A 144179-nucleotide genomic window follows, 5' to 3' on the forward strand; every position below is an offset into this window, starting at 1 on the left:
CAATTTTACATATAAAAAAGAATTGATAATTAATCAATTAAATTATTCTCATAATCTTTTTTTAGTCACTTAGATCTTGGATTGATAGTTAAGGTTGTTTTATGATAAGTTTAATTTAACTTTTTTTGAAATGAAATTCTATAATTTAACCCATTTTTTTTATGAAATTCAAAATTTTCAATACTCTATACATAAATGGCCAAATTATGACTGCCTTAATAAATTTCTGTGAGTATAATGTCATGAACATATTTTTAATAGTCACAGCTAAAGATTAATATTGAAAGGACAAAAGAATATATTATTCTTTCTTATTTTTTGAATTATAAGAATATGACTTATATATATATACAACTTTGACAAGCCATTACAGAGATAAATTTGTGGCTTATTAAAACAATGCTTTCCTAATATATATAATAACAGTTGGCTAGAGATATTCTAGCCGTTAGTAAATAATACTCAATTAATCATGATGACTCAATCTTGATAGTGGGATTCCTCTAGTCACGGCTGAGTATATTGCTAAATTTGTTTCAATGGTTTTAATGTTGGATTCTGGTGATTCTTTGTTGCTATGCATGGAGCCTGTAGTTATCTTGCTTGCCAACTTTGTCTCATTGTGATGAGTTATCTTATCAACAGCAAGCTTAGTTTATTTGTTCAATTAATCTACCCTCAGCTTTGATCTTATGAAACTTGTAATGAATTTAAGAGTTCTTTTTTGAGGCAATACACTCAGCGATCAGCGAAGTTCCCACGATGCATCCTCTGGAACGATTACTTACGGTTTAAAAGATGAATGTGCTGAAGGGGTAAGGTCTTTTCTTAATATTTTTTTTTTTAAAAAAAGGCACTTTGCTGCTACTTTTATTTAGGCGGCAAATTTTATTTGCATTTGGAGAATATAATAATAAGTTGTCAAACTGTTGCTTTCTACTAAATTGATCCCTAACTTAACCAGTAACCTAATCCCACTTCTATGAGCCTACGCATGTTCTGTATGTTCTGTCGACTATGTGATGAAGATGATTCTTTTAAATATTTTGTATCGGACTTTTCAAACGAGACACTGTAGAACAACTTCAAGCATAACTAGCCACACCAACAAGGTATTCAAAAAATCTTTATATGAGCAGATAAAGGGGCTAAGAGAGTACCCATTTAATTATTCTTCTTACATTAATTTCTTCTTTCATTGATTCCACTACTCAAAGCTATAAACCCTCAAAACTCAAGCTTTGAAAAAGAAATTGTCAAATGTTGATAAAAGAATCTGATTAGTACCATAACTTCCCAGGAGGCCAGGACTATGTTAATCGAAAACTAATACAGAAATATTTAATCTGAAAAAGCCGATTAAAGAGCAATATAAAAAAGCCAATAACTAATGCAAATTAAAGTCCAGAAAAATTGTGCAGCCAAAGACTCCAAAATCTTCATGCATGCGACTATGCCATTGTGCTGGATTTGAGGAAGGAGCCGCCGAAGAAACACATAACCATTAAATTCTACATGAAACTATCTTGAAATCTTACACACAGAAGATTACTAATTGGCACGTCTGTTTTCCGAGAAATTCTAAAATACATATGAGGTACCATGTCATCTATACAACAAGTAATGATGCCATGACATGTGTGTATTTATTTCGAACCATTATCATGCAAGTGGTGATTGTATTAAATTAAATTACACATGTCATGCATGCATCAATTGGTTGTAGTACATCTGAGGTATTATAGAATTTCTTATGTTTTCCAAATAATGTTATCTTGCACATCACAAATAGTGTATATCCACTTGTGTCACCCCAAGAAACTTTCCAGTTAATGAAGATTAATTTTATACATGCTCGAGAACTAATTTACAGGACAATTATCTCTCAAAACACATGTAAATTTCAAAAAGATTTATTTAATTGCCTAAAATTATACCAAATTTCTCAATCAATCTCTGAAAATAGTGTCCACATGTTTTATATATGTATTTTGATGAATTGGGTTAATTGCATATAATAATACGGTTCAACTTTCCACAACGCCGTACATATTTAGAAAACATATTGTTTATTGCAAATAGACAATGGATTAAATTATTGTATTTTTCAAGTTATCGTAGGAAAAACGATTATTTATAAATTCAATGTATATTCATTTTTCCGTTAATCCACAGGTAATTAAAGTTTCAATAAATAGATGTATACAGGTAATTGCCTACGGTCTTCTCAGTTAATCTACTCAAAAGAAACTTCTCAACAGTCACATTTTGACAAATTGGGATTCTTTAACGCCTTAATTCTTTCAAAGCTCATTCTTGGAATCGGTTGCTGAGTTTGCAATTATTAACTGAACTCCAGTCATTAACACACACACACAAATGCTTATGGTACAGTCAGATCGAATATGCTATATGATTGGATCTTAATTCATGACCGAAGAAGAAATTTTCAGTACTTATCCTAAAGCTAAGATTAGTGGACCAAAACAACTTCAGATATTTCCCAATAAGCCACTGGATCAGGATCAAATCTACAAGTCAATATTCCACAAGATTCTTCGATTTCATGAATTAACATGTCTGCCATCACTAGATTACAAGGTAATAAAAATTAATACCTTAACATGCACTCTTTAAATTTTATATGTTCGGTTCCAGCTGTAGGCAAAACATTTTTTAAGCACAGAAAGAATTTTTTTTAAAAAAGAGTAAAAGTGAAAAAGAAAGAAAAAATCGATCAAATCTTTTCTTCAGGAGAAATCAAACGGAGGGCGGCGTTTGTTTTTTATTTAAAGATCACTCCATGGAGAATCCCTTGAAGCCCTAACGCTATATTTGATTTTTTTTTTCGTTTTTGTTATGTAAGAATTATTGTCGACAAAGAAGTTGAACTCGGAAAGAGAAAACCAGAAGGCATTGCAATACGGTCCAATTCTTCTCAACGAAGAAGACGGCACGACGCTTGTCATCAACAGTATATAAAAGCAACCTGTTTTTTTATCAAAATTATTTTGAGAGTATATAATTATAAAATTGAAAAAGCTGTTGCCTTCGAAGGCTCCACTTCGAATTGGAAAGTAATATATTATTGTTACTAGCATCTGTTTATAAATTAGAGTCATTAAAGTTAAGCTAAGCTCGTGCAACACAACCTAGTCACAACATAGGAGAATCCTGTTGTCTTTTGTACTCAATAGGTTAATTAAATAATTACTTAATTTCATTTAAACAAAAATTAGTGGGCGGAGTCGCGGAGACTCGGCGAGGCTTGTCAAAAGCACTTCCCCAACCCGAGGAACCAATGGGAGTCGATGCTTTTTGTAAAGATTCTTGATTAATTAATATTGATCCCCACTGATTAGCACTCAAGGTCAAAACCTATCACTACTCAATATTATATCTATAGGCTATAAAACTAAATAAAACCCAAGCTCCCCAGTCCCGGGAGAGAGAGAGAGAGAAAGAAAAGAAAAGAAAAAAAAGGAATAAAATAAATTAATAAATTTGTAAAAAAAGTTTGTGATTATATTAAGAGCTCGCAATACAACTTGAAAAAAAAGAAGAAGAAGAAGAAGCTTGTGCAATACGTCTTAGCCACAACAAAAGGAGAATCAAATCAAATTGCCCTTTGTACTCAATAGGTTAATTAAATAATTACTTAATTTAATTTAAACAAAAATGAGTGGGCAAAGACTGGGTGGGGCTTGCCAAAAGCATCTCGCCAACCCGCAAAAGAATCTTGGTCAATTCATATTGATCATACTGTAATAACAATTTCCATTGGCTCCGAAATCTCACAGTAATAATACCCATTACTCGCACAATCTTGATCGTGATCAACTGCATGTGCGAACGGGAATCAAGTTGATGAAGAGAACATTATTGGAGTAGAAGGGAACCACATCCAAAACCTGCAGCCAAGTCCAACTGATGAAGATGAGAATATATACGTATGTATGTATGATATTGCTGGTGCCACTGTTAGGCCCTAGTACCTATTAAAGTGTATGATTTTGCTGGTGCCACTGTAGGGTCCTAGTGCCTAATAAAATAACATAGTGTAGAACTACGAGTGTTTTATGTATGGAAAATGTTAACTTGCCGTTTTCTAGTTAGTTATTACAATGATCTATATATAGTCTGTAAAAGCTTAGTTGCTGTGTTCGGCTTTTGTTTGAAAAGCATTTTTAGCGGTAGCAGACACACTCTATATTCTTTTTTTTGTTTTTTCGTGGTTTTTGTATTATGGTCCAAATGAACAACGGTATATTAATAAAATTCTGAGTCTAAATTAATATTCTGTTTTTACTCTAAAGAAAAATTTAACTGTATAAGTACCCTGAATATTAAATGTGTAAAGGTTATTTTGATATTTTCACTTCGATAAAAAATTCCAAAAATTCACCCAAAACCCTAAGCATTCCTCCGTCTATCGTCAAATCCAAACCCAAACATTTGCATCGTTGCCGGTGCGAAATGCGATCATCTCAGCTGATCGGAGTGGCTCGTCCACAATAGTAACGTTACAAAGACAAAGCCAGAAGCAGAGAGCCCGGTTTCTTGTAAGGTAAATTTCCAAAGCTAGAAATCCTAGGTATATTTCGGAATATCAATTTTTGTCTTATTTGCTGACGAAATCACTATACCAAAAAAGAAGACTAGCTAATTTGTTTTTTATTTGTATTGAATTTTTATAAGAAATTTCTTTCTGTTATTCATTTCTTTTTGGCTTTTGCTTATGATTGATGGGTGATTATTTGTTTTAACTGAATCTGATTCGATTTTAGAGGTCTTTTTGTGGCCTACTTCACTTGATTGAGTTAATTTTCCTTGTTTTTGTGAATTGACAGCTTGTTGTAAGTTATATGCTGAGGGCAGTTAATAGTTTTTTTATTTTTTTTCTAAACATGGGTAAATTTACAAATAAATAAAATAAAAATAAATATTTTATATTTCAAATATATTTTTTTATAATTTTTTTATTTAAAAATTATAATTTTTTAAATAAAAGTAAAACTGTAATTTGAAACTATTTACTCCCAATTTAAGATAAGGAAAACACAAAAATTGAATTTTGATTTCGATTTCATACTCTCATTTCAGTGTAAATAAACAATTCACTCTCACCCCTCTCTACACTCTGAAATCTAAGATTCTCATACCAATTTAAAATGTGAATGCTACCTACGTATACATATACTAAGCGATGGAAATATTGATCATCTTGCATGTGCGATGGTAAAAAATTTTGAACTTTTGATCATCTCAATTGTTTATTATTATTTTTATTAATTGATTAACTTAGCGGATACTTTTGCAGCTAGCTTAGCTTCCTCGAGAAAGAGTTAGTGGGAGGCATCAGCCTCCTCCCCACTAAAAAAGTTAATAAATTAATAAAAAAATAATAAACAAATGGGAAGGTGTTGGATGAGAATGGAAAAACATATCTTTGGAGGTTTGGTCCCATTGGCTTTGTATTTTTTTCTATTTTCTTTTCTAATCGCTTTTTCTTTTGTCCAAACCTTTAATTTTTTGGAAATTATATAAATTTTTATTAATAAAAATAATGGTACACATTTCTTGCATATTGTAAAAAAAATGTAACGTCATAGAGGAACCCAAGCAACCAATGAATAGCCCATAAATTTATCCCCAAAAAAAAAAAAAAATAGCCCATAAGAGAAAGTCCAAAAAATGATTGTACTGTAAGCATATAATATTTATGTATGTGTATTAAGTGGTTTTTATTAAGTTAAAAAATTTAAATTTACTTTAATCTAAATTTAATGAAGAAAATTGACAATCTCTCCTTTGAGAGATTATTGTGTATGTTGGTGTTTTTGGTCATGCCACTAGTGATATTGGCACGGAAAACTTGTACATATAATATTGTTGGCATTTATTATTACATCACTTTATTTCATATGGTTATATTTGTTGTACATAATCTCATTTTGGTCACACTAACACGAAAATAAAGATAGTTTAATTACACATAATTGTAGTTTAATCTCAGTATATTTCTATCTAACACTAATTTAATTTACATCTCATGAATAGTTCTAATTTGTTAGGTGCATCTATTTATTGGAACATGCATCATTCGTTCATATATATTTTGTGCGCAGTGTACAAAATATATATAAACTTTGAAAAGGTAAGTTTGAAAATACCTGTACAGAAAAAAGTAAAAAAAAAAACGTACTGAGGTTTTTAAAACCCTAGAAGACTGAAACGACTGTTTTGAAATTTTAATAGTCTCACGTGTTTTTCACGTGACACACAGTAAAAACAAAATAAAAAAGAAGGGAAAAATTCAGCCCCAAAATCCCCAACTCCATTATCTTCCAAATTGGTTCCGCAAATATTATTGAAGACGTGTATCGAACCAATAACATTTCATCCTCATGGATCTCAACCACGATAAAAAGCCCCCGACTCACCGCATTTTAAAAATCACTCTAATTCGTGCCTACTTCACTTTATTGAGTTAATTTTCCTTGTTAATGTGAATTGACAGCTTGTTGCAATTTATGCATGTTATGTGCTGAATCAGTCAAACCAACGGAATCTTCAAATCTTAATGCGGAGGAGGCTAATCTCTTTCTCCCACTAACTCAAAGGATCGAAAAAATGTCTTGGGTCGTCCCGCTCTCACATGCATGGCTCCATTTGGCTTTGCACTTCTTTCTTTTTTTTCACTTTGTCCAAACCTCTAATTTTTTTGGCATTGGCTGCAAAAAGATTTCATCCTCAAACCTCTATAAAAATGCCCCCAGACTCTCTGTATTTTAGAAACAAAAATGCTAAATGCTAAGAAACCATGTGTTGAGAGAAGAGAGAGAGAGATAAAAAACAGCTGAGAGAAGAAAAAAAGCGGAGAGAAGAGAGAGAGGAAGCAAAAGGCAGCCTGTGTTTAACTCTGCCATTGCCAAATCTTATTCATAATAATTAAACTCAATCATCTCTGACAAGTCTTATACTCACAAGCATGAATTTTTCAATCGATTTGAGGTTTCTAGTTCTTCCATTGCTGAATCTTATAATCTTTTTTCTGTTCCTCAAGTCTCAGGATGGCAACTCTTGGGACGTCCAAGATGGTACGAGTAAGATACTTTTGTATCCAATTTTAAAGCTTCAGTTCTGGTTCCTGATTCCTGCCGTCGTCATCCCAATACTGCTCTTCCTCCTCACACCCATCAGAGTCTCTCTCAATGTGAGCCGACCCATTTGCGTGAGTTGTGGAGAACTCTCTGTTCTGTTGGCTGTCTCAGCAGTGGCCTCTGTCATTTTGGCTCCGTCTCTGTTCTTGGTAGTCTATTTATGCCTCATAATCTTATCACTGTGTTATGCAACGCTAGCTTCTCTGTTTAAGCGCTGCTTCAACTGGCTTCGACGTCTCACTGTCTTCATTGTCGCCTCTGTCAACGCGCATCTGCTAGCTCGCCCTCAAGTTGAAGAACCCATTGAACAAGCCCAAGGTGTTCTGGAAATTATGGTCATGTGATAAATTAGTTATGGCAATAACAGAGTCTGTGGTTGGTTACCTGAACGAAGATGTTTGAGCAGTTTTTTGGGTGGAACTGGAAGCCGAGTAGCAGACAACCTGGATGCTGCCTTTCTACTTAAACCTCTATTCTTTTGTTGTATTATTTGTTATATATAGTGTGATTATTGCAGGGAAAAAAGACAGTTGTTTAAGGCGTATTCAATAATGTACTTACATACGCATACTAATAAAATTTTGCGTCGATATTTATCATGTTTTCATTTTTCTCCACACTAATTGATGAGAAGGGAACTCATGTAACAGAAGAAAATAAAAAATTAAAAAAGAGAGAAGAGGAAGAAAAGGAAATGGAGGGAAAGAGAGCAATTGGGTTTTAGAGAGAGTAGTTGTGCACCTAAGGGAGCTGAGAACAGCAGCAAGTAGAAAAAAGAAATGCTATTATGTGCAATCGAGTGATTTTGTTACTCAAAACTGAAAAATCAGGTTGTTTTTCCTGCTTGATAATTTTTTTTTTGCTTCCGCCGGGGGGGGGGGGGGGGGGGGGGGCCCCCATAAGTTATTTTGCTTAGATTTAATGTGTTAATGCCTTAATTGCTTCCTTTAATAATTAACGAAGTGGGTGTGTGGTTAGCCATTTGATTACATGACTATATGGCTAAAATAAAAAATTGACATGCTAGAATTATCAGCAGGATTGCAATTTTTAATTGAAGACCATGTATTGAAATTACTTGAATCAGTTATGATAGTTAATTTGGGTTGATGCAATCATGAATGAGAGTTCAACTTTAACAGTGATATGAGCCAAGTTTTGAATGGGTAGTTTAGCTGAGTTGTGTTTAAGTATCCTGCAATGATATGGTGCAGTTTAAGTTTGTTGACGGGTCGTTAAACTGGGGATGTGCTGAGATTATGTTATCTATAGCTATTGTTATTGACAAGCATCATGGGTGTGATGTGTTATTGTAAGGCAACTTACATATGATGCTATTGAATGAGTTAATAATTTAAGTTGAGGTTTGAGAATGTTGGTCGGTGATGGTCAGATTATAATATTGAATTAATCATTTTAATTACATTAATTATATTTATAAGGTGGAATCTAAATCTTTTTCTTCCGTTTTGGAAATGGTTGGTTTAATATGGTCAGTGTCCGTGAATATCAGCTTTTGGTTAGATGCTATTTTCGGCTTTATTGATGAAAAGACTTGAAAGCTTTCTTTCCATATTTCTATATTTGTTTACTTTTGTCTTTTTCTTTAATACTTATGATTTTCCAAGAAAATAGCGGCTGTTTAATTAGTTATGATATGGAGAAGGGTATATTAAATAAAATGTTGTGTCAAATTTATTCTGTTTTTCATTTTTATCCAGTACCCTACACACTTACTCAGGTACCATACACACTCACTCAGTAATAGTCATTAAAATTTTATAGGAAAAATATCCACCGTCCACCTATTTTTTTTAATTTTTTTAAAAATACATAATTCTTTCTTTTTTTGGCTGTAATCCACCTAAAGTTACATTTTATTTCACTTTTTCACTTCCGTATGGAATCCGTTAAGAAAACTAAAGGAAACTTTAAAAAAATGATCATTTTATCCCCAAAACGAAAATTACAATTTCATCCTAAAAAATACAAAAAATAATCAAATTTAATGATGAATATCATTATTGGTATGTTAATGAAGTACAAAAAAATCTTAACTACTAGAGATTATAACTCAATGAATAATAAAACTCTACTTATCTTAAATTCAATTGATAGTTTGCGAGATTGTGCTATTTTTAATACTACTGTTATATTTTAGTATTCTAATTCTAGACATATTAAAAAAAAACCTTGTATTTGATGGTTGTGGAATTAATTTCTTTATTGACCGATGGGGAAAATAATTAGATTTAATCTGATTATTTTTTACAATTTTTAAGGTGAAATTGTCATTTTTGTTTTGGGGGGTAAAATGATTATTTTTTAAAGTTTCCATTAGTTTTCTTAACGAATTCCAAACGGAAGTGAAAAAGTGAAACAAAATGTAACTTTAGGTGGATTTCAGCTAAAAAAAAATTATGTATTTTTAAAAAAATTAAAAAAAATAGATAAACGGTAGATATTTTTTTAATTTTATATGAATATAGAGAATTGGCCTGTTGCAGGAGCAACGAACAAATTATTAATAGCCAAATGCAGACCCATTTAACTTATCGGTAGTCGGTTGACTGTTCTCTATACGTACACACCGATTCAGCTTTATAAATTAATTTTTTACATTTATAAATTTAAAATAAAAAATAAATAAACACACGCTACCTAGTGCTAGTGGTAAAAAATTCGCAAAAAGACAAAGTGGGGAAAAAAAGACGAAAATTGAAGTTTTCAAAAGTGGACCCCACACGCACCTGACGGTCGAACTGTTTCATCCAATAATTTGCTGATGAGAAGAGTCGTACGATTTTTTCCTTTATCTATGTCTCCTGGCTTTCAGCTTCTTAGTCGAAAACAATTCTTGGGAATCATTGGTCGGTCCAAGAAGGCACAAATCAAACTCCTTCTATATCCTTTAAAGCTTAAACCTTTCCTTTTTATTCTTATCCTGCCACTGTTACTGATTTTCATCTGCCCACCTATTAAATTCCTGCTCACTATCCGTCGCATTTCTCTGCATTTTGGAAAGCTCTCGGTTCTTTAGGCAATATCAGCTATTGCCTCTTTCATTTATTTTTCTTAATAGCCTATTATGTCTCATTGTCTTATCACTCTGTTATCTAAAGTTAACTTAATGACAAACGAACAGAGTTGGATTATTAACACCATTTTAAATATCTTTTAAAATTCTTTAGGTATTTTATGACTTTAACCTTCATTAAAATTAGATGAAAGGATAAATGTATATCTAATTAAACTCACATTTATAACACAAACAGTTTCTTATGCTTAAAACTCTATGTACCCACAACCAATGGGGATTCTTTTTTATTTTTGTTTTTAATTTTCTTTCTTTGATGGCTTTTGGCACCCATGTATCATCATCAACATCATTTTCCTTTTTAAACCATAATTTAACTACACTTTTTTTTAATAAATTTTAAATTGACATGAAATAATCATGCAAGGGAGGAAGATGATCACAAAAAAGTTACATTTTTTCCCCCCTTTTTTAGTAGTAAGTAGTAACTTCATTAAGAGGATAAGAAAATTTGCAAATAAAGACTGGAGTGGAGCATCCCGCGGCCAAAATGCAGGCTAATGGTCCAATTCAAATAATTATGGCAAACTTGTGGGCTTCATGATAATAAGTGTAATGAGTGGTAACTATGGCCAATGGGCCGTGCCGGCAACTGTCGGCCCACAAGAGCTCATGGGCTGGCACGGCACGGCCCACCAATTTGGTGGGCCGTGCCGTGCCGTGCCTACATTTTTTTCAGTTGAGCCCGGCATAGCCCACGGCACAAACCCTCTCATGCCGTGCCGTGGGCCGTGCCCAAAAAAAGCCCACCAATTTTTTTTTTTAGCGTGCCTAAAAAAGCCTACATGCCTAGCATGCTTTATTCAAGCCCACGTGCCCGACGTGCTTTTTTAAGCCCACTAACATAATAATAATAATAATAATATTCACAATCATAATCATATTAATTTTTATTAAGAGAGCAATTAACATTTTATTATTAGTTTATCACAATTTGACAACTATATATTTTATTTCACAATAATCAATCATAATTCATAACACAACAATACATAAATTTAATTAAATTTAATTCCATAGATCATAATAATAATTAATTAAAATTAAAAATACAATCCTCGAATAATCATTACAATAAGTCATAACTACGAAATATTAATATAACAAATCATAGACCACAACTTACAAGTTACAACTACAAAACACAAACTACGATCAATTGACGAATAACAAGCACGAAAAAAACATTTATTAATCACAATTAACTAAGTTATGATTTAATATTAATATGAAAAATATTTCATATGAAAAATATTTTATTATTAATTTTGTAAAAAAATTATTTTTTTATTTATAATTTATAAATTTATGATATTTATAACCTTATTTATTAAAATCATGATATTTAATTATTTACTTATTCATTTAATAAATTATAAACATAAATAATTAATTAAATAAATATCATAAATAAAATTAAATATCATAAATAACATTATTCATTTAATAAATATCATAAATAAAATTATGATATTTATAATTTTATTTATTAAAATCATGATATTTACTTATTCATTTAATAAATTATAAACATAAAAGATTAGAATATTTATTTAAACTAAGATTTAATGATTTAAATTAATTTTTAAAAGTCTATGCTAAAAAATATATTAAAACATTTAATTTCAAGATATTGTACTTTAATTTCATAACATTTTATATTTACTTTTTGTTAAAAAAATTTACTTAGATATATTTTGGCCCACGTGCTATTAATGGCTCACGGGCCGCGTGCTAGCCCACTAATGAACCGTGTTTATTACGTGCTTTTTCGCGTACCGTGCTTTGGCCCATCTCTAATCGTGCCGTGCTTTAAGGCCCGCGTGCCTAAAATTCTAAGCCCGACATGGCCCACGTGCGTGCCGTGCCGTGCCACGTGCCGTCCGGCCCATTGGCCATCTTTAATGAGTGGGGGTGAAAAAAGTGGACGAGGATAATTCAAAACCGTGAATTGTATAAGAGTGATAAGCCAAGTGTAAAAAAGAAGCAGCAACTCAAATTTTTGAATTTAGAACAAGTATTCTATATCTTTATATGAATGATCGAATGATGATTTAAGTTAACGTTATCATGTTCTTCGCTTTAATTAATTGATGGGTTTTTGCTTTTAATTTTTTTAAATAAATTCAAGCATTATCTCAGACTTTTTTATAATTTAATATTACAAGGATAAAATAATCAAATTGCTTTTATTATAAAGATGATTTAATTAGTTACTAAATTACTGAAATTTTGAAAAGTTACCGGGACTTAAAAACAATTCACCCAAATATCCCAAACCCATAATCGAAGGTTGGATAAAGATAATATACGGACCCAAGCAGCCTAATAACAAGGGACTAATCATAGTCAAAGAGTCAATTTTTTTTAATTAATTTTTTGATAAGGGAAAATACTTTATTAAGAAATAGAGAGTACACGCGTAACTACATTAATTTTAATGGTAAGCAATCCATAAACTTTCAAGCCTAATTTAGCAAAGGTGCGAGCATTATCGTTACAAGACTTATTTGTGTGTTGAAATTTGACCTAACTAAAAACTTTTTCTTCTTTCTTTATTATCTGATATCACCCGAAAAAATTCAATCTTGTTGTGGTTTCTGTTGCTTGCCAAGTCAATAACCTCTTGACAATCCAATTAAAAAATGACTGTAGATATAATTAAAAAATCTAATAGCACACCAATAGTTATTCCTCATTCAATTGCTTCGGCTTTTGTGAAAGAGACACCTCCTTTAAAAGATAATTATTGGTGTGCCGCGATCCAACTCGAAGAGTTATTGATTACACACCACTCATCTCATATTTTCGCATCAACAATTTCAATGGGCTTGGTAACTTAATCATTTTGATTAATATCATTTAAAACAAAAAGCTTTACATGCAATTATTTTGTGAGAGAAAATGGCAAGAAAAAGTTCAAAGGTTTGCTGACTCGGAAAGCACAAGAGGTGATTTAAGTAACAACTTTCTCATTCTCCATATTACAGCAATCAAATTCAAGGCTTCAAAGAGGGAACATAAGAGTGGATATTATTAAAGGTGAGAAACTCTAAACTGTGCATGATGTAAATAATAAATGAATAAACAAAACCGTGTGAATCTGAATATGAATTTGTTTAGATTCTGTGATAATGTGACTGTTTTGAGTATTTCAGTTTCTTTTCTCTTTTTTTTTTTTGTTTTGATTTACACAAATACACACACACACATATACAGAGTGCAATGGATCGATCTGCGATGCTTTCTTCATATTCAGATTTAGAAAAATATGTTCTTTCTTCTTATTTCTTTCTTTCTAAAATGACTCCAATTTTATTTGGTTGTTAATGAGAGCTTCATAAATTATTTCTCACATAATCATAAATTGCTCATAACAATATTAGACAATGCCCAAACAACTACAAACCTTCTAGGTTATACATATCAAGTGGTGGTGACTCTGACTCAACTTGTTGGGTTGATTTTATTTGCTCCTTTTGAGGAGGCAGGTCGGCTTCTGGTTGTTTGAGCTAGGGGTGGGCATCAACTCGCCAAATCCGTGAATCCGATCCAACCCGTGTGATTTTTTGGGGGTTGAGTTGGGTTGTTAAATTCCCAACCTGTCAATCGTATATATATTATATAAATTTTGATATTTTATATCAAAATTAAAAAAATATAAATATAAAAACTTTAAAATGTTGGATTTGTTCTAAGGATTTTAATATTTGTATTTTTTTAGTTTATCTAATTAATTAATTTATTTTTTCTCACTCTTTAATTGGATTATAACAATAGATTTTTTCAAAAGCCCAATCCAATCAACCTAACCCAACCGGTCAACCCGCATGTATATAAAATTATTATATAAATTTTGATATTTCATATAAAAATTTAAAAAATATAAATATAAAAATTTTGAAATGTTGGATTTGTTCTAAAGATTTTAATATTTTCATTTTTTAGTTTTTTTAATTAATTTATTTATTTTTATTCACTATTTAATTGGACTATAAAAATGAATTTTAGACTATAAACATAAATAGTTTATGTTTCAAATTTAACTTTTTATTAATTTTATGATTAAAAACTATAATTCTTAAAATAAAATTGTAATTTGAAACTATTTACTCCCAATTTTAAATAAGGTAAACACATAAATTAAATTTTGATTTCGATTTCATACTCTCATTTTAGTGTAAATAAACAACTCACTCTTACTCTCGTTTCACACTTCGTATTCTAAGATTCTCACGGTAAACGTCAACCACCTGTGTGTATTAACCCGGTGGAAAGGGATATTATTGATCATCTTGTATTTGCAATGACTGATGGGTAAGCACTTTTAGCAGTGTATATTTGCCTAGATTATTAAAGGTTATTCAATAAATATTCCGATCGAATCGGATATTGAAATGACTAACCATTAATCAATTTCGATTGATTGCTTTATTACGAAAACGGTCCAAAAACAATAGACCAAATGGGAATAATGTCTTCCTCATATGGGCCAATCCGGCTGTCTTGATTTGGATTATTGGGGCTCAATTATGATCATAATTCAATTGGCAAATAAGAACAAACAGCCTTGATTGAAAGCAATGTGCTAATAACTGAATCATAATAATAAAAAGCTCTTGGACCCCTTAAAATCAATTTTATAGCCATCATGCGCATAGAGAATTAAAGTGACACAATATTGTATTGTTTTAAAACAAAATAAATGTATCACAGCGAAACGATATTATATTACTCCATTCTTATATTTATAAAGTATTGAACACACCTAAAACTTTTCCTTTAAGCACCCATGCATCTTGCTTGAAACAATGTACTCTCAACCTCTCCAAGACTCCAACTACATGTGGTCAAAAGGTTCCTAATATGGGGAATGCTTGTTGACTAATAAAGTGGAAACAAAAGGAAATTAGTGTACATCATGTAAGAAATTAATGTCAAATTGATAGAGCCCCACCAAAGATTATTACCCGGAAAATGCTAAGCAATGTTGAGATTATTAGTTATTATTAAATTAGTGGTTGATTAGATTGAAACTATGACTGCTCTGTCACACGTAGTGGGGATAATAGGAAAGATGTGTTTGTTGTTCGAATTTTTCAATCCAATGTCTCAGGCTTTGGGACCAAAGACACAATAACTCACTCATTACTAATAAATTTAATTTAATCTGATTAATTATATATCAAAACCCCACTAGAAATGTGACCGATGGATCATACCCCCCCCCCCCCACCCTCTTTTTTTATTAATATATATTATCTTAAAATTTTTATTTGTTACGATGATCAAAAGAAAAAAAAATATCATTGATTTTATTAGCTTCGTTATATGTTTGTGAACTTATGTTTTGCCAAAAACAAAAAAAAAATATCGAAAAATATATCAAAGAATTTGTAACTATGATGTAATACATAAACAGTTTGTCTTATTTGAATTACTCGTCAGATAATTCCCAAAGCTAGAAACCCTAGGTATATTTCGGAATTTCTATTTTGTCTTATTTGCTGACGAAATCACTTAATCAGAAAAAATGACTAGCTAATTTCTTTTATTTTTATTGAATTTTTATAAGAAATTTCTTTCTGTTACTCATTGCATTTTTTTTTTTTTGCTTATCTTTGATGAGTGATTCTTTGTTCAACTGAATTTGATTTGATTTTAGAGGTCTTTGATACTTTATTGAGTTAATTTTCCTTGTTTACGTGAATTGACAGCTTGTTGTAATTTATGTGCTGAAGTCAGTTAATTGTTTTTCCCCCTCGTGAATGATGTAATATCAGAAAAATAAATTATGTCTAAACATAGGTTAAGTAATGCTTGTGTTTTGATGAAAGGGGTGAAAATTGAGAGTGTGGCAATGAGTAATGGAGTTTCTCTAGCCAAACGGGTAGTGGATTTTTTAATCTATCGCTGTATATTAATATCATTTGAAGGTTGTTATATGAGATGTATCCCTAAATCACATCTGTTGATATTGTTTCATGATGGTGTTATCATCACACTAAGGCATTGAAGATCTTTCCTCTGCTTGTGCCCTTGCTCATCACATGTTCTATGATTGGTTTCTCATTATATCCTCACATCTGCAAAGCTTGAAGCTTTTTTACAACTTTAAGACAATTGAATGTGGTGTTGCTTGTTTTATGTGATGTTTTCATATTGGTGGAAGAAGTTGTTTTTGAGAATTTATAAAGGTTAGGTCCAACAAAAGGTTTTGGAAATTGTTGGTGTCTTTCTGAACGAGTCAAAAAACTTTTAATTTAAGTTATTTTTCAGGTATTTTAGTTGCTTTAATGCGAAATTTTTATTGTTGGCCTTTAGTTCGTTTAAAGAAGTCAGATTTGACATTTGACCACGGGGTTCATTATATCAACTTTTTGAACTCTGTTTTTTTATTTTATTCTTGTCTATCGATTTTAATCCAAATGTCTATCGGTTATAATACGATGGTGGCTTGGAGAGTTATTGTAACACCCCAAAAAAATATTTTGAATTTATCTATTTATTTTATAATTATAAATGTTTATTATTATTGTTATTGTTTTAATTGCTCTAAACTTCCTCTTTTGTTTTATTTTTTATTTTTTAAATTTATAACTAAGCCCAGGCCATAACCAATTTATAAAAACTTAAGTTCTTTAACAAACAAAACCATCGTTCGGGTAATGATAATAATAATAAAATTAAAATAAAAATAAAAGAAGAGGGAGAAGGATAACTGAGACAGAACGAGAAAAAAAAAGAAAAGGAGAGAACCGGAAGAAAAAGAAATGGAGGGAAAGAGAGCAATTGGGTTTTAGAGAGAATAGTTGTGCATTTAAGGGAGCTGAGAACAACGGCCAGTATGAAATTTCTGGGAAACCAACATGGTTTTGGCTGGATTTTCTCATAACTCTTATTCTTTAGACCTGGTTTGGGTAAGTTTCTGTGCATGCATGGTTCAATTTTGAAATCTTCTGACTTTTATTGATGAATTTTTTTTTCACTTAATTTTCTTAATTGTTTCCTTGCTGCTGCTGTAACTTTCAGCAAGTTTAGGATTGTGTTGAATTTGGGATCCTTAAATTATTGGCAGAATAGTTGGTTAATTTTTGTTGCAGTATTACCAGTAGGAAGTGGAGTTAGAGAAGTGTTTGGAGAGCTAGGAGCTGTTGGTGCAGGATTTAAGGTATGTGGTTATATGCAATTGAGTGATTTTGTTACTCAAAACTGAAAAATCAGGTTGTTTTTCTTGCTTGATAATCTGAATTTTTATTTTGGGTCCTTATAAGTTGTTTTCCATAGATTTAATGTGTTAATGGCTTAATTGCTTCCTTTAAGAATTAATGCAGTGGGTGTGTGGTTAGCCATTTAATTACATGGCTACATGGCTAAAATAAAAAATTGACATGCTAGAATTATCACAGGATTGCGAGTTTTAATTGAAGACCATGTATTGAAATTACTTGAATCAGTTAATTTGGGTTGATGCAGTCATGAATGAGAATTGAACTTTACGGCGATATGAGCCAAGTTTGGAATATGTAGTGGTGCTGAATTGTGTTTATGTATCCTGCAATGATATGGTGCTTTGATTGCATTTAAGTTTGTGGATGTGGTGTTAAACTGGGGATGTGCTGAGATTCTGTTATCTATGGCTATTGTTATTGAGAAATATCATGGATGTGGTGTGTTATTGTAAGGAAACTTACATTGATGCTATTGAATGAGTTAATAATTTTTATTCCTTTCATTCAAATTGAGGTTTGAGAAGGTTGATTGGTCATGGTCAGACTACTGTCCTGCAGTGAAGCTCGGAAAGGAAATTATGGGCGAGGGTCCTTGGGAATAATGCCTCAAAAGTACGCTATGCTGAATTGATATTGTTCAGATTTCTAAAGTCTGCAAAAGAAATCATGGGCGGTGGCCCCGGGGGATAATGCCCCAAAAGTACGTTGGGTATTTCTTTTTCAAATTAATATTGGGTGAAGATGTTTGCTTGGGATTTACAGCTTACTGACTTGTCAGGCATGTTTTTATTTTGTATTATTGAAAGAGTAATTTTAGGATTCTTTACACGTAACTTCAGAAAGTATGAGCAACCCTATATTTGTTAGTGTGTATGTTGTTATGATCTTGTCTTATGATGTTTCTGTTGAATACCAAAACTTTCAAACTTAAAAGGTTTTAAGAAATATATATATCTTTGTATATTTTTGTTATTGTTCTGGTTGTACTTCGGCATTGCTGGCCTAGTAAACTTTGTAAGCTACCTTGTTGCAGATATCATACTTTTTAATACATGTATTTAGAATGACTACGCAACATCAGGAGGATGCACTTGTATTTGTGAGTGTTGTAGTGATAGGGTCCCGGAGACCCCAAGTGTTGTATTGACTGATATTTTGAAGTTTTAAGCTGCAGGGTATTAAAATTGTTGGTTTGGTATATTGGATAATATCCATATTTTAGGGGAGATATTGTCAAATTTTTCTTGAAGTGCTGGGTTTTATTCATCTCTATTAGTATATGTTTGTTCTTGTAAGCAAACAGTCACAGCTTAATTGTTAAATGCTTATACTTGCACCTGATGTAGATAAAATTTTCTTATCACACGTGCCCTTAAGTTAGGGGTGCAACAGTTATCAATTCAGCTAATAAAAAAAATATCAGTGTTAATAATCCAAATGATTTAACCGAGGATGCATAATACTAGCTGAAGTATACTACTTATACCACGTAGGATGAAAAAATTTCTTTTAGTACTTTCTTCTGGAATAACTTGAAATAGTTCTAGTTGCATCCCATGTTCAGAATGAATGAAATTTGATCATTTCAGTATGTAAGAACCTTAAGCTTGGCATTCACCTTTTGGGTTAAATAAATGCCTCATTCCAATTCCATATGTTTGAGCAACTGAGTCTGGCATAAATCGTAAATTCTGAAGCAATATTTGAATTAGCGTATAATTATTTTATTCTATGGTTATTTCATTTTTCATTTTTATTAGAATACTATGGTTGTTTCATTGGTTGAAACTTGGAACTTGAATGGTTCAATGTGAACTGAAATGGTTGTATTTGTTTGGAGAAAAAAGAGGGGACTGTTGTACTTTGTGGTCATTTTTGTGCCCTTATTTATAGTTGCTATGGGGTGGTTATCTCTAAAGAAAACGGGTTTTGTGACTGGCAAAATACATTAATTTTACATGTTTTATAATTAGTACATGATATGTTGTTTCTTGCTTCAGCCCCCTCCTTTGCTGATGATTAACTTGTAATCTGCAGGCTTATACACAGGTTTTGATACTTCAGCTGATTAGGGTAATTACTTACTTCCACTGCCTGTGGGACTGGGACGCGAACCCAAGCTTGCAAGTTCAACTGGGAGTTGACCAGTGCGGTGTAGTGGCGACTATCCCTACTCACATCAGTCTGTTGCTTAAGTTGCTGAAGGGCAAGTGATTGTGAAATATACATTTATGATAGACAATACATTTATGATCCATACAAAACGGTTGAAGTTGAAGCAATAGAAAACTTATGTTATTATTAAAAACTGAATTTTATATGAATCCTGATGAAATGTGTCTTTTAGGTGGAATTTTATTTCCAACTGCTTTGGACAAATTTAACTTTTCTTTTTATTTGGATAATATGATTGCTTTATTTAATGAATTCCAACAGTTAAGTATATGAGGTATAAGGAGAAAATTAGCTAATGTAAATTCAGCTGTATTCTAACACAAGAGATTAGATCATATCCTAAAAAAATAAAGAGATTTGTGTTAGATGAAATTTTAAACTCTTAAATTTTATAGACTTTGATGTTTGTATTGACTGTATAAGAAGAAAAACAAACTAATAAAAGGATATTGGCCTTGTGAGACCATAGGTATTATAACAACAAGTGTTGCGAGCTCGAGACATCATCGTTTGTTACATGGAGATTGGTTTTTTTTTTTTTTTAATTGTATTTCTATTTTTACTTTTTTTATTATTTAATGGGGATTTCAATTCTCCAATGGCCGGGAAAAATGCAAACGAGAGGCCCACCAGCCTACTTGTTAAAAAGAGATAAAAAATGCTGTCGTCTTCCAAATTACTGCCCTCGGCTTTCAATTTTTATCCTTTTTAACTTTCTGTCTCTTTTTTTCATTTGCCTCAAACGAAAAAGTTGGTCATGGTTAAATGGTGAATATATGGACGTTTTGTGAGGGATTCAGCTTGTTCTTAATACATTCTTCGGTAATTTCCATTTTGATTTGCATGATCGGTAACAGCGTAGCTACAAAATTTGGCACTTATGGTGCTTATTGTTTAATTTAATGATATTGATATCGTACGTTCTTGTGTTTTGTAACAAGGGTCAATTTGTTAGCAGGACGAAGGTTTGGTGTTATAAGACAAGGAGGACGATCATAAAGAAAGTGCTGAAGATGAAGTAGAGAAGGTTATAATAGAGGAGAAAAGGGTCTGTTCAAGTGGGTTAGCTGATGGAAATATTCCCAGTCTCAATCTTACTACAGGGTTATTGGCATCTTCCCCCCAGAAACCTGAAGACACAGAGTCCTCCAGAAGGTTAAGAATTCAGAACATATTTACTCTTTGTATAAACAACAGGGAGCTTTCTCAGCACACGAGAACACCAGTACCAGCAAAAAGGAATGCTGAAAACATTGATCCCCTTGCTTGTCAATTGAAAACTGTTAGCAGTGTCCCCATGGTGGAACCTGTAATGGCATTGGCTTCAAAGGAGAATTACAACCCTTCTAGTAAAAGCAATGATGTGCAGGTTGAAGTGTATGCTGCTTTTACTTGGTAAATTCAAATTTTTAAACTGATTTTTTTTTTCACTAACTTGCATTGTTCTTTTATGCAGGAACCTACTGTCTTTGCCAGCCCAATGCCAGTGAATCCAATTGAAAACAAGCTGTTCACTTCTACTCCTCCGCATCTAAGTTCAACCCCCTTCATTACTCTTAAAAGGGGCATTAGTCGAGTGCAGCGTGTACTGGGTGTTTGAGTGAGTATATTACATGTGTACTCAGCAAACAATGTGATTTTGTTGATAATCGGATGCGCTTGTATTGCAATTATATATGTATAGTTGATATGTTTCTCTTGATGGTAAATCAGTGTCCATCTTTTTAAACAACTGTAGGTAGGTAAACAATTTCAGCTCATATCCTGAGTTGAGACATTCTGAAGCTTATCTGATGAACTGGTGCTTGATAAATTATCTTTCTTGTCTACCTACAAGTGCTCCTCATTATCCAAATTTCCTCTTCTTTTGGTTCACTAAAGTGTGTAAAACTCGCACATTTTTGTTATTGATCATCTTGCATTTGCAATGACTGAGGAGTAAGAACTTTTGGACTCACTTGTTTATGTAAGAACCTTGGCGAACCTGTAATGTAATGCTAATTAATGTCTTCAAAAGTGAAAGCACTGATTTGCACAAGTTTGTGTGAAATGGTGACGTCTGGTTTGAATTTTGTAATGAGCGGTGCAGTTCGGTCCCTCTGAAAGTGACCCGTTGTTAAAAGTGACCCGTTACAAACCGTTGTTGATTTTTTTTAATACTGATTTCACATCATATTAAAATTTAGATAAGTAACCCTCACAGAGAAGGGGTGTCTTTGCTCTACTCACATTTCGTAAAAAAGAAAAACTTATAAATTATTGTTGATTTTTTTTAATATTGAATACACATCAGATTACTGACAAGTAACCCTCGCAAAGGAAGAATGTTTATACTTCGAGGGATGTTTATACTCCACTCGCATTTTGCAAAGGAGAAAGACTTACAAATAAACCCCACAATCATTTATAATGCTAAATTGAGAGAGTTTTGAGTTTAGGAGACTTGAACCCATACTCTTACAATCTTTCTTAACTCTGGAAGTAAGGATTCATCGCTGGGCCAAAGGGTCATTGGCTTATTTATTCTTGATTAAACTTTCTTGAAGGACAATAATCTGCTCCATTCACATAATTGTAAGAAAAGCAACCTATTTTTGTATCAAAATTATTTTGAGAGTATATAATTTATAAAATTGAAAACAAGCTGTTGCCTTCGAAGACTCCATTTCAAATCATTTTTCTGTTCAGTGTTAGAATAAGTTGTGCATGATTGGAAGCTCTAGACTATTCTTTTATTTTGCACGCTTGAATTTATTTACAATTCATCTCTTCTTTTATCCCTTTCAGATAGAAGCCTGTTTCTTGAACCAAGCACAGCATTCCCTTTATTTTCGGGAACGAGCCAAGAAGCCTCCTATTATCCATCCATATTTTAATTTTCATTTTTTAATCTCTTAAGAAACCAACGTTTTCTAAGAAGAAGTTGGAATGTAATATGTAGTCAATAGCCAAATTAAAGCAAATTTAACTTAATGAAAAGGACTTGCCAAATTAATCATGAAAAGGGCTTCAAAATCTCTTCAATATTTTGATACACGCATCTATTTAGTGGAAGGTATACTATTCATTACTTTTCTGCACAATTTTTCCTTTTCCTCTCATAATTTGAAAATAAACCTTGGCTTTAGGGAAAAGTGCTGATGATTTGTAGGTTCAATTCAAATCTATCATCCACATTTGGCAGATATATGGACTCGTCAATCGTCAAGAATTTAGATGTCCTCAAATAGTTACAGCACTTACATGCCCAAGTGTGTGAGTTGGACCACAAAGTCAAGACAAATTGGATCACAAAATTCACGTAACACACTAACGTAAAAGCTAAGAGGTGACCTCAACCTTCATGCACAAATTCCAGAATATCATGGCATAGACACCAGAAAATTGAAAGCATCTTTTACATTTATATTCCATAATATTTCATCAGAGGTAATCCCGGCTCACAAAGTCAAGACAAATTGTGACTTGTCAAAAACTATAAATCCTGGATCAGGATTCTATTTTGTGTATGACTTTGTTGTTAAGTCACTTATGTTGGATATTATTTAGTTTTTCTCCTTTCTTTTTGATTACATAGTTTTCCATTCACAAAACACTTGTTAAGTCGCTTATGAGGAGCTACAGCCCACGGGGAAACACTGGTTGAGGTTTAATCTTTTTGATTTAAATCAGAAGGATTTAATAAGAGTTAAATCAAAAAGAGTGAAATTAACTGAGCATGAGTTATTTTAAACAGAGGCAACCAAAATTTTGTAAAGGGTACTGTAAATATTTATTTCGTCATAGTATCATGGAGCTTAAACTCCACCACAATTATTCAATTCTGCCATTGCCAAATCTCATTCATAATAATTAGACTCAATCATCTCTGCCAAATCTTATCCATCCATATTTTAATTTTGATTTTTTAATATAAATTTATTCTTTTTATGGTTTTTTTATTTTGTTTTTTTTTTAAACATAAATTTATTCCATAAACTACAATTTGTTTCCCAATTCAAAAAAGTAGATTGACTTACTAAAAATATAAATAAAGCAACCAATGAATCATTAGTTAAGATGACAAAGCCTACCAAGATTTTGTCCAGGCAAGATGGCAAAGTGTGTTTGAGAATTCGCCACAAATATCGCAACATTTAAGATGGCAAAGTGTGTTGAGAATTCACGACATTCGCTTTTACTTTCGGGAGGGGACCAAGCCAAGAAGGTACCCAACGAGCAGCCTCATTTTGTCCATCCACACGTCGGTATGAGATTTATTTAATATTAATTTATTCCCATCGTCATTTTTTGACTTTAAAGGCAATAAAAAGTTAGGGGCAACTTTTTCCAAAGCTTGACATCCTTTCTTTGGCAACTTTTTCCAAAGCTTGATGCCCTCTCTTTCGCAACTTCTCCCCTTATAAAGCCTCAGGCTCCCAGCATTTAAAAATCACCCTAACTGTAATTCATCCATTCTCCCTCTCCTTCTTCTTCTTTCTCTTTCTCTCATTCTTTTCAACTCAGTCATCTCTGCCAAACCTTATACTCACAAGCATGGATTTGTCAATTGATTTGAGGTTTTTGTTTCCGCCATTGCTAAATCTTGTCATCTTTCTTCTGTTCCTCAGGTCTCTGGATGGCATCTCTTGGGACGTCCAAGATGGTACCAATAAGATACTCTTGTATCCAATTTTAAAGCTTCAGTTCTGGTTCCTAATCCCTGCCGTCGTCATCCCATTACTGGTCTTCCTCCTCACACCCATCAGACTCACTCTCAATGTGAGCCGCTCCATTTCAGTGAGTTGTGGAGAACCCTCTGTTCTGTTGGCTATCTCGGTGGTTGCGTCTGTCTTTGTGGCTCCGTTTCTGTTCTTGGTAGCCTATTTGTGCCTCATACTCTTATCACTCTGTTATGCAACGTTGGCTTCTCTGCTTAAGCGCTGCTTCTACTGGTTTCGAAATCTCTTCCGCAATTTCTTGATTCGCGGTCACGCAGTTGAAGGGAACCACATCCAAGACCAGCAGCCAAGTTCTACTGATGATCATGAGCATAACCTGGAAATTGTTCTAAGTTGATATCACGTAATATGATACTGCTGGTGCCACTGTGGGGTGACTGGGGTCCCAGTGCCTATTGTACTATATGTATATGTCTCTGTGTGTGTGTGTGTATGTATATATATGTATATATATGTGTGTATATGTATGTATGTATGTATGTATGTCATCTTTCCATTTTATATATATATATATGTATAATTAGTGACTACAATGATCTGTAGTCGGTGTATGTATGTATGTATGTCATCGTTCCATTTTGTATATATATATATATAATTAGTTACTACAATGATCTGTAGTCGGCGTGTTGTATATCCGAACAAGTTTAAGCAGTTATGCTGTGAAAGCTTAGTTGAAAAGCACTTTTACCCGTAATAGACACAGGCTACATTCTTTCTTCTATTTTATTATTATTATTATTATTTTGTTTTAGAATTATGATCCAACTGTCCACTTAGCATCCTCCTATATTGAGATTCTGTGTCCAAATTTATATGCTGTTTCTATGAAGATGAAAAAGGGGCTGTTTAACTACCCTGAATATTAAATGTATAACGACCCACGTCTCAGGGATACTTTAATTATTTATAAAGGTTATTTTGGTCTTTTACTTCAATAATTGAAATCCCAAATCACCCAAATCCCTAAACATTCCTTGGACTGTCGTCAAACCCAAACCCAAACATTTGCATCGTCGCTGGTGCAAAATCCACCCATCTCAGCTGATCGGCGTCGCTCGGCATAGCAGTAAAGTTTTTTTTTTAAAAAAAATTTCTATTGAATTTTTACAATAAATTTCTTTCTATTATTCATTTCTCTTTTCCTTTTGCTTATCGTTGATGAGTGATTCTTTGTTTAACTGAATTTGATTCGATTTTAGAGGTCTCTGATATCTCATTGAGGTCATTTTGTGCCTACTTCACTTGATTGAGTTAATTTTCCTTGTTTTTGTGAATTGACAGCTTCTTGTTATCTATATGCTGAAGTCAGTTAATTGTGCCCCCAACGAATGATGTGATATCAGAAAAATAAATTTGTCTAACATGGGTATGTAACGCGTGTATTTTGATGAAAGGGGTGAAAACAGAGAGTGTGGCAATGAGTAATGGAGATTTTCTAGCCAAATATGGTGGTGGATTCTTTAGGTGGGCTTTATATTGCTTATAGTGATAGGAGTTCATGTCTTGCTGCTGCACTTTGAGAGACCTAAACATTTGGGAAATAAGTGAAGTGGGGAGAGTGGACTCGTGTTTGCGAATGTGGCCGTTGATGAACACTGCAATTATGTAGAAAATGAGTGTAGAAGAGAAAGAGTAATGTTGTAATAACCAAGTTGGTTCAGTTATTTACAGATAAATTGTTACCAACCTTAACTGAAAAACAAATTAGATTAATTCTGCATGAATAATATTGGCATGGCAAATAAGAACTTGGATTATTTTGTATTTGTCTTATCCGATGGAAATTTTTTCTTTTGCTTTATATTTTGATTTTCCTATTTTCACTATGCCGTTGCAATTTTTTAGCTTTTGTTAGAAAATCCTTTCATTTGAAGTCCATCCATCGAAATTCAGGTTTTGTGAGAGGCTTTCGAGGTTGCAAGATAAAATGGGGGTAAATACGTTTCTATATCCCATTAAATATACCAAAACTCACTCATGCCTTATTAGAACTAAAAATATAAAGAAGTGGAAGTAATTCTAAGTTCAGGGGCTTCTTTTAAGTTTTAACAGCATCATTCATTATATACATAAGAGAATCTATTACGCCATGACATAAGAATTTGAGAGACTTTACACACAAATGAAAGTACGGTAACCAGAGGTCAGCCTTTAGCCTCAGTACCTTTTTTTTCTTTTTTTTTTAAACCCCTAATGTAAACTCTTTTGTTATGAAGTCATTTATTTTATATGATCTATCACTTATATTAATATCGTTTGAAGGTTTTTATATGAGATGTATCCCTAAATCACATCTGTTGATATTGTTTCATGACGATTATCATCACACTGAGGCATTCAAGATCTTTCCTCTGCCTGTGCCATTGCTTATGACATGTTCTATGATTGGTTTCTTATTATATCCTGGCATCTGCAAAGCTTGAAGCTTTTTTATAACCTAATTAAATATGGCGTTGCTTGTCTTTCTGTGATGTTGTCAGATTGGTGGAGGAAGTTTTGATAATTTATAAAGGTGAGGTCCAGCAAAAAGTTTTGGAAATTGTTGATGTCTCTCCTGAACAAGTCAGAAAACTTTTAATTTAAGCTATTTTTCTGGTATTGTGGTTGCTTTTATGTGAAATTTTCATTGTTGGCCTTTAGTTCGTTCAAAGAAGTCACATCTGACATTTGACCGCAAGGTTCATTATATCAGCTTTTTTAACTCTGTTTTTTCAATTTTATTCTTGTCTATCTGTTATAATCCAAATGTCTATTGGTTATAATAAAGTGGTGGATTGGAGGGTTACTGTAACAACCCAAATTTATTCGAAGTTGAATTTATCTATTTATTTTATAACTACATATGTTTATTTTATTATTGTTGTTATCAATGTTAATAGTCCAAATGATTTAACTGATGATTTATAATAATAACTGAAGTATACTACTTATACCACATAGGATGAACAAATTCCTTTAATGCTTTCTTTTGGAATAACTTGAAATAGTCCAAGTTGCATCTCATGTTCAAAATGAATGAATTATTATCGTTTTAATATGTCAGAACCTTAAGCCTCATATTTATCTTTTGAGTTAAATAAATGCATCATTCCAATTCCATAGGTTTGGCCAATTGAGTCTGGTATGAATCGTAAATTCTGAAGCCATGTTTGAATTAGAGTATAATTATTTTTATACTATGGTTATTTCATTGGTTGAACCTGAAAGTAGAATGGTTCTCAGCTTAGATATGAACGGAAATGGTTGTATTTGTTTGGAGAAAAAGATGGGACTGTTCTACTTTGTGGTAATTTTTTTTAAATTTATATTTGCTATGGGAGATTATGTGACTGGTACAATACAGTAGTTCTACATGTTCTATAATTAGTACATGATGTATTGTTTCTCACAGCCCCCTCCTTTGTTGATGATTAACTTGTAACCTTTGCTGATGATTAACTTGTAATGTGCAGGCATATACAAACATGTTTTGATATTTCAGTTGGTTAGGATGATTACCTACTTTCACTACCTGTGGGACTGGGACTTGAACGGTTGAACCCAAACTCGCAAGTTTAACTGGGAGCTGACCAATGCAGTATACTTGCAACTCTCTCTTAAATCTTAATAAACGCACTTAATATAAAAGTGTCACAATTTTATCTAATATTTTAATTTGTTTACATTTACCCTTCAAAATGATATTTGTTTTTTCTATTAAGACATTTACACCAACAATTGAATGAGATAAGTGGATGATGACTGTAACTGCTAAGCCATGTTCTTCTTTTATCTCTAACACTCTCTTAACTCTCTCTCAGTGAGACTCAGTCAGTCGTCTATGTGTTTTCCTGTTATCTCTTCCAAGGTTCAAGTTCTATGTTGAAAATAATTCTTACAAAAGGAAACCAAAAAAAAAAAAATCAAATAGAGGGTTGGGGTTTCAGTGGAATATTACTTAATGTTAGATTAAGAACCAGTAACTCCATGTTTGAATTGCTATGAAGATAGAGGGTTGGGGTTTCAGTGGAATATTACTTAATGTTAGATTAAGAACCAGTAACTCCATGTTTGAATTGCTATGAAGAAGGGGTTTGATATTTTCATTTTTTTAATACAGTTTCTTTTTTAATCTTTTCTTTATTTTCAATTTTTAATTTTTTTGATTTTTTTAAAACTCTTTTTTATTTCTTTCTATATTTAGTTGTCAAGTGTTTTGCCTATTGCCTAGTGACTACTGTCATCTAACCTATAGAAGAATGTTGCTTTTGGTTGGAAATAAAATTAGATTAAAAATAAGCATTATCCCGTTACTGCTCCTCATCCTCACACCCATCAGAGTTCCTCTCAAAGTGAGCCGACCCATTTGCGTGAGTTGTGGAGAACTCTCTGTTCTGTTGGCTGTCTCAGCAGTTGCCTCTGTCATTTTGGCTACGTCTCTGTTTTTGGTAGCCTATTTGTGCCTCATAATCTTATCAGTCTGTTATGCAATGTTAGCTTCTCTGTTTCAGCAATTCCTCTACTGGCTTCGACGTCTCGCTGTCTTCATTGTCACCTCTGTCAACGCCCATCTGCTAGCTCCTCCTCAAGTTGAACAACCCATTGGACAAGCGCAAGGTGTTCTGGAAATTATGGTCATGTGATAAATTAGTTATAGCAGTAACAGAGTCTGTGCTTGGTTACCTGAACGAAGATGTATCTTGGGTGGAACTAGAAGCCGAGTGGCAGACAACCTAGATACTGCCTTTCTACTTGTACTTTTATTCTTTTGTTGTATTATTTGTCACTTATAATATGATTATCCCAGGAAAAAAAAGGCATATTCAATAATGTATTTACGTAATGCTTGTACTAATAAAATTTTGCGTCGAATTTTCCTTTTGGCCTGCTATTCGTTTTTCCCCACACGAACTCACTTGTACCATATAAATCCATGAGCAGAAATTTAATTAACTATTCTAGACATTAAATGTGTAACAACTTAGGGATACTTTAATTATTTTGAAAGGTTAATTTGGTCACTTTACTTGAATAAAAGAAAATCCTTAAATCACCCAAAACCCCAACACTCCTATGTCTGTCGTCAAGCCCAAACCCCAACATTTGCATCGTCGCCGGTGCGAAATCCGATTATCTCAGCTGAGTGAGGTCGCTTCGCCATGACACTAAAGTTACAAATCTAGAAACAGAGAGACTGATTTCTCATAAGGTAAATTCCCAAAGCTAGAAACCCTAGGTATATTTCAGAATTTCTATTTTGTCTTATTTGCCGACGAAATCACTTAACCAGAAAAGATTATTAGCTTTTTTTTTTTTAATTGAATTTTTATAAGAAATTTATTTCTGTTATTCATTGCTTTTATTCTTTTTCTTATCTTTGATGAGTGATTCTTTGTTTAACTGAATTTGATTTGATTTTAGAGGTCTCTGATTTCTCATTGAGGTCATTTTGTGCCTACTTCACTTTATTGAGTTAATTTTTCCTTGTTTATGTGAATTGACCAGCTTGTTGTAATTTATGTGCTGAAGTCAGTTAATTGTTTCCCCCCCCCCCCCCCCCCCCCTGAATGATGTGATATCAGAAAAATAAATAATGTCTAAACATGGGTAAGTAATGCTTGTGTTTCGATGAAAGGGGTGAAAATTGAGAGTGTGGAAATGAGTAATGGAGTTTCTCTGGCCAAACAGGTGGTGGATTTTTTAGGAGGGCTTTTTATATTGCTCATAATGATAGGAGTTCATGTCTTGCTGCTGCCCTTTGAGAGACATTAAATGGTGGGGAAATAAGTGAAGTGGGGAGAGTGGACTCGTTTTGGTGAACGTGGCCGTTGATGAACTGCAACTGTGCAGAAAATGAGTGCAGAAGCGAAAGAGTGATGTCGTAGTAACCAAGTTGGTTCAGTTATTTACAGATAAATTGTTACTAACCTTGTCTGGAAAAGAAATTAGATTAGTTCTTCATGAATAATATTGGCATGGCAAATAAGAAACTTGGATTTTTTGTATTTGTTTTATCAGATGGAAACTTTTTCTTTTGCTTTATATTTTCATTTTCCCGTTTTCACTATGCCATTGTATTTTGTAGTTTTTGCAAGAAAATCCTTTCATTTGAAGTCCATTCATCTAAATTCAGGTTTTGCAAGAGGCTTTCATGGTTTTGTAATTGCAAGATAAAATGGGGGTAAAGACCATTCAATATCCCATTAAATATACCAAAACTCACTCATGCCTTATTATAACTAAGAATATAAGGAGGGGGAAGTAATTCTAAGTTCAGGGCTTCTTTTAACAGCATTATACATTATGTATATCGGAGAATCTATTACACCATGAGTAAAGAATTTGAGAGACTTTACATACTTCCTTCCTCCCCAACTCCCCCCACCCCCAACACAAATGTAAACTCTTTCTTTATGGCTTTATGGAGTTATTTATTTTATATCGATCTATCGCTGTATATTAATATCATTTGAAGGTTGTTATATGAGATGTATCCCTAAAACACATCTGTTGATATTGTTTCATGATGATTGTCATCACACTGAGGCATTGAAGATCTTTCCTCTGCTTGTGCCTTCCTTATGACATGTTCTATGGTTGGATTTACAGCTTACTGACTTGTCAGGCATGTTTTAATTTTGTATTATTGAAAGAGTAATTTTAGGATTTCTTTACATGTAACTTCAGAAAGTATGAGTAACCCTAGGGTATGTTATGATCTTGTCTTATGATGTTTCTATTGAATACCAAAACTTTCAAACTTAAAATGTTTTAAGAAATAATTTATATATTTATATATAAATAAATGGCTTATGCTAGAAATGTACCCAAGGTGTGTGAATTATTTTGGTGTTAAAAGAAAAAAAGAAATCCTTTGTGTAACTACCTACGGGCCATTAGCTCAGCCCTTACTTTTCAGGTTTGGGCAATGATGGTGAAAAAATTGTGGTCAGTGGAGGATTGATTTTGATTTGGGGCTTAACATGGAGATTACCTCTTTTGAAAGTTGTGTTTTGTAATGAAGAACAGTCTTCGTATGTTTTGTTATTGTTCTGGTTGTACTTCGGCATTGCTGGCCTAGTAAACTTTGTAAGCTACCTTGTTGCAGATATCATACTTTTTAATACATGTATTTAGAATGACTACGCAACATCAGGAGGATGCACTTGTATTTGTGAGTGTTGTAGTGATAGGGTCCCGGAGACCCCAAGTGTTGTATTGACTGATATTTTGAAGTTTTAAGCTGCAGGGTATTAAAATTGTTGGTTTGGTATATTGGATAATATCCATATTTTAGGGGAGATATTGTCAAATTTTTCTTGAAGTGCTGGGTTTTATTCATCTCTATTAGTATATGTTTGTTCTTGTAAGCAAACAGTCACAGCTTAATTGTTAAAAGCTTATATTTGCACCTGATGTTGATAAATTTTTCTTATCACAAGTGCCCTTAAGTTAGGGGTGCAACAGTTATTAATTCAGCTAATAAAAAATATCAATGTTAATAATCCAAATGATTTAACCGATGATGCATAATACTAGCTGAAGTATACTACTTATACCACGTCGGATGAACAAATTTCTATTAATGCTTTCTCTTGGAATAACTTGAAATAGTTGAAGTTGCATCCCATGTTCAGAATGAATGAAATTTGATCATTTCAATATGTAAGAACCTTAAGCTTGGTATTCATGTTTTGGGTTAAATAAATGCATCATTCCAATTCCATATTTTTGAGCAACTGAAACTGGCATAAATCGTAAATTCTGAAGCAATATTTGAATTAGAGTATAATTATTTTATTCTATGGTTATTTCATTTTTTATTTTTATAAGAATACTATGGTTGTTTCATTGGTTGAAACTTGGAACTAGAATGGTTCTATGTGAAATGAAATGGTTGTATTTGTTTGGAGAAAAAGAGGGGACGGTTCTACTTTGTGGTAATTTTTTTTCTCATATTTATAGTTGCTCTGGGGAGATTATCTCTAAAGAAAAGGGGCTTTGTGACTGGTAAAATACGTTAAGTTTACATGTTTTATAATTAGTACATGATGTGTTGTTTCTTGCTGCAGCCCCCTCCTTTGCTGATGATTAACTTGTAATGTGCAGGCTTATACAAACAGGTTTTAATACTTCAGCTGATTAGCATCATTACGTGCTTTCACTACCTGTCGGACTGGGACTCGAACCCAAACTTGCAAGTTCAACTCGGAGTTGACGGGTGCGGTATACTGGCGACTCTCTCTCAGTCAGACTCAGTGAGTAATCTACGTCTTTTCCTTTTAACTCTTCCAGAGTTCAAGTTCTATGTTGAAAATAATTCTTACCGCCCCCCCCCCCCCCCCCCCCCCCCCCAAAAAAAATCAGATATTGGGTTGCGGTTTCAGTGGAATATTACTTACTGTCTGGATTTTTCTGAAGAAGGGTTTGACTTTTTCATTTTTTAAATGCTGTTTCTTTTTTAATCTTTTTTTATTTTCAATTTTTAATTTTTGTGATTTTTTAGCTTTTTTTATTTCTTTTTATATATTTAGTCATCAAGTGTTTTGCCTGCTGCCTGGTGACTAATGTAACATAACCTGTTTTTTTGTTGAAGAATGAATAGAAGAATGTTGTTTTTGCTTGGAAATAAAATAGATTAAAAATAAGTGTTTGTAGGTTCTTTTTATGACATAAATAAGTCATTGCCCTATTTTCAGGATTATTTAAAATGCAGATAACTACCATGCTTTTTTGTTTGCAGAGTTATTAATTCTAGAAAAATGTCATATTTAGCTCGTCATTGGTATGGATTTATTCCTTTAATGGTACATTGAGTGTATTGTGATGTTGTTTTGTTCCATTATTAGTATTAGAAGTATGTAGTGCTTCTATGGGTTTTTAATTTCTTCTTCAGCCATATTTCCTCTGTCTGAAGGTCCTGTATTTCATGTGTTGATTGTTTGGCATGGAGTACTTTTGGTTGCAATTCAATGAGGTTTGTAGGTCCTGTATTTCATTTAAATAGCCCAACTGATTTAAATGCACCTGTGGATTGTATTTCGGGCAGGTTAACTGAAATGCCTGGTAGAATTTGGGCAATTAAGTCTGTCAGAAATTAAAAATTGGTTTTCATACTAAATAAATGCTTGCGGATGCATGCATTGATTCTCAATTATGTTATTGATTTTGGGACGCTCCAAGTTCTTGTAGCTCTTTGCTAATGGAAAATGTTTTTGCTTTTGGGCAAGGATAGAAAGCTAAAGTTCTCTGGCAGTGTGATGTTCTAGCTCTTTTTTGGGTTACTTGGCAAGATTGCATTTTTGAAGATAAGAGGGAAGACCAAGTTTCTTGTCTCTGGGACAATGTTCACTTTTTGTCATCCGTTTGGACTTGGGAATGGCTAGCTTTTGACACGGATGTGTACCAATGACTAAGCATAGAGATGAAGGGCATAATCTCGATAATGCTAGTTTCTGAAACTCTAGTGAGATTGAACTGTGTGTGTGTGTATAAATTTTTGCCATCTTAAAGGTGCATGCTTTTGATTAATGACTTATAAGTGGCTGAGAGATTATTTCCCATGCTGTTATTTTGATCATGCTTGATGCCTCTAGTCATTGTTATGGAAAGCAATGTGGTTCTCATGGTATTACTCAATTCCAATAGCTTATTTTTCTTGGTCTAACTTCACCATTATGTGTTTTTTATTGTATGAAGTCCCAGCGGCTATAAGTGCTAGAGTTGTTTACCAAAGAAACTGATCATCTGGGGAAATTAACAAGAATGATCTGTTTCACTTTTGTAGAAAGAGTCTGGCACTACAGTAAATAAAAAAAAAAAAAATCAATACACTAACAGATACAATTTTTAATGTATTGAAATATGTGTTTTTTTGTATTCTAGTGACATCTTCACTTTAACAAAATGAGAATAAAATCTGTTTTTTTTTTTTTTGGTTTTTTATAGGGATCCTCACTTTGTTAGAGGATGGTTATACACACACACTCTAATTGTGATGGTGTTTCCCGTTTATGGAACCTGATAAATTAAAAGTTCCAGTAACAAAGTCCAGAGAAATCATAATCATTTCCAGTATAGGAGGAGGACAAATATGTTTCTCCAAAGAATCAAGAACAGTATTCAGTTATACACACAAAGTAAAGGGTTCTATAGAAAGAATTGGTAATTTAGAACAATCATGCTTTTTCCACTTCATCCTTGGATTGTTAGGTCTTTATACTACGGAAAAATCCAGCCACAGAGAGACAATACAGCGACCAAGATTTATGCTAGACACAATTGGTGTCTAGCATAAATCTTAAATTCTGAAGCAATATTTGAATTAGAGTAGAATTATTTTATTCTATGGTTATTGTTATTTCTTTTTTTTTTTTTTTTTTTTTGTAAGAATGCTATGGTTGTTTCATTGGTTGAAAATTGAAACTAGAATGGTTCTCAGCTCAGGTGTGAATTGAAATGGTTGTATTTGTTTGGTGAAAAAGGGGAGACTGCTCTACTTTGAGGTCATTTTTTTTTTTCCCATATCTATAGCTGCTATGGGGAGATTATCTCTAAAGAAAAAATGGTTTTGTGACTGGTAAAATGCGTTATTTTTACATGTTTTATAATTAGTACATGATGTGCTGCAGCCTCCTCCTTTGCTGATGATTAACTTGTATTGTGCAGGCTTATACAAACAGGTTTGATACTTTCAGCTGGTTAGGATAACTACCTACTTTCACTACCTGTGGGACTGGGACTCCAACCCAAACTTGCAAATTCAACTTGGAGCTGACCAGTGCGGTATATTGGTAACTCTCTCTCAGTCGGATTCAGTCAGTCATCTACGTCTTTTCTTTTATCTCTTCCAGAGTTCAAGTTCTATGTTGAAAAGTTGGGGTTACAGTGGCCGGTTACTTGCTGTTACTTTAAGAACTGTTACATTAAGAACCGCTAACTCCCTGTTTGGATTGTTCTGAAGAAGGGGTTTGATATTTTCATTTTTAATTTTTTGTATTTTGATTTTAATTTTTGTAATTTTTTTAACTCTTTTTTATTTCTTTTTACATATTTAGTTATCAAGTGTTTTGCCTACTGCCTAGTGACTACTGTAAGATAACCTGTTTTCCTGTTGAAGAAAGAATAGAAGAATGTTGTTTTTACTTGGAAATAAAATAGATTAAAAAATAAGTGTTTATAGGTTCTTTTTATGACAAAAATAAGTCATTGTCCTGTTTTTAGGATTATTTAAAAAGCAGATAATTGCTGTGCTTTTTTGGTTGCAGAATTATTAATTCTAGAAAAATGTCATATTTAGCTTGTCGTTGGTATGGATTTATTTCTTTAATGGTAGATTGAGCGTATTATGATGTTGTTTTGTTCCATTATTAGTAATAGGAGAAGTATTTAGTGCTTCTATGGGTTTTTAATTTTTCTTCAGCGGTATTTCCTCCGTCTGAAGGTCCTGTATTTCATGTGTTGATTGTTTGGTGTGGATTAATTGTGGTAGCAATATGATGAGGTTTCGAAGGCTATAGGCGTTAAATAACTCAATTTATTTAAACGTAACTGTGGATTGTATTTGAGCAGGTTAACTGAAAAACTTAGTAGAATTTGGGCAATTAAGCAAGTCTGTCAGAAATTTCAAATCGGTTTTGGTACTAAATAAATGATTGCGGATACATGCATTGATTCTCAATTATGTTACTGATTTTAGGATGCTCCAAGTTCTTGTAGCTCTTTGCTAATGAAAAATGTTTTTGATTTTGGGCAAGGATAGAAAGCTAAGGTTCTCTGGCTCTAACTCTTTTTTGGGTTACTCGGCGAGATTGCATTTTTTAAAATAAGAGGGAAGACTAAGTTTTTTTCCTTTTTTTTTTCCAGAAAGAGGAAGACTAAGTTTCTTGTCAGTGGGACAATGTGCACTTTTTGTCATCCGATTGGATATATTCTTAATAAATTTTAATATATCAAAAATTATATATTCTTGTGTTTGTTAGTATATTAAAATTTATATTTTTTTGATTTGTTAGTGACAATATTAAAAAAAAACTAATATTACGGTATGACGATATAATAATAAATACGAACCATGTCATATGTACCGGCTTTCCAAAGACAGTGTCGATAATGGCACGACTGATAACAGCAGCATGCATAAACTGACCATCTATAGTTCATCAAGTGTCAAAAGTAATTCCCACACAGATTATTGGAACACGTGTTGTTATAATATCCCTCGTCCCACTAGATCTCTATCATTCATCAATTTCGAAAAAGTACGTTGATGCTTAGTACCCTTAATTAGAGGCGAAGTACTCACAATCCACCGAAGTGAACTTCCTGTGGAAGGTTTGGGCTTTGCAAGCAAGAGTCAAAAATGGATGGCAAGAATGAACATTAACTAATTGTCCCCCGTGTGTGTGTGTGTGTGTAAAAGATTTCGAGAAAGATTAAAAGATTTAATATTGGGGGAAATAAAAAATCTCAAATCAAAAAAGTTCTTGATGGATGTGGTTAAGGTATTGGTAGGGATGGCAATTGTACCCATAAACCCGCCCAAACTCACCCGCCAAAACCCGCCCGTTGCGGGTAATTTTATCCGTTGCGGGCGGGTTTAGTATTATAAATTAAAACCCGCACATGGATGCGGGTGGGTTTGGTATTAACCTTATATCCGGTGGATACCCGCATGGATATCCACCAAACCCGCAATATTTTTTTCAAATATTTTTAATTCAATTTTAATCTAAAAATGTATAAAGAAAATAATGTCATTAATTAAATTACCAAATAGCCAAAGGCTCAAAGTTGTGTATGTGGCCTATATCATATTCTAAAGTCATAATCTAAAGAAAACTAAAGACATTTTCTTTCGAATTAGTATTTGAAAATATTAATCTTAATTATTATTATAGGCATTGTGTTGGATGGGTGCTTATGGTGGTGAATGAAATGAATATCTTCTCTTAGAGCTTGTTTTAAATGATAATATGAAATGTAATTATTATTTTTAGATACTAGTTTGTGTTTTTTAAATGGATTTGTGTAATTTATACTTAAATTTGAGAATTTGTGTTGAATTGATGTGGAAATTTTAATTTTTCATTTACATTATTTAAATATAAAATTGAGTATGTTATATGGAATTTGAGGTTATTATTATAAATTTATATATTAAACATTTGTGATTTTAAATACGGAAACCCGCAAAAAATCTGCCGGATACCATTGCGGGTTTGGTAATTGTTAAAACCCGCTGCGGGTGGGTTTTTGTAAAAAAATTAAAACCCGCTGCGGGTTGCGGGTGGGTTTGATAATTTAAATTTTGTGCGGGTTTGGGTTTGGTAATGGCAAACCCGCTGCGGGCGGTGCCCATTGCCATCCCGAGGTATTGGGATTGGGAAGTACAAAGCTTCTTGGCAGTATCACAGATTCACATAAAGCCGCCTGCTAAACAAGGTAATGCGCATATTCGAGCCAAAAAATAAAAAAAATAAAATAAAATAAAATAAACGATTAAGGAAGCAGAAGCACCATTATGACTTTCCCCGCATTTTTTAAAAGATCTCATCCTTCTCTCTTTTTTTCTCTGCACCAACCATTTTGCATGTAATAATTGTAATTACTATTTTATAAAGTGGAATCCAGGACTTTTTTGTTTGAACAGTGTTTGATTCTGCATGGTATCTTTGTCCTTTAGCTGCTAACTATTGTCGGCTTCATTAAAGAAAAGACTTGAAAAGCACTTCCCTGATTCTGGGAGCAAACCAATGTTGGATACTTGTGCTTTTTTCTAGATTTGTTTATTCTTGTCTTTTCCATTGTAATATTCATGATTTTCCAAAACAGAAGCCAAATGGACCAATATACATGTAGGATTTGATATTTTATCTATAAGAATGAAAACAACCAAAAGATCGAAAAATTAATTTCTATATGCGCCAAATCCACCAGCTTTGTGCATTCAGATTTTGCGTTTATTTTTAAAATTTAAGATTAAAAAAATAACATATTCAACCTAATAATAATGGTCACAAACGTAGTAAAAATTTTTCAAAATGGACCCTGCAGGCGCGTGAAATCAACATAAAATCAAAAAACATATCAACAGGATTACTAAAAGATAAACATATTTAAAATATAACAACAACAATGACAACGGCATTTAAAATTAACATAAAATTACTTAACAACAAAGATTTGATTAAAATAGTTGGAGTGATAAAATAAAGGGTAATTAAATTTGGTAAAGAAAAAGATTTAATTAAAATAATATTATCTTATCTTATTTGAATAGCCTTTTAGGGGAGAGTTTATTTTTTCACCTTTTTATTTGCTGCATAGATAAGTAAATAAATATTTAAAGAGTAAAATTTAAATAATTTTTTGGCGATACTCGTCTTCCATAGTGTTAGATAAATCATAAATATATGTTTAAAAAACCAATTAGCTAGTAAAAGAAACATGTAATAATTAATCGGTCGATGACAGATTCCATCTGACGGTACCATAAGCATTCATATATATGTATCAATGACTAGAGTTCAATTAATAATTGGAAACTCAGCAACCAAATCCAAGAGTGAGGTTTCAAAGAACATAAAGGCGATTAATGACCCAATTTATCAAAAAGTGGCTGTCAAATGTTCTATTTTGAGCATATAGGTCAAAGATTCTGCCAATGCTCAACATATCTTGTATATATGTATGTGTGTGCCTCTGTTTCAAATCTCAAAAACCTCTGAACGTTTCGTTCACTTGAACATTTTCACTGTTTCCACCATATGGGAATGGGGTCTTGTAGTTTTTTTTTTTTTTTTTTTTTTACAAGAAACGTGCAGTTCAAGCATTTTGACTAGGTCCAACGGCTTCCCCTATGGTTACTTTCAAAACGAGGAAACGAATAAATGAAAACAGGTGAGTTGAAATATATTAAAACAGGGGCAGCCGATCATTTTGTCAAGGGATTTTGAACTCGTACTTATAATTAGGTATTTAATTGCTATCATTTTTTATTGGTTTGAGTAGTTCATGCATGACATTTTCTTTTATACGTTCACATATTTCTCTTACTTCGATCAAGTTGATTGACTTTTTGACCTAATTTTTCCAAGTAGCTAGCTAAAAAATGGCATTGTGTCGTTGGCTGATTCAACTGAAAGAAAAGATCACAGATGAATAGAATCAGGAAAAATGTTATCCGGGTTCGTGTATGCGGGAAACTGAAGTGTGAAAACCATATATCGACCGAGGCAACCAACAAACTCTTTTATTACGTTGGAAGCATACGGCAGACTGAAGTGAACTGAATGAAGCATTGTATATCTGACTTGACACGTTAGCATGGCACGCGCTGTTAAGTTGAGCGCTGTTAATATATTTGTTATAAATGATGAATAGATTCTTTACTTTGATTATTCCAACCCAATCGTCAATCTCCCAATAAAAGAAAATGTCATTCATGAACTACTCAATATGCATGAAGACTTATCCTTCCAAGTCTGCTTTTGAATCTATTACACTCCAATAACACCTCTCCAACTGGTGAAACTCAATTGTTTAACAGTCAATCATTAACAGCTAACTAAATATGTAAGCCGCAGGCACCAAAAGATTATATATATATATATATATATATATATGTATATATAAGGTTGGTTTTTCATACACGAAACACTTGTTACGTCACTTATGAGGTGGCATTTCAATAAGTTTTAATCGTTTTGTGGAATGAGTGGAATAAGGAGCTTCTTTTCTTTCTACGGGAAAACACTTAATTTATTTATTTCGTCATAGTACTTTCGGGAACGGGCCAAGAAATCTCCTTAAACTATCCATCGATATTTTAATTTTGATTTTTTTAGTATAAATTTATTCCTTCAACTACAATTTGTTTCTCAGTTCAGCAAAAGTAGATTGACTAACTAACAATATAAATAAAAGCAATTAATGAATAGCACATAAGATTTATCAAACAAAAAAAAAAAAAAAATAGCCGAATGAGAGAAACCCCAAAAATGATATAAAATTAAAAAAATTTCTCCAAATTTTGGACAGGATATAGCCAACAAGTGACGTTGGCACGTTGGCAGTAGTTAAAACAATTCGACCTTATATCTGTTTTGGTTCTTATACAATAAAACTCTTTAATAATAAATTTGTCAATCACATACACCCCTAAGGCAAAGCTATGAGCCTAGTGATTTTTGAAAAAATCTCTTGCAAGTCTTAATAAAATAATCAATATTCATAGTGGTCCCTAACACAATTCTTTTTTATCTTAATAAAATTAATACTTAATAATGTCACATTAGTCCCTAACAAAAATTCATATACTTAACTGAAAAAAAATCATAGTAGTCTAAGTAAATGAGGTTTATTGAAAATTTATTTTAATTCAAAATAGGTTAAAATAAGTTTATAATTTCATCATTGATGCATGCTATTTTTAAAACTCACAACAATAGAATAATTTATCAAACATCTAGTTACTTTTGTCCATGTAATTATTAATTTCATTGACACAATATAACCAAATTATTTATAACTAGCAACAATCCCAAAATGGGTCTTATTTTTGGGAGCCTTAAAATTTTAGCTGTATTTATTTGTTTTCTTTTTTCCAAATACGATTGTTAATTCATTTCAAAAAAAAAAAAAAAGCACTTGAATTTGGCCAGATGTTCTTGAAAAATTATTCTTAAAAATAAAAAAAAGTGCTACATAAATAAAATTATATGTTAAGTTTGTATATCAAGTGACATGATATATGATGTATCTGGTCGTTTAATAATAATTAATGTTAATAATTAGCACGTTAGTGATGGAATAATAAAACGCATTGTTACTTAACTCATTGCCGTCAATTATTTTCTATTTTTCATGTCTGTTTAAATTGTAAATTACATTGGGGGAAAAAAAATCTACTTTACTTTGAAAAGTTTGATTCTGCGTTGGTTTCACCCAAGCTTTCAAAAGCCACAGTGAACAATTCAAGATTTTTTTACTGAGAGCCACAAGGCATTAATATGGAATAGGGTGAAGAGATCACATCACAAGAAGTCCTGGACATCCATCTTTCGGTGATCCCGTTTTTATTTGAAAAACAAGACGTGGTACCATCCTGGACGTCCATCATTCCCACGATTTTACAAGCCTTTGCACTTCCCCGTCGAAAAAAGGTAGCTTCCAGGTACTTTCGCCGGTTTAAGCACCCCCAAAGCTATAAAAAACCTTTTCAAATTGGTGCACTTTTTGGGCAGCCATTTTGCCACTATTTGATATTTTATTGCAAAAGCTCAGATTTATACCTTAATTTTTTTAAACCTTTTTTATTGTACTTTTTAAATTTATAATTTATTAACTTTTTTATTAGATTATGTATTAAAATTTGTGTTAAAAAAATTCAAACTTTAGATATATGTTATGGTTAAATTAAACAAATATTAAAAAGTGTATTTCATTTGAAAATAAAATATATATTCTTTTATTTTCTGAGCATTTATTGGGTTTATGAAAATGAGCATTTTTTGAAAAGAATATTATATAAATTCTTTTATGTTTTTGGGCACTTATTCATGAAAAACCGTCAAAAGGCACACGTGTCATGAAGAGAGAGAAAAACCGTGCAAATGAAGGCAATAGGAGTTGGCCTCCGTCCTATAAATCCCCCAAGGCCCCAAGAGCTCAGCCCTTTCATATGGTTAGATGACAGGTAAATTCTTCTTCCATTGCAAAATTATGAGGTTTTCTTTTGACATTCCGTTTCCAGAAATGAATTGTCCTGTTGATGTGAGACTCGTGTTTCCACCATTGCTAAATTTTGTAGTCTTCTTTTTGTTCCTGAGATCTCAAGATGGTCAGTCTTGGTCCCTCCAGGATGGAGCCAACCACATACTTTTGTACCCAATTTTAAAGCTTCCATTCCCCTTCCTGAGTCTTGCCGTCCTGATATTACTCCTCTTTCTCCTCACAGCCATCAGGGTTCCTCTCAGAGTGAGCAGCCCTATGTCCGTGAGTTGTGGAGATCATCTCCCTTGTCTGTTGGCAATATCAACAATCGCGTCTCTCATATTGGCTCCTTCTCTTTTCTTGGTGGTTTATCTGTGTCTCATGATCCTATCACTCTTTTATGTAATGTCAACTTCTCTGTTCAAGCGCTTCTGCAAAGGACGCACTGTTTTTCCTGAATCTGATGGTCAAGTTGAAGTTGGACATGAAGCTGAAGCTGAAGTTGAAGTTGACGGTGGGCGCATCCAAGACCTGCAGCCAAGTCCATCTGGGAATATGGTGTGATTGTGGTGACTTGAGCTTCCATAGGTCCATGCAACTACTACTACCTATGGCTGGCTACAGGTGCTACAGCAATAATATATTCTTCTGTTTTAATTTTTTTTTTTAAGATTGCACTGGTGGAGGTGAAACTGGGGATGGAGATTTTATTGGTGGTGGAGAAGAGTTCACGGGTGGTGGTGGAGATTGCACTGGTGTTGGAGGTGGGGGAGATTGCCCTGGTGGTGGGTACTGAACTGAAGGTGGTGGAGGTGAAGGTGAGGATGGAGACAGGGGCGGAGCTAGGGAAAAATTCTACAGGGGCCAAATTTAAAATATTAATTTTTATGTTATTATATATGTAAAGTTATAATTCTACAGGGGCCAATATAGATATTTTATATTAATTTTTCACATTTTCTTTAGAAAACCCTAAAATTTTTCACATTTTATAACCCTAAAAGTTATAATTCTACAGGGGCCAAATTCTAGCCTTATACTAGCTCCTCCCCTGGATGGAGATCTTACTGGTGGAGGAGGAGAGTGCATAGGTGGTGGGGGAGATTGCACCGGTGGTGGATATTTAACTGAAGGAGGTGGTGGAGGAGATTCTGGCAGAGGTGAAGGTGGTGGGGTGAACTGAACCGATGATGGTGGATATTGAACTGGTGGAAGCAATGGTTTTGATGGTTCAGGTGCTGGTGCCGATGGTCTCCATGGTTGGGGTGGAGTATGTGATCTAACTCTCCAATTTCTTCAGTTAAGCTTTAGTTCTGGTAATTCATTACGATTTCTTTGTTAAATGAATACGTGCGGCCCGCAGATAAATTAAAATAATAATTTAAAGAAACTTATTTTATTAATAGCTGCTTCTCAATTCTCATTGTGATGTTTTAAAGAAACTTATTTTATCTTAATTGTTCTTTTTATATTTATATTTACATTTTGTTTTAATATATATGTATCTATTATATATACCAATTCAGCTTTATAAATTAAGATTTTACATTTATAAATTTAAAATAAAAAATCAGGATTAACGTACCCCACCTAATGTTCAAAGATTCGCAAATAGACACAATGAGAAAAGATGAGATAAGGTCTTCAAAACGGGTCCCATGCACGCAACATTTAACATGTTTGATCATTCATTAAGATCCAATCATATAGCTAGTAAAATTTTTCTTCTTCGGTCATTCATTAAGATCCAATCATATAGCTAGTAAAAGAAAAATATTGTAATTAATTAGTCTATAACAAAAAAATTCAGTTTTGTAGTAGTGAGTTTAAACTTTTAAAGTTCTCATAAAGTAATGTTTCTTTGAAATTTTTTAAATTTAATCTTTTAGAGTGAAGAAGAAATTGAAAATTGAAAAAAAAAATTATTAAGAATATGAGATTATGTTATGGTACTGCTCACCAGTGCTGAAGCCTCCATCGAATGAATGGAATATTAAATTTATTTCCAAATAAAAAATAAAAATAACATTAATTTGAGGCTTATAACATGCAAGAAAACTCTGAGGACGATGGTGGGTGTTAATGGAAAGTTTTTTCTGACAAAAAAGAAAACATTTTACCATATAGCCTCAATATGAAAGAATAATCAAAGGTAAAGCTGAACTTTAATTCTGGTAATTCATTACGGTTTCTTCGATAAATGAATACGTGGGGGCCGCAGATAAATTAAATTAACAAACAAGAGTTGCTTTTGTCATGTTTTAAAGAAACTTTACTTTTATCTTAATTGTTCTTTTTATTTTTACATTTACATTTACATTTTGCTTTAATAAATATGCATCTATTATAATATTAAATTTAATAATTGTATTTACATTTATTATATTATATTTTTTTCTTTTGGAATGGAAAGTGTTTGTTTTTTTATTGTGTCAATGTCAGTGGATCTCGTGAAATGACAGGTAGCTTTTAGTTTAGTTGCTATTTTCGTCTTTATTAAAGAAAAGAGCTAAAAAGCACTTTTCCGCTTCTTGTACTTATTTCTATATTGGCTCTTTTTTTTGTTTTTATCGTAATATTTATGATTTTTCAGGAAAGAAGCGGTTGTTTAGTTATTTATGATACGGAGACCGGCATATTAATAAAATTTTGTGTCAAATTTATTCTTCTTTTTTTTTTTTTAACTTTTATACTGACCGTTTTCTATACATATATACCAATTCAGCTTTATAAATTAAGATTTTACATTTATTACATTTATAAATTTAAAATAAAATAATAAGGATGAGACGAAAGTTTTCAAAACGGGTCCCATGCACGTGACATTTGACATGTTTCTTTGAAGATGACAAGAGTCGTATGGTTTTCTTCGTTGAGAAGGAATTGGACCACGTTGCAGCATTAGGACTGTAAGTCGCTGCCTTATCTACATGTGTCTCCTGGCCTTTCTCTTCCCCAGTTCAAGTTCTTGGCGGAAAATAATTCTTACGTACCCAAAAAAAAAAAAAAATTCAAATAGAGCGTTGGGGGCTTCAAGGGATTATCCATGGAGTTATCTGTAGATCAAAAACCAGCTCCGCCCCTCCGTTTGATTTCTCCTGAAGAAGAGGTTTGATCGATATTTTCTTTCTTTTTCATTTTTACTCCTTTTTTTTTGTGGTTTTATTTTTTTTCTGTGCCCACCCAAAGTTATGCCTGCAGCTGGAACCGAACATATAAAATTTAAGAATGATTTAGAATGCATGTTAAGTAATTAATTTTATTACCCTATAACCTAGTAATGGTGGACCTATTACTTCATGAAATGGGAAAATCATGTGGAATATTGAATTGTGGACTTGGTCCTGATCTAGTGGCTTATTGGGAAATATCTGAAGTTGTTTTGATCGATTAATATTAGCTTTAGGAGAAGATCTAATAGTTGTATGGATTCTTACAATTTCTTCTTCGGTCATTCATTAAGATCCAATCATATAGCTAGTAAAAGAAACATATTGTAATTAATTGGTCTATAACAGATTTGATCTGACTTTACCACAAGGATTTGTGTGTGTGTTAATGACTACAGTCCAATTAATAACTGGAAACTCAGCAACCAATTCCAACAATGAGCTTTCAAAGAATAAAGGCGTTAAATATCCCAAGTTATCAAAATGTGACTGTAGAAAAGTTTATTTTGAGTAGATTAACTCAGAAGCTTGGTAGACTTCAGGCAATTACATGTGTACACCTGTTTGAAGCTTTAATTACTTGTGGACTAAGGGAAGAGTGAATATACATTGCATTTATAAACTGTAAATACAGTAATTTAATCCATTGTCTACTTCTAATAAATAATCTGTTAATCAATTTTGATGAGTGTTTGTAGTAGATGTACGATCCTATTCAAATCGTTTTATGTTGAATGAAATTTTAATTTATTTCAAAGTCAATAGTATAAGCAGACAGTTGATTAAGAAAAATGATTTTCACCATAGAAATGCTAAAAAATTGCCTTGATGGGGTTGAGGTAAGTGGCTAAAAATAATTTGCCCCAAATTGGATTCAGCCCCACACATAGATTGTCTGCCATTACATGTATCATCTCCGAATTGCACCGTAAGATGGAATCTGCTTATTGATGATATTATCTCACATTGAAGGAAAATAATAACTAAGCTACCAATATAAACCGGAGGAATTTTTTATTGTTGAACTAATTCTTGGGTTGAATTGGACCACGGGTTTCTATAAATTTAAAACCCCAATTGGATTCAACCCCACAGACTAAAGGCTTATCAAACTCTTTTGAGACCAAAGTCCTTGTGAGATCCCGCAGTAATCTTGTATGTCAAAAGAGGAGAAAAGGGTGTGTTCAAGTGGGTTGGTTGAAGATTGTTGGCGTCTTCCCTTCATAAACCTAAAGATATAGAGTTTAAATTTTCATTTTCCCATTTCACTGTGCCATTGTATTTTTTAGCTTTTGTAAGAAAACCCTTTCATTTGAAATCCATCCATCTAATTTCAGGTTTTGCGAGAGACTTTCCAGATTTTGAAGTGGCAAAGTAAAATGGGGTTAAGAACCTTTCTACATCTCATTAAATATACCAAAACTTATAACTTAAAGAAGTGGAAGTAAAATCAACTTTATAATAAAAACAAGCTTTTTTTTTTTGAGTATATAATTATAAAACTGAAAAGAAGCTGTTGCCTTCGACGACTCCACTTCAAATCAAAGTTTCATTTTTCTGTTCCGTATTAGAATAGATTGTGTGTGCATGATTGGATGCTACAGGCTGCTTTTTGTTTTGCAAGCGTTAATTTATTTACAATAATGCATCTCTTTTATCCCCTTCATCATGTGGGAATCCTCATTGGTTAAAACTCAATCAACGGTCAACAACGACATAGGAGGGACAACTCTTGGCCATTAATTGTAAACAATGCCACATGTAACAAGATCCAAATAGTGCATAACCTTGTTTCCTTTTCTTTTTTTTTTTAATTCGAAAGTTATAATGTCGTTACTTTTTTTTTTCCCTGTCTTTCTTTTTTTTTTTTGTGTGCATATGGTAGTTAGTTTTATAGGCGGTTCCATGTGATGATGAGAAGGGGTCCGATATAAAAGCCATATAGGCTTCCCAATCTGAAGGCCTTAAAACTTAATCACAGCCATCATGAATTTTTTGATTTGAGACTTTTATTTCCGCTAACATTAAATCTTTTAATCTTCCTTATGTATTCGAAATCTCAGGATGCCAATTAAATCTTATATATTCAGTATGTGGGACAAGTAATTAATGTTCATTTTTGCCATCCATTTGGATTCTAGTTTGCAAGTTGATATCTTCCTCAGGAAGTTTCCTTCAGTGGGTTGTGAATATTGAATTTTCGAACTTCGATCGATGTACAAAGACTTGGACGATGCAAATCTAGTGTGACGAGAGACACTATAACAAGAGTTGTTGCAATCTATTATCTACATATATATATATATATACACACACACACGTAATAGGCACAAGTCTAATGTGACATCATCTTTTGCTAAATGTGACATTTGATTGTACTTTTTTAATTTTTCTTTTTAATGTGGATTTCAGTTCTCCAATGGGGGGACGGGCATTCCATGGCACAGGTCAACAAGGTTCCGGCAAAAAGCAGACGAAATGCCCAGCAGCTAAAGTGTCAAAAAGAGAGAGAAAAACGCTTTCATCTTGCATTCACCATGCTGAGATACTGCAGCCTAAAATTTTAAACGAATTAATATTGCCTCAGAAAGTAAAGGAATAATGATCTAAGATTTTAAATTACAGCAGATTTTGAACGAACCAAAAAGAAAATAATGATCTAAGATTCTAAAGAAAATTCATACCTAAGATGGAATATGAAGAAGATAATCTGGAAACAAAGTGACTAGATACATGCTAAGCATGATTTATTTCGCCGGTCTCGTGTTGAGAACATCTAAACAGTTAAAGCTCTTACAAATCTCTCAATAATTTGCCACAAATTAGACCACCTGGAATCAAGGGGTTTGTATGGGGCCCAGGCTTGGCAGCGAATACGACAGTCGTTGGACCATTTCTGTGGCCTTTTTTGTATTTGCCCTGTGTTTTAATTTAGCGTATGGAGTGTTTGAATTATCATAATTCATGAAGCCACAAAGCCCGCGTGGGTGTATGCTTCGAGATCGAGTGCACCAAAAACGAGAATTAAAAAAGGCACGCGGCGTAATTTGATTGGAGGATATCAGTAAGACCGTCACGCAAGACTTTCGTGGAATCAGAAAGTAAAGTCGTCCTATCAGTAAGTCGTATTCATTTCCTCAATTTTCCTCAATCTTGATCCTGTGAATAGGACGACCTGACTTTCTGATAGGACGACTTTATTTTGTAATAGTTTAAAATTGAGTAGTGCTACACATTTTAAATTTTTTATTTCAAATGATGTGTCATTAATTGAGTGGTTGATAATTTTTTATAAGATTCAAGTGAATTAATTGTATTATCTCACCAGCCAATTGATAAATGACACATCATTTGAGATAATTTTTTAAAATAAAAAATTTAGAATACTTAACATTACTCTTTAAAATTTTAACACATGTTTGAAAGTTATAAATATTTTGAGCTATTAAAAAATGGGTGGGCTGTCCTATTCAAAGAATCAAGATTTGAGTTCATTTTACCGGTTACCTTTTTAGCATCCAATGATTGTGTTTTTGCTGTTTTCTGGTGTGAAATTCAATGATTTTCATTTCCTCAAATCATTACGTTTGTAAATGCAAACGTAATTTCCACCGAGTATTACACGATATTGTTGTTAATGCAACCACGCGCTTCCAATAATTTCCACCAAGTATAATCAAGCGCGTCGGTATTGGACCTTTGAACTTTTCTGTCCAAAATACCCCTCGTTACATTGAAATTCCATGCCCTACGATTTGATTTTATACACGGGGCACGTATTGGAACTTCAATAACAACAAAGAATTCATGCAACATAGCAAAGTAGCCAGCAACATCGCTTCACTTAGTCTCTATAATTAAATTTAACTATAGAAACTTAATGATAGGAAAAAAAAAATGTAATTGGAATTTAGTTTTGGCATGTCCCTTTTCCAACACTAGTCTCTTCATGTACCAGCGGAACAAATAAAAAGGTGAAGGACAATTTGATAGAGTTGTATCTCATGACTGGCTCCGTCCAATTTTTTACATACATTTCTTTTACTTTAAAAGGAACAATTACAATATTTGCTGAAATTGAATCTAAGGACATGCTCAACAATCTCAACAGCTCACATAATCAGCAACAATACTTGAACCTGAAGGCATAACCGAAATCTTAGCAAGTTGAATCTGCAGGCATGACAGAAAATTGCATCAACACTACTCCAATATCTTAGCAAGTGAATCTCATGCCATAGACTTTTTAAAAGTAAATATTAAATAGTATTTAGGCCAATTAACAAATTCTAATTTCATCATGAGAATTATCACTTTGTAATACTTAACAACCTTTTTTTGTTGTATTTCGTTACCAATTTATGCGCATGTTGCTTTGAGATGAAATTACAACACATATATTTATGTAGTACTTAACAACGTTTTTATTTGTGTAGTAAATTGTTAAACTGACTCATAAAATTATCTAACAATATAAGTTGCTTTGAGATGAAATATCATAATTTTTCTCTTGGGAAATCAATTACTTTTAAATTATCATATGCTCTAATTTGAAAATTGTATCTAAACACTCTTAATCATTTGGTTTATTCTTTATCAAAAAACTGCATCTTGAAAAGTGTATTTTAATTAAAAATTAAATATATATTCTTTTACCTTTTGAGCATGGGTTTATGAAAATGATCACTTTAGAAGAATATTATATATATTCTTTTATTTTTTGAGCATTTATTTTATGAAAATAAAATATATATTTTTTAACAGTCAATGCAAACTTTAAGTAAGCACGATCAAGTTCATTACCATATAAAATTAACAAAAGACAAATTGCAAAGCTTTCTCGCTCCTCGAGGTTCATGCAGCTTCTATGCAACTTCTTTAATTTCCAAAATGTCAGAATTACCCTCCATCTCGTGAGGACATCAATTTTGTATTCCCTTGTGTTGTACCAGCACTCCCTCTTCTCTCACTCTTTTTGTTTTTCCTTTTTTTTTTAAAGACTTTATCAACACTCTTATATATAAGTTTCATGATCAATTGAGCTTTTTTATTTTTTCTAAAAAAATTGATCATCTGTTATATTAAGCGTCTGCGAGGCTGAGGCTCTTATAAAAGCAAGTTCTAACATTCAATAGTAGGGGTAGATCGGGAATTTCAGTTTCAAAGGCGCTGTGGTCCTGTTGGGCATTTTGCAATCACTTAACTTGGTTAAAAAGGCATTTATGTTTGTGAGTGTGAACGTGTCTTAGTCTAGGTCTGACAAAATAGAGGGCCAAATCAGAGATTTGATCATCTCTTGTCTTTCGATATCTGTCAGGCTGCCACATTACTCTTTTGCTTAGGTTCTCTTTTGTCTTTTTCTTGTTTTTCTGTCACATTATGAAAATGAGGCCGCGAGGAATGTTGCCAACTTGCCATCCCATAAAATCCCCTAAGAGCTCAACTAGCGGCGCTCTAATATGGTTAGCTGAAAGCTCAAATCTTCTTCCATTGCAAAAGTATGAAGTTTTCTTTTGACATTAAGTTTCCAGAAATGAATTGTCCTGTTGATGTGAGATTCTTGTTTCCACCATTGCTAAATCTTGTAGTCTTCTTTTTGTTCCTGAGATCTCAAGATGGTCAGTCTTGGTCCCTCCAGGATGGAGCCAACCACATACTTTTGTACCCAATTTTAAAGCTTCCATTCCCCTTCCTGAGTCTTGCCGTCCTGATATTACTCCTGTTTCTCCTCACAGCCATCAGGGTTCCTCTCAGAGTGAGCAGCCCCGTGTCTGTGAGTTGTGGAGATCATCTCCCTTGCCTGTTGGCAATATCAACAATCGCTTCTCTCATTTTGGCTCCATCTCTTTTCTTGGTGGTTTATCTGTGTCTCATGATCCTATCAGTCTTTTATGTTATATCAACTTCTCTGCTCAAGCGCTTCTGCAAAGGACGCACTGTTGTTCCTGAATCTGATGGTCAAGTTGAAGTTGGACATGAAGTTGAAGTAGACGGTGGGCGCATCCAAGACCTGCAGCCAAGTCCATCTGGGGATATGGTGTGATTGTGGTGACTTGAGCTTCCATAGTTCCATGCAACCACTACTACCTATGGCTGGGCTACAGGTGCTACAGCAATAATATATTCTTCTGTTTTAATTTTTTTTTTTAAGAAAAAGATAAAAATCAGTTCAGTTGTGTCAGTTATGCATATGATTCCGTATAGACCACGTAGACAACGAATGTTTTTTTTTTAATAATATTTATGAGATTCGTGTGTCTCTCTCTGTTAACAATTTTCACTTTGTCTCCCCATCAACACGCGGTACTAACGTTGAAAAGAATATTATATATAAATGGTTTTGACGGCTCTGGTGTTGGCGACGATGGTTTAAACGGTTGAGGTGTCGGAGCTGGTGTAAGTTGTGGAGGTGAAAGTCGGGGTGGAAACTGCACTGGTGGTGGTGGGGATTGAACTGGGGGTGGATATTGAACTGAAGGAGGTGGTGGAGGTGAAGGTGAGGGTGGCGATCACGAGGGCATCCAAAACCTGCAGCCAGGGGATCTGGTGCAATTGTGGTGACTCGAAGTTCCATGCAACTACTGCTACCTAGGGCTAGCTACAGTTGCCATAGTAATAATATATATTTCTCTTTCTTTTTTTTTAAGATAAAATTCAGATCTGTTGTTTTAGTTATGTATACGACTCCGTATAGATGAAGTGGACAATGAATTTTTTTTTTTAATAATATTTATGAGATATGATTTGTGTGTCTCTCCCTGTTAATGCTTTTCATCTTGTCTCCACCAACTCGCAGTACTCAAGTTAAAAAAAAAATTATATATAAATTACTTTTCTTCTTCAATAAAACTTTAAATCTGGTAATTCATTACAATTTCTTTGTTAAATTAAAATAACAAACAATAGTTGCTTCTTCTTGTGATGTTTTAAAGAAACTTATTTTACATTAATTATTCTTTTTATATTTATATTTACATTTTGATTTAATAAATATATATCATTTATAATATCATATTTAATAATTGTAATTACATTATTTATATTTATAAAGTGGAATCTAAGTCTTTTTTTTTTTTTTGGGGAAAGTGTTCGGTTTTTAATTGTCAATATAAGTGAATGGCAGTTAACTTTTAGTTTAGTTGCTATTTTCGTCTTTATTAAAGAAAAGACCCGAAAGGTACTGTTTCTTGTACTTATTTCTATATTGGTTTATTTTAATTTAGTCTTTTTATCGTAATATTTCTAAGAAAGAAGCGGTTGTTTAATTAGCTATGATGCGGAGAACGGAATATTAATAAACTTTTGTGTCAAATTTATTCTGTTTTTCATTTTTAATCCAGTACCCTACCCTCGACTCAGTAATAGCCATTAAAATTTTATGTAAGTATTGAGAATTGGCTTGTGGCAGGAGCAATGAACAAATTATTAATAGCCAAATGCAGACCCATTTTATTTATCGGCAGTCAGACTGACGGTTTTATATACATAAATACTCAATCTAGTGATGGCAGACCTATTAATTCATGAAATGGAAAAATCTCGTGGAATATTGACTGGTGGATTTGATCCTGATGTAGTGGCTTATTGGGAAATATCTGAAGTTGTTTTGTTACATTAATATTAGCTCTACGAGAAGTACTTAATCTTATAATTTCTTCTTCGATCATTAATTAAGATCCACTCATATAGGTAGTAAAAGAAACATATTGTAATTAATTAGCCTATAACAGATTCAATCTGACTGTACCATAAGCATATATGTGTGTGCGTGTAGTAATGACTACAGTTGAATTAATAGTTGGAAACTCGGCAACCAATTCTAAGAGTGAGCTTTCAAAGATTAAAGGCGTTAAAAATATCCCAATTTATCAAAACGTGACTGTTGAGAAGTTTCTTTTGAGTAGATTAACTGAGAAGCTTGGTAGACCTTAGGCAATTACCTGTATACATCTATTTATTAAAACTTTAATTAATTACCTGTGGATTAAGGGAGGAATGGGTATACATTGCATTTTATAAATAATCGTTTTCCCTCTCATAACTTGAAAATACAGTAACTTAATCCATTGTCTACTTGCAATAAATAATCTGTTAATCGATTTTGATGTGTGTTTGTAGTGGATGTACGATGGTACTCAAAGTTCTCTATGATGAATGAAGTATCAATTTGTTTCAAAGTAAATAGTATGGTAGACAATTGATTAATAAAAATGACTTGCACAGTAGAAACGCAGGAGCCACGTTGCGTAAAGTTTGTCATCACTCGCTTTAACTCCGACAAGAAAACACTTACAGCATGCCCAGGCCTAGTTAAGAAGACCAAAAGCTCCATTACGAATGAAACTACAAGTTTAAAAAGGGAGAGAAGCCCAAGAAGGGACTAGGCCCAGAATCTTGTTGTCTCCTATCGGGTCCTGCTATCCCAGCCGTCTGATCCATTGCAGCATCAATAATATTCAATTTAAAGCAGCCGAAAGGCGGCGATTACCAAATTGGATTCAGCCCCCCAGATTGCCTACCATTACATGTATCATCTCCGAACTGCACCGTAAAATGGGAATATTGTTGAGGATATTATCTCAAGGATAATAGTAACTACGCTAACAATATAAACTTGAGGAATTTTCTATTTTTGAATTAGTTTTTGGGTTGAATTAGACCATGGATTTCTATAAATCTAGAAACCCCAATTGGATTCAACCATAGAGACGAAGGCTTAACAAACTCATTCGAGAACCAAAGCCCGATTACGAGATCCCTGCAGTAATCTTAGTTGTCAATAGAGGAATGCGTTAGCTGAAGATTGTTGGCATTTTCTCCTCGTAAACCTGAAGATATAAAGTCCTCCAGAAGGTTAAGAATTCAAGATATATTTACCTTTATGGAAACAACAAGGAGCTTTTCTCAACCCATATAAACACTTCTCACGTTTATATAGCGCTAATCTTTGAGAGATGCTTGAGATGCCAAAAGAAAGTAAAAGTTGTACTTGTCGATGGGAAATTTGAAATGAGGAAACTATAAAGTCTCTTATTTTCAGGAATAGTTGGATTAAGAAAAAGCATGGAATGATTATAATTTTTTACTGCAACTTAAGCTGTATATAGAAGTTTATTGGTTTCTCTAATGCTCTATACTTATTTTGAAGGCTTAAATTTCCTCAAATTAATCTAATTTTACTTTTCTATATTGTTTTTCCTTTTCATTTTTTATGTTTCAATAAATATAATCGGTTTCTATCACTCTCAGTCTTGTTGAATCAAAAATCAAAATCACTCTTTCTAAGACCGTGTTTCGGTGCAAAATATATTTATTTATTCAGAGATATATATATATATCTCTGTATATATATATATATATTGTTTGGTCTTATTATATTTGCAGACTTTTATTTGCATTAATTTAATTGGCATTTTTATGTTTGGTCTTGTTATATATTATTATCCTCTGAAGCATAGTTATCTTGAAACAGGTATATTCAGAGAACGGTATGATACATATGGTGCATCATACAAACGGTCTCCGAGTAAAATTAAAATTCAATCTGTTTTACATGAAGTTTCTTTAAAGTGGATGGAATGGCCTTAGCTAAGTTAGCATTAGGGAAGAATGAAATTGTTGCAGGCTGGATGCTCTCTCTCTCTCTCTCTCTATATATATATGTGTGTGTGCGTGTCTTTTTGAAGGAAAGTGACGCTTTGATTTATTTTGCTAAGAAGTAAAATTTAAAATGTGATTTTAGAGGGGTGTAAACAACATCAATGGTCTTTAATAAATAATAAGTCTTTGGGAATTACCAAAAAATCCACAAATTTTTGAATAAATTCAAAAGAAATAAAAAGTTAGGTCAATCAATTAGTTACATCAAGGTTTTAATTGATTATCAATGATTTAATTGCTATTTCTAAATCTTATTGATTGTGGTCTTTGGGTTCTTGAAATATGAAAATGGGAATACTAGGTCGGTTCAAGATGGCACAAATCAACTCCTTTTATATCATCTAAAGCTTCAACCCTTCTTTCTGATTCTTGCCCTGCCATTGTTACTGATCTTCATCTGCACACCCATCAAATTCCAGCTCACTATCCGTCGTATTTCTCCGCATTTTGGAAACCTCTCCGTTCTTTTGGCAATATCAATCGTTGCCTCTTGTATCTACCTTTCTTGATGGCCTATTCATGTCTCATTATCTTATCACATTGTTATGCAAAGTTAGCTGAATGAAAAACGGATAAAGTTGGACTATTAGCACCCCTTTTAAAAGATTTTTAAAACCGATGAGTGCTACATGAGCGACTGACTCGCTCGCTTCTCTTAGATTCGATAAGTGTCTAATTTTATATTTTATTTTGTGGGCTATTAAGGATAAGAGGGAGAGGTCTAATTTTATATTTTACTGGTACCCACAGGTAATAATTTCGTCTTATTCTCTCAATAAGTTATTGGATATTATTTTACCCATTACTTTAAACATATTTACACTCAAATGACATTTGCTTCTCGATTCAAATACTAAACTGCTCTTCGCCTTTTGTGAAGCTTCTTCAACACACTACCTTTTCACATACTCCTCAATTCTCACTTTCAAAAGCACCATGTGAGTGCAGAGCATTTGTCTGTGAAAGTTTTAATATAAAAATATATTCTCAACTGCCGTAAATGAGTTGTTTAGGAAAATTGATTTAGGTAGATTCACTGAACTTTTCCTTTATAAAACAACATTTTCTAATATCACCTAAATTACATTAGATTTTTTTTTATTATTTATTTAAAATTAAGGGTTCGGCTACTTTATCATGGTGATAAGTAACCCCCTTTATTTTGTCTTTATAAAAACTACTGTTGGATTGAAAATCTTGTAATCCAACAGCTCAAATAGAATAGGTGAGATAAAAGAAATTAAGTGGTACCGACTTTACCCGTGTCAATCCTTTTTTTCTTCGATCCTGCAACCTCCATAAAAAAATTAGTTTTTTGTTCAGGTTGAATCGAAAAATTCAGTTTGTTGCTCCCAATTAGCAGTAACTATATTCTTAAATCTGCCTACTTGAAAATCTCGTGTCACTTTAAAGTTCCTTCAAACCCACTTACACAAATTTGAGTTTGAAAGAAATTATGATTACATTTGGGAGTAGCGTCAATAAGTGGAATGTTGTCATTAATCAACAACAAAGGAAAATAGGAATCGACCCCTTTTTGCATAATTGTACCAAATTGAGATTATACAAGAGAAGCATCGATCGAATGGTCATTCCTAATCCTTGGTAGGGGTAGGAGCGGAAGAGGACTCATCTCCAGTCGTTGTTGTAAATCATTAGGGCAAATTGGACAATTTAGATTGCCCAGATTAAAAAGTAGCAAAATAGAAAGGGGAGAAGTTCATGGGGGCATCAGCAAAACAACCGACGGGAGTAGGAACAACTAGAAGTAGAGGCTGCTACCACTGATTAGAGAGGGAACAAGCAGAGTAGAGGCTGCTGCCAGTGCTGATGATATTAACCCTATTGTATATGCTTTCCCCATTTTTGATTTCTTTCCCCAAAATTTGGAGTTCTTTTAAAATTTTAACATAAGTGGTTAAGGAGCCAGCTACTTTGCCTATGGACCCTATAAGCAGTAAATAAATTAATTTATTCAAGAACTTATTTTATACATTGCATGTGAAATTTATTCCAATAGTAATCGGCATGTAAGGTAGACTTGCATGTAACAGGTTCTTGCATTTAAGAATGTGTTAATTGTTTTTAACCAGTTACTTATAATTGTGTACCACACAATTGTATAATTTTCGGTGACTTGCTCCTAATTTGTTTGTCAGGTTACTTTGACTTGTGTGTGTATCTTTTCCATGCGTTAGATAATATCCAATGGTGGGTTTGGTAAAAACAAAATTGAGGTATTTGGAATCACAGATGCAAAATAGCTGACTCATAAAATTAAAAACACTATTATCTTTTTTATATAGATTAGGTGTCATGATGATTTGTTATTGTTAATGTATAATAATAGAAGAAAATTTGTGTACTTATTTTCTATTTATATTATGAAGATTATTAAGCTAATTGGTATTTATTTATTAGAGAACTAATTCTTTATAATTATGTTTGAATAATTAGTAAGTTTACATGAAAGTTGATTGTTTGCATTTATAATGCTGAATTATTTATACAATGTTGTTGTTTACATTTTTCTTTCTGTGTCTTTAGGTAGTCATGAATTTACAAATTGATTTAAATACAAATTTGGATGAGTGCAGGAATGTGATTGATAGAAATATGGTGAATAAAAACATGGTAGATGGTAATGATGACATGGATTTAGAACTTTATACTGGGCTGGAGTTTGATACACAAGATAATGCATATTTTTTCTATCTAAAGTATGCTAAGTATACAAGGTTCGGTACCTCAAAGAAATCTAGCCCTTGATCAAAGTTTTCTAGGGAAATTATTGATGCAAAGTTCACATGTACAAGGTATGGGATAAAATGAGAATCTAGTGCTATCAATCAACGTCCATGTTTGAAAATAGATTGTAAGGTTTTGTTGCATGACAAAAGAAACTCTCGTGGCAAGTGGTACATCAAAATTTCATAAAAAAACAAAACCATGAACTTTATCCTAGACATGCACATTATTTTTCATGCCATTGAAGTATTGCATTTTCCAATAAACATAGTATTAATATCTTACATGCAATTGGTATTGGTACAAATAAGATTTTTGCTGCAATGGCCAAAAACATGGTGGATGTAAAAATGTTGGATACACAAAGAAAGATATTAGAAACCATTTGGATAAAGAACGTCGATTAGCATTGGAATTAGTGATGCTAGAGCAATGCTTATCCACTTTATGCAAATAAAAGAAGAGAATATTAATTTCTTTTAAGCTGTGGACTTAGATGAAGAAGTTTTTTGGGTGGATGCAACTAGTAGAGAGGATTGTAAGATTTTTGAAGATGTTGTTTCCTTTGATACTACATATATTACAAACAAATATAAAATGTCTTTTGCTTCTTTTATTGGTGTGAATAACCATTTTCAATATATATTTTTTAGATGTGCAATGCTTGGTGATGAGACTACATTAACATTTGTTTGGCTAATGCAAACATGGTTGAGGGTTAGGCTTGGCAAAATGCAGAGGGAGAAGTATGTGAAAATATGAGTAAACCCGCCATCTGAATGAATACCTCAAATCTCATGAGAGGTATTTAAAAATTAAATGGAGACTGATGGGGTAAAAATTTTCAATTTTTGAACTAGTTTTTGAGTTGAGTTAGACCGTAAATTTCTATAAATTAACGAATTGGATCAAACGTCCCCTTAGTCCACGAATATCAAAAGCACGCTCTTTTTATTAATTGGATCAAATTAGAAGCATTTTCTTTATCCATGAATACCACAAATGGATTTTCGAATGTTTTTAACGCCACAGAAACAAAGATGAAAGAACTATGGCCGAGGACCCTTTTTGAGTAAATATCGTTTTCATGATATATATTGTAATTAACTCATACCCATATAATATAATACATAAATATACAATACAAGATTTTTGAAATAATCAACATAACTCTTGTCAATATTGAATCTGAACTAGTGAGATGTCTCATTGCACCGGTCTTAACCATAGACTAATTCCTTTCTCATACACCACTAAAAAATTGGGATTTTTTGATAGAAATTTTTTGTCACAAATCATGTTACTGACATAACTTTATTCTGTCAAAAAAGTCCTTGTACTAATATAGCGACAAAAAATTCAATAATTAGTGACAAAATATTTCTGTCAAGGAATTGTGTTTCAATTCTCTACTTACATGGAATCTAATGTAGCAAATGACACGACATCTCATTTTGCAAACATGGCATTTGACATGGTAGATGACATGTCATCATGTTTTGCAGACATGACATTTGACATGGCAAATAATTTTTATGCTTACATAACATTATAATTATATCACAAATCAATGATAGATGCTAATCAATAGCTTGTGACATTTTATGCTGATTAATTTTTTTGGGCTTAATTTATGTAAAAAATTTGGGTCAATATTATTATTTATTTTAAAAGAATTAATTTGTTTTTCTTTCAATTACCAACAACCCTTATTTTTGTAGTACGATTACAATAATAAAATCATATATCTATTATATATTTTTAAAAACTACAATGCAATTTAAAAATATTTCAACTATTCTGTTATTAAATATTGCTAATATAGTAAAAATTTACATACATATTGTTGCAAGTTAACATAAAGAAAATTTCTTTTTTGACAGAACCATAAATCATTCGAATTAAATCCTCTCCCCACACATTTGCTCAAATTGAATCTAAAGCCATGCTCAATTATCTCAACAGCTCGCATAATCAGCAACAATACTTGAACCTGAAGGCATAACCGAAATCCTGGCAAGTTGAATCTGCAGGCATGACAGAAAATTGCATCAACACTACTCCAATATCTTAGCAAGTGAATCTCATGCCATAGGCTTTTTAAAAGTAAATATTAAATAGTATTTAGGCCAATTAACAAATTCTAATTTCATCATGAGAATTATCACTTTGTAATACTTAACAACTTTTTTTTGTTGTATTTCGTTACCAATTTATGCGCATGTTGCTTTGAGATGAAATTACAACACATATATTTATGTAGTACTTAACAACGTTTTTATTTGTGTAGTAAATTGTTAAACTGACTCACAAAATCAGCTAACAATATAAGTTGCTTTGAGATGAAATATCATAATTTTACTCTTGGGAAATCAATTACTTTTAAATTATCATATGCTCTAATTTGAAAATGGTATCTAAACACTCTTAATCATTTGGTTTATTCTTTATAAAAAAACTGCATCTTGAAAAAAAAAAATTAAAAAATACTGTCAAGTTTATGCTGTTAGTTCAAAAAAAAAAACTATTGAAAATAACACACGGCATTATAACAAACACTTGGGTGGTGTTTGGTTTTAAAAAAAGAGAGGAAAGGAGAGGAGAAAAAAGGAGAGCAATGGAGAGGTGATGAGAGGAAAATAGTGCAAAAATTAATTGTTATTGTTTGGTTTCACATTAAATTTGAAAGGAAAAGAAATTACATATTTTTTATTTGGACAAATATACCCACTATCTTTAATGTTAATAGTGTTAATAAATTAAAAAATAATAAAAATATGAATTAATTTAATCTAGAAATTACCTAATTAAATAAAAAAATTATTTTTTAAATTACAGCATTTGGCCATGCACGTTGATCACCGTTGACCACCGTTGACCGCCATTGATTGTCGTTGACCGCCATTTTTCATCACGTTAAATGCATAATAATGATAAAAATGAACGATTTACTCATTGGAAATGTTAATTTTGCAGAAAACACACTATATAGTTGGAAATATGAGAGTTAAAATTTTCCCAAGCATTTAAACAAGACTTGAGTTAAATAACAACGTATATTAGCATTTCTAACCCCATAGAGTTGTAGATCGGCTCATGAAGATTCTATTGGTACTGGTTTTGATGGTAAAGCGTGTCTCCGACGAAACTCCAGCAAGTCACTTTACTTTTTTTTTTCAAATAAGTTTATCCTATTAATTTAAGAAAATAAATATAAATTATTTATACTTTAATTTATTTAAAATTGATTTTGTTTAGAGGATAATATTAGAATTTTTGTGTTTAAATAGATAAGGAATTTGAAATCCTTAGTCATTGAAAAGGAATACAAATTGTTCAAATTGAATTTCAATGAAAATTCAATTCCATTAAATTTGGTCTAACCAAACAATACAAAATATAAAAGAAATCAAATTCTTTTCCTCTTCACACTTCTCTACCCCCAAGCAAACATGGCCTTGGTGTACAAATTCTAGTTGTTACTTAAATTTTAACATCCATTAAATATTTAAATCTTCATGCTCGTTACAATCGAGACTAATTCATTTACAAATCACGTGCTTTGTGTGTCCTGTTCTCTTCACTACACTTAAGGAAAAACGACTGTAGCTTCTGTCGTTTTGAGCAAACTTAAGTGAGGCACGTGAAACAGCATGTGAGAGAGGGAATCAAAGCCGTTATGAAGTCGTTATACACGCGTCCAGAAGCTGTGCAATCTAGGTTTCAACATCAGGGGTATCAAGGCTGATTGTTGAAGGGAAAACAGACAGATTTTCAAGAGAGCTTTCCAGAGAGATTGAAGAGTGAGGGAGGGTCTTCTTGTTTCTTGTAATCTCGTGTATAGAAGCTCTGCAATTGTCATCTTGAATCATCAATAAATCTTTTTCTGTGGCTTCTCCCGTGGATGTAGAATGTGCATTTCATGTACTATCGAACCACGTTAAATCATGTCTTTGAGTGAGTGTGTTTGCTTCTTGATCTGTTTTAATCTTCTGTTAGATCTCCATTAACCTAGAGCTAAGGTTTTGTTTCGTTATTGGAGCTTCAGATTGATTATTGGTTAATTGCAACTTGTATTGAACTTGGTAAATGTTCTTGGGCAGTGGTTTATTGCTTATTAGAATCAAGGCAATTAAATCACTACAGCTATTTTAGCTAAAGCATGCGCAACTTGGAATGTGCCGGATTACAGTCATGTTGTCTCCCTCCATTTTGTTTTGGATATCGGCAATGATCCAACATATCTCCGTTCCGCTACTCTTCTTTTGCAACACCAACTCAACAACCTCCTTACAATCAGTTTCAATGATCAAAGGAGTCGACTATCCATCCTTTGCCACCTGGATCCCCAACTTAACGGCTGCTGCTCCTATCTGAGCTACATCACCATTAAAATTTATCTGTTGAACTGCTGCAGCCAAAACACTTCCATTCCCATCTCTAATCACCACTCCCAGCCCTCCTTGGTGTGTTTCTCTGTTAATTGCTGCATCAAAGTTGATCTTGTAAGTGCCTTGAGGAGGGGAAAGCCAGCTTACCTTCCTTGTTACTTCTGTTCTTGCTGCCACTTTCCCTTTGGACATTTTAACTCTAGCATATGCCTGCGCCATAGCTTCAGCTTTAGCTACTGCCCTCTGTGGTTCCAGCATTTTCTTCTCAAAAACAAAAAGATTTCTTGTATACCATGCTATCCACCACAGTGCAATTATCAATCTCAGATCCTCCTTATCCTCCAAAAAAAGGGGTTAATTTCCACATTTGCTTTGCTGTGGAATTTTTAATAATTTTGATAATTAGTAATAACTCTAGAATACTGGAACTTTTAATCATTTTGATTTGGTGCACTTTCCGGGCCCATTTTGCCACCATTTGATATTTTATTGTAAAAGCTCAGATTTATACTTCAATTTTTTTTAAACCTTTTTCATTGTACTTTTTAAATTTTATAATTTATAAACTTTTTTTTTATTAGATTAGGTATTAAAAGTTGTGCTAAAGAATTCAAACTTTAAATATATGTTACAGATAGATTAAGCAAATATTAAAACGTGTATTTTAATTAAAAATAAATATATATTCTTTTATCTTTTTGAGCATTTATTGGGTTCTTTGTCCGAGCTTAGGCTTCACTTAAAATGGATGAGCCCGACCTAATGCACTTAGGCTTAGACTGAAGCCCAACTTTTCAAAAGACTCATTGAATTTGCTTCATGGTAGATTCTTATTGGTCGAGCAAACCTTTTCAATTTGATGAGGTGGTGAATTCGGCCTAAATAAGTTATTCTCTTTTGAGCATATGAAATGTCATCATTTTAATTTATTGATGTGGCAACATAAAATAATTAAAATAATAAATTTTGTTTAATAGAAGTTGTCATTGATTCATTATAGATATATCCTCATCAATTAAGTCAATGAAATCTTTTAAGACTATGTCATTTTTCAATGCCTACATGGAATTTAAAATTTAAAATTCATTGATAGAATTATGTCAAGAAAAATTTAAAATATTTAAAACACAGTTTTTTAAATATTAAAATGAGAGATTTTATTTAAATTTTTTGATAGTATTCCGTCAAGAATCATTTAACTTACTATTTGTAACAGTATTTTGTCACTAGTCTCTTATAGAATAATCGAAATTGCAAGGCCTCTAAGATTTTGAAATAATTGTGTTTGCCACATCAGCAAAATAATATATGAGGCAAAACTTTGGCACATAAATAAACATGTGAAAAGGCATTCTGTCAAAAAAAAAAAAAAATCAGTTTTGTAGTAGTGAGTTTAAACTTTTAAAGTTCTCATAAAGTAATGTTTCTTTGAAATTTTTTAAATTTAATCTTTAAGAGTGAAGAAGAAATTGAAAATTGAAAAAAAATTATTAAGAATATGAGATTATGTTATGGTACTGCTCGCCAGTGATGAAGCCTCCATCGAATGCATGGAATATTAAATTTATTTCCAAAAAAAAAAATAACATTAATTTGACAAAAAAGACGATGGTGGGTGTTAATGGAAAGTTTTTTCTGACAAAAAAGAAAACATTTTACCATATAGCCTCAATATATAAGAATAATCAAACTACTAATTACAAAGCTTTTTTTTTTTCTTTTCCCGAAGAATCTAATTACAAAGCTTAAGAGTAAGCAACTATCCTCGAGATTCATGAAACTTCTGTGCAACTTCGTTAATATTCAAAACACGAGAATTAGCCTAAACTTTAAAGTTCAATCATCGGGGTAGAACCTCCACAATTTCACACTTCGAAAGCGACTGCTGCGGGGTGCCGGGTCGTGTCGCTTTCGCAGCTGCAATTGGTGCGATTGGAGGGTAAATTCTCGATTTCGTCCTCCTTGTGGCTTTGGATAATTCTCCATCGCCCGCACGTAACTCCCCAAGAGCTCAACTGACACACTGCCGTAGCTCCTCCTCCTCTCTCTGATGATCAAGGTGAAGCTGAAGCTGTAAGTAGGTGGGCGCATCCAAGACCTGCGGCCAAGTCCATATGGGGATACGGTGTAATTGTGGTGACTTGAGCTTCCATGCAACTACCACTACCTATAGCTGGCCGCAGGTGCCACAATAATAATATATTCTTCTATTTTTATTTTTTTTTAAGAAAAAGATAAAAATCAGATCAGTTGTTTCAGTTACGCATAAGATTCCATATAGACGACGCGTACAATGATTTTTTTTTAAATAATATTTATGAGATTCATGTGTCTCCTCCCTGTTAACGCTTACCATTTTGTCTGCCATCAAGGGCATCAACACGCAGTACTAAAGTTTGAAAAGAAATTATTTTTCTTCTTCAATAAAACTTTAATTCTGGTAATTCATTCCGATTTCTTTGTTAAATGAATACGTGGGGCCGCAGATAAATTAAATTAACAAACAAGCGTTGCTTTTGTCATGTTTTAAAGAAACTTTACTTTATCTTAATTGTTCTTTTTATATTTATATTTACATTTACATTTTGCTTTAATAAATATGCATCTATTATAATATTAAATTTAATAATTGTATTTACATTTATTATATTTAATTTTTTTTTCTTTTGGAATGGAAAGTGTTTGTTTTTTTGTTGTCAATGTCAGTGGATCTCGTGAAATGACAGGTAGCTTTTAGTTTAATTGCTATTTTCGTCTTTATTGAAGAAAAGACCTAAAAAGCACTTTTCCGCTTCTTGTACTTATTTCTATATTGGCTCTTTTTTTCTTTTTATCGTAATATTTATGATTTTCCAGGAAAGAAGCAGTTGTTTTGTTATTTATGATACGGAGACCGGCATATTAATAAGATTTTGTGTCAGATTTATTTTATTTTATTTTTAACTTTTATACGACCGTTTTCTATCCGTATATACCAATTCAGCTTTATAAATTAAGATTTTACATTTATAAATTTAAAATAAAAAAGAAGGATGAGACTAGGGATGGCAATGGGCACTGCCCGCAGCGAGTTTGTCATTATCAAACTTAAATCCGCACAAAATTTAAATTACCAAATTCATCCGCAACCCGCAACGGGTTTTAATTTTTTTAAAAAAACCCACCCACAACGAGTTTTAATAATTACCAAACCCGCAATGGTACCCGGCGGATTTTTTGTGGGTTTCCGTATTTAAAATCACAAATGTTTAATGTATAAATTTATAATAATAACCTCAAATTTAAGTATAAATTACACAAATCCATTTAAAAAACACAAACTAGTATCTAAAAATAATAATTATATTTCATATTATCATTTAAAACAAGATCCGAGAGAAAATATTCATTTTATTCAACACCGTAAGCACCCATCCATGTGTGAATTTTAGTTTATAATACTAAATCCGCCCGCAACGAGTAAAATTACCCGCAGCGAACGGGTTTTGACGGGTGAGTTTGGACGGATTTACGAGTTTACTGGTATAATTGCCATCCCCCGAGGAGACGAAGTTTTCAAAACGGGTCCCATGCACGTGACATTTGACATGTTTCTTTGAAGATGACAAGAGTCGTATGTTTTTCTTCGCTGAGAAGGAATTGGACCACGTTGCAGCATTAGGACTGTAAGTCGCTGCCTTATCTACATATGTCTCCTGGCCTTTCTCTTCCCCAGTTCAAGTTCTTGGTGGAAAATAATTCTTACGTACCCAAAAAAAAAAAAAAAAAATTTCAAATAGAGCGGTGGGGGCTTCAATGGATTATCCATGGAGTCATCTGTAGATCAATAACCAGCTCCGTCCCTCCGTTTGATTTCTCCTGAAGAAGAGGTTTGATCGATATTTTCTTTCTTTTTCATTTTTACTCCTTTTTTTGTAATTTTATTTCTTTCTATGCCCATCCAAAGTTATGCCTGCAGCTGGAACCGAACATATAAAATTTAAGGATGATTTAGAATGTATGTTAAGTAATTAATTTTATTACCTTATAACCAAGTAATGGCCGACTTATTACTTCATGAAATGGGAAAATCATGTGGAATATTGAATTGTGGACTTAATCCTGATCTAGTGGCTTATTGGGAAATATCTGAAGTTGTTTTGGTCGATTAATATTAGCTTTAGGAGAAGATCTAATACTTGTATGGGTTCTTACAATTTCTTCTTCGGTCATTCATTAAGATCCAATCATATAGCTAGTAAAAGAAACATATTGTAATTAATTAGTCTATAACAGATTTGATCTGACTGTACCACAAGGATTTGTGTGTGTGTCAATGACTACAGTCCAATTAATAACTGGAAACTCAGCAACCAATTCCAACAATGAGCTTTGAAAGAATAAAGGCGTTAAATATCCCAATTTATCAAAAATGTGACTATAGAAAAGTTTATCTTGAGTAGATTAACTCAGAAGCTTGGTAGACTTCAGAGAATTACATGTGTACACCTGTTTGAAGCTTTAATTACTTGTGGAGTAAGGGAAGAGTGAATATACATTGCTAATGTGGCACAAAAACAATCTATTATCTACAATCTTTTATTTTTCTTTTTAATGTGGAAATAGAGAGAAAAAGAGAGAGAAAGACGCTTTCATCTTTCAATTTTTCTCCTTGTCACTTTCTCTCTCTTATTTTTTTGCGTCAAAAACGAAAAAGGTTGTCATGGTTAAATGGTGAATATATGGACGTTTTGTGAGGGATTCAGCATGTTCTGAATTCATTCTTCCGTAATTTTCATTTTTAATTTGTAGTATGATAGGATCGCCTGAATTTACAATGGTTAAAAGTAGCAGCGTAGCTACAAATTTTGGCACCGATAGTGCTTATAGTTTAATTTGATGATACCGATATCGTACGTTCTTGTGTTTTTGTTTTGAATTTATGCCACCACCAATTGAAAGCCTTATTTCATTGATATTGTTACATTTTTTTCGTTATTGCTTAAGAAAATGGCTTAGGGCCGTCCGACCAAATGAACTACTAATCAATAGCGGAACAAGGATATCCACTTATTGTTATATGTTTTCTCATTATATATATATATAAGATATGACTTTTTGATCATTTTTACTAATAAAATTTTCAAAAAGCAAGTTGAGTTTAATTTTTTTGGGAAATATTGGGATTATTATTTATATATTAAATAAGAAATAATATGTATTAAATCTGAATCATAATTATATTATTATAAATACACAAGTGATACGAGAGTATAAATATATATACATATATATAGCACAATTAATTGAATATTTGATCTAAAGTTCTAGAGTCTCATCTTGCATTCACCATGCTGAGATACTGCAGCCTAAAATTTTAAACGAATTAATGTTGCATGAAAGTAAAAGAATAATGATCTAAGATCTCTGATAAATTCGTTTACTTTACTTTAATGGCCTAATTAATATTGCATCATATGTATGTATATGTATATGGATGTAGAGAATGGCGGCGAATTGAAGCCGTCAGATGTGGGACATCTTTAATGGTAGGGGAGAGGACAGCGTCAACCGCAGCTACGCAAGTCGTTCGGCTAACGAAACGTGTGCCGCAACAATGTTGACGCTACAGAGAAACCCCAGTGGGGACGACATTCAAAAAAATTCAATCGCATGCCAAATCAAATCAATTTCAATTTCTACCTGCGGATCTCCTATCTTACGGGCATGTAAGATAGGGATTGCCACCCAACGAAGTAAGGAAACTAATCGCAACCGTCTAATCACAAAAAAATTCCCTTCAATCACCTACCTTCTGCTTCGATGATGTCACGTGATTGGCTTCCTCATTGACGTGGACTGCATGTGCTAGTGCGTTCCACGTCAGCAAAACACAAAATTTAACCCCCAAATCACCAACTTGATTGGCAGTCCTGTTGACATACATTCTCTCGCCCTTTCACCGGAGTTCCCATAGGCGCATCATAAATGGTCAAATTGATTAGATTTATTTCAACCGTTGATTTAGTCTGTGGGAGATTTTGGCAGGGTATCCACCAATCGCGTGTGTGTATATCTATATACACACACATGATAGATCATTATTCCTTTACTTTCATGCAATATTAATTCTTTTATTCCAAATTATGTTTTTTTTTCTCATAATTTGAAAATACCATAATTTAAAAATATTTCAACTATTCTGTTATTAAATATTGCTAATATCATTATTCCACACACACACAATTAATTTAATATTTGATCTAAAGTTCTAGAGTCTCATCCTGCATTCACCATGCTGAGATACTGCAGCCTGAAATTTTAAACGAATTAATATTGCATGAAAGTAAAGGAATAATGATCTAAGATTTTAAATTACAGCAGATTTTGAGCGAACCAAAAAGAAAATAAATGATCTAAGATTCTAAAGAAAATTCATATCTAAGAATTCAGTCAAATGACAATATTATTTTCCATAACTCCACGATCAACTTCATCTTAATTTTGAATTTTCAATCCTTGTCAAAATAATAAAGATAAGTTTATCGACGTCGGGGACCACGCAAAAAATAGCGGCTTTTGCGGACGCGTAGCCACCAGTGGCGTGCTTGCTCTCCTGTTTTTAAGTGGAGTTTCTCTACCCATTTTGACAAGTCTTTCTCTCTCTCTCTAAATAATTGTTTTTCTTCCTTGTTTGGGACATATCAACGTGAGTGAATGCAACTTTGACCACCTCAAAGGAGGTTTTTTTTTTTTGTGCATTATATTGACATATTAGACCAAACGATCTCATAATAATAAATTAATAATGGTCACAAACGGACACAATAGAAAAAAATTTCCATACGTGTACGTGAAATATGTTTTTTTTTTTTTAATATCGGGAGACCTATTAATTCATTAGAAGGACAAATTTTGTGGAATATTGACTTTGCAAATTTGATGTGAAGTTGTTTTGTTCCATTAAAATAAGCTTTTGGAGAAAGTACCTACCTAATACATATATATAGGTTTAGTTAGGTAAGAATATTTCTATTGAAGCTTATTTTTAGGCGTTAAATAACCTAATTTATCAAAAAGTGGCTGTAGAATATTCTATTTTGAGCAGATTAAGGCTTTAGCCAATTACATAATTAAATATGAGTAATGATACAGCCACAAACTCTTGTACAAACTTATTTTGTATAAACTGATGTGGCATTAATTCATTGGTTGAATGAAAATATAAAATAATAAAAACAAATTATGTGGGTCAAATGATATTTAATTCAACCAATCTTATCATACCACGTCAGTTTGTACAAAATAAGTTTGTACAAGAGTTTGTGGCTGTATCATTACTCGTATTTGAACAGTAGATAATTGGTTTATCATGCACGGGAGATTTCAAAAATAAAAACCATATATTTGCCACGTTAGGGATACGGACATTAAAGACAGTGTTGGCTGCTCGTTTCAAACTTTAAGGGTGCTGCTAGCTCACCCAAAACAAATTTTACACCTGAACTATTTGAATAACAACACTTTGAGGTGTAAAGAAACTAGTTTTTGGGTGGTTGCATGTTATAAAATCTGTAACATAGAAAGGTCAAACCTTTAAATGATTCATAATTATGCTTTTAAAGTTTAATTTATAGATTTTGCTATGTAAGGTACAATTTCTTATAAGATTGTGGATTTAAATGGTTTCCATAATTAAATTTATGAGACCGCGTTAGGGACACTGGGCTTGTGACACTGACAAGCCGCAACGCATTTAATTTTCATGTGATACTTTACTTTGATTATTCCAACCCAATCGTCATTCTGCCAATAATAGACTTTGAATCTATTACACTCCAATAAGTCCTTTTCAACTGGTGAAAATCAATTAAATAGTCATTTGGTCAGATTAAAAAAATTTAAAAAAAAAAGAGAAAGAGAAAACTTAATAGGAGAAAAAATTTCGAATCACTTAACCGACAACCTTTTCCATGCCGCATGCATGTGTTTGTATATATATTATAAGAAAAATATTTAAAAAATAAAAAAAAAGAAAAAAAAAAGAAGAGAAGTTATTTTATTAGTAATTTTTATTCATACGGAAACTTATATTGACTATATATTAGCTGATAATCTCCCCCTTTGATACATAACGATTCGAGTTCAAATCATTTCGTGTTATTTTCAATTATGCTTCCTTGAACCGGCCAGATTGACAATATTGGATCAAAGAATCAACACTTGGACTCGTTCGCTAATTTTCTCGCATCACTTGAATAGAAACATTAAAGCGAAAAAAAAGGGAGAGAATACCAAATTGAGATAGACCCAAAGATACCATAAACAAGGACGTTTTTTTGTCAGCAAAATCCAGTGCTTCTTCTTTTGTGGAAGTGCGGAACACACACACCCCAACTCCTTGATTCCCTAAGTTGCAGGAGCTGGCTAAGTTGCATGGTTTGGAAATTCATTATCGTTCCATTTAGGAAAAAAAATAAAATAAAATGCATTAAGTTTTTTGCATTTGTAAATTTATGATAAAAAGTAAATAACATCGCTAATTAACAATGGTCAAAGATTCGCAAATAGACACATGGAAAAAGATTGGTATGATTTAGCGATTTGGATCCGTGTCCTTGATTTAGCATGCAGGTTAGTGGTTGGTCAATTATGCCGTGTACCTACGACCAATGGCAACGAACTAAAGGCAGATGGACCAATGAACTAACATGTAGCATTTGACATTTTTTCTTTAAGAATACAACACAGTCAAAAGATCAAAAAAACTAATTTCTATATGCGCCAAATCCATTCCGTTTTATACATTACGGTTTTGCATTTATTTTTAAAACTGAATGCAATTTTTATATTTGTCAGGCAAATTGATTAAATGTTTATATGAGCTATGCTTGCAAAAGATTAAACATGCATGGTTTTTTTCTTGTCATACACAATTTATGCTTTCTGAAGTATTTTCCCCGAGATTTTCTACTAATTAAACACTTAATAAGTTTTATATATTTTTTCTACTTACACAATAATAATGTTGCTTCACACGTGTATGGCATTGAAATGCACCATTTGCTGTTGGTAACAAGTCCAATGGCCTTTATTTTGTACTATGAGCATACGTTTTTATATATGTATGTATGTGTATTAATTGGGTCTAATTAAGTTACAAAATCTGTATGTTGGTAGTTTCTTGAAATTGAAATGGTGAGGGACCCAAAGTCAGGACAAATTAGATCACAAAATTCGCATAACATTTCCTTCCAGAATATCGTTGCCCACCTACTAGAAGACTGAATGCAATTTTTATATTTATATCCAGCCATATCTCGTCAGGGGTAGTCCCGCATCGGCATCACAGACTCAAAGACAAATTGTGATTTTGTCAAAAGCTATAAATCCTGAATCGGTTTTAATTTTGCGTATGCCTTTGTTGTTAAGTAACTTGTGTTGAATAGTGTTTAAAAATATAAATAAAAGCAGTTAATGAATAGCGCATAAGATTTATCAGAAAAGAAAAAAAGAAATAGCCGATGAGAGAAAGCCCAAAAATGATATAAAATTAAAAAAAATTCTCCAAACTTTGGACAGGATAATAGGATTTGGCCAACACGTGACGTTGGCACGTTGACAGTCGGCACTAGTTAATCACATTATCTAACGATAAATGTATGCCATGGAAAGCTATGAGCCTAGTGAAATTAATATCTTTTTGGTTGTCATACAACAAAACACTTTAATAATAAATTTGTCAATCACATTCACACCTAATGGAAAGCTATGAGCCTAGTGATCTTTGAAAAATCTCATACAAGTCTTAATAAAATAATCAATAGTCATAGTGGCCCTTAACACGATTCTTTATAATCTTAATAAAGTATTAGTCCCTAACAAAAATTCATATACTTAACTGAAATAAAAAAGTCATAGTAGTTTAAAAAATAATGTTTAATGAAAAATTATTTTAACTTAAAATGCGTTAGAATGAGTTTATAATGCCATCATCGATGCACACTATTTTTAAGATGATTTATCAAACACCTAATTACTTGTGTCCATTTAATTATTAATTTTAGTGACACAACATAACAAGATTATTTATAACTAGCAACAATCCCAAAATAGGTCTTATTTTTGGAAGCCTTAAAATTTTAGCTGTATATATATATTTTTTTTGTTTTCAAAATACGATTGTTCAGTCATTTCAAAAAGAATAATAATAATAACACTTGAATTTGGTCGGATGTTCTTGAAAAATGATTCTTAAAAGAAAATGCTACACATATAAAATGGTATGATAAGTTTGTATATCAAGCGACATGATATACGGTATCTGGTCGTTTAATAATTGATGTTAATAACTAGCACGTTATTGATGAAATAATAAAACATATTATTACTTAGCTCTTTGCTGTTAATTATGTTCTATTTTTCATGCCTGTTTAAATTGTAAATTACATTAATATATATATATATTTTACTTTGAAAGCCACAGCGAACAATTCAAGATTTTTTTCACCCTATCACCTGATCGAGTGTTACAGATACTGTTCAAAATTCAATTTATTCCAGTATGCTTCATTTGGTCCGATACTATTCCATATGCAAAAAGACAAGCCTTTTGTACACACACACATCAGTTACCCTTCCGGGTACTTTCGTAGACTTCTCCCGGCGCTATAAATCCTCCAGTTACCCTTCGCACTTTGCACACACAATCTCTCGGCATCTTTAGCAGCAGAGAGAAAGAAAGGAAAAAAAAGAAAGAAAGAAAATAAATAAATCAAAATTCAATCCCCTGCCATTGCCAAATTGATCTTCCTCATAAGCATGGATCTGTTAATTGATTTGAGGTATTTGTTTCCGCCTATGCTAAACCTTCTCATCTTTTTTCTGTTCCTCAGGGCTCACGATGGCATCTCTTGGGACGTCAAAGATGGTACCAATAAGATACTCTTATATCCAATTTTAAAGCTTCCGCTCTGGATCCTGGTTCCTGTCATCATGCCATTACTGCTCTTGCTGCTCGCACGAATCAGACTCACTGTCAGTTTGAGCCGCTCCATTTCCTTCAGTTGCGGAGAACCCTCTGTTCTGTTGGCTATCTCGGTGGTTGCGTCTGTCATTCTGGCTCCATTTCTCTTCCTCGTGCCGTATTTTTGCCTCGTATTCTTAGCACTTTGTTATGCAACTTTAGCTTCTATGTTTAAGCGCGGCTTTAACCGGATTCGACGTATCATGATCAATCGTGTGGACCGGAATCAAGAAATTGCGGAAAACGTTGACGAAGAAAACATTATTGAAGCAGAAGCGAACCACATCCAAAACCTGCAGCCAAGTTCAACTGACGATGATGAGAGTATCCTGGAAGTTGTGGCCATTTGATGTCCGTGTGTGTGTCTATATATATGTATATATGTATATATTTCTGGTGCCACTGTAGGGTCCTAGTAAAAATGTTGTCATCTTTCCATTTTCTAATTAGTTAGAAGTTTTGCTGTGAAGAAGGTGTGAAAGTGCTTTTGCTCGAAGGAAATAAGCGCAGAGCAGACTAAATTTTTATTTCTTTTTTTTAATTGTTTATTGTTTTTGTATTATGTGGCCCAATTGAACAGCGTTATATTTATAAAATTCTGTGTCTAAATTTATATTCTGCTTTTATGCAAAAGAAAAATTAATTGTTTAACTACCCTGATCATTAAATGTGTTACAACTTGGGGATACTTAAAATTGTTGGGACAAGGCTACGTTGCAGAAGCTGCACTTCTGCAACCCACGGCCTCGCATTTTCACTTTGCATGAACAGCTGTCTTGGCCTGGTTGCATCAGCACCAACACGAGTGGAGGATTCTCATTGGCTATGTTACTTGCAGAAGCTGTAACATAGCAAGGTCCTTGTGGTCATTTTACTTCAATTAAAAAAATAAAAAATAAAATCCCAAAATTACCCCCAAGACACTAAACGTTCCTCCGTCGATCGTCAAACCATAAAACATTTGCATCGTCGCCGCTGCGAAATCCGATCATCCCAGCTGATCGGCGTCGCTTGGCCATAGTGGTAAAGTTAGAAAGTTAGAAAGCTAGAAACAGAGAGCCTGGTTTTTCGTAAGGTAAATTTCCAAAGCTAGAAACCCTAGGTATATTTCAGAATTTCTATTTTGTCTTATCTGCGGACGAAATCACTAAACCAAAAATAGATGATTAGCTTTTTTATATTTTTTATTGAATTTTTATAAGAAATTTTCTCTGTTATTCAATTCTTTTTTTTCTTTTGCCTATCTTTGATGAGTGATTCTTCGTTTAACTGAATTTGGTTCGATTTTAGAGGTCTCTGATATCTCATTGAGGTCATTTTGTGGCCTACTTCACTTGATTGAGTTAATTTTCCTTATTTTTGTGAATTGACAGCTTCTTGTAGTTTATGTGCTGAAGTCAGTTAATTGTGGTTTTTTCCCCCCCTGAATGATGTGATAGCAGAAAAATAAATTATGTCTAAAAATGGGTAAGTAATGCTTGGGTTTTAATGAAAGGGGTGAAAGTATAAGGTGTCGCAATGAGTAATGGAGTTTTTCTAGCCAAACAGGTGGTCGATTTCTTAGGAGACACTGCTTGTACTGATGCAAAGATCATGTCTTGCCGCTACACTTTGAGAGACCTAAAGGTTGGGGAAATAAGTCAAGGGGGGAAGAGTGGACTCGTGTTGGTGAACGTGGCCATCGATGAACCAGAAGTAGAAGAGAAAGAGTAATGTCGTAGTAACCGAGTTGGTTCAGTTATTTTCAGATAAATTGTTACTAACCTTAACTGAAAAATAAATTAGAGTAATTCTGCATTAATAATATTGGAATGGCAAATAAGAACTTGGATTTTCTGTATTCGTCTTATCAGATTGAAACTTTTTCTTCTGCTATATATTTTCATTTTCCCATTTTCACCATGCCATTCAATCTTTTAGCTTTTGCAAGAAAATCCTTTCATTTGGAGTCCATTCGTCTAAATTCAGGTTTTGAGAGAGGCTTACCAGGTTTTGAAGTTGCAAGATAAAAAGAGGGTACATACCTTTCTATATCTCACTAAAAATAGCAAAACTCATTCATGCCTTGTTATAACTAAGAATTGGAAGAAGTGGAAGTAATTCTAAGTTCAGGGGCTTCTTTTAAAAGCATTATTCATTATATATATTAGAGAATCTATTATGCCATGACTAAGGAATTTGAGCGACTTTACATACAAATGGAAGAACGGTAACCAGAGTTCAGCTTTTAACTTCCGCCCCCCCCCCCCCCCCAACACAAAAAAAAAAGCACACACACACAAACACAAACAACAGTGTAAGCTCTTTCTTTATGTAGTTATTTGTTTTATATTGTTCTATCACTGTATATTAATTTCATTTTGAAGGTTGTTATATTTCATGTATCCCTAAATCATACATGTTGATATTGTTTCATGATGATTGTCATCACACTGAAGCAATGGAGATCTTTCCTCTGCTTGTGCCCTTGCTCATGACATGTTCTATGATTGGTTTCTCATTATATCCTGGCATCTGCAGCGCTTGAAGCTTTTTTTTATAAATTAAAGACAATTAAATGTGGTGTTGCTTGTTTTCCATGATGTTGTCAGATTGGTGGAGGAAGGTTTGAGAATTTATAAACTTGAGGTCCAACAAAAGGTTTTGGAAATTGTTGGCATCTCTGCTGAATGAGTCAGAAAACTTTTAATTTAAGCTATCTTGCAGGTATTCTAGTTGCTTTTATGTGAAATTTTCATTGCCGGCCTTTAGTTCGTTTGAAGAAGTCGGATCTGACATTATGAACCTATTTAGCTCTGTTTTTTTCATTTTATTCTTCTCTATCAGTTATAATCCAAATGCTAGCTTTACTGATGATGCATTCAGCTAATAAAAAATATCAATTCAGCTAATAAAAAATATCATTGTTAACAATCCAAATGATTTAACTGATGATGCATAATACTAACTGAAGTATACTACTTATACCATGTAGGATGAACAAATTTCTTTCAATGCTTTCTTTTGGAATAACTTGGAATAGTTCAAGTTGCATCTCATGTTCAGAATGAATGAAATTTGATCGTCTCAATATGTAAGAACCTTAAGCTTGATATTCACCTTTTGGGTTAAATAAATGCATCATTCCGATTCCCTAGGTTTCACCAATTGATTCTAGCATAAATTGTAAATTCTGAAGCAATATTTGAATAAGAGGATAATTATTTTGTACTATGGTTATTTCATTTTTTTTAATAAGAATATTATGGTTATTTCATTGGTTGAATCTTGAAAGTAGAATGGTTCTCAGCTTAGGAGTGAACTGGAATGTTTGGAGTAAAAGAGGGGAGTGTTCTACTTTGTGGTCCTTCTCCCCGCCCGCCGCACCCCCCCCCAACAAAACAAAATATTTATAGTTGCTAGGGGGAGACTATCTTAGGTTTTGTGAGCGGTAAAATATGATAATTTTAAATGTTTTGTAATTACTACATATTGTCTTGTTTCTCGCTGCAGCCACCTCCTTTGCTGATGATTAAATTGTAATGTGCAGGCTTATACAAACAGGTTTTGATATTTCAGCTGGTAAGGATGATTGCCTAATAACTACTTTCACTAACTGTGGGACTGGAACTCAAACCCAAACTCGCAAGTTCAACTGGGGAGATGACCAGTGCGGTATGCTGGCAACTCTCTCTTAAATCTTAATATACGCGCTTAATATAAACGTGTCACAATTTTATCTAATATTTTAATTTGTTTACATTTTACCCTTCAAAATAATATTTCTTTCTTCTATGAGGACTTTTACACCAACGATTAAGTGAGATAAGTGGATGATGATTCTAACTTCTAAGCCGTGTTGTTCTTTTATCTCCCACACTGTCTTAACTCTCTCTCAGTCAGACTCAGTCAGTCATCTATGTCTTTTCCTTTTATCTCTTCCAGGGTTCAATTTCTATGTTGAAAATAATTATTGTAACATAACCTGTTTTGTTGTTGAAGAAAGAATAGAAGAATGTTGTTTTTGCTTGGAAATAAAAAAGATTAAAAAATAAGTGTTTGTTGGTTCTTTTCATGACATAAATAAGTCATTGTCCTGGTTTTAGGATTATTTAAAATGTAGATAATTACTGTACTTTTTTGTTTCAAGAATTATTAATTCTAGAAAAATGTCATATTTAGCTCGTCGTTGGTATGGATTTATTCCTCTAATGGTATATTGAGTGTCTTATGATGTTATTTTGTTCCATTATTAGTATTAGGAGAAGTATTTAGTGCTTCTATGGGTTTCTAATTTCTTCTTCAGCCGTATTTTCTCTGTCTAAAGGTCCTGTATTTCACGTGTTGATTGTTTGGTGTGGATTACTTTTGGTAGCAATTCAATGAGGTTCCAAAGATTGTATGCGTTAAATAACCCAATTTATTTAAATGCACCCGTGGATTGTATTTTGAGTAGATTAACTGAAAGCCTTGGTAGAATTTAGGCAATTAAGTAATTCTGTCAGAAATTTAAAATTGGGTTGGGAATCAGTTGTCAACTAAATAAATGCTTGCAGATACATGCATTGATTCTCAATTATGTTATTGATTTTGGGATGCTCCAAATTCTGGTAGCTATTTGCTAATGGAAAATGTTTTTTGCTTTTGGGGAAGGATAGAAACCTAAGGTCCTCTGGCAGTGTGATGTTCTAGCTCCTTTTTGGGTTATTTGGCAAGATTGCATTTTTGAAGATAAGAGGGAAGACCAAGTTTCTTGTCTGTGGGATAATGTTCACTTTTTGTCATACATTTGGCCTTAGTTGGGCAGGGCTAGCTTTTGACATGGTTGTATATGGATGACTAAGCCCTTACAGCTTTCAATCAACACACAACAACCTAAGCCGAAAGTGAAAATCCTGGCGTTGTGGCCATAATCTCACCGTATAGAAGTCACGAGATGTTTGAGAAGCTTTGGGATCACCTTCATTTTGGTAATTCTTCACCTGTTGATGTCCGTTTCTCTTTTTCATTTTTATTCTATATTTATTTCTTTATCTGTTTGTTTGCAGAGGCAGCACTCCTCTTCACTTGGCACCTAGAGGAGGATCTATTGACTGCACCCGCAAGCTGCTGGCATGGGTTGCAGATCGCCTTCATAGAGATGCATCTGGGTAAGATTTAATTTCTTTTTTGATTGATCACATCGACTGATTTTCATTATAATAATTTGCCAAGTCAGTGTTGTAATTGTTTCTTCATGACCACCTCACATTAATAGCTCCAAAACAAGTGCAAAAGGGCGCATTTGGATGTCTTGTGAAGTTGGAATAGCTACTTGCTCAGTGTACTTGGCAAACAGTTTTTGTTTGTTTTGTTTTATTTTTCCTTTTTCTAATATGTTTGATCTTTAAATAGGCAGATATAAATTATTTATTGCAACAGTGGCATCCATAAGTATTATTAGAAGGTTCAAGGTTAATTTTTTAGTAGTAATAAACAGCAAGTAGATAGATGACAAGAAATTTTTTTAGAAAACACTAGAGGCCAGGCCTTCTAGGTCAGTGTATTCATCCTAATTTTTTTTGTCATCATAGGATGCTGGAAATAACATTCCTCGTGTTGTTGTAGGCTTGGACTTGGCACAAAAGTCTCATGCCAATAAAAAATTGGACCCTCAAACGACCCTGTTGAAAGAAAGTTGCAGATCAGGTGGAATGTTGGAAAAAGAAATGCTGCCAAAATTGCTGAGGAGTCCACCCCCTCTACTAGAGATGGACATGGTGAGAATGATGAAGATGAAGAATCGGAAAGCAGAACTAGTACATTTGAAAAGAAAAGACTAGTTCCACCAACTTCATTGTTACAAGCATTGAAGAAACAGAAATTACTCGTTATGTTGTCAAGACTTAATTTATGGATCTGTGTTATTATTGAACTTGAGAGCGACACCTGTGTCTGATCCTTGTTGAGAATCCATATCAGTAACTTTATGATTGAGTCAGTGACCACCTGTACAGGTTTGTAAGTGAAAGATTTAGCAAGGCCAGGAACTTTGTAACAAGAATTTTGCAACCGTTATCAAGAAGGAATGGATGTAACAATTACAGACATACCATTCTGCCAATCAACCCATGTGCATACACCCGAGTCTTCTCCACAATCAATGAAATAGTAGACATTAGATAATTGTATCACAAGCATGCTCACATACCACAGACAAGCATGCACCCCGACTGACAGGGCAGGGCATATGTGGGGTTCACGCATTGTTATCTTACATTAGTTGTAAGATAGGAGGATCAGTTCAAAGAATATAAGCATCAACATCCTACTTTTAAAAAATGTCTTTTTTTACAGAACCATAAATCATTCGAATTAATCCTCTCCCCACACATTTGCTGAAATTGAATCTAAGGACATGCTCAACAATCTCAACAGCTCACATAATCAGCAACAATACTTGAACCTGAAGGCATAACCGAAATCGTGGCAAGTTGAATCTGCAGGCATGACAGAAAATTGCATCAACACTACTCCAATATCTTAGCAAGTGAATCTAATGCCATAGGCTTTTCAAAAGTAAATATTAAATAGTATTTAGGCCAATTTACAAATTCTAATTTCATCATGAGAATTATCACTTTGTAATACTTAACAACTTTTTTGTTGTATTTCGTTACCACTTAATGCGCATGCTGCTTTGAGATGAAATTACAACACATATATTTATGTAGTACTTAACAACGTTTTTATTTGTGTAATAAAGTGTAGTAAATTGTTAAACTGACTCATAAAATTATCTAAGAATATAAGTTGCTTTGAGATGAAATATCATAATTTTACTCTTGGGAAATCAATTACTTTTAAATTATCATATGCTCTAATTTGAAAACTGTACCTAAACACTCTTAATCATTTGGTTTATTCTTTATCAAAAAACTGCATCTTGAAAAAAAAATTAAAAGATATTGTCAAGTTTATGTTGTTAGTTCAAAAAAAAAAAACTATTGAAAATAACACACGGCATTATAACAAACACTTGGGTGGTGTTTGGTTTTAAAAAAGGAGAGGAATGGAGAGGTGAAAAAAGGAGAGGAAAAGAGTGCAAAAATTAATTGTTATTGTTTGGTTTCACATTAAATTTGAAAGGAAAAGAAATTACATATTTTTTATTTGGACAAATATACCCAATATCTTTAATGTTAATAGTGTTAATAAATTAAAAAATAATAAAAATATGAATTAATTTAATCTAGAAATTACCTAATTAAATAAATTTTTTTTTAATTACAGCATTTGGCCATGCACGTTGATCGCCGTTGACCACCGTTGACCGCCATTGACTGTCGTTGACCGCCATTTTTCATCACATTAAATGCATAATAATGATAAAAATGGACGATTTACTCATTGGAAATGTTAATTTTGCAAAAAATATAATATATAGTTGGAAATATGAGAGTTAAAATTTTCCCAAGCATTTAAACAAGACTTGAGTTAAATAACAACGTATATTAGCATTTCTAACCCCATAGAGTTGTAGATCGGCTCATGAGGATTCTATTAGTACTAGTTTTGATGGTAAAGCGTGTCTTCGGTGAAACTCCAATGAGTCACTTTACTGTTTTTTCTTTTTTCAAATAAGTTTATCCTATTAATTTAAGAAAATATATATAAATTATTTGTACTTTAATTTATTTAAAATTGATTTTGTTTAGAGGATAATATTGGAATTTTTTATGTTTAAATAGATAAGGAATTTGAAATCCTTAGTCATTGAAAAGGAATACAAATTGTTCAAATTGATGGAAATTGAATTTCAATAAAAATTCAATTCCATTAAATTTGGTCTAACCAAACAATACAAAATATAAAAGAAATCAAATTCTTTTCCTCTTCACACTTCTCTACCCCCAAGCAAACATGGCCTTGGTGTACAAATTCTAGTTGTTACTTAAATTTTAACATCCATTAAATATTTAAATCTTCATGCTCGTTACAATCGAGACTAATTCATTTACAAATCACGTGCTTTGTGTGTCCTGTTCTCTTCACTACACTTAAGGAAAAACGACTGTAGCTTCTGTCGTTTTGAGCAAACTTAAGCGAGGCACGTGAAACAGCATGTGAGGGAAGGAATCAAAGCCGTTATGAAGTCGTTATACACGCGTCCAGAAGCTGTGCAATCTAGGTTTCAACATCAGGGGTATCAAGGCTGATTGTTGAAGGGAAAACAGACAGATTTTCAAGAGAGCTTTCCAGAGAGATTGAAGAGTGAGGGAGGGTCTTCTTGTTTCTTGTAATCTCGTGTATAGAAGCTCTGCAATTGTCATCTTGAATCATCAATAAATCTTTTTCTGTGGCTTCTCCCGTGGATGTAGAATGTGCATTTCATGTACTATCGAACCACGTTAAATCATGTCTTTGAGTGAGTGTGTTTGCTTCTTGATCTGTTTTAATCTTCTGTTAGATCTCCATTAACCTAGAGCTAAGGTTTTGTTTCGTTATTGGAGCTTCAGATTGATTATTGGTTAATTGCAACTTGTATTGAACTTGGTAAATGTTCTTGGGCAGTGGTTTATTGCTTATTAGAATCAAGGCAATTAAATCACTACAGCTATTTTAGCTAAAGCATGCGCAACTTGGAATGTGCCGGATTACAGTCATGTTGTCTCCCTCCATTTTGTTTTGGATATCGGCAATGATCCAACATATCTCCGTTCCGCTACTCTTCTTTTGCAACACCAACTCAACAACCTCCTTACAATCAGTTTCAATGATCAAAGGAGTCGACTATCCATCCTTTGCCACCTGGATCCCCAACTTAACGGCTGCTGCTCCTATCTGAGCTACATCACCATTAAAATTTATCTGTTGAACTGCTGCAGCCAAAACACTTCCATTCCCATCTCTAATCACCACTCCCAGCCCTCCTTGGTGTGTTTCTCTGTTAATTGCTGCATCAAAGTTGATCTTGTAAGTGCCTTGAGGAGGGGAAAGCCAGCTTACCTTCCTTGTTACTTCTGTTCTTGCTGCCACTTTCCCTTTGGACATTTTAACTCTAGCATATGCCTGCGCCATAGCTTCAGCTTTAGCTACTGCCCTCTGTGGTTCCAGCATTTTCTTCTCAAAAACAAAAAGATTTCTTGTATACCATGCTATCCACCACAGTGCAATTATCAATCTCAGATCCTCCTTATCCTCCAAAAAAAGGGGTTAATTTCCACATTTGCTTTGCTGTGGAATTTTTAATAATTTTGATAATTAGTAATAACTCTAGAATACTGGAACTTTTAATCATTTTGATTTGGTGCACTTTCCGGGCCCATTTTGCCACCATTTGATATTTTATTGTAAAAGCTCAGATTTATACTTCAATTTTTTTTAAACCTTTTTCATTGTACTTTTTAAATTTTATAATTTATAAACTTTTTTTTTATTAGATTAGGTATTAAAAGTTGTGCTAAAGAATTCAAACTTTAAATATATGTTACAGATAGATTAAGCAAATATTAAAACGTGTATTTTAATTAAAAATAAATATATATTCTTTTATCTTTTTGAGCATTTATTGGGTTCTTTGTCCGAGCTTAGGCTTCACTTAAAATGGATGAGCCCGACCTAATGCACTTAGGCTTAGACTGAAGCCCAACTTTTCAAAAGACTCATTGAATTTGCTTCATGGTAGATTCTTATTGGTCGAGCAAACCTTTTCAATTTGATGAGGTGGTGAATTCGGCCTAAATAAGTTATTCTCTTTTGAGCATATGAAATGTCATCATTTTAATTTATTGATGTGGCAACATAAAATAATTAAAATAATAAATTTTGTTTAATAGAAGTTGTCATTGATTCATTATAGATATATCCTCATCAATTAAGTCAATGAAATCTTTTAAGACTATGTCATTTTTCAATGCCTACATGGAATTTAAAATTTAAAATTCATTGATAGAATTATGTCAAGAAAAATTTAAAATATTTAAAACACAGTTTTTTAAATATTAAAATGAGAGATTTTATTTAAATTTTTTGATAGTATTCCGTCAAGAATCATTTAACTTACTATTTGTAACAGTATTTTGTCACTAGTCTCTTATAGAATAATCGAAATTGCAAGGCCTCTAAGATTTTGAAATAATTGTGTTTGCCACATCAGCAAAATAATATATGAGGCAAAACTTTGGCACATAAATAAACATGTGAAAGGGCATTCTGTCAAAAAAAAAAATCAGTTTTGTAGTACTGAGTTTAAACTTTTAAAGCTCTCTTAAAGAAATGTTTCTTTGAAATTTTGAAAATATAATCTTTTAGAGTGAAGAAGAAATTGAAAATTGAAAAAAAAAATTAAGAATATGAGATTATGTTATGGTACTGCACGCCAGTGCTGAAGCCTCCATCGAATGAATGGAATATTAATTTTATTTCAAAAAAAATAATAACATTAATTTGACGCTTATAACATGCAAGAAAACTCTAAGGACGATGGTGGGTGTTAATGGAAAGTTTTTCTGACAAAAAAGAAAACATTTTACCATGTAGCCTCAATATAAAAAAATAATCAAACTACTAATTACAAAGCTTTTTTTTTCCCCCCCGAAGATACTAATTACAAAGCTTAAGAGTAAGCAACCTCCACAATTTCACACTTCGAAAGCGACTGCTGCGGGGTGCCGGGTCGTGTCGCTATCGCAGCTACAATTGGTTGAAGGGGCATTAATGACTTTCGATCACGTCTATTGCGATCGAATTGGAGGGTAAATTCTCGATTTCGTCCTCCTTGTTGCTCTTGATAATTCTCCATCGCCCGCGCATAACTCCCCAAGAGCTCAACTGACACCCTGCCGTAGCTCCTCCTCCTCTCTCTGATGATCAAGGTGAAGCTGAAGCTGTAAGTAGGTGGGCGCATCCAAGACCTGCGGCCAAATCCATATGGGGATACGGTGTAATTGTGGTGACTTGATCTTCCATGCAACTACCACTACTTGTCGCTGGCCACAGGTGCCACAATAATAATATATTCTTCTATTTTAATTTTTTTTTTTTAAGAAAAAGATAAAAATCAGATCAGTTGTTTCAGTTACGCATACGATTCCATATAGACGACGCGGACAATGACTTTTTTTAAAAAATATTATTTATGAGATTCCTGTGTCTCCTCCCTGTTAACGCTTACCATTTTGTCTGCCATCAAGGGCATCAACACGCAGTACTAAAGCTTGAAAAGAAATTATTTTTCTTCTTCAATAGAACTTTAATTCTGGTGATTCATTCCGATTTCTTTGTTAAATGAATACGCGGGGCCCGCAGATAAATTAAATTAACAAACAAGAGTTGCTTTTGTCATGTTTTACAGAAACTTTACTTTTATCTTAATGTTGAAAAAGCAGCCAGCCAAAGCCAATTTGGCAACCTTTGAGAAGCAAAATCCAAAATGGTTTTGTTAGCCGAAAAGAAAGAATGGAAAAAGGGGATGTATTGAAAATAATAATAATAATTTATTATATTTTCAATTATTTTATTCTTTGCATAGTGCCAACAATTTTCCTATAAATAGCTAAGGATTTCATTCATTTGAAATCATCCCAAAATTGTTAAGCTTATAAGTTTCTAAGCTTTTGAGAGAAGTGAGAGAAGTGTGTCTGGGGAATTTATCTTTCCTGCAGAGTGTGAGAGTACTGGGTATATTTGGGTTTCTGGGAAGTGAGATTCGTTACTCAAATATTGTATTCTATTAATTGTTTAATAAACAATTATTCTTTCTTGCCTCCGTGGATGTAGGTTTAATTACCGAACCACGTAAATTCTTGTGTCCTTTATTTTTCAGTAATTATTTGGTGCGCTTGATTCCGCATTCCACGCACAACAAGTGGTATCAGAGCCGACGGTTCGTACTTGGGGGGATACGGTACTGTTCACGTATACGGTACTATTCCCGTATACGGTACTGTTCACATACGGTACTGTTCACGGATACGGTGGAGACGGCCATTTGTACTTGGGAGACAGTCTATTGTAAGTAGTGTGTATTTTTGCATGTCTAGGAAAGTTCTGTCAACAAAGGCGATAAGAGTCTAAGGATTCTGGTTTTTAATTGGGACCGAGTTCCCGTCCAGTTTCCTGGGAACTTTCCTGGTGCATTTATTCACGCGAAATTAACATCATAGAGGCTGTTTTTCAAGTGGAAATAGTTCGTTGAAAAAATGGTAGAAGGTGAAACTTCCAGAATTGGGGAGAGATCTACCGAGACTATTTCAGGAGACACTTCAGGTGGGAGGCGAGATTTGTCAAATCGCTATTCAGCACCTGTTATAGGAGGCCAGAAGATCGATGTTGAAAAGTTTGATGGGAAAATCAACTTCGGCATGTGGAGGCGCGAAGTTATGGATGCCCTTATTCAAATCGATCTCGATGTTGTCCTGAAAAATAAAAGACACTTGTATGATGAAGAAATTTGGGATCGTATGAACGAGAAAGCCTGTGGTCAGATCAGATCTTGTTTGACCAAGGAGGTGAAATACTTGGTGAAAGATGAGGAGTGTGCAGTGACTTTGTGGCGTACATTGGAAGAGAAGTACCTGTTGAAAAGTCCTGAAAATCGTCTTCATGCAATGAGCCAAGTATATGGCTTTCGAATGAAGTCTGGGGTGTCAATGCACGATCATGTTTCAAGATTTGAAAAGTTACTTGCTGATTTGAAGAATCTTGATGAAGATATTAAAGATGAAGTCAAGGCTATGATTCTGTTACACTCACTACCAGAGGAATATAGCCATTTTGTGACTACTTTGATATATGGGAAGAGTGTGATCGTCTTTAAAGATGTTTGCACAGCATTGACTAGTTTGGAGATTCGGAATAATGATAAAAATTCTGAACGAGCATCGTCTGAAGCTTTGGTAAACAGAGATTGGGCGATGGAGAAAAAGAAAAATGGTGGTGGAAAGAATTCTCGATCCAAATCGAGAAGCAGAAATCTAGCTCATGATGAGTGTGCCTTTTGTCATGAAAAGGGCCATTGGAGGAAAGATTGTCCAAAGGCTCAAAAGAGAGATGGGAAGAAACCAGCAGTAGCAAACATGGCACGGAAAGATGAGGATTCTGATTATTCATTAAGTATCACTCCTGCAGCATGTGTGGCTAGTTCGAGTGAGTGGATACTTGATACTGGAGCAACCTATCATTTGTGTCCTATTAAGGAATGGTTTGCAGATTTTCGTAATCTGGAATCCGGGGCAGTTGTGATGGGGAATGATAAACCTTGTCGCACAATGGGGATAGGAACAATTCGGCTCAAAATGTTTGATGGAATGATCAGAGAACTCAAAGAGGTTAGATTTGTTCCAGAGATAAAGAAAAATCTAATTTCTGTAGGTGCTTTGGAAGCTAAAGGCTACAAGGTTACCATTGAAAATGGCACAATGAAGTTTACACATGGGGCTATGGTGATTCTGCAAGGGGTTCGGCGTCACAATCTGTACTATTTGAAGGGAGGTACAACTGATGAAGCAAATGTTGTTGAGGCGCACAGTGACACCACCAAACTATGGCATGTACGACTGGGACATGCAGGAGAGAAGTCTTTGCAAACTCTGATGAGGCATGGACTCTTAAAAGGTACCAAAACCTGTAAATTAAATTTCTGTGAGCATTGTGTAGTAGGCAAGAAAACAAGGGTCAAGTTTGGTACAGCTAATCACGATACTCGTGAGATCCTTGAATATGTTCATAATGATGTATGGGAACCAACCAAGACTGCATCAATTGGTGGAAGCCATTATTTTGTTATATTTGTTGATGATTTCTCTAGACGTGTATGGGTGTACACCATGCGAGCAAAGGATGAGGTTCTAGAGATTTTTGTGAAGTGGAAGAAATTAGTGGAGACTCAAACTGGCAGAAAGATCAAAGTATTACGATCTGATAATGGGGGTGAATATACTTCTGATCCATTCTTGCAAGTATGCCAGAACGAGGGTATTAAAAGACATTTCACGGTGAGACATACTCCGCAACAGAACGGTGTGGCTGAGCGTATGAATCGTACTTTACTGGAGAAGGTACGATGTATGTTATCTAATGCTGGTTTAGATAAAAAGTTTTGGGCTGAAACTCTGAGCTACGCAAGTCACTTGGTAAATCGGTTGCCTTCTGCTGCAATTGGAGGTAAAACTCCTATGGAAATGTGGTCTGGAAAGCATGCACAAGACTATGATTCCCTTCGTGTATTCAGGTGTCCAGCTTATTATCATGTCAAAGATGGTAAACTGGATCCTCGTGCTAGAAAATCTATCTTTGTGGGATTCAAAGGTGGAGTAAAGGGCTTCAAGCTTTGGGATCTCGAAGATAAAAAGTTTGTGTGTAGCAGAGATGTCACATTTGATGAAGCTTCAATGATAAAAGCTTCAAGTTCTCAGCAGGTGGAGAACAAGACCACAGAGGTATTGCAGCGAGTGGAGTTTGATGCAACTCCATATGTACCAGTTAGTTCTACATCAAAGAATGATTCAACTATGGAGGTGACACCTAGAGTTGAAGAAAAAGTTGTTTCTTCTGATGTCCCACAAAATGAAGAAACAATTGATGATGTAGATGATGATGATTTTATAGCAACAAGGAGGCCAAGAAGAGAGATAAAGAAACTCGGATGGCTTACTAAAGATATGGTGGTAGCCTATGCACTTCCAGTTATTGATGATGACATCCCCAATACTTTCGGTAAAGCATTACGCAGCAATGAAAGTGATCAGTGGAAGCTAGCCATGGAGGAAGAGATGAAATCTCTCAATCAAAACCAAACTTGGGAACTTGTAAAGTTACCAAAGGGGAAAAGGGCTATTGGCAATAAATGGGTCTACACCAAAAAGCAAGGATCTCCGAATCAAACAACTCCTCGATACAAGGCAAGGCTCGTGGCAAAAGGTTTTGCTCAAAAGGAAGGTATTGACTACAATGAAGTTTTCTCTCCAGTTGTAAAACATACTTCCATTCGTATCCTACTTGCCTTAGTTACAGAGTATGAGTTAGAGTTGGCTCAGTTGGATGTGAAGACGGCATTCTTACATGGAGATTTGGAGGAGGAAATATCTATGATTCAGCCTTGTGGTTTCAGAGTTGCTGGAAAAGGAAAATCGTGTGTACAGATTGAGTAAATCTTTATACGGATCATTTTTGAACTACGGTTGGCTTGATCCCAAATTTTGGGTACGTAGGCAGTCGGATAGATGCAGCCAATGTGGATCCTTTTGAGGATCATGTGGGGGATGTTTGGAACTACGGTAGGCTTGATCCCAACCTTGGGGTACGTAGGCAGTCGGATAGATGCAGCCAATGTGGATCCTTTTGAGGATCATGTGAGGGTTAGTTGGTAGTCGACTCAGATTTGGCTAAATCTTCGCCGAGGTGGAGAATTGTTGAAAAAGCAGCCAGCCAAAGCCAATTTGGCAACCTTTGAGAAGCAAAATCCAAAATGGTTTTGTTAGCCGAAAAGAAAGAATGGAAAAAGGGGATGTATTGAAAATAATAATAATAATTTATTATATTTTCAATTATTTTATTCTTTGCATAGTGCCAACAATTTTCCTATAAATAGCTAAGGATTTCATTCATTTGAAATCATCCCAAAATTGTTAAGCTTATAAGTTTCTAAGCTTTTGAGAGAAGTGAGAGAAGTGTGTCTGGGGAATTTATCTTTCCTGCAGAGTGTGAGAGTACTGGGTATATTTGGGTTTCTGGGAAGTGAGATTCGTTACTCAAATATTGTATTCTATTAATTGTTTAATAAACAATTATTCTTTCTTGCCTCCGTGGATGTAGGTTTAATTACCGAACCACGTAAATTCTTGTGTCCTTTATTTTTCAGTAATTATTTGGTGCGCTTGATTCCGCATTCCACGCACAACACTTAATTGTTATTTTTATATTTATATTTACATTTTGCTCTAATAAATATGCATCGATTATAATATTAAATTTAATAATTGTATTTACATTTATTATATTATATTTTTTTCTTTTGGAATGGAAAGTGTTTGTTTTTTTATTGTGTCAATGTCAGTGGATCTCGTGAAATGACAGGTAGCTTTTAGTTTAGTTGCTATTTTCGTCTTTATTAAAGAAAAGAGCTAAAATGCACTTTTCCGCTTCTCGTACTTATTTCCATATTGGCTCTCTTTTTATTTTTATCGTAATATTTATGATTTTCCAGGAAAGAAGCGGTTGTTTAGTTATGCGTATTAATAAAATTTTGTGTCAGATTTATTCTTTTTTTTAAAACTTTTATACTGACCGTTTTCTATACATATATACCAATTCAGCTTTATTAATTAAGATTTTACATTTATAAATTTAAAATAAAATAATAAGGATGACTGGATGAGACGAAAGTTTTCCAAACGGGTCCCACGCACGTGACATTTGACATGTTTCTGTGAAGATGACAAGAGTCGTATGTTTTTCTTCGTTGGGAAGGAATTGGACCACGTTGCAGCATTAGGACTGTAAGTCGCTGCCTTATCTACATGTGTCTCCCGGCCTTTCTCTTCCCCAGTTCAAGTTCTTGGTGGAAAATAATTCTTACGTACCCAAAAAAAAAAAAAAAAAAACCAAATAGAGCGGTGGGGGCTTCAATGAATTATCCATGGAGTCATCTGTAGATCAATAACCAGCTCCGTCCCTCCGTTTGATTTCTCCTGAAGAAGAGGTTTGATCGATATTTTCTTTCTTTTTCATTTTTGCTCCTTTTTTTGTAATTTTATTTCTTTCTGTGCCCATCCAAAGTTATGCCTGGAACCGAACATATAAAATTTAAGAATGCTTTAGAATCAAGGGTGGCTTTAAGTATAGGCGAACAAGGTCGTCGTCTGAGGTCTCATATTTTAAGAAGGTCTTATTTTTTAAGTATTTCCTTAATAATTCTTTAATTAATAAAATATTTTTAATACGTATTTTAAAAAATAAAGAAGTTTATTAGATATCTCTCTATTCTTAATTATTCTATAATTAAGAATTATTTTTATAAAAAAATCTATATTTGGGAACCTTAATTTTAGAGAAATATAATTAATAATATTCTTTAACCTTCATTCCTTTTCAATTATTCAATATTAACATATTTGACTTTTAATATTTCTTTTAATTTCTATTAAAAACCTCATAATCTCAAGAATTAGTAAATGGAAAAAAAATGTCTTGTTCTTCATTGGTTCATTTAAAATAATTAGTTTCTTAAAATATAAAGTCTATTTTTATTTTTGAACATCAACTCATCATTTTAAAATTTTTATATTCTATCATTCTAAATATTATATTTGAAAATAAAATTATTTTTATTTATTTGTTTGTTTGTTTGTTTTTTAACGGTTTTAATGGAATAAAAAATTCAATCTTCTTGATTATTTTTTAGGTTTTATTTTTAATTTTTTTATTATTGTTGAAATTCAAGAATTAAAGATGGAATAAATTTTGATCCTTTTTATATGTCTTTGAGTATTAAAATTACAAAATAATAGAGGCCTCATAAAAAAATTTTGCTTAAGGCCCCTCAAACTCTAAAGCCGGCCGTGTTTAGAATGCATGTTAAGTAATTAATTTTATTACCTTATAACCTAGTAATGGCGGACCTATTACTTCATGAAATGGGAAAATCATGTGGAATATTGAATTGTGGACTTGATCCTGATCTAGTGGCTTATTGGGAAATATCTGAAGTTGTTTTGATCGATTAATATTAGCTTTAGGAGAAGATCTAATAGTTGTATGGGTTCTTACAATTTCTTCTTCGGTCATTCATTAAGATCCAATCATATAGCTAGTAAAAGAAACATATTGTAATTAATTGGTCTATAACAGATTTGATCTGACTTTACCACAAGGATTTGTGTGTGTGTTAATGACTACAGTCCAATTAATAACTGGAAACTCAGCAACCAATTCCAACAATGAGCTTTCAAAGAATAAAGGCGTTAAATATCCCAAGTTATAAAAATGTGACTGTAGAAAAGTTTATTTTGAGTAGATTAACTCAGAAGCTTGGTAGACTTCAGGCAATTACATGTGTACACCTGTTTGAAGCTTTAATTACTTGTGGACTAAGGGAAGAGTGAATATACATTGCATTTATAAACTGTAAATACAGTAATTTAATCCATTGTCTACTTCTAATAAATAATCTGTTAATCAATTTTGATGAGTGTTTGTAGTAGATGTACGATCCTATTCAAATCGTTTTATGTTGAATGAAATTTTAATTTATTTCAAAGTCAATAGTATAAGCAGACAGTTGATTAAGAAAAATGATTTTCACCATAGAAATGCTAAAAAATTGCCTTGATGGGGTTGAGGTAAGTGGCTAAAAATAATTTGCCCCAAATTGGATTCAGCCCCACACATAGATTGTCTGCCATTACATGTATCATCTCCGAATTGCACCGTAAGATGGAATCTGCTTATTGATGATATTATCTCACATTGAAGGAAAATAATAACTAAGCTAACAATATAAACCGGGGGAATTTTTTATTGTTGAACTAATTCTTGGGTTGAATTGGACCACGGGTTTCTATAAATTTAAAACCCCAATTGGATTCAACCCCACAGACTAAAGGCTTATCAAACTCTTTTGAGACCAAAGTCCTTGTGAGATCCCGCAGTAATCTTGTATGTCAAAAGAGGAGAAAAGGGTGTGTTCAAGTGGGTTGGTTGAAGATTGTTGGCGTCTTCCCTTCATAAACCTAAAGATATAGAGTTTAAATTTTCATTTTCCCATTTCACTGTGCCATTGTATTTTTTAGCTTTTGTAAGAAAACCCTTTCATTTGAAATCCATCCATCTAATTTCAGGTTTTGCGAGAGACTTTCCAGATTTTGAAGTGGCAAAGTAAAATGGGGTTAAGAACCTTTCTACATCTCATTAAATATACCAAAACTTATAACTTAAAGAAGTGGAAGTAAAATCAACTTTATAATAAAAACAAGCTTTTTTTTTTTTGAGTATATAATTATAAAACTGAAAAGAAGCTGTTGCCTTCGACGACTCCACTTCAAATCAAAGTTTCATTTTTCTGTTCCGTATTAGAATAGATTGTGTGTGCATGATCGGATGCTACAGGCTGCTTTTTGTTTTGCAAGCGTTAATTTATTTACAATAATGCATCTCTTTTATCCCCTTCATCATGTGGGAATCCTCATTGGTTAATACTCAATCAACGGTCAACAACGACATAGGAGGGACAACTCTTGGCCATTAATTGTAAACAATGCCACATGTAACAAGATCCAAATAGTGCATAACCTTGTTTCCTTTTTTTTTTTTTTTTAATTCGAAAGTTATAATGTCGTTACTTTTTTTTTTCCCTGTCTTTCTTTTTTTTTCTTTTTTTTTTTTTTTGTGCATATGGTAGTTAGTTTTATAGGCGGTTCCATGTGATGATGAGAAGGGGTCCGATATAAAAGCCATATAGGCTTCCCAATCTGAAGGCCTTAAAACTTAATCACAGCCATCATGAATTTTTTGATTTGAGACTTTTATTTCCGCTAACATTAAATCTTTTAATCTTCCTTATGTATTCGAAATCTCAGGATGCCAATTAAATCTTATATATTCAGTATGTGGGACAAGTAATTAATGTTCATTTTTGCCATCCATTTGGATTCTTGTTTGCAAGTTGATATCTTCCTCAGGAAGTTTCCTTCAGTGGGTTGTGAATATTGAATTTTCGAACTTCGATCGATGTACAAAGACTTGGACGATGCAAATCTAGTGTGACGAGAGACACTATAACAAGAGTTGTTGCAATCTATTATCTACATATATATATATATATACACACACACACGTAATAGGCACAAGTCTAATGTGACATCATCTTTTGCTAAATGTGACATTTGATTGTACTTTTTTAATTTTTCTTTTTAATGTGGATTTCAGTTCTCCAATGGGGGGACGGGCATTCCATGGCACAGGTCAACAAGGTTCCGGCAAAAAGCAGACGAAATAAAAAGGTAATTAAATTTAACTATAGAAACTTAATGATAGGAAAAAAAAATGTAATTGGAATTTAGTTTTGGCATGTCCCTTTTCCAACACTAGTCTCTTCATGTACCAGCGGAACAAATAAAAAGGTGAAGGGCAATTTGATAGAGTTGTATCTCATGACTGGCTCCGTCCAATTTTTTACATACATTTCTTTTACTTTAAAAGGAACAATTACAATATTTGCTGAAATTGAATCTAAGGACATGCTCAACAATCTCAACAGCTCACATAATCAGCAACAATACTTGAACCTGAAGGCATAACCGAAATCTTAGCAAGTTGAATCTGCAGGCATGACAGAAAATTGCATCAACACTACTCCAATATCTTAGCAAGTGAATTTAATGCCATAGACTTTTTAAAAGTAAATATTAAATAGTATTTAGGCCAATTAACAAATTCTAATTTCATCATGAGAATTATCACTATGTAATACTTAACAATCTTTTTTTGTTGTATTTCGTTACCAATTTATGCGCATGCTGCTTTGAGATGAAATTACAACACATATATTTATGTAGTACTTAACAACGTTTTTATTTGTGTAGTAAAGTGTAGTAAATTGTTAAACTGACTCATAAAATTATCCAACAATATAAGTTGCTTTGAGATGAAATATCATAATTTTACTCTTGGGAAATCAATTACTTTTAAATTATCATATGCTCTAATTTGAAAATTGTATCTAAACACTCTTAATCATTTTGTTTATTCTTTATCAAAAAACTGCATCTTGAAAAGTGTATTTTAATTGAAAATAAAATATATATTCTTTTACCTTTTGAGCATGGGCTTGCAAAAATGATCGCTTTAGAAGAATATTATATATATATTTTTTATTTTTTGAGCATTTATTTTATGAAAATAAAATATATATTTTTTGAACAGTCAATGCAAACTTTAAATAAGCACGATCCAGTTCATTACCACGTAAAATTAACAAACGACAAATTGCAAAGCTTTCTCGCTTCTCGAGGTTCATGCAACTTCTTTAATTTCCAAAATGTCAGAATTACCCTCCATCTCGTGAGGACATCAATTTTTTTTCACACCATCTAATGGTTTTGTATTCCCTTGTGTTGTACCAGCACTCCCTCTTCTCTCACTCTTTTTGTTTTTCCTTTTTTTTTTAAAGACTTTATCAACACTCTTATATATAAGTTTCATGATCAATTGAGCTTTTTTATTTTTTCTAAAAAAATTGATCATCTGTTATATTAAGCGTCTGCGAGGCTGAGGCTCTTATAAAAGCAAGTTCTAACATTCAATAGTAGGGGTAGATCGGGAATTTCACTTTCAAAGGCGCTGTGGTCCTGTTGGGCATTTTGCAATCACTTAACTTGGTTAAAAAGGCATTTATGTTTGTGAGTGTGAATGTGTCTTAGTCTAGGTCTGACAAAATAGAGGGCCAAATCAGAGATTTGATCATCTCTTGTCTTTCGATATCTGTCAGGCTGCCACATTACTCTTTTGCTTAGGTTCTCTTTTGTCTTTTTCTTGTTTTTCTGTCACATTATGAAAATGAGGCCGCGAGGAATGTTGCCAACTTGCCATCCCATAAAATCCCCTAAGAGCTCAACTAGCGGCGCTCTAATATGGTTAGCTGAAAGCTCAAATCTTCTTCCATTGCAAAAGTATGAAGTTTTCTTTTGACATTAAGTTTCCAGAAATGAATTGTCCTGTTGATGTGAGATTCTTGTTTCCACCATTGCTAAATCTTGTAGTCTTCTTTTTGTTCCTGAGATCTGAAGATGGTCAGTCTTGGTCCCTCCAGGATGGAGCCAACCACATACTTTTGTACCCAATTTTAAAGCTTCCATTCCCCTTCCTGAGTCTTGCCGTCCTGATATTACTCCTGTTTCTCCTCACAGCCATCAGGGTTCCTCTCAGAGTGAGCAGCCCCGTGTCTGTGAGTTGTGGAGATCATCTCCCTTGCCTGTTGGCAATATCAACAATCGCTTCTCTCATTTTGGCTCCATCTCTTTTCTTGGTGGTTTATCTGTGTCTCATGATCCTATCAGTCTTTTATGTTATATCAACTTCTCTGCTCAAGCGCTTCTGCAAAGGACGCACTGTTGTTCCTGAATCTGATGGTCAAGTTGAAGTTGGACATGAAGTTGAAGTAGACGGTGGGCGCATCCAAGACCTGCAGCCAAGTCCATCTGGGGATATGGTGTGATTGTGGTGACTTGAGCTTCCATAGTTCCATGCAACCACTACTACCTATGGCTGGGCTACAGGTGCTACAGCAATAATATATTCTTCTGTTTTAATTTTTTTTTTTAAGAAAAAGATAAAAATCAGTTCAGTTGTGTCAGTTATGCATATGATTCCGTATAGACCACGTAGACAACGAATGTTTTTTTTTTAATAATATTTATGAGATTCGTGTGTCTCTCTCTGTTAACAATTTTCACTTTGTCTCCCCATCAACACGCGGTACTAACGTTGAAAAGAATATTATATATAAATGGTTTTGACGGCTCTGGTGTTGGCGACGATGGTTTAAACGGTTGAGGTGTCGGAGCTGGTGTAAGTTGTGGAGGTGAAAGTCGGGGTGGAAACTGCACTGGTGGTGGTGGGGATTGAACTGGGGGTGGATATTGAACTGACGGAGGTGGTGGAGGTGAAGGTGAGGGTGGCGATCACGAGGGCATCCAAAACCTGCAGCCAGGGGATCTGGTGCAATTGTGGTGACTCGAAGTTCCATGCAACTACTGCTACCTAGGGCTAGCTACAGTTGCCATAGTAATAATATATATTTCTCTTTCTTTTTTTTTAAGATAAAATTCAGATCTGTTGTTTTAGTTATGTATACGACTCCGTATAGATGAAGTGGACAATGAATTTTTTTTTTTAATAATATTTATGAGATATGATTTGTGTGTCTCTCCCTGTTAATGCTTTTCATCTTGTCTCCACCAACTCGCAGTACTCAAGTTAAAAAAAAAAATTATATATAAATTACTTTTCTTCTTCAATAAAACTTTAAATCTGGCAATTCATTACAATTTCTTTGTTAAATTAAAATAACAAACAATAGTTGCTTCTTCTTGTGATGTTTTAAAGAAACTTATTTTACATTAATTATTCTTTTTATATTTATATTTACATTTTGATTTAATAAATATATATCATTTATAATATCATATTTAATAATTGTAATTACATTATTTATATTTATAAAGTGGAATCTAAGTCTTTTTTTTTTTTTGGGGGGGAAAGTGTTCGGTTTTTAATTGTCAATATAAGTGAATGGCAGTTAACTTTTAGTTTAGTTGCTATTTTCGTCTTTATTAAAGAAAAGACCCGAAAGGTACTGTTTCTTGTACTTATTTCTATATTGGTTTATTTTAATTTAGTCTTTTTATCGTAATATTTCTAAGAAAGAAGCGGTTGTTTAATTAGCTATGATGCGGAGAACGGAATATTAATAAACTTTTGTGTCAAATTTATTCTGTTTTTCATTTTTAATCCAGTACCCTACCCTCGACTCAGTAATAGCCATTAAAATTTTATGTAAGTATTGAGAATTGGCTTGTGGCAGGAGCAATGAACAAATTATTAATAGCCAAATGCAGACCCATTTTATTTATCGGCAGTCAGACTGACGGTTTTATATACATAAATACCAATTCAACTTCATAAATTAAGATTTTACATTTATAAATTTAAAATTTAAAAAATAAATAAATAGCATACACTGGCTGATGTTCAAAGGTTCCAAACAAAGAAAGTCACCCAATGAAAAGAGATGAGAAAAAGGTTTCAAAACGGAGCCCACATGCATGTGACAGTAACATGTTTCTGTCCAAAATTCTTGACGATGACAGAACGTTTTCTCCGTTGAGAAGGAATTGGACCACGTTGCAGCATTAGGACCGTAAGACGCTGCCTTATCTATATATGTCTCCAGGCCTATCTCTCCCCGAGTTCAAGTTCTTTGTCGAAAATAATTCTTAAACAACCAAAAAAAAATAGAGCGTTGGGGCTTCAAGGGATTATCCATGGAGTCATCTTTAGATAAAAAACCAGCGCCACCCCTCCGTCTGATTTCTCCTGAAGAAAAGGTTTGATTGATATTTTCTTTGTTTTTCATTTCTACTCTTTTTTTTTTAAAAAAAAAAAATTTCCGTACTCAATCTAGTGATGGCAGACCTATTAATTCATGAAATGGAAAAATCTCGTGGAATATTGACTGGTGGATTTGATCCTGATGTAGTGGCTTATTGGGAAATATCTGAAGTTGTTTTGTTACATTAATATTAGCTCTACGAGAAGTACTTAATCTTATAATTTCTTCTTCGATCATTAATTAAGATCCACTCATATAGGTAGTAAAAGAAACATATTGTAATTAATTAGCCTATAACAGATTCAATCTGACTGTACCATAAGCATATATGTGTGTGCGTGTAGTAATGACTACAGTTGAATTAATAGTCGGAAACTCGGCAACCAATTCTAAGAGTGAGCTTTCAAAGATTAAAGGCGTTAAAAATATCCCAATTTATCAAAACGTGACTGTTGAGAAGTTTCTTTTGAGTAGATTAACTGAGAAGCTTGGCAGACCTTAGGCAATTACCTGTATACATCTATTTATTAAAACTTTAATTAATTACCTGTGGATTAAGGGAGGAATGGGTATACATTGCATTTTATAAATAATCGTTTTCCCTCTCATAACTTGAAAATACAGTAACTTAATCCATTGTCTACTTGCAATAAATAATCTGTTAATCGATTTTGATGTGTGTTTGTAGTGGATGTACGATGGTACTCAAAGTTCTCTATGATGAATGAAGTATCAATTTGTTTCAAAGTAAATAGTATGGTAGACAATTGATTAATAAAAATGACTTGCACAGTAGAAACGCAGGAGCCACGTTGCGTAAAGTTTGTCATCACTCGCTTTAACTCCGACAAGAAAACACTTACAGCATGCCCAGGCCTAATTAAGAAGAGCAAAAGGTCCATTACGAAAAGGCAAATGCTATGTTACAATTAATATAACATACACACTCAACAATAAACACACAAATTGTGTGGACCCATTATTTGTGTGGTTGTTGTAGAGTGTGTATGTTACATTAATTGTAACATAGGGACTCCCTTACGAAAATGAAACTACAAGTTTAAAAAGGGAGAGAAGCCCAAGAAGGGACTAGGCCCAGAATCTTGCTGTCTCCTATCAAGTCCTGCTATCCCAGCCGTCTGATCCATTGCAGCATCAATAATAATCAATTTAAAGCAGCCGAAAGGTGGCGATTACCAAATTGGATTCAGCCCCCCAGATTGCCTACCATTACATGTATCATCTCCGAACTGCGCCGTAAAATGGGAATATTGTTGAGGATATGATCTCAAGGATAATAGTAACTACGCTAACAATATAAACTTGAGGAATTTTTTATTTTTGAATTAGTTTTTGGGTTGAATTAGACCATGGATTTCTATAAATCTAGAAACCTTCACCAATTGGGTTCAACCCTAGAGACGAAGGCTTATCAAACTCATTCGAGAACCAAAGCGCGATTACGAGATCCCCGCAGTAATCTTAGTTGTCAATAGAGGAAAGAAGGGTGTGTTCAAGTGGGTTAGCTGAAGATTGCTGGCATTTTCTCCTCGTAAACCTGAAGATATAAAGTCCTCCAAAAGGTTAAGAACTCAGGATATATTTACCTTTATGAAAACAAGGAGCTTTTCTCAGCCCATATAAACGCTTGTCAAGTTTATATAGAGCTAATATTTGAGAAATGCCAAAAGAAAGTAAAAGTTGTGTTTGTCTAGAGGAAATTCGAAATGAGGAAGCTATGAAGTCTCTTATTTTCAGGAATAATTGGATTAAGATAAAGCATGGGATGACTATAGTTTTTTACTACAACTTAAGTTGTATATAGAAGTTTATTGGTTTCTCTAATACTCTATGCTTATTTTGAAGGCTTAAATTTCCTCAAACTAATCTTGAAACAGGTATATCCGGAGAACGGTATGATACATATGGTGCATCATACAAACGGTCTCCTAGTAAAATTGAAATTCAATCTGTTTTCACATGAAGTTACTTTAAAGTGGATGGAATGGCCTCAGCTAAGTTAGCATTAATGAGAAATGAAATTGTTGTAGGCTGGACTCTCTCTCTCTCTCTCTCTCTCTCTGTACCTTTCCAAAGGAAAGTGACGCTTTGATTGATTTTGTTAAGAAATAAAATTTAAAATGGGATTTTAAAGGGGTGTTAAAAACATCAATGGTCTTTAATAAATAATAAGTTTTTCGGAGTTACAAAAAAATTCACAAATTTTTAAATAAATAAAAAGGTAGGTCAATCAATCAGTTACATCAAGGTTTTAATTGATTATCAAGGGTTTAATTGCTACAATTTCTAAATCATATTGCTCGTTTTCTTTGGGTTCTTGAAATATGATAATGGGAACACTAGATCGGTCCAAGATGGCACAAATCAACTCCTTTTATATCCTTGAAAGCTTTAACTCTTCTTTCTGGTTCTTGCCCTGCCATTGTTACTGATCTTCATCTGCACAATCATCAAATTCCAGCTCACTATCCGTCGTATTTCTCTGCATTTTGGAAACCTCGCCGTTCTTTTGGCAATATCATATGTTGCCTCTTGTATCAACTTTTCTTGATGGCCTATTTATGTCTCATTATCTTATCACTTTGTTATGCAAAGTTAGCTCAATGAAAAACGGATATAGTTGGACTATTAGCACCCCTTTTAAAAGATATTTAAAACCGAAGAGTGCTACATTTGCGACTGACTCGCTTGCTTCTCTCAAATTCGATAAGTGTCTAATTTTTTATTTTACTGGTACCGCAGGTAATAATTTCGTTTCATTCTTTCAATAAGTTATTGGATATTATTTTACCTGTTACTTTAAACATATTTACACTCAAATGCCACTTACTTCTCTATTCAAATACTAAATTGCTCTTATCTTTTTTTACGAAGCTTCTTCGACACACTACATTTTCACTTACTCCTTAGTTCTCACTCTCAAAAGCACCACGTGAGTGCAGAGCATTTGTCCGTGAAAGTTTTAATATGAAAATATAGTCTCAATTGCCATAAATGAGTTGTTTTGCAAAATTGATTCAGTTAGATTCACTTAACTTTTCCTTTATAAAACAACATTTTCTAATATCACCTAAACTACATTAATTTTTAATTATATATTTAAAATTAAGGGTCCGGCTACTTTATCTTATTTTGTCTTTTACAAAAACTGCTGGTGGATTGAAAGTCTAGTAATCCAACGGTTCAAATAGAATAGGTGAGATAAAAGAGATTAAGTGCTACCGACTTTACCGGTGTCAATACTTTTTCTTCTCCAATCCTGCAACCTCATAAAAAAATTAGCTTTTTTTCAGGTTGAACTGAAAAATTAGCTTTTTTTCAGGTTGAACTGAAAAATTCGGTTTGTTGCTCCCAATTAGCATTAACTATATTCTTAAATTTGCCTACCTGAAAATCTCATGTCACTTTAAAGTTCCTTCAAACCCAGTTACATAAAGTTTAGTATGAAAGAAATTAGGATTGTATTTGGGAATAGCATCAATAAGTGGAATGCTGTCATTAATCAACGACGAAGGAAAATATGAATCGACCCTTTTTTGCATAATTGTACCAACATAAGATTATACAAGAGAAACACCGATCAAATGGTCATTCCTAATCCTTGGTAGGGGCAGGAGCAGAAGAGGACTCATCTCTAGCCGTTGCTTCAAATCATTAGGGCAACTTGGATGGTTAAGATTGCCCAGATTGAAAAGGGGAGAAGTTCATGGGGCCATCAGCAAAATATCCGATGGGAGTGGGAACAATTAGAAACAGAGGCTGCTACCACCGACTAGAGAGGGAACAAGCAGAGTAGAGGATGCTGCCAATGCTGATAATATTAACCCTATTGTATATGCTTTCCTCGTTTTCTATTTCTTTCCCAAAAATTGGAGTTCTTTTCAACTCCATACGTAAGTGGTTAAGGAGTTGGCTACTTTGCCTATGGACCCTACAAGCAGTAAATAAATTTATTCAAGAACTTATTTTATAGATTACATGTGAATTTTATTCCAACAGTAATTGGCATGTAACGTAGACTTGCATGCCACGGGTTCTTGCATTTAAGAATGTGTTAATTGTTTTTAACCAGTTATTTGTAATTGTGTACAACACAATTGTAAAATTTTTGGTGACTGGCTCCTAACTTGTTTGTCAGGTTACTTTGACTTGTGTGTGTATCTTTTTCATCCGCTAGATAATATCCAACGGTAGGTTTGGTAAAAACAAAATTGAGGGATTTGGAATCACCGATGCAAAGTAGTGGCTCCTAAAATTAAAAATACTATTATCTTTTTTATATAGATTAGGTGTCATGATGATTTGTCATTGTTAATGTATATTAATAAAAGAAAATTTGTGTATTTATTTTCTATTTATATTATGAAGATTATTAAGCTAATTGGTATTTATTTATTAGAGAACTAATTCTTTATAATTATGTTTGAATAATTAGTAAGTTTATATGAAAATCAATTATTTGCATTTATAATGCTCAATTATTTATACAATGTTGTTGTTTACATTTTTTTTTTTTGTCTTTAGGTAGTCATGAATTTACGGATTGACTTAAATACAAATTTCGATGAGTGCAGGAATGTGGTTGATAGAAATATGGTGAATAAAAACATGGTGGATGGTACCGATGACATGGATTTAGAACCTCATACTGGGTTGGAGTTTGATACCCAAGATAATGCATATTTTTTCTATCTAAAGTATGTTAAGTATACAAGGTTCGGTACCTCAACAAAATCTAGCCGTTGATCAAAGTTTTCTAGGAAAATTATTGGTGCAAAGTTCACATGTACAAGGTATATATGGGATAAAATGAGAATCTAGTGCTATCAATCAACGTTTGTGTTTGAAAGTAGATTGTAAGGCTTTGTTGCATGACAAAATAAACTCTTGTGGCAAGTGGTACATTCAAAATTTCATAAAAGAACATAACCATGAACTTTATCCTAGACATGCAAATTATTTTCCATGCCATAGAAGTATTGCATTTTCCAATAAACATAGTATTAATATGTTACATGCAGTTGGTATTGGTACAAAAAAGATTTTCGCTGCAATGGCCAAAAAAAATGGTGGATATAAAAATATTGGGTACACAAAGAAAAATATTAGAAACCATTTGGATAAAGAACATCGATTAGTATTGGAATTAGGTGATGCTTGTTGTGCAAATTTTAATGTACTCGCAAGCGCACGAATCTATTGTAGTATAGACTAATGGTGACGAGTGTCGATCCCACGAGGATGTGGATTTTAATTGTGTATAGAATTAATTTTGTAAATGGGTGGTTGAATTTTGTGGTGAAAATGATTTGGATTATCCTAAAATTCGAATTAAAATGGCGAGAATAAATTCTAAAATTAGAATTGCAATGGCGAGAATAAATTGAAGATAGATCTATTGAAATGAAGCACTTGGGTATCCGGATCCGTATCAACATGCACTATGGGCTAAATATTCCTTATTAATGCCAATTAAATCATGAGGGGGGAATCCACACCTCATGAACCACACTCTAATCAATATGGTGCTAAGGGCTTATCGTGCAAAATAATAATAACCTTGTATTAGGGGGCCGGTGAAACCAAGGTGGTACTAGACAAGATTAGTATTATTTGTCGACGAGAAGTCAAAACATCCACAAAAATTAGAGGGGAAGAGAAAGTAAATTTACCAAATAAAGCCCATGACACATGTTGAGACTTCACCTTCAACCCAAGCTTGAAAGAAAACTAGCTACTCATAATTGAACTATAGGTAAAATGAGAATTTATTAAAATACGTAGAAAATACAAGATGAAGAAGGAATTGCAGAAAATGGATCCCAAAAATGGATTCAGAGCTATCAAATTAGGGGAGGGAGCCCCCTTTTTATAGATACAAGGAGTAAATCATGGCCATCGGATTAAAAACAGTTTGGACGCTCAGGATTGCGCCACGTCATCAGTCAACAGTACGCGGTTTGACTCGGGTGAACAGTGACGCGGTTTGGTTGAAAATAATCCTATGTGATACATGTACCGTACGCGAGATTTTTCGTCCACTGATATGACGTGAATAGTACCGTACATGTGAATAGTGCCATTTTTCCTTTTATGCTCCTCCTAAGGTTTTCGACCGTCCTGAATTCAAAAGTGATGTCCGTTTTGCCGTCTGATTTCTCGTTTATTGTGAAATGACTATGATGCCCCTAAAATACATAAAATGCTTAATTAAAATAAAACACACGGAATTAAATCAAAAGAAGGTTAAATACATAAAAGTAAGGGTGTTAGTAAAACCTGAAATGTAAAATGATGATTTTCTCCTTTATAAATATACATTTTCTAACACTTAACAATGCTAGAGCAATGCTTATCCACTTTATGCAAATGCAAGAAGAGAATATTAATTTCTTTCAAGCTGTGGACTTAGATGAAGAAGTTTTTTGGGTGGATGCAACTAGTAGAGAGGATTATAAGATTTTTGGAGATGTTGTTTCCTTTGACACTACATATATTACAAACAAAAAGAAAATGTCATTTGCTCCTTTTATTGGTGTGAATAACCATTTTCAATCTATATTTCTTAGATGTGCATTACCTGCTGATGAGACTACGTTAACATTTGTTTGGCTAATGCAAACATGGCTAAGGGCTGCGGGCTATGGGCGAAAAGCATCCAATTGCTATATTAACTGATCAAGACAAGGCCATGAAAGTAGCCATTTCTATTGTCTTTATGAATTCATGACAACAATTTTGTATGTGGCACATACTTAGGAAGATTCCCAAAAAGCATAGTCATGTGATAAAGAAAGATGAATCTTTTATGAAAATATTCAATGACTATCACTACTAGAAAAATGGTCTTTACTGATACTTGTGTTCTGACACTTTATTTAAAAGTATCAGTAAATACATATATTTGGATCATTTTCCGCGTTTAACAGATATGTATCACTAATTACTAATACTGAAGTATCAATAGCTTTAGTAATAGCGATTAATGACGCTTAGGTATCAGTAATTAAAAATTATCATTTTAATTTTGTTTTAGTCTGAATTCGAACCCAAGACCTCTTAAATCTAGAGCTTCTACATTGAATCAAAAGACCACTAGACTACGAATTATTTTTAATTTTTTTAGAGTTGTGCTTTTTGAGTGGATAAAAACAAAACAAATGGACAAGTGTATCTTATCCAAAATACAACTTTTCAACTCCCTCTACTAAAGTATTCGTTCCCTCCTAAGCTCTTCAGATCTGAAAAATCCCTAACATCCAAATTGTCAAAAAGTGCTCAGGTCTTATCTTTTTGTTTGGCCGGCATGGTGCTGCGAAATCAAAGCTCAAAGGTCAGTAAGCAGTAATGGAAGATAACGAGTGCAGAGAGGGCGGGAAGAAGGTAAGACTGGCCAACACCCCTCTCTCCGCCTCCCAGATCTTGACACGTATCCTCCCATCCGGCGATGGGGACGCCGAGAACTTGCAACGTATCCTCCGCTTGCTCACCAGCTACGGCGTGTTCTCGGAGCATCGCGAATTTGGAGGCGAAAGGAAGTACAGCCTCACCAAGATTGGATAATCCCTCGTTACTGATGCCGAGGGTCTATCGTACGCGCCCTACATGCTCCAGCATCACCAGGACGCGCTTATGAGCGCGTGGCCTTTGGTGCACGAGGCCGTTCTGGACCCAACTATTGAGCCATTTGTGAAAGTCCATGGCGAGCCGGCATATAGTTATTATGGGAAGATGCCTGAAATGAACGGCTTGATGCGGAAAGCCATGTCGGGAGTGTCCGTGCCGTTCATAACGTCCGTTTTGGACGGTTACAATGGGTTCAAAGGTGTGAAGCAATTGGTTGATGTGGGTGGGAGTGCAGGTGATTGCCTGAGGATGATATTACAGAAACATCGTTTTATATGTGAAGGGATCAATTTTGATTTGCCTGAGGTTGTTGGCGAAGCTCCAAGTATCCTTGGAGTGACCCATATTGGTGGGGACACGTTTAAGTCCATTCCTGCCGCTGATGCTATCTTTATGAAGTGGGTTTTAACTACATGGACTGATGATGAATGCAAGCTGATAATGGAGAACTGTTACAAGGCTCTTCCGGCAGGAGGAAAACTGATTGCTTGCAAGCCTGTGCTGCTTGATGATTCAAACGAAAGTCAGAGGACTCGTGCTCTCTTAGAAGGGGACATTTTTGTTATGACCATCTACAGGGCTAAAGGTAAACACAGGACTGAACAAGAGTTTAAGCAACTTGGTTTCTCTGCTGGTTTTCCACACTTGAGATTATATAGAGTGCTAGATTATTAAGGAATAGCTTCGAGTCTTAGCTTACCTCATAATTATAAGTTGGTATATATGTATGTATGTGTGTGTGTGTATATTTTAAATACAATTAGTAGAGTATACGATATCATAATATAAAAAAATAATTGTAAATTAATAAGTTGATTACTAAAGTTGATATTTGAACTTATTCATTCTCAACCATTAATATAACCCTTGCCTATAGTGGCTGAGGGCTGTGCCGCCCTGATCCTATAGTGACTACGCCCATTCGTGTCGAGGTTATGATAATTCGTTTCTTTTTATTCGTGACTGACCCATATATATGCGTGCAGCTTTTGGCATTCCAGAACCTGTGGCCTTATTAGTTTCCATGTTTTATGATTATTTTGGAGCAGTGTCTACAACCATATGATTATCCGAGTGCCAATTTTTCAGTTCTATAAATAACAATGCTGCTGATGCATGCGCATGAATAAAAGATGCCATTGTATTGAAAATTAGAGAATTAAACTTTTTTAATTCGTAATGAAACTATAACTATTTTAAGTTGCATTCTTCCTCCTTAGTTGTGCTTGATGGTCCTCCTTTACCGGAACTCCTCCACTATCTAGGCAGGTTTCGCATTCCATTAACTCGGTTAGCGGCATTTGCTGATTTTTCAACTTCTATATTTTTGCATGAATTTTGTTCTGGTGCCCATATGCGGCGTTAGATGTTCTGGTTACTCAATAATGTTTTTGTTTTTCTAGTCATATTCTGCTATCCGAGCCGCACTTAGTTTATAGATTTTAACCAACTAAAGTTGTTTTTTTTTTTTACAGACTTGGTTTCTGACATACAGGTACTCATGGAGAAACTTGTGGAAGGATTGCTGGCAGTTTATCACCAAAGGCAAGTGATTAAATTTGAATAGAATTTTCAATTTCCGACCAGTTTTCTTAGGAGAAACTGACATTTGTGTATGTCGCTGTAACAGAAGCAAATAAGTGTCTTTGTGGAAGACGAGGTTGAAACGCCTGAATTTCCTGATGAGGTTGGTTTTATCTTCTCGCCAAGGAAGGCATCAACATGTACCTCAGATGAAGAAGCAATCTCTGCTAATTAGGTATTATATCTAATAAGGTTTAGGATTAGCTATTATGTGTTGACTGCGTCTCTGTAGCTATCTGCGTCTATCTTTTCATGGATGCGCTGCTTCCAAGTAAATTTTTGTCCTTGTTACTTGACACAAGAATTATTTACGAGTTTCTTTTTATTTAAAAGGCCAATACACTCCTAGAATTTTCACGCACTCCTGGCATTAAGACATTCCACAAAGATGGATTTCATGATTTTGGAAGTGCAAGGCTAGATGGGGAGAGCACGTGGTCTGTAGTAAGTAAAGAAGCTAAGGCACTTGTCCACTTAAATGAAAATGCTTTATGCTCATCATCATCACAGCCCACCTGCAAAGCAAACAAATCTGGTAAAGGTACTCTATGATTCTTTAATGGTGTCTTTATAATGTTTTTCCTTTATAGTTTCTGTACATTTCTATCTAAAAAATTGTCGTGCCACTTGTTAAACCAATAAACCTAGTTAAATATAGTAGTTTGCTGACATTTGAATTGTCTCTAAATATATATAATGTTTTAGTTCTTTAATGTTTGTATGTAAGTTGTATATCTCAATGTAATCCATGCCAGATGCTCAAAAAAGCCGTAGTCCCAAACTAATTGCTGTCAGCTGCAAGAATGTCTACATATGGAAGTTGGATTTCACCTTCTGAGTTGGAGCTTATTCTCAAAAAATTGCTAAAATAAAAGCTAAAGTGAAAAATGAATAAGACACAAAACAGTTAATGTACTTTGAGCTATGTGATGCTCTGTTGTTCACACATATGTGCTCCACCATTCGAAATAATTGAGTTTACTTATAAATAGTGTATGAATATTTTTTCTTTTGAACAAAATAGATTTATTTATATTAACCATTGTTTCTCTAATGGTTGGGAATTGGCAGCTAATTTTTTCTCCCTTTTCCATGTATGCAGATTTGCTCAATGTATTTGAAGTGTTTATTCCTCAACATCACTTTATCATAACCCATATAGTCTATTGAATGGAGAAGCTGCTGGTGTGATAACGCAATTATACTACTCATATTCAAAGAGTGAAAGACAGTCATCATTCTCAATTTAGCTTCTAGATTTATTAAATTTAGCCACAAGTAGTAGGCATTTGATTGGATGGTAGAAATTTTTATGTATTGAATTTGGATTATTTAGTTATGAGAGTAGGATATCTCATATTTTGGCTATTGAAGTTGAATTTGTAATATATACTAATAATATTTAAATGTGAAATAAAAGATTTTGTAATATAAATCAATTTCTTTTTGTTATTTTGTGGTGCTTTTAATTCTACAAATAAATCAATAGGCAATGATCCAATTCAATTTTTTATTTTTTTAAAAATAAATTAACTAGTGATACTGTTGTGCAAATTTTAATGTACTCGCAAGCGCACGAATCTATTGTAGTATAGATCTATGATGACGAGTGTCGATCCCACGAGGAGGTGGATTTTAATTGTGTAGAATTAATTTTGTAAATGGGTGATTGGATTTATGGTGGAAATGATTTGGAATATGCTAAAACTTAAATTAAAATGGCGAGGATAAATTCTAAAATTGGTATTGAAATGGCGAGAATAAATTGACGAGAATTAGATTGAAATGACGTACTTGGGTATCTGGATCCGTATCAACATGCATCATGGGCTAAATAATCCGTATTAATGACAATTAAATCATGAGGGGGGAATCCACACCTCATGAACCACGCTCTAATCAATATGGTGCTAAGGGCTTATCGTGCCAAATAATAATAACCTTGTACTAGAGGGCCGGTGAAACCAAGGCGGTACTAGACAAGATTAGTATTATTTGTCGACGAGAAGTCAAAACATCCACAAAAACTAGAGGGGAAGAGAAAATAAATTTACCAAATAAAGCCCATGACACATGTTGAGACTTCACCTTCAACCCAAGCTTGAAAGAAAATTAGCCACTCATAGTTGAACTAGGGGCAAAATGGGAATTTATTAAAATACGAAGAAAATACAAGATGGAGAGGGAATTACAGAAAATGGATCCCAAAAATGGATTCAGAGATATCAAATTAGGGGGGGAGGCCCCCTTTTTATAGATACATGGAGTAAATCATGGCCATCGGATTAAAAACAGTTTGGACGCTCAGGATTGCGCCACGTCATCAGTCAACAGTCCACGGTTTGATCACGCGGATGAACAGTAACACGGTTTGACTCGGATGAACAGTAACGTGGTTTGACTCGGATGAACAGTAACGCGGTTTGGTTGAAAATAATCCTGTGTGATGCATGTACCGTACGCGAGATTTTTCATCCACTGATATGCTGCCACGTCACCATCAACAGTACATAAGAATTTTAGCCCAACAGGATCGTGACACCTCATCAGTCAATGCCACATCATCGGTCAATGCCACGTCATCAATCCGTCTATGTGAACAGTGTTGTGAACAGTAACGTAGTTAGTACCGTACACGTGAATAGTACCGTACATATGAATAGTGCCATTTTTCCTTTTATGCTCCTCCTAAGGTTTTCGACTGTCCTGAGTTCAAAAGTGATGTCCGTTTTGCCGTCTGATCTCTCCTTTATTGTGAAATGACTATAATGCCCCTAAAATACATAAAATACTTAATTAAAATAAAACACATGTAATTAAATCACAAGAAGGTTAAATACATAAAAGTAAGGGTTGTTAGTAAGACTTGAAATGTAAAATGACGGTTTTCTCCTTTATAAATATGCATTTTCTAACACTCAACACACCCTCCAACCAGCTTATTGCTAGTCCCTAGCAAATAAAGCGAAAACAAAATTCAAATTCAAAATATTATTTTTTTTTTAATAGAAACATTCGCATTTATTCCGTCAGATTAATGATAGCAATCAAATAAAAGTATAAGCATTATCTCCAGTCTAAAGCAACATCACACCCACATCAACCATCCACATGAATCAGCCCAGCAGACTTTGTCATAGCTACTTTCAAGAATGACATGTCAAACCCCAAAATCTCACTGGAAGTAGTGACACTCTCACAAAGAAATTAAAACCAATAAAAATAGTCACTCCAATGAATGGTAATTGAGAGAGAAAATAATAAAGAAGTGATATCACATGCTCTCACCAAGATGAAATAAATATGCCCTCAGCTTAGAAATAATACGATCTCAAGTCAAACAAAAATGCTAGTCAACCCAATTTATTTATCTCTTTTTTTTATTATGCATCACGACATCTTTTTAGCCCATATAACTAGCTTCTACTTCAAACTATAGTTCCCTAAAATCAAGAAGGACTTTTATTAGGACGTAACGTAGGTTAGGGACATTGCTAACAAAGAAGGAAAATAAGGAAAACAAAGTGTATGTTTGAGAAAAATGCAGAGAATTTTTTTTTTTTTTTGGAAGTTGCAAGGTGGATTTCACCTATTATTTTTATTTTTTTTTCTTTTGAAACAACAACTTTTGTTTTGTTTGTTTTTTTTTTTTTTGCATAACTTTACTGAACAACATAATTATTTACATTTTCTCAAACATATATATGTGATGGAACTTATAAGACATTGGGTAATACTCCAAATCGGAGTGGGTCAAGATGATAAGTTGACAAAGAAAAAGGTTTTTATTTTTTTTTAAAGGCTCAAAAGGGTTAACTATGGATATTTGATAAAAGGGATGGCTAGAAAGGCTCAAACGGATCAAAGATGGCCTTTCCATCGTCTTTTAGGGCTCTAAATAATCTTTCATATCTACTAGTTAGATGGGCCTCCAAATGTAGCAACACACTCTTTTTTCTTTTTTTTTTCTTTTTTTTTATTTTATAATTTTTTTTAAGGGTTAACTCAAAAGTAATTTAGAGATCGTGTGTAAAATAATAAACTGCTAAGCTGTATAAAGAGTGGGCAAAAGGGTTATTCTCCAAGAAAAATAATAGGCTCAAAAACTCACTTGGTACTTATTATGACATGTTCATTCCTTCAAGCAACTCACATTTGTCTCCGACATCAACATGTAAAGTAGCAAACATAGCGTAACATCACTTAAGACCAAAGATAATACAAATACAAAAATTTGAAATTAATCATGTCATCCAATGTTAAAACCTACCCCCCAACCTATTCTAAACATGAAAGGAAAATATGCATGCACAAATGTGAAAATGATGCATAAAAACTAATTAGAAAAGTTACACGTAAAATGATAGAAAACGAAAATGATTATTTTTTTTTAAAAGAAGATGCGTTTCTAGAGGAACTACACTCCATATTCAGCCATCTTCGACTCAAAAGTTGGAAAATGTATATTTATAGAGGAGAAATTAAAAAGAAGAAAAATAAACATAAACACATAATAAAGAAAAAAGAAAATGTCTGAATTTTTTTTTTTTTATAAACGATGAAGATGCGTTTCTAGAGTCACTACACTCCATATTCAGCCATCTTCAACACAAAAAGTTAGCAACAGTTAGTTTCTACAACAAAAAATTAGTAAAAACTTAACCAAAATTCCACAATTGTCGACTATTCCCTCCCCCCAACCAGAACGAAACATTGTCCTCAATGTTTGAAAGGAAAGAAGTAGAGTTTAGAAGACATCACCTGGGTGGTGCAACACAGAAGAAAATATTTACAGGCGGAGAGTTAAATCTAATTTGTACTTCTTACTGCTGCTACTGTTACCATCATTATTTGGACGCTCCAACACAAAGGTCCAGGGGTTTGGCTCCGGTCTATAAGCTTGTAACAGATCAAGTAGCTCATTAGCAGTGTGAGCACAAATAAAAAGTTTTTTCACATTAGCGGGAATGAAATAATTTTTTATTGCATGGTTAAGAAATGCGATAAAGCCATCATAAAAGTTATTGACATTTAACAAACCGATGGGTTTCTGGTGGATGTGGAGATGGGCCCAAGATGCTAGCGTGATAAGCGCCTCTAGTGTTGCAAGATCTCCTGGAAGGAAAATAAAAGCATCAGCATGATTAAGCATTTCAGTTATTCTTTCCTGCATACCTGAGACGACTAACTCTTCTCCAGTTGATGAGTCAGACGAACTGCCCAATGGTTTTAAGACTCTTGGGATGATGCCTAACACTTGACTTCCTCTGATAAAAGCTGCTTCTGAGACCATTTTTGATAACCCTCGATTACCTCCTCCATACACCAAGTGTAATTTTCTCGCTGCTATGCTTCGACCAAGATCTATGGCTGCCTCAACGAACTCTTTATGTTTGCCATATGTAAATCCCGAAAGCACACAAATGTTCTTGAATTGTCTATTGGGAGTAGCTGCCATTGTGATACTTCGCAAAAATAATTTGTGAGTGCTTGACAAAGAAAATCACATTTAAGAGTCTTGGTAATAGTGGGTCATAGTTGTGTATGAGGTCACATGTCCATGTCAAATAACACGTAAAGCACGTGGCTCGCGAGTCAAAAAGGAAACAGTAAAAAGGGAAAAGCAAACAGTAATAAGGAAAAAGCAAACAGTAATAAAATTATTAAAGACAATAATGCAAACAATAAGACAATAGTGAAATAAAATAACAATAAAGTAAAAGGATATTTACAGGTAGTTGCGACTGTGGCTCACATCTTCCTCTGGTTTTACGTCCAGAAACGGCTTGAACGCTCTTTATGGGTCGAGGATAGGCTTCCTATCCAGTTTTCTTATAAACTGGCAAACAGGGTCGTTTATAGTCAGATTCCCGAGACTATATCGTGCATGCGCTTTCTGGAATAATGGCCATAACTGGAGAATCGCTCCTTGCACATATCCACTAGGATGCGTTTCAAGAGACAAAATGATATCATCCAATGACTCCTTATTCAAGCCATCCCTAATGAATTGAATCTTATCTTCTCTGTTATCAGACATCATTCCTAAAGAACATGGGTTTTTATTGCAACTTATTCTGGCACACTTATGACAAGCAACAGAAATTCTTCGAGCTCGTCGTTTTCTTGCATAATTTCCTTTAGCACAACCAGGCATGTATGCAATAAATTTTGGAGGTAACTCACCTGCCGATCGTACTTTAGCTCGATTAACCAACGGATGTCAGCAGGTATGTTATTCCTCATGAGTAATCGCATGCGTTCAGACCGAGCTTTATAGATTGTAAGGAGGGCATTCTGAGGAAGTGAAGGGAATCGCTTGTGAAGTTTCGATAGAATCTCGTTTCTGTCCATACCTTCGCCTCAGAATATCAGTTATTATGGGAAACTGAAGTAACCGACTTGATTGTCACGGAGTACCGTTATCCGCCACTTCACCGGGGTAACAAACTAAAGCACACAAATAGAAAAACAAATTAAAACACACAAAGAAAATTAAAATCGTCCTCTTATTGAATTTACCTCAAGCTCCAACTGGATGTCGTAAACACTTCTCTCAATGTCTCTGAGTTGGCGTTCTAAACCCTCAACATAGGCTACTAACTCTGGTGGTTGTAGAGCCCAAATGCGTTGTGTTTTACAAAATTGAATCTGCCTTTTGAGATGAGTTTTGACACGTTGAAGTGGTTTAAGAATGTTCAGGAGGAACGGTCTAAGTATGAGACTCATGATTAAAAATGATAAGAGAAAACTTAATGGTAAAATAAACACACTTATGCAAAAACAATTTCAATTAGCAAAAGAATAATAATAAAAAGAAAGAAAGAAAAATCAAATCAACGAAAAGAAAAAAAAATCAATTCAAATTTGGTGGGTCACTCAAATTTATCTCGATGTCTTCTCCATGTGGTTGGTATTCTAGATATGGCTTTAATCTTTGACCATTAACTTTAAACGTGACACCGTTCTTTGAGTCCTTAATTTCAATTGCCCCATGTGGAAAAACAGTATGAACAATAAATGGGCCAGACCAACGAGAGCGTAACTTACCTGGGAATAGGTGCAAGCGAGAATTGAATAAAAGCACTTTCTGACCTGGAGTGAACGATTTTCTCATAATTTGCTTATCATGGAAGACTTTCATTCGTTGCTTGTAAATCTTGGCATTTTCGTATGCATCATTGCGAATTTCTTCAAGTTCTGCCAGCTGTAATCTTCTTTCTGAGCTGGCTTGCTGCATGTCAAAATTGAATTTCTTGATGGCCCAATACGCACGATGCTCGAGTTCCACAGGTAGGTGGCAAGCTTTTCCATACACTAGCCTGTAGGGTGACATCCCAATCGGGGTCTTGAAAGCCGTTCTATATGCCCATAAGGCATCATCAAGTCTTAATGACCAATCTTTTCTGTCCGGCCTTACCGTCTTTTCTAATATGTGCTTTATTTCTCGATTGGAGATCTCAACTTGGCCACTGGTTTGCGAATGATACGGGGTCGCCACTTTGTGTGTGATTGAATACTTTGTCAAAAGAGCTTTGAATGCTTTGTTACAAAAGTGGGCACCACCATCACTGATTATTGCTCGAGGGAATCCAAAGCGCGAGACAATGTTGCTTTTCAAAAATCCTATCACCTCCTTGTGATCATTGGTCCTACATGGAATTGCTTCTACCCATTTTGATACGTAGTCAACAGCAACCAATATGTATTGATGGCCAAAAGAAGGGGGAAAGGGTCCTATGAAGTCGATACCCCATACGTAAAAAATCTCAACCACTAAAATTGAATTTAGTGGCATCATATTCCTTCGCGTAATGCTCCCCATTCGTTGACACCTATCACATGAAGAACAGAAAGTGTAAGCGTCTCGAAATATAGTTGGCCAATAGAAACCACATTGTAAAACTTTAGTCGCTGTTTTCTTAGCACTGAAATGGCCTCCACAAGCTTGTTCATGGCAGAATGAAAGGATATTTTGAATTTCACTTTCTGGGACACATCGTCTAACAATTTGGTCTGCACAATACTTGAACAAATACGGGTCATCCCAAAAGAAATTCTTTATTTCTGCAAAGAATTTAGCCTTGTCTTGCTTGGTCCAATGCTCTGGAAGTTTACCTGTAACAAGATAATTAACTATATCAGCATACCAAGGTAATACTTCCACATTCATTAATTGTTCATCTGGAAATGACTCATTCAATATTAATGGCTCTGTAATTGTGTCAAAATGGAGACGAGAGAGGTGGTCCGCCACAACATTTTCCGTCCCTTTCTTATCTTTGAATTCCAAGTCAAACTCCTGCAAAAGTAACACCCAACGAATTAGTCTGACTTTTGCATCTTTCTTTGTGAGAAGATATTTAAGAGCAGCATGATCTGTGAACACGATTATTTTACAACCAATGAGATAAGATCGAAATTTCTCTAATGCAAATACTACTGCTAGTATTTCTTTTTCAGTAGTTGAATAGTTCAACTGTGCATCATTTAATGTCATACTAGCATAATAAATAACATGGGGAATTCGATCAACTCTTTGTCCTAATACTGCTCCTACTGCATAATTAGATGCATCACACATTAGCTCAAATGGTAAACTCCAGTTTGGGACCTGAATGATGGGTGATGATGTCAACAATTGTTTTAATTTTTCAAACGCCATAAGACATGAATCATTAAAGATAAAAGGTACATCCTTAGCAAGTAAATTACATAAGGGTCTAGAAACTTTGCTAAAATCTTTAATGAAACGTCTATAGAAACCAGCATGCCCAAGGAAAGATCTTACTTCTCTGACTGTTTTAGGTGGAGGAAGATTAGAAATGAGATCCACCTTGGCTTTGTCAACCTCAATACCTTTGCTCGAAATGATGTGACCGAGAACAATACCTTGTTTTACCATAAAATGACATTTCTCCCAATTTAAGACCAAGTTCTTCTCGATACATCTCTGCAGAACTAGTGTTAGATAATGTAAACATTGATCAAACGAATCACCAAAGACAGAAAAGTCATCCATAAAGACTTCAAGGAATCGTTCAACCATATCAGAAAAAATGCTTAACATGCATCGTTGAAATGTAGCAGGTGCATTACATAATCCAAATGGCATTCTCCTATATGCAAATGTGCCAAAAGGGCAAGTGAAAGTAGTTTTCTCCTGATCTTTTGGTGCTATGGGAATCTGATTATATCCTGAGTAGCCATCTAGAAAGCAATAAAATTCATGGCCTGCTAATCTATCAAGCATTTGATCAATAAATGGTAAAGGAAAATGGTCTTTACGTGTGACAGAATTCAACTTTCTATAATCAATGCATACACGCCATCCTGTAGTTACTCTAGTGGGTATCAATTCATTATCAGCATTGGTAACTACTGTGACTCCTGACTTTTTGGGGACAACTTGTACAGGACTAACCCATGAACTATCAGAAATGGGGTAAATGATACCAGCATCTAATAACTTAAGGACTTCTGTTCTAACAACTTCTTTCATATTAGGATTTAACCGACGTTGCATTTCCCTAGTAATTTTAGCATTTTCATCAAGGTGAATGTAATGCATGCAGTCTACTGGGTTTATACCTTTAATGTCTGCTATGGTCCATCCTAATGCCCCTTTGTGCTCTTTTAAAACATCTAACAACTTACCTTTTTGTTCGTCATTGAGGGATGATGAGATGATTACCGGTAGAGTACTTTCTTCTCCCAAAAATGCATATTCCAATGTGTTGGGTAATGGTTTGAGCTTGAGTTTCGGTGGTGATTCTGATGATGGGATGAGTTTCTTCTCTGATGGTGCTAGTTGTTCAACTCTTGACTTCCATTTATTAGTGTCCATGGATGGTGCTAAGTCAAGCAGGGCATTGACCTCATCGACTGATCTGTCAATATCAAAATCCAAACCAAAGTGAGTTAAACATGTTTGTAAAGGATCATCACTAAGGTTTGAAAGAAAAGTGTTATCAACTATTGTTTCAATTAAATCCACATCAACAATTCCATCATCTGCACTGTGAGGTTGTTTGGCAATGTTGAAGATGTTCAGCTACATAGTCATGTTGCCGAAGGACAACTGCATATTTCCAGTCCTACATTGAATGTGAGCATCCGCAGTTGCCAAGAAAAGTCAGCCTAGAATAATGGGGATGTGCTTCCTTGAATCCTGTATTGGTTGAGTGTCAATTACAATGAAATCAACAGGAAAATAAAACTTGTCTACCTGAATAAGCACGTCCTCCACAATACCACGAGGTATTTTTGTGGACCGATCTGCAAGCTGTAACACCACTGGAGTTGGGTGTAATTCTCCAAGTTCAAGTTTCACAAATACAGAATAAGGCAACAAATTTACACTAGCTCCTAAATCCAACAAAGCATTCTCAATTGTGTGGTTCCCTATACTACACGAGATGGTGGGGGAGCCTGGGTCTTTGCATTTTAAAGGAATTTTATGTTGGAGTATAGAACTAACGTTTTCTGTTAAAAATGCCTTCTTTTGAACATGCATATTTCTCTTTTTAGTACAAAGGTCTTTAAGAAACTTGGCATAAGATGAAACTTGTTTAATAGCATCAAGCAAAGGGATGTTAACACTTACCTGTTTGAAGATTTCGAGAATCTCACCTGTGGATTTTCCCTTTTTGCCTTTTGCTAACCTCTGAGGAAATGGAGCTTTAGGAACATATTCTCGTGGGTTGGTTTCTTCTTTTTCCTCCGGTGGTGAGTCCTCAACACTCACAGGAACAATTTGATTTTCTTTTGTCACCGGCATCTCCACTTTATTGTCGACTTCCTTTCCTTTTCGCAAGGTCATTACTGCTTTGATCTCTCCATGCTGCTGTGGTGAACTGGTACTTGCTTCATGTACTCCTTTAGGATTAGGCACTGGTTGACTTGGAAATTTGCCTTTCTCAACGGTCATTGCCAAGGTTTGAACTGAAGAAGCAAGTTGTCCCACCATCTTCTCGAGGCTTGAAACCGATTGAGCTTGTGAGTTGAAGCCTGCTCTCAACTCATTTCGTAGTCCATCAATGGTGCGGTTCTGTTGCTCAATCGTAGAGTGAGTAAGATTCTTGAGATTTTGGAATGAATCCTCCCATGGTCTGGGTTGAGAGTAGTTCTGGTTCTGATTGTATGGTCTAAATGGGGGCTGAGAGGCTTGAGGATTTTGAGAAATTTGTTGCATTGGTGGAGCTGGAGCTGCTGGTCCATTCTGTTGGAATCCTTGAGACCATGAAAAATTGGGGTGGTCTCTCCATCCAGGGTTATATGTGTTGGAGTATGGGTTGTAATTCGATGGTTTTCTCATTACACCTATGGCATTGGCTTGATCTGAGTATGAGTCATGGTCATGTGGCTCTGTTGATTTAGCAGTCGATAACGATGCTATTTGTCGAGCAAGACCTTCAACAATCTCCTTGACTTCTTTGATTCCCGAAGTTGACTCGCCAATTTGAACCTCATTTACTCCCTTAATTCTTCTAGTATTCCTCATTGATCGACTCCGTTGTTGGGAATTATCCGCTTGTCGCTGGAAGAATTCCCAAATCTCTGATGCATTTTTTGACATTAGCTCTCCTCCACTTGTTGCCATTAGCCATTCTTGCACATTTGGCAATAATCCTTCCAAAAAGTATTGGCATTGGTGCCATTTCTCGTACCCATGATGTGGACACTTCAAGAGTAGCCCATTGAATCGCTCCCACGTTTCGAAAAACTGCTCGTCATCTCTCTGGGTAAACTCCGAGATTTCCCTGCGAATAGCATTGGTTTTATGCACTGGGAAATATTTATTCAAAAATTTTGTAACCATTTGTTCCCATGATGAAATGCTATTGGCAGGCAATGTATTTAACCATGAACGAGCTCTATCCTTTAAAGAAAATGGGAATAATCTAAGTTTAACATCATCGTCTGAAAAATTCTCATATTTAAATGTTTGACAAATAGCGTGAAAATCATTCAGATGATTATATGGATCCTCATTTTCTAGGCCATAAAATGTGGGGAGACAATTTAGCACACTAGGTTTTAATTCAAAACTCCTAGCAGCTACATTTGGGTATCTTATGCATGATGTGCTCAAATTAGCTAAGGGACTAAAATAGTCCTTAAATGGCCTCTCCTGTGGTTGCAAATCCATTTTATTCTTAATTTGTTTGTGTGTGCGAAGTGTTTTTTCTAATTCAAGGTCTATAGGTTCAAGATTAGGAAATAATGACCTACGACCATGCATGCAAAACAAATAAAATAAAATAAAGATGGGAACAAAACAAATAAAAATAAAGAAGAGGGAGAAATTACGATACTAACCTGATTGCGCTATTACAATCTTTCTATAAAAATACACAAAAATAAATACGTGAAATAAATTAACTAAAAATTAAATTAATAAAATAAAGAAAAATTACAAAGAAAAAAAAAATAAATTGAAAATTAAATTACAGAATTTTAAAGAAGAGAAAAAGAAAAGAAATACTAACCTTTAAATGTAGATTCACTCTTTTTTTTCTTTTTTTTAAAATAATAATAATAAAAAAAATACAAGAAAACAAATAAAAGAAATTATTCACAAAAATTAATTCTATGAATTAAAATTACTTACCTCCCCGGCAACGGCGCCAAAAACTTGTTGTGCAAATTTTAATGTACTCGCAAGCGCACGAATCTATTGTAGTATAGATCTATGATGACGAGTGTCGATCCCACGAGGAGGTGGATTTTAATTGTGTAGAATTAATTTTGTAAATGGGTGATTGGATTTATGGTGGAAATGATTTGGAATATGCTAAAACTTAAATTAAAATGGCGAGGATAAATTCTAAAATTGGTATTGAAATGGCGAGAATAAATTGACGAGAATTAGATTGAAATGACGTACTTGGGTATCTGGATCCGTATCAACATGCATCATGGGCTAAATAATCCGTATTAATGCCAATTAAATCATGAGGGGGGAATCCACACCTCATGAACCACGCTCTAATCAATATGGTGCTAAGGGCTTATCGTGCCAAATAATAATAACCTTGTACTAGAGGGCCGGTGAAACCAAGGCGGTACTAGACAAGATTAGTATTATTTGTCGACGAGAAGTCAAAACATCCACAAAAACTAGAGGGGAAGAGAAAATAAATTTACCAAATAAAGCCCATGACACATGTTGAGACTTCACCTTCAACCCAAGCTTGAAAGAAAATTAGCCACTCATAGTTGAACTAGGGGCAAAATGGGAATTTATTAAAATACGAAGAAAATACAAGATGGAGAGGGAATTACAGAAAATGGATCCCAAAAATGGATTCAGAGATATCAAATTAGGGGGGGAGGCCCCCTTTTTATAGATACATGGAGTAAATCATGGCCATCGGATTAAAAACAGTTTGGACGCTCAGGATTGCGCCACGTCATCAGTCAACAGTCCACGGTTTGATCACGCGGATGAACAGTAACACGGTTTGACTCGGATGAACAGTAACGTGGTTTGACTCGGATGAACAGTAACGCGGTTTGGTTGAAAATAATCCTGTGTGATGCATGTACCGTACGCTAGATTTTTCATCCACTGATATGCTGCCACGTCACCATCAACAGTACATAAGAATTTTAGCCCAACAGGATCGTGACACCTCATCAGTCAATGCCACATCATCGGTCAATGCCACGTCATCGATCCGTCTATGTGAACAGTGTTGTGAACAGTAACGTAGTTAGTACCGTACACGTGAATAGTGCTCGGGCGCTTTGTTTGTGTGACGGGTCGGGCTTGGGCACTTTGTTTGTGTGATCAGTTCGGGCTCGGGCTTGATTGCCAACCCTACTGAACAAGACATAAAACTTTTAATTTAAGCTATTTGCAGGTATTTTGGTTGTTTTTATGTGAAATTTTCATTGTTGGCCTTTAATTTGTTTGAAGAAGTCAGATCTGACATTTGACTACAAGGTTCATTATATCAACTTTTTTAACTCTGCTTTTCATTTTATTCTTATTTGTTGGTTATAACTTATAATCCAAATGTTTATAGGTTATAATATAGTGGTAGCTTGGAGAGCTATCGTAAGTTTGTAACACTCTAAATTTATCATAAGTTGAATTTTTATCTATTTATTTTATAATAAGTAATAATATAACCATAAACTCTTGTACAAATTTATTTTGTACAAAATGATGTGGCATGATAAAATTGGTTGAATTGAATATCTCTTAACCCGCATAATTTATTTATAGGGTTAATTACCCATAAGTGACAGATTTTTTGACAAACTTAAAAAAAGTGAAACATTTTTTAAAAATAGGCAAGCATGTGACAATATGTTAACTTTTCCGTTAACTTTAATGGGAATAGTAAATTAATTATAAAATAACATTTTTGCCCCTAAAATTAATTATAAAATGATGTTATCGCCCCTATAATAGCTACAAAATGAAATTTCTATCCCTAATATTAGTTACAAAATATATTTTTGACCCTACTCAATTATTTTTTATTTTTTAAATAGAAAAAAATATAAAAATTACATCTAAGTACAATTAACGGGATTTTTTTGTTAAATCATAAATTTTTTTAAAAAAAGTTTCTTGTTGAATCAAACTTTGCCGTTAAAATTTATAAAAATTTTGCATGATTTAAAAAGAAAATAGCCCGTTAATTGCACTTAGATGTAATATTTTTTATAATTTTTCTATTTAAAAAATAAAAAATAATTGAGTAGGGGCAAAAATATATTTTGTAACTGGGTAATTGTTAGGGACCTCCCTTGAGGTTTGGTGTATTAACACTTATATGAAATGTATTGTTGTAATTACAGATACCTCCCCTACCGTTAGTATAAAAATACGTAGAGCGTTAGTATACAAGGATAAATATGTAAAAGCATATTTAAAATTAAAAAAAAAATTATCCGAGACCAACTTGCTTTCAAAAAAAAAAAAACACAGCCTTGACCAGCTGGTCGCGGCTCCACAAGCAGCCGGTGGTGGTTCTTTGCCACTGTATAAGTACTCTCCTCACCCTGGCAACCAACCCCATTCATAGCACGCTGCTGCTGCCCCTTTGGCCATCGCCGACGCCGCCCAACTGCCGCTGCCATCACCCTTGAGCCATCGATACCATGCAACAACCTTTGAGTCCCAAAACCCAACTGCACAGTCACTCAAAACCCTTGCTCGTGGCTTGTGATGCTAGATACCACTACTGCAAATTCTGCCGCCGATGATGGTTCATATCATCGCCGTCCATCTCCCCAACCTCAATCGCGGCAACACTTTGTTGAGGTACTTGCTTGTGTCACTTAGCCAAGCCATTGGAGCTACGACCCCATTCTTTGACACAATTTCCACTTTTCTGCTTACTTGCAAGAAAGAATTTGCCGAGGTTTACTGTGCATTGATGCCAGTTGTGTTTGTTATTGTGTTGGCTAGCAACAACGAGAGCCCTTATTTTATTTACTTGGGTTTTTGGTTTGTATTGGATCCACAGCTAGGCATGCTTTGAAATATGTTGTTCAATGAATCCTGTTAACGTCAAAGGCTGAGAAATTAAATTCTATGAATCTGTTGGTTTATATGGCACCCATGGTTGCATCGATCTTTCTTCCACTTACCCTCTACATTTGTTGGTTTATGCGGCTACTTTCAAGCATCAACAACCATTTTCATTTTGAGGCTGTTGATGAAGCTTCACTGCCAACGGAATCCTCTTTATACCCAACACACACCATCAAGCATCAACAACCATTTTATTGAAATGGGTTTTCAAAGATTTTGTTTATTGAAGTGGGTTTTCAAAGATTTTGTCCCTGCTCAAACGCAATCAAAGATTTTGTTGACATGGGTTTTCAAAGATGGTTCCAAATCGATTTTGTTGATTCTGATGTAGTTTATCATTTTTGTGAGAAGGTTATTTTAGTAATTTTAAGAGTCTACTAACGGTCAAACTAACTGATAACTAACGACAAGGGAGGTATCTGTAATTACAGTAATACATTCTATCTAGGTGTTAATACACCAAACCTCAAGGGATGTCCCTAAAAATTACCCTTTTGTAACTAATTTTAGGGATAGAAATGTCATTTTGTAGCTATTATAGGGGCAAAAATATCATTTTATAATTAATTCTAAGGGCAAAAATGTCATTTTATAATTAATTTACTATTCTCATTAAAGTTAATGAAAAAATTAATAGATTGTCACCTGCTCACCTATTTTTAAAAAATATTTCACATTTTTTAAGTTTGTCAAAAAATCTGTCATCTAGGGGTAATTAACCCTTATTTATATTATTTTATATTTTCATTCAACTAATGAATTAATATTACATCAGTTTGTACAATATAAGTTTGTATAAAAATTTATAATTGTATCATCACCCTTTTATGATTATATATGTTTATTTTATTATTATTGTTATTGTTTTAATTGCTCTAAACTCCATCTTTTTTTAAAAAAAAAAAACCTATAACTAAGCCCAGTCCATACCAATTTATAAGGTTTCTTTATTCTTTGTTAAGCTCTGTATCAAACAAAACCAACGTTCAGGTAATAATAATACTAATAAAAATAAAAATAAAAATAAGAGGGAGAAAATAATTCTTTCCTGTATAGAACTCATTTGGGATCCTAGGGTAGGTTGATTACCCACCGAGGTAAGTCAGATACCTCGAAATAACAGAGACAGAACGAAAATAAATAAATAAATAAAAAGAGAGAAGAGGAAGAAAAAGAAATGGAGGGAAAGAGAGTAATTGAGTTTTAGAGTGAATAGTTGTGCATTTAAGGGAGCTGAGAACAACAGCAAGCGTGAAATTAACATGGGCTTGGCTGGATTTTCTCATAACTCTTATTCTTTAGACCTGGTGTAGGTAAGTTTCTGTGTGTGCGTGGTTCAATTTTGGAATCTTCTTACTTTTATTAATGTTTTTTATTTCCACTTAGTTTTCTTAATTTTTTCCTTGCTGCTGCTGTAACTTGAAGCAAGTTTAGGATTGTGTTAAATTCGGGATTCTTAAATTATTGGCAGTGTAGTTGGTTAATTTTTGTCGCTGTATTACCAATAGGAAGTGGAGTTAGAGAAGAAGAGAAGTCTGTGGAGAACTAGGAGCTGTTGGTGGAGGATTGAGGTAGGTGATTATGTGCAATTGAGCGATTTTGTTTCTCAAAACCTAAAATCAAGTCGTTTTTCTTGCTCAATAATGTGATTTTTTTTTTTGGGTCCTTATAAGTTGTTCTGCTTTGATTTGATGTGTTAATGGCTTAATTGCTTCCTTTAATAATTAATGCGGTGGGTGCGTAGTTAGCCATTTAATTACATGACCATATGGCTAAAATAAACAATTGACATGTTAGAATTATCAACCGGATTGTGAGTTTTAATTGAAGACCATGTATTGAAATTACTTGAATCAGTTATGATAGTTAATTTGGGTTGATGCAATCATGAATGAGAGTTAAACTTTAACAGTGATATGAGCCAAGTTTGGAATAGCTAGTGTAGCTGAATTGTGTTTATATATCCTGCAATGATATGGTGCTTCGATTTTGGTTTAAATTTGTGGATATGTTGTTAAACTGGGGATGTGCTGAGATTCTGTTATCTATAGCTATTGTTATTCAGAAGTATCGTCGGTGTGGCTTGTTATTGTAAGGAAACTTACATTGATGCTATTGAATGAGTTAATATTTTTTATTCTTTTTATTTGAGTTGAGTTTTAAGAAGGTTGATTGGTCATGGTCAGATTCCTGTCCTGCAGTGAAGCCCGCAAAAGAAATTATGGGCAATGGCCTTTTGGAATAATGCCCCAAAAGTACGTTATGCTGGATTGACCTTGGTCAGATTTCTGCCCCAATGTGAAAGTCCGCAAAAGAAATCATGGGCAGCAGCCCGTGGGAATAATGCCCCAAAAGTACATAAGGTATTTCTTTTTAAAATTAATATTGGGTGAAAATGTTTGCTGAGGATTTACAGCTTACTGACTTGTTAGTCATAGGTGGTGCCGCGTTAGGACTAGGAGGGGCTCAAGCCCCCTTTAACTTTTCAAAATTTACAAATTTAATTTAATATTTGTCTCATTTATTAAAAAAGTTCCTGTTAAAATTTAAAAATAACCAAAATATTAAGTATTTATCTTTAACTTCCAACCCACAAAGAAATTGTCATTTTGAGATTCGTTGCACCCAAACTCTCCTCACACAAAAAAATAGAAATTATTTTATCTTATTGAGTTTATCAAAATGATTTTTCTTCAATGAATCTTATGACACTTAAAATTTAATTTGATGTTTACATTACATATGAAAACACATTGAGATCAATTATAAATGTATTGAATATATTAATGAATTTTTATTTTTGGTACTTGTTACTTGTTGACCTTTTTTAAATTACATTATTATTTAAACTTAGCCCCTGCTAAGTTAAATTTCTGGCACCGCCACTGTCAGGCATTTTTTTATTTTGTATTATTGAAAGAGTAATTTTAGGATTTCTTTACACATCTACAGAAAGTATGAGCAACACTATATTTATGTGTGTATGTTGTTTTGATCTTGTCTTATGACGTTTCTGTTGAATACCAACTTTCAAACTTAAAATGTTTTAAGAAATAATTTTTTTTTTATATTTATATAAATGGTTCATGTTAGAAATGTACCCAAGTTGTGTGAATTACTTTGGTGTTAAAAAAAAAAAAGATCATTTTTTGTGCGTAACTATCTACTGGGCATTAGCTCACCCCTTACTATTCAGGTTTGGTCAATTATTGTGAAGAAATTGAGGTCAGTGGAGGATTGATTTTGATTTGGGGCTTAACATGGAGATTACCTCTTTGAAAGTTGTGTTTTGAAATGAAGAACAGTCTTCGTGTATTTTTGTTATTGTTCTGGTTGTACTTTGACATTGCTGGCCTAGTAAACTTTGTAAGCTACCTTGTTGTAGATATTATGCTTTTTATTACATGTATTAAGAATGACTAAGCAACCCTCGGATGCGGTCCGGATTTAGACCGGGCGAGTATTTTTGCCACCCCTAAAAGAAGGGACGAAGCAGAAAAAGGAGAAGAGGAAGATGGAGATATGAAGAATATAACAAGAATGGCAAAAGCCAAAAAGAAAGTCCGTTCATAGCACTTTTTTATTTTATTTTTTAAAAATAAAATTTATCACACATACATACATACATACTGTGTACTTAATTTTTTTTTTAAATATTGATTTGCTTATTATTCATGTAAATGTTAATTCAAATATTGAAAATAAAAGTTTTAGAGTTTAAAGTATGATAATTAAAAATGAATAATGAATGTGTTATATGTATGTTCAAAACAATTATATAATATTGACTTATAATAAATTGTCCTTAATAGTAATTCATAGTATGGGTATTTTTGTAATATATATTTTTATTAAAAGTAGAGTGTGCAAAGTAATTTTTTGAGTGTAAATAGCCCCACCCTCCTGGAAATTAGAATCTACACGGATCTGAATCTGGCTTCGAGTACAAATGCACGTAAAAAACTAGATATCTCGATTTGGATAAATTGTATATTAAATTAAAACTAAATTAAAAAATATATAACTTAAATTAAAAAAAAATCTAACATAACCATAGACAAAGTCATATTCACACGAACTCTCTCTCTCTCTCTCTCTCTCATAGTTCACAAGAGTTCACCAGCAGCCACAACACATCCCTAACACCCAAGCCCTAAATCCCCTAAATCCGAATTGTAAAGACAATAATGCTTCATTGTCTGCCTTACGTCGTCTACCTAGCCTAGCACCATTTGCCTCGCTTGAGCACGATGAACGGGCAACTGTCGTCGAAGCCTTACCTGAGCCTCGCTGATCTCAAACGCTACATGTTGCCTCGCCTCACCTAAATTGAGCCATCACCTCACCTGAGCCTCTCTAACATCAGACACTGCCTCAACTCCCCTTAGGTGAATTTAAATTATATTTAAAAATTTAAAGTATATAGATCGGATATCCAAAAAATTTGCCCGCAATTTACTAGTGTAATGCCCGCATTCTGATCTATATTTTTTTTTTTATGAATCCAGATGAAAATCCAAATATTACAATTTCAATGTAGATCTGGATCCCAATGTACCGACATCAGGATCTTGATTCAAACTTTGCCATCCCTAGATATGAGTTGTTGCACTATAATCTATTCACAATATATGTCTAGGTATCGAAGTTAAATTAATTTCAAAAGAAACCAAATTAAGAAGCATACTTCTCTTAGCATGCCACACGTCATAGTTGCTACAATAATTGTTATTTTGTCCTACAGCTCCATAGAAAGAATAACAAGTGCCTTCTGGATCACTTGGTTTCTTCTCTTGTTTCTTTTGAGGTGTTGTATCTACAACTTCTTTATCCTTCTTTATTTTCTTGCCTTTTTACTTATAATTAGAGGTTTAGGCCATATGAGCACTTTTTGTCTTATCTTTCTTTAGCGTTTCATTTCCCTAGACACAATGATATGAGCTCATTTTAGAAATCAGGTTTCCTTTTCACAGTTGTAGCTCACTTTAAACTGATTATACTATGTTTGTAAGGATATGCACTAACAAGTCCTCAGAGAGTTCGAGCTTAAATATTCTTAACTTAGAAGCAAGATAAGACATTTCCTTGATGTACTCCGTGACATTGCCTTTGCCTATATACCTCATTAAAACTAAACTTGTCAAGAGCGCATTTATTTCAGTCTTTTTAAAAATATTTGTTCAATTTTTTGCAAATAATTCCTCATTCGTAGTTATCTTTTCAGACTTTAAGCCCTTGAATGCTTTTGAAATGGCCTTCTTCATGATCATTATGCACATGCGATTTGATTTCTCCTACCCTTTCATGTCCCTCTTATCATCAAGGTACTCCTATCTATAAAAGGTGGAGGATAATCAGCTCTTAATGTAACGTTGAGATCCATGATTGTAAGAAATATAAAGAGGTTCTCTTGCCATAACTTAAAGTTAAGAGCGATTTAGTGTATGAATAGAATTGATGTTGCCAATAATACAAACAGGAGTCATAACTGAATTAGAGAACAATAAACGAACAAATAAAACAAGCCCATACAAGTCTCAAAACAAAAATAAATTCAAACAAAGGTAAACCCTATCTTAAGATACAAGACACTCTATTAATATTTCATCTTTAGACAAAATATTAACTTGTTGTTGACATCTTGATATAGTAATCGTATAGTAATCAAACATTGATAGTAAGAATATGTCAAATAATAAATCTTCTTTTGAGTTGATTTATTATTCACATGTAAGATCGAATAATCATCACACGTTTATTTCCACAGGTACACATGCAATTCTAATACATGTGAACTTTCCTTTAGACCAATCAATATTCACATGAATTGCATGCACATAAATCCTTTATTTTCCACAATAAATTGATTTCCACAAGAAAGGTAACTTAGATGACATGTTGCTTTAACTAATTCATCTCAAAAATATATATAAATATGTCAATATTTGAATTTAAAATTGTACTAAATATTACTCGAAGAAAGGTTAAAGTCAATAGTCAATTATTGACCCGATCTGGACGAGATCAAGTCGATCAACCCAATTCGGATCCTGAGCCAACCTAAACTCGTTTTCTCCAAACTCTAATTTTTTTCTTCTTGATATGGTGGCTATGGCCACCCCTTCCACCGTTGTGGCTTGCTTGCTAGAGGTTGCTTAATGGCCAAGCCTTGGTTGGCCCAATTTTTTTTTTTTTTTTTTTTTGCTTCTTGACATGGCGGCATGGCCGCCACTTTTTTCTTAATCTGCCATAGCTTGGCAGGCTGGCAGCCACAGTTTGTTTGGGCTATTTTTTTTTAACTTAATTCCAGAAGACAACTACTAATGAGCATAATTTATATATATATATATATATATATATATAAATTAGATCGTGGAAAGTGTGTGAGTGTTCAATAAAGATTTTAATAAACAATTTTAATTGGTACGTGGTGTTGTTCCCAGATCGATGCAGAACTTAATCTGCCTTTGGAACCAGATCTGACTTAGAACAGATCAACTTTAATTGGTACGTGGCGTTGTTCCCAGATCGATGCAGAACTTAATCTACCTTTGATCTGTTCCCGGTCCTTATTGGTATTAGAGCCAGGGGGAAGTAGGTGTAATATTTGGTATAACATCTGTGTTGTTTATTTCTTTTTAAGGTATGTGTGTTTGCTGAATTTTTTACTGGTAGTAAGTCCCGTCATAGAATAAGGATTTCCGCATAGGGCAGTAAAACCATACATGTATGCATTCATATAGGTTTTTATTTAAGTTTTAAATTGCATGGATTCTCTACTACATAGAACATCATCTTTCTCTAGCTCTTCTTCCGAGAAGACTAGTGTTTCAAAGAACGTGATGAATTCAGAAGAATTCATTATTGAAGATTTTAATAAAGCAATTGACAATTGGGATTTACCAAAAGTTTCTAAAGATAAAATTTATAAAATGAAAAAAACTCGATTTTTTAAAGACTGATTGTGTTATAAAGACAGAAGAAAGAGATATCACACTCTCAAAGCCATTTGAGACAATTCATTTGTTTTCTGAGCATTCTTTAAAGAAATTAAAAGAAAAAAATTTCAATTATGTTCATATTGGCTTAATCCAAGTCGGTATAAAACCCTTAACTAAAGAAGGACTAAATACTTCCATTCTTGCTGTCCTCAGAGATGGGAGGTTCATCTCCTTTGATGATTCCTTACTCAGTAGTATTGAATCTAGTCTCTGTAAATGACCCATTTCTTTTGATTGTTATCCTAACATAACAGTCTCTTTAAAAGACAAAAATATTTTGAAAAGCATGATTTTACAGATCAAAACACATAACTATCACATGTTAGAAGGATCTGTTCCAGTTGCATTAATTTTCAAAATATCTTATAAAGCCATGATTTCAGCATTTAATACACAACATAAATTCCAGTCAAAAAGAGATGAGACTCTTCTCTTGTAGACTGACATGTCTAAAGCCAACATCGTTATTCCAAAGCCAATCCAATGGAAAGATGTCAATCTTCCAAACGAATGGATTCTTGAAGGAGCTACTCAACCAGTAATTACGAAACAACTTGAGCCAAATACAAAGTTACAAAATGTGACTCAGTATTCAGATGGTAAAGTCAAATTATCTTTTAGGAGATCTACATCCTCTAGATTCTTCGATAAAGATTCGAATTCCAGTATTCCTCATTTACAAAAGAAGTTTTCAAAAATACCCTCTGTTATAAATCTCCCTTTTCAACCTATAAATAGTCAACCTAGGTTTTCCACCTCGAACATACCTAGCTCCTCCATACATTCTGTTGACTATGCAACTAGTGTTCCCCATCCTATTTACACTAGTCGCCAAAGCCAGGAAGAGAAGGAACCTTCTCCTCCAACTTCTCCTACATTTTCTGCTGTTACTGAAAATGTAATAAATGTTCTTGAAAAAGATTTTGAACTGGATAAAACTCTTTTACACAATGATTTTTATTCTGATTCTAATAAAGAGAAAAGACTTTGGTTTTTTAATCATTTCTTGAACCAGAGAAAAGAAATTCAACAAACTTATTATGAATTTGTAAATTTGCATAAAATTCATATATTGTTTTTTGATTGGTTTGAGATGTATGCTTCAGATAACAACATTAACTATCTTTTCAAAGAATCAAATCTTATTACTGTCAGAAAGAAAACTGCTGAATGGAACCTTTCTGGTAGTGGAAGAATCATAGAATCTGAGCATCCACCTCTTAGGAGTCTAACCATTGAACATGGTGAACCTCCTGTTGAGATCAAAGCTTCACCCTATAAGATCCATAAAGACCTAGATACGGATTTAGATAGCATTATTCAACAGAATAATTTCTGTAATGCTAATCTAAATACAATAGGAAAACAGTTGACCCGATTAGAAAGTCAATTCCAAAAGTCAACTGTTATTGTCCCATCTTCTACTCCCTTAAAGTCCGATTCCTTGAAAAACCTTAAAGAACCTATTTTCAAACCTTTCTAGGTTTCGAAACATAGCCAAAAGCTTGTTCAAGAATCTAAATCCGATTTTGCTAAAGCTATAAAAGAACAACTTGATCGAATAGAAGCATCTTCTTTTGCTTCTACTTCAAAAACCCAGATTGCTCCTGATAGTGCTCAATCTAGCAAGATTGGTGTATTAGAACATGATCAATCTTCCATAGCCTCTTCTGACATATAAGCCTTCAAAGATGAGTCTATTTCTAAAGCTAATAAAATCCATTGGGAACTTGCTCTCCCAACTGTTAGAACTCCTCCAGACCTTGCCATCGATAATAGACCAAGTGCATTAAACCAATCCCGTTTTAATGCATCCTCTGTATATGAATGGAATATTGATGGTATGTCTGAATACAATATCTTAGTATTGTTGCAACAGATGACCATGGCAACAAATGCTTATAAAACTCAACAAGGAACCTCTGACAAAGCCATTGCAGAGATTCTCATTGCTGGGTTTACCGGTCAACAAAAAGGTTGGTGGGATCATCTTCTCACTAAACAAAAACAATTAGATATCTTAAATTCTACTCAAGTAGATGAAAATGGAGCCTCTATTCTCGACGAATTCAATAGTCTTATTCAGGATGCAGTTGCTACCCTGATTCTGACTATTTCTCTCCATTTCATAGGTGACCCTTCTCACCTTAGAGACAAAAATACTGAGTTACTACACAATCTGAGATGTAGGAAACTTAGTGAATTCCAGAGCTACAAAACCACCTTCTTTACCAGACTCTTTCTTAGGGATGATGCAAATCATACAACCTAGAAGGAAAAATTCCTTGCAGGCTTGCCTACCCTTTTGGGAGAAAAGGTTAGAAATTCCATTAAAGCCCTTTATGAAAATCGCATTCCTTATGATGAGCTTACCTATGGTGAACTTGTCAGTTTCGTCAATAAATAAGGATTAAAGATCTATCAAGACTTGAAACTTCAGAAACGTCTAAAATGGGAGCTTACGAAATCTAAGCAAGAACTAGGCAGTTTCTGTAAGCAATTCAATTATGACCCCTTTAAAACCTCCACTTCTAAAGATTGTAATGGTAAGTGTTCTTCGAAACCTTACAAGAAACATTACAAATCAAGAAGTTATAAAAAACCCTTCCATGAATTTAGAGATTAATTTTCTTATAAGAAACCCTCGAGGCCTTATAAAAAGCTCAGCTTCTCTAATAAGAAAGATTCCAAGCCCAAACAAAGAACCCCTTTTAACTACAAAGAAGCCACATGTTATAAATGTGGAAAGAAATGCCATACTGCAAAATTTTGTAGAATGAACAAAAAGCTCCACGAGCTTGGCCTTGATGACGATATTCTCTCTAAAGTTGCCCCATTACTTATAGAATTTTCTGATTCTAAGTCTTCTATGACAGGAGACAGTGAACCCCTACAGGTTGATGAGCTGAATGACTCTGATTCTATATCTTCCAGTGATTCTGACACTAGTAGTGTAGAATCTTACTTAAAGAAAATCAATATGTTGACTAAAGACCAAGAAACTTTTCTTGAGTTAGTCAAATACATTTCTGATCCAAACCTCCAAAAAGAATACCTCGATAAACTTTTAAAAACTCTAGAACTCAATAAAGCAGAAACTTCTAAAGCCCCAATAATAAAAAAGAATACTTATGACCTCACTGAAATATTGGACAAAAAGAAAACAAAGAAGACAATCACCCCCAATATTCAAGACCTTCAAAAGGAGATTAAAGATATTAAACTCGAAATAAAAGAATTAAAAGAAAAATAAAAGAATGATTCTGAAACCATTCAACTCCTCCTACAAAGACAATTACAAGAAATTCTGATAAAGAATCAGAACCAGATGATAATAATAATGAAGAACAAAATCTTGAAAACATTGAATCTACACCTAATGATTTTTTATTTGTTTTAAAACAAATTACCACGAGAAAATATTTGTTTAAAATTACCCTGATCTTTTCTAAAGATTTTGAAATCGACACCATTGCTCTCTGTGACACTAGTGCTAATTTGAATTGTATTAAAGAAGATATTGTTCCAAAGAAATTTCAAGAAAGAACTAATGAAAGACTTTCTGCTGCAAACAATTCAAAGCTAAAAATAAAATCCAAAGTTGATGCCTCGATTCATAATAATTGTTTTGAATTCAGGACTTCCTTTCTTTTAACAAACGATATCCATCATACTGTTATTTTAGGAACTCCTTTTATAAACCGCATTACTCCATATACTGTCAATTACGATGGTATATCTTTTAAAGCAAAGAAAAACAAATTAATTTTTCCTTTTATTGAAAAACCCAAAACCAGAAATTTAAATATTGTTAAAGCCTGTTCTGTCTACCAGAATCAGATAAATGTTTTGCTTAAAACAAAACAAATTGATTTAACTTGCTTACAAAAGATTTGAGTTTACAAAGAATTGAAAACCAATTGAGAAATCAGTTTATACAAACAAAAATTTCTAATTTCCAAAAATTAATTGAAAAAGAAATAAGTGCTTATTTACCAAGTGCTTTTTGGAACCGAAAACAACATTTGATTGACCTACCATATGAAAATTCTTTTGATGAAAGACAAATCCCCACTAAAGCTCGTCCTATCCAAATGAACATGGATTTGGAAAGACATTGTAAAAATGAAATCAAAGATTTGGAGTCCAAAGGACTCATTGTAAAATCTAGATCTCCATGGTCTTGTGCCGCTTTCTACGTCAATAAATAATTCTGAAATAGAAAGAGGAACTCCTAGACTTGTAATAAATTACAAGCCCTTGAATAAAACATTAAAATGGATTAGGTATCTCATACCTAATAAAAAAGATTTGCTCCAAAAACTACACTCTGCATTCATATTTTCAAAATTTGACATGAAATCTGGTTTTTGACAAATTCAAATTCATCCTAAAGACCGTTACAAAACCGCTTTCACTGTTCTATTTGGACAGTATGAATGGACAGTAATGCCTTTTGGTTTGAAAAATGCACCTTCAGAATTTCAAAGAATTATGAACGATATTTATAATCATTTTTCTGATTTTTGCATTGTTTATATAGATGATGTGTTGATTTTTTCTCAATCAATTGAGCAACACTTCAAACATCTAAAGACTTTTTATTTGGCAACTAGAAAAGCTGGCCTAGCCATTTCTAGTTCTAAAGTTTCTTTATTTCAAACTAAAGTCTGGTTTCTTAGTCACTACATTTCCAAAGGAACCATCACTCCCATTGAAAGGTCACTTGCCTTTACTGACAAGTTTCCTGATAAAATTCTTGATAAAACCTAATCGCAAAGATTTTTGGGTAGTTTAAATTATGTTCTTGATTTTTGTCCTAATATTAATAGGATCGCCAAACCATTGCATGATAGGTTAAAGAAAACTCATATTGCATGGTCAGAAGAACATACAAAAATTGTTAAACACATAAAGACCATAGTAAAAAACATTCCATGTTTATTTCTTGCAAATCCTGCATTACCTAAAATTGTTGAGACTGATGCATCAGACCTAGGTTATGGTGGGATATTAAAACAAGTTGACAGTAATAAAGAACAAATTGTACAATATGCTTATGCACACTGGAATGAATGCCAGAAAAATTATTCTACTATTAAAAAGGAAATTTTATCCATTGTTTTATGCATTTCAAAATTTCAAAGAGATTTATTAAATCAAAAGTTTCTGCTTAGAATTGATTGTAAAGCTGCAAAACACGTTTTGAAAAAAGATGTTCAAAATATTGCATCTAAACAAATTTTTGCACGTTGGCAAGCTATTTTAAGTGTTTTTGATTTTGATATTGAATTTATTAAAGGAGATACAAATTCTCTCCCTGATTTCCTAACCAGGGAATTTCTCCAAAACAGATAATGCCGCCCAAAAGAAGAGACAAAAGGAAAGGGATCCTCACAGAACCCATATCCAAAACAACCTCTAAAGCCTCCCAATCCTCTCCACCTAAAGAAAAATTGCTTTCTTCAGCAATGCCTATAAAGTCTTGAATTGACGCCATTGAAGACTAAGAAGCCCAATCCAAAGCCCTTGCCTCCCAGGAGCAGGTAAATGAATGGATGAAATCCATTTCTAAATCCCTTGAGCTTCTGCTCGCCTTACAAAGTTTTTCTCAAAGTCAGATTTCTCCTAAAGAAGAAAAATCTATTTCTAAAGAAACTTCTAAAACTTCTTCACAAAATGTGATTCTTTCTGGTGAAAGTTCGTCTTCTCAAATTGTTCTTTCCCAAACAAAAGTCCCAAAGAAATCTTTGGATTGGTATGATAAAACTCATTCCCAAAATATTTTATCCATAGATGATGGTTTTTACCACACTGATTCTTTTCAAGCAATTTCAAAAATTTTTCCCAAAGGCTGGTTTTTCAAACCTTGGGATTTGACAAAACCCCAGTCTTATTACCAAAGCATTTTGGAGTCTTCTGAGTCTGTAAAATTCAAACATTTATTCCTCAGTGCAACCCATACAGAACCAACTTACTCCACAGCCACCATTTTAAAAGTTTTAAGCCCAAAACAGTGGGGAGACAAACTTCACAAATTAAAGCCATTCCCCACCAATTTTCAAATGCGTTTACCACACTGCCTGTCCTATTCCTACTGGGACTATCAACAGGCTTGGTTTAACACATTCTTTATATAAAACCCAAAAAGAACCCATTCTTGGTTATTTTTCTTCAATCCAAAAATAACCGTCCAAAGTCTTCCAAACTGGTTCCAACACTGGTGGAACTATTTTGGGCCAAGCCCAGACATTCTTACTTCAAATGCAATCCACTGTTTAAATCTATTCAAAACACATTATGTCCCTACAGAATCCGAGAGACGGTTTCCTCCCTTCATCTGTTTCTGTACAAATTTCTTTCTTCCATGGGTATGGATGTGGAATCTCTGATATCACACCCAAGAAGCCCAGCTCATCCTACAAAGAACCTTTAAAGTCAAATGGTGGTCAAAATTTAATGAACAGTCAAAGTTAACCGAAGCCATTGTTCATAAATAGCTCTCCTCAAGAGGCCTTTTTACCCCAAGCATTAAAGACATTAAAGCCCAAGGAACCTTCCTTACCCAAAAATTCAAAGCTCAATCTCTTTTGACCGGTGCCAAAACAGAAGAAGAATATTTTAAAGTCGTGGAACAGCTTCTCGCATCAAGGTCTGAGCCATCGGTTGCAAGTTCCGGGTCAAGCTCTTCTGGTGAAGCTGAGCCGTTCATTTCCCTTGGGGATGATAATAAAGATGATTGCTTCGGCATTTTCCCCCCTGTAAAGCATTCTTAAAGAATTTGTAAAGTAAAAAAAAAAAAAAGTACCAATTTTTCTGTTTTTATCACTTATCGCTTGTATTCCATTCTTGTAAAATTCTATGTATTCTTCATTGTATTTTTTCTTTGTAACAATTTTTATACTTGTATTATTTTGGGTGGTCCTCTGGACACAAGTGAGAGCGCACATGTCTCTTCACCCGAATTTTTTCTCTTAAATATTTTCATATAATTTTATGCATTTTTACCTGTAAAGCTACTGTTTCAAGCCACAGTTTCGCTACAGTTGTGAAGCTACAGACTCTCTACAGTTAAAGACCCAGCTCGTGTATTTAAATCAGGAGGAAGACTTAGACTCCTCAGATTACAAAAATTTTCTTTTCTCAGAATTTTTAGAATTCTACTTTCCTTCTTCTCTCTCTCTCTCTCTCTGGGAATCAGGAATCGGAAGACAACAAGGAATTTTTCCTGTCTTCAGATTAATTTCCCATTTCTTCTGTAATATTTTCCTTTAAAGAAGAACAAAGCAGGAAGAATCAAATGTAAGATTTGTAATTCCTTTCAAAGATTGTAATAAATTTACATTTCTGTATGTTTAAATTTCTGCAGTTTAATTTCCGCAGTTTAATTTCCGCAGTTTAATTTAAAGCATTTAAATTTCAGTAATTTAAATTTTATGCATGCTTTGCAGACTGATCTGTATCAGATCTGCCATATAAATTGTTACGTTCCTCAGAAGCAAAGAGACCGGATCTCTGTCTTCTGTTGTATCTTCTCTTCTCCCTCCAATCACTCAGAATACTACTTCTAGGACCCGGATCTAGTATTATCTATGAGCCTTAGATTTTGTTGCTAGGCTTGCTAATAAAATCATATAAATAAAATAAAAATTAAAGTGGTATATAGGCTGGAAAATAGAACGTGCGGAATATTGATCTGTTCTAAGTCAGATCTGGTTCCAAAGGCAGATTAAGTTCTGCATCGATCTGGGAACAACGCCACGTACCAATTAAAATTGTTTATTAAAATCTTTATTGAACACTCACACACTTTCCACGATCTCGGTCCTTATTGGTATCATATATATATTATCCTTAATTATATAATTTTAGTTATTTTTATTTGTTATTTTTAATTAATTAAATTATTTTATTGCATAAAAAATTAATTAGAGATTATGAATGAAAAGTAAATAACAATTGGACAATATTGAAGATCAAATTAATTTGTGGAAGTAATTAAGGAGATGTGCAAGAAATTCTTTTCGAAGAAACCGAAGCCAATAAATTGAATATCCATGCTCGTGCAAACAAAGAAGAGGTTTAAAGCTAAAGTGCGCAGCACATTAAACAAAGCTTTTAATTAAGCCTTTGAATGGAAAGTCAAAATAGAATAAAGGAAGGAAATCAATAGCTTTTGGCTTTTATTGTTTTCAATTACGTGGCAGGCTTAGAGCTTTAGCTTGTAAGAGTTGGTTTAGTTATTAGAATCACAGTAAGCCCAAGTGGCTAGAGCCACTCCCTCACAAATGTGAGGAAATGGGTTCGAGCCTCCGCAGATGCATTGTAGGGGTTTAATTTAAATGTCCTTTTTTGAAGTCTCAGAGCTTGAGTGAAGGCAGTCTTTCTCCCAGGTTGGGAGTTGACGTCCCTCGAATATTTGAGAGGATTAAAAAATCTGAGCGGTGCCATATCAGCATTGATGTCAACAAGTCTCAATATATATATATGATTGTACATATCAGTTATTCTTTCATGTAATATGAGTTGTAATTTGAGCAATAGTCTCATGTCATAAAAAAAAAAAAAAGTTATTAGAATCACAATAGGATTCGGTGGCCAAGCAATATAAAAGGGAGTTTTGCTTTTTAATTAAAGGCTAGACGAGTTAAAAAGGAGAGTTGCAAACGCAAGACGCAAGGCTGGGCGGCAGCAGCAGTTCTGCTTCCATGAGTGATTTTATTTTTTGTGTTACTCCCAATTCAATTATGTCTAGCTAATTTTCTTATTCTGAGGTTAAGGATGAAATCCTATTCAATGAAATAATTATCTTTTTATTTATTTAATTCCTTATATATGTTCTTTAATGATTATGATTTTTATTTCATATGATTAATTGGATGTTATGAAAATCTTTTCATCAATTCTGTCATGCATTATTGATTGTTAGAATTAATATTTGATTAAATCTATATTTGGATTTATAAAGTTTATACATGATTATCTTTGATTTTATGTCTTTCATTAAATTATTTACATAGAGTGCTTAGGAAAACTTTGACTCTTTGTTATTCAATATGTTTACATGGGATGCTTAGATGTCATACTACTAAGCAGAAAAAGAACCTAAATTAGATTTAATTACTTGGGCTTAATTGTTATATCTATGAGGTGACATAGATTGATTTTGAGTTGTCATTCTAAAATTGGGGATTAATTAATAATTAGATAATTACTAGTTGAATAATGGTGGATTCTGAAGCCTTGGTAATTCTTATCTTATTGAATTCTCCTTTATTTTAATTGCTTCCTTAGTTTAATTGGTTTAATTTTCTTAGAAACTCAATTTGGTCAACTAGGTTATGATTAATATTAATTTTAGAATTAAATTAAACTTTTCAATTTATAACAATCCCTATAGGATCGACCTCGTTACCACTATTTTATCTCTAGATTCGTACGCTTGCGAGTATAATAAAATTTTCACAACAAGTTTTTGCAATTCTTTTTAATGATTATACATGAAGTGGCTCTAATGCAACTTGATAGAAAATAATCCTTTGGTGAAAACTATCACCTAAATGAATATGCAGAAGCATATCTAAATCCATAGTGCTTATAGTTTTCTAGAGTCGTGTGGTTTGTTTTCCAAATTAACAAGTATTCCAAGAAAATCTTTTAAGTTTCTATTTGTACTCCCTCTGATGATGGGATGTTAAAAAAGAATAAAACGATACTTGTAGCTTAGGGACCATAACTATTTATATCGCTAACTTTTCTAGTACCTTTAAGTAATCTTATTTTCGTCTGTCATAAAAATAAAAAGTGCTATTAAATCTCTACACATTAAACACATGCCTAAATTACTAATTACTAAAAATATTAATAAATCACTTTTAATTAGAATCAAATCGGAGCGAATTGCGCAGATCTGGAACCAGGTCAAAATAGGGTCGGGTTGAACAGTATACGGGCCGGATTGTTTGAAACGGGCGAGGATGTGGGCGCATGTTCAACACATGCCTGCGATTGCTACTGCACGCGTCTTTAACCTCTGGAGCACGTGTTGCACGCGCCTGCAACCTTCCCTAAACCAATCTCTGTTTCTTGCCATTTTAGCCCTTCCAGACGTCGAAATTTTGTGTTTTTGGACTTTATGAACTCGTTGGGACGTCTAGAATACTTATGGAATAGGAAATTCAATTGGTTTGGATTGAAACGAGATGAATTTTCTTGATCAAACTTTCTCCCACTTAAACATTTGTTTTGCATTTGCAACCTTGCTCTGATACCACTGTTGGAATTTTTTATCGTTTTACACTGCTATTAGACTAGTGGTTGCATGCAGAACACCAAGACCATGAAATACTAACTTTTAAGTATGTGTCTTGGAATAATTATTTGTGATGCATTCATGACTTTATATAGGCAATCATATGGTAGTTATATGATCGAAATTTGAACAAGTAACTTCCATTATCCATTTTGAAGTTACATGTTCAAATTTGAACGTGTAGGGATGTGTCTCTTGTGATTAATTAATATATTAAATAATAATAACAATAATTATATATTTTTTCATAAATAATCATAATAATTAATATATTATTATTAATTAATTAATATACTATTATAATAATTATTTTAATTAATTCATATTTTATTTTTGATTAATTAATCTAATTATTACTATCAATAAATATACTAGTATATTATTATTAATTAATACAATTGTTACTATATAATATATTATTAACAATAATTATTAATATCATTATTTTAATTACTTCATATATTATTATTATTAATTAATTAATATAATTATTACTTTTAATTAATATAGTCATATATTATTAACAATAATATATTAGTAATTATAATTTTTGAATAAATAATCACAATAATTAATATTTTATTATAATAATAATTAATTAGTTAATATAATACTATAATAATGATTAATATAATTATTATAAGTAACTCATATGTTATTATTAATTAAATTTATAATAATAAAAAATATAATAATTATAATTAATTAGTATACTATTATAACTAAATAGTTAATTAAAAATTTTACAATTAACTAATATATTAATACATTATTAAAAATAAATTTTAATAATAATTTTTAAATAATAATCACTATAATTAAAATATAAAATAATAATTTTGAGAATAATTCAATAAATACTTTTTAATAATTTATTATAATCAAACACATTTCAATTTCGATTCTAAAATAAAATAAATACTTCAATAAAATTTACCTCATTCTAATATCAATTCCTACAATTTTATCTCATTCTAATACCAATTCCGACGATTAAAACAAATAATTTATTTTGATTCTCGTACCTCACTTTTATTTCAACTCTTCTCATTTCAGTGAATTCTCGTCCCCGCCCGTTTTAGTAATTCGCAGCATCAATGCCGCAAAAAGTAAATCCGCAGGGGTATCAGTGATTAGCCGTGATTGCCTTAGAAACGAGAAAGAAAATGTTTTACTCTTTGAAACACGATCCTCAGCCACGAAACAAAACTTCTCTTCTCAAAACCAAAATTTTTCTCTCAAACTCACTCGCTTTTCATTCACAGATTCGCACAAAGTCACAAATGGCTGAAGTTCGTCATCATCGGCCCATCCCGCACACATTGCCAACTCGCCGTTTGCTGCTTCCTTCCGTCCTATCCTCGTCATCGACTTGCCATTCGCTGCTGCCTTCTGTCGTATCCTCGTCGTTGCTGATTCGCACCTTAAGCATGTGGGTTGCTGTTCTTGTTCTTTTTTTTTTTCCTTGTTGATTTTACATGTATGACCAATCTTTCGTCTTCACCCAATCTATCACTGAACACTCTAATCACAAGTTAGTATGGTTTGATTTTAAATTGATTTATGTTGGGGTTTGATTTGATCTTTGAATTGATTTAGGTTAGGGTTTGATTTGAATTGTTGAATTGGATTAGATTTAAATTATTGAATTAGGTTAGATCTGAATTGTTAGTCTGAACTGTTAAGTTCAACAAATCTTCATGGCTGATTCTTGCAAGAAGAAGATGATTGTTGTTTTTTTCCCAATATTTAGATTTTGTTGTGATTAGGGTAGCAAATTTGTCAAATTGATTTCTGCAGGATATGTTGGAGAGCAAGAAGTTACTTCAGCTACTTTGTTACCAGATGGGTGGATGAGGACTGGTGATCTTTGCTACGAGGATAGTTTCCTTTTTATTGTGGATGGACTGAAAGATTTGGTCAAATATAAGGGATGTCAGGTATCCTAAATTGCTTAAATTCTTCTTTTTACTCTGTTGAGTTGGGTTGTTAATATTTGCATTTCCATTTCCATTGTTACATTGGCAGGTTGCCCCTGCAGAACTGGAACACTTGCTCCTCTCCCACCCGGAGATGGTTGATGCTGCAGTCATTCCATAACTAGCTTATAAGCCCTTGTTTCCCCTTGAATTCTTATAATAGCCAATCCGGTGTTCAGCTAAGAATACAGAGTAAATTCTGAGTAAATGAAAATTCCTATTTGCAGATATCCTGATGAAGAAGCTGGTCAGGTTTCCATGGCTTTTGTGGTAATGATTATGATTAGTTTAATGTGTTTTTTTTAATCAGCTTTTGCATGCTGAAGGTTAATTAAAAAGTTATATTTGCGTGAACTTGGGCCATGAAATTCTATTTTATTTGTTTGATGAAGTCAAATCCGGCTGACTTTTACAGGTTTGGTGATACCTTTCCATCAAAGTTTTGTCATTTTTGTGGAGTGTATTTGTTTCTTGGCAGTGGACTGCACGTTTCGTGAATATGGAAGAAATGAAAGTAGATAAACTGCACTGCCTGTGTAATTGGTAGATATGATTGATTAGTTTTCAATTGGATTTTATATTACTTGCAGCTTGAGTTAAAATATGCAGCTGAAACAAATTCGCTTGTGTCTCTTCATCAATATGTGCCTTGGGATATTGTGGAAAGACAGCCACTATATGAGGTATGTTCCTGATTTTCACATTGCCCCCAAGTTCGTGTAAATCAGAATAAAGTTTGTTCAACAAAAATGTATGATTGTTGAACTTTGAAGTAGGAGATTAGTATATCAAATATTTGGATAAGCTTTTGCATGAGAAATTTTGAATCTGGGGATGTTTAAGAAATGAATTATTTCTCTTATTGCAGGACTTCGAAAGCTTTATAGGCTTATATCTGCAAGGCTTATAAAGGCAGTGTCGTGCCTGAGGCTTGCGGCAATCTATCCTTTATCACCAACCACTATGGGGTCAAACAAGAGCATGTCTTTTCAGCAAGCTATAATAAGGAGATAACAACATTACCACAAGAATTAAATCAGCCGTAAGAATTTGGACATGCAAGATGAGCATGATGGCTTAATTGTAGATGCCTCGTACTTTCATACGCACTTTTCCAATGTGTTTGTGACTGTTAATGAGTCCCCGTAAGGTGCTGATAACTTGATTACAGGTTGTAAGTTGTTGTCTAAATGTGTAGTTTTAATTTATGACTTTGAAATTAGATTAACTAATTGATGTTGAATGGTATTTGTATTGAGAGCTGTTGGCTGGTGCATATGTAATGTGTGAGCTTTCAATTTTCGCGTATATGAAAAAATGAGTTGAAGTATTTCACGAGTTATGTATTTGGAAATTGCTGAAAAATAAATGTTGTGTTGTCGAAATTGTAAAATTTATTAGTTTTATACATGTTTTATGAAGAATTATAATTTTTTTCATTTAAACAACGAAGAAATTGATATAAAAAATTTAAAATTTAGGACTTCTATATTTAAGATTTTTCTAAGTACTAATAAATTATATCTTTTTTAAACATATAATTTAAATTAATCACCAGAGAAATTAATATAGTATGGTGAAGCACTAAACATAATATAACTAAAAAATAATACGGTACAATATAGCACCAAATATGATATAGTATTATTATAATACAATGCTAATGTGATCCAATATAATATAATACATTTACATTAAAATAATATAATAAAGTATAATACAATATATTGTGCGAAACACAGGTTGGTAATCAAGCCAACCTAGATGTCTTGGAAGGGTACGTCTGTAACTCAGGTTGGTAATCAACACATGTATAATAATCAAACACATACACATTTTATTTAGATTGGAAGGGTACGTCTGTAACTTAGGTTGGTAAAAAAGCCCGACCTGCATGGATTGGGCTTAGTTAAGAGTCAACTAGAGCTTGAGTTTTTTTAATTTATAAATAAAAAGATATAAATCAAATTAAAAAGAAAAATTCAAATATTAGATTAATATTAAAAAAATATTAGTACTCATGATTTATTATGTTATGTTACTAATATTTTTTGTATTAAACTATGATTTTATTATGTATTAGATAATTATCATTAATTAAAATATTATTTTACTTTTTAAAAAAATTATTTCAAAATTAATAAAAAGTCCAGCTTGTCAAAGTTTGGACAAGATTTGAGTTTGTTCTTAATTACTTGGCCTAGGCTTTGAAAAGCCTGGTCCAGGCCTTTATTTGTCAACACTACCTGTATTAAAGTTATTGAGAGCTTTAATATTGGTGAATCGAGGTTCCAATGACCTAGGGTGAGATTTTGATGGGCTAGCGTTGGGGTTCATTGATATTGGGACTTTCTGATGAATGTAGAGTGGTTTTTGTTGCGGTTTTGCGATTTTATTATTATGTACTTGTGTTATGTGGTTAGAATTGTGTTGTATTACCAGATACTATGAATATTCTTCTTTTGATTAGAAAGCGGTTTCATCTACAGTAGTTGAGGTGGGTTCCTTTGGTATTTCATTAGATCTTAATATGTGAAATCATTCAGTCTCCTTTCAATTGTTAGAAATTTGTAGTATTTGAAGTTATGTATTATTGTTAGGCATTGTAATAAATTACTTGAGTCTTAAGTATTATCCTATAGCTGTACTTAAAGGTTGATGTAATCTCGTATTTACATCCATGTGATGATGTATTTTAAGCCATTATTGCTTTTCTAATGAAAGGCAAACTAACTAGTAATTTATAACATCGGCAACTCTTTTATTCACACACCAAATACAAACTTTAATTTTTGATTCAATCAAAAGAATTCCTTTACTTTAGTAGTAATATTTTTTTTTATTTACCAATTTTTTTTCAGTCTAAGGATAGTAAAAAGGAAACCTCGAATTCGCCCATTTTGTTAAATTAAAATATTAAAACTAATTATTATTTGCTGCAAGGAATCTCCAGTTTGACACACTCGAAAATTTG

General features: G+C 33.4%; 1 protein-coding gene, 5 long non-coding RNA genes, 1 other non-coding gene and 1 pseudogene across 51 annotated transcripts; all 8 read left to right on the top strand.

Moving 5' to 3' along the window:
* Window positions 1-16632: 16632 nt before the first annotated feature.
* On the top strand, window positions 16633-19845 carry LOC102620215 (uncharacterized). Of its 3 annotated transcripts, none has more exons than XR_008054090.1 (3): window positions 16633-17431; window positions 18017-18192; window positions 19530-19845. It is a non-coding gene; the product is annotated as an uncharacterized LOC102620215 (long non-coding RNA). The 3 variants fall into 3 exon arrangements; XR_008054089.1 differs by having other exon boundaries at window positions 18036-18192; XR_008054088.1 differs by having other exon boundaries at window positions 16634-17431; window positions 18007-18192.
* Window positions 19846-25234: 5389 nt separating this feature from the next.
* On the top strand, window positions 25235-79127 carry LOC102620866 (uncharacterized). 43 transcript variants are annotated; one of them, XR_008054034.1, is made up of 10 exons: window positions 25267-25457; window positions 26872-26903; window positions 27844-29579; window positions 30059-30262; window positions 32336-32380; window positions 32480-32628; window positions 76589-76713; window positions 77697-78008; window positions 78087-78188; window positions 78646-79127. XR_008054034.1 is itself a non-coding variant. In XM_052439358.1 (3 exons), exons 1-3 carry the CDS (start codon window positions 77975-77977, stop codon window positions 78858-78860), a joined length of 351 nt encoding a protein of 116 aa, XP_052295318.1. In that variant the 5' UTR covers window positions 76720-77974; the 3' UTR covers window positions 78861-79127. The 43 variants fall into 43 exon arrangements, 1 of the variants encoding a protein (XP_052295318.1); XR_008054052.1 differs by lacking the exons at window positions 30059-30262; window positions 32336-32380 and having other exon boundaries at window positions 25235-25457; window positions 26872-26953; window positions 27844-27968; window positions 28882-29579; XR_008054032.1 differs by lacking the exon at window positions 32336-32380 and having other exon boundaries at window positions 25269-25457.
* A 17171-nt stretch (window positions 79128-96298) lies between these two features.
* On the top strand, window positions 96299-99002 carry LOC102622209 (uncharacterized). Its single transcript, XR_008056694.1, has 2 exons — window positions 96299-97121; window positions 97920-99002. It is a non-coding gene; the product is annotated as an uncharacterized LOC102622209 (long non-coding RNA).
* A 5478-nt stretch (window positions 99003-104480) lies between these two features.
* Window positions 104481-105463, top strand: LOC127901793 (nicotinate N-methyltransferase 1-like; annotated as a pseudogene).
* Window positions 105464-106406: 943 nt separating this feature from the next.
* LOC127902097 (uncharacterized) lies at window positions 106407-107411 on the top strand. The gene is made up of 3 exons (XR_008054578.1): window positions 106407-106532; window positions 106691-106898; window positions 107113-107411. It is a non-coding gene; the product is annotated as an uncharacterized LOC127902097 (long non-coding RNA).
* Window positions 107412-118023: 10612 nt separating this feature from the next.
* Window positions 118024-118127, top strand: LOC127898750 (small nucleolar RNA R71). The gene has a single exon (XR_008050597.1). It is a non-coding gene; the product is annotated as a small nucleolar RNA R71 (small nucleolar RNA).
* Window positions 118128-122886: 4759 nt separating this feature from the next.
* Window positions 122887-125538, top strand: LOC127901057 (uncharacterized). The gene is made up of 4 exons (XR_008053068.1): window positions 122887-123226; window positions 123422-123484; window positions 124100-124276; window positions 125110-125538. It is a non-coding gene; the product is annotated as an uncharacterized LOC127901057 (long non-coding RNA).
* Window positions 125539-140206: 14668 nt separating this feature from the next.
* LOC102627819 (uncharacterized) lies at window positions 140207-142463 on the top strand. Its single transcript, XR_008053023.1, has 5 exons — window positions 140207-140658; window positions 141027-141166; window positions 141255-141475; window positions 141621-141888; window positions 142074-142463. It is a non-coding gene; the product is annotated as an uncharacterized LOC102627819 (long non-coding RNA).
* Window positions 142464-144179: the final 1716 nt, after the last annotated feature.

This window comes from Citrus sinensis, chromosome 1 (assembly GCF_022201045.2).
Source record: "Citrus sinensis cultivar Valencia sweet orange chromosome 1, DVS_A1.0, whole genome shotgun sequence".
Classification (NCBI taxonomy): domain Eukaryota; kingdom Viridiplantae; phylum Streptophyta; class Magnoliopsida; order Sapindales; family Rutaceae; genus Citrus; species Citrus sinensis.

Excerpts from the sequence above, each read along its gene's own strand:
- LOC102620866 (XM_052439358.1), top strand. The coding sequence starts at position 77,975 with ATGTTTGAGAAGCTTTGGGATCACCTTCATTTTG. Across the intron at positions 78,009-78,086 it reads TTGGGATCACCTTCATTTTG|AGGCAGCACTCCTCTTCACT; the intron begins GTAATTCTTCAC and ends GTTTGTTTGCAG. Across the intron at positions 78,189-78,645 it reads CTTCATAGAGATGCATCTGG|GCTTGGACTTGGCACAAAAG; the intron begins GTAAGATTTAAT and ends GTGTTGTTGTAG.